Source organism: Bubalus kerabau, chromosome 7 (genome assembly GCF_029407905.1).
Source record: "Bubalus kerabau isolate K-KA32 ecotype Philippines breed swamp buffalo chromosome 7, PCC_UOA_SB_1v2, whole genome shotgun sequence".
Classification (NCBI taxonomy): domain Eukaryota; kingdom Metazoa; phylum Chordata; class Mammalia; order Artiodactyla; family Bovidae; genus Bubalus; species Bubalus kerabau.
In genome coordinates, this window is record NC_073630.1 from 107,261,876 (window position 1) to 107,403,711 (window position 141,836).

The 141,836-nt window shown below is 49.3% G+C and overlaps 1 protein-coding gene across 1 annotated transcript; it reads left to right on the forward strand.

Annotated features, from left to right (window-relative positions):
• Window positions 1–15,241: 15,241 nt before the first annotated feature.
• Window positions 15,242–119,677, forward strand: LOC129658095 (janus kinase and microtubule-interacting protein 1). The gene is made up of 14 exons (XM_055589075.1): window positions 15,242–15,289; window positions 16,082–16,156; window positions 72,511–72,775; window positions 81,126–81,620; window positions 90,096–90,305; window positions 91,151–91,270; window positions 95,329–95,475; window positions 96,386–96,526; window positions 98,218–98,277; window positions 111,337–111,465; window positions 112,599–112,727; window positions 114,131–114,214; window positions 117,155–117,217; window positions 119,150–119,677. The coding sequence occupies exons 3-14, from the start codon at window positions 72,647–72,649 to the stop codon at window positions 119,321–119,323; spliced, it is 1,881 nt and encodes a 626-aa protein (XP_055445050.1). The 5' UTR covers window positions 15,242–15,289; window positions 16,082–16,156; window positions 72,511–72,646; the 3' UTR covers window positions 119,324–119,677.
• Window positions 119,678–141,836: the final 22,159 nt, after the last annotated feature.

Here is a 141,836-nt window from a genome sequence, read left to right on the forward strand (position 1 = left end):
AAGTGTGTGGCCCTGGGTAAGTGAGTCACATTTCTTCCGTGCTTCAGTTTCCTCCTCTGTAAACAAGAAGCTCGAGCTGATGACAAACAATGACACTGCACATTTGAGGGCTTCCTGTGTGCCCCTGAAAGGAACCATAGCCCATGAACACGAGTGGCTGGGTCCCTGCCCATGGCAGCTTTCAGTCCGAGAGAGGGGAGACCCAAATAAAACACAAACCCCGCCACTAAGACGGTGATTACTCTCTGAAGGGTATAAGTAAGGATACCTGACAAATAATGATAGCATAAAGAGGGCTGCGTCTCTAGCTCGGAGAGGTCAGGGCTGAAACTTCAAAACCTTGGCCACCTGATTCGAAGAACTGACTCATTTGAAAAGACCCTGATGCTGGCAAAGATTGAAGGCGGGAGGAGAAGGGGACGACAGAGGATGAGATGGTTGGATGGCATCACCGACTCAATGGACATGAGTTTGAGTAAATTCTGGGAGTTGGTGATGGACAGGGAAGCCTGGGGTGTTGCAGTCCATGGGGTCGCAAAGAGTCGCACACGACTGAGTGGCTGAACTGAACTGAACTGTGAGGAGAGCTGGGGTGAATCCACCTACAGCCTGGGGCATGATAAGCTCTGTAACTGGCAGCCAAGATGAACACTTTGGGATGACCCGAGAGCGCTGAAACATTGGGCCACTCTACTCAGAGTCGCCTCCACTCAGCGGTTCTGGCGTTTTTCATCCCTCTGCATATAATAACTGTACCAGAATTTTTATGTTCTGTGAAGAATTTTCAGTTCATTTCTCAGAGGCCCCCCCGGGGAATGTGGGCTTCCCCTGTGGCTCTGCTGGTAAAGAATCCGCCTGCAGCGCGGGAGACCTGGGTTTGATCCCTGGGTTGGGACGATCCCCTGGAGAAGGGAAAAGCTACCCACTCCAGTACTCTGGCCTGGAGAATTCCATTGACTGTATAGTCCATGGGGTCGCAAAGAGTCCGACACGACTGAGCGACTTTCACTTGCCCGGGAATACGGAGATCTCGCTTCTGAGCATCTCGTGGGCGGGGCTGCGCCATGGTCAGCGCTGATTGGATGAGGGCCACTGATGCTCTGGTCGTGGCAAGCCTGTCTTCTGGTGTTGTGCACCTTCACTGCTGGAGACCGCATCTTCTCTGCTTTCTGCATTTGGGAGGGAGGCTGTATTGAGCTCCTCTTGATCTTGCCAGAAGCCACGAGGGAGATAAATCACTTCACCGTTGGGAGCTCTGGCGTTAGGGGTGAGGGTCACACCCGGACCCCGGCCAGGTGCGTATGCTTCACGTGGAGAAATGCCCGGGGAGGCTTTGTCCCAGTTTTTCACGGGTCAGGGGTATTCTCATCTTCCACACACACACACCTGCCAGCGGGTGCCTGACCTTGTGCGTCTGCTGCGTGGGGGCTTAGGGGTGGGCCTTGCACACGTGTAAGTGAAAATGGGTTATTGCGGGCGACAGTGAGTCTTCCTCTCCAGCCCTCATTGGGCCGCACTTATTGCTGGAGAACGAGTGATTTACCTGAGGTTGCCCACGTGGAAGTCGCAGTGGTGGGGATGGGGGGTCAGATGTCTGGCTACTCCGACAGTTGCCGATTACTTCTGAAAAGAGTGCAGCCACCTTCACCTGTGTTCAAGGCCCCCGTGGCCTGCTTCCAGCTCAATTCCTGTATCTCCCCCAGTGAATGGTACCCCTCTCCTAAGCACTGTCCCTTCTCCTAGACCCTTGCTTGCCAGCTGCCTCTGCCCACAACAGCTCCCTCACCCACCCCCGCTTGTGAAACCCTGCAGGCTCCAAAGCCCAGCTTGGATGGTGGGGCCCCAGGAGGGAACTATCAGCTTGATCTTCAAGTGAAGATACAGTGAATGAAGTCAGTGGGGCTGGATTAAGACAGGAAGAGCCTGGAGGCAGAGGAACAGACTAAAGAGGCTTCCTCCTGCTCTGCCCAGGGTGTCATAGCCTGCCCCTGCGTCTGTCCTCCCAGGCCTTCACCAGAGCATGCATCCAGCCATACTGTCTGCCTGCCGTTCCTGAGTGCCGGCCTTTGCACATGCCGGTCCCTCTGGCAGATCTGCCCATTAGTCTTCCCTACCCCATTCACGTGATGAACATCCTCCACATGTGCTGAGCGTCCATCATCAGCCTTATTTCATCCAGAAAACCTTCCTTGACAGTACTTCCACATTTGCAGGCCATGTTGCATGTGTCCCTGGGGCTCCTGCTGCCCTGGATTCTGTATTCCAGCTGCCAGTGATTTGCTGGACTTTCCTGCTAGACAGAAGGTTCCAGGAAGTAGAGATGCTGCCTGGTCCACAGGGGGCCTCCCACAGCCCAGCACAGGGTCGGGCCACCGTGGGTGGTCAATAGCTTTTGGCCTTTAGCCTCAGTGTTTGGTGTTGATAGTATGATGACTGATTTGTCTTCACGTCTGAGCCAGGAAATGAAAAATGAGTATGTTTCATCTGCCTATAATGTCAGTGTTGGGAGGGACCTTAACCAAATGCCGTTGGTTCTTCTCTCTGTTGTTTGCATTGAGTCCATTCTGCCCTTAATAAGCCCCACTCCTTCATGGCAGCGGCCACCTCTAGTGACATCTACTCTCCAAACCTTGGATGCCTCAGTACTTGCGACTGAAACATCCCTGGTTGTTCCATCAGTCCCGAGATGACAGTCGTGAAGCATCTTCTGTTGTTGTTTAGTCTGTAAGTTATGTCTGACTCATTGTGACCCCATGGACTGTAGCCTGCCGGGCTTCTCTGTCCATGGGAATTCCCAGACAGGAATACTGGAGTGGGTTGCCATTACCTTCTCGAGTGAAGCTTCTATGGAATTTAATAAAGTTTTCCTTCTGCACAGGGGGGTTTCACTGCCTTACCGTGCACCCTGCTTTTACTTTAGGGCAGAAAAAAAAATGTTGGAAAGCCGTTCTTCAGAATCCAAACCATGTTCTTGTGTTCACAGGTCATACTTCTTGTTAAAGTGGTCTGATTTTTCCATTTCTCCAAAGCTGCACCTCAGAACATGCTCTGGAAGGCACATCTCTCTTTGGAAATTGGCAGGTCTGCTTCGTGTGCCAGGGCAGCTGGGCAAGTGAGCTCATTAAGCCTGGCAGCAATTGGGTTTCTGTGGCAAGTCTTGGAGCCTTTCAGGATCAGGGCCAGAAGAGGTTCACCAGACACCTTATTTTGAACAAAGGCCCGGATGCCCCCCAGATTCTGCCTAACCTGTTTAAACTATTGGGCAAATGGGTGTTTTACTTGCATGATCTGTCTCTCCCTGGAAATTTTCCAAATACCCAGGATGAGTCCAGTTTATGAGGGCTTGGGCATTACAGATCCCCCGAGTTTTCTATAGACATGGGTAAAGGCACCTGCAAGACATTCATGCATGCATGCTAAGTCCATTCAGTTGTATCCCCACTCTTAGTGACCCTATGGACTATAGCTGTCCATGGGATTCTCCAGGCAAGAATACTAGAGTGGGTTGCCATGCCCTCCTCAAGGGGATCTTCCTGACCAGGGATGGAACCCGCATCTCATTATGTTTTCTGCATTGGCAAATGGGTTCTTTACCACTAGCAAGATGGATGCAAGACACTTCATACTGAAATATGTAAACAATCCTGTAGCTGGAGAGGATATCAGAAATTGGGAGTGCCCCAGCTAGGAAATGGGGGAGGAGTTCTGGGTGCCCCAAACCTCAGGTGTTTATAACATACATTGTAAATTTTAGCTTTCATAATTCATAAGCTCCTGGATTGTAGTTTCGCTTTCTGGAACAGAGGGCTTTGTAGGTAAACTAAGAGGTCAAGTGACAAGGAGGTTGGTGGGGAGGAGTGTTAACACTCCCAGGCAGGCATGTGCGCTGATCATTTTGTGGTGTCTTACCTGTTCATTGTCGCAGCTGTAGAAAAGTCTCTTGCTCATTAGATCTTTGTTAGCATCTGTGCCAGGTCTGTGAAAGCAATGCCATAGCTCTTGAAAATACCCGTGGAACCATCCTTTTCCACCGTGGTCTGAAGCACTGAACTGTTACAACACTTCTCATCATCACGTCATGAACATGATCCTCCAAATGTTGTGAATGGCTCTATCCCTCCTCTGTGTGGGAAGGTCAAACTGTAGCCTCAAATTCTCCATCCCAGGAAGCTGGTAATGGACATTATTGTAGTTGGTGTTCCATGACTACTGGGTGAATAATTGATTTGCTTCTGTTTACTGGAACCAGAGAGAAAAAATCAGGATGGATTAGAAAGTGAACCATTTAAGAACCTAAAAATTGTTGGAGAGGTAATTTTGTATCTGAATTAAAAAGAGTTAGCTCTTTGAAGTTCTAGCTGTGACATTGGTCTGATTCATCTAATGCAAAATAACATAGTAAAGGAGGAATAGAGGAACTAAAATGACATGGGACATATAGAAAACAAAAAGGAATGTGGAGGATGTGAACTCAACTATATCAATAATATTAATAACATTAAATGTGAATGGATTCAACAAACCAGTCAAAAGGCAGAGATTGTTAGACTGTATTAAAAATGACTTAACTTTATGCTGTCTACAGGTGTATACCTCTTTAGACTCAGATATGCAAATAGATTGGAAGTAAAATTATGGAAAAATATACACCATTCGAAGAGCAGCTATACGAAAGTGACAGTGACTATACTGATACATGCGTGTGCTTAGTCGCTCAGTCGTGTCCAACTCTGCAACCACATGGACTGCTGCCCACCAGGCTCCTCTGTTCATGGGGATTCTCCAGGCAAGAATACTGGGTTAGGTTGCCATGCCCTACTCACTGCTATCATACCAGATAGATTTAAAATAAAAAAGCAGAGATAAAGAGGGATATTTTATAATTACATTTAATTACACAACCTAGACAGCATATTAAAAAGCAGAGACATTACTTTGCCAACAAAGGTCTGTCTAGTCAAGGCTATGGTTTTCCAGTGGTCATGTATGGATGTGAGAGTTGGACTACAAAGAAAGCTGAGTGCCGAAGAACTGATGCTTTTGAACTGTGGTGTTGGAGAAGACTCTTGAGAGTCCCTTGGACTGCAAGGAGATCCAACCAGTCCATCCTAAAGGAGATCGGTCGGTGTTCATTGGAAGGACTTATGTTGAAGCTGAAACTCTAATACTTTGGCCACCTGATGCAAAGAGCTGACTCATTTGAAAAGACTCTGACACTGGGAAAGATTGAGGGCAGGAGGTGAAGGGGACAACAGAGGATGAGATGGTTGGATGGCATCGCTGACTCGATGGACATGGGTTTGGGTAGACTCCGGGAGTTGGTGATGGACAGGGGGGCCTGGCATGCTGCGGTTCATGGGGTCGCAAAGAGTTGGACATGACTGAGCGACTGAACTGATACTGATACTGAATGATAAAAGGGTAAATTCAACAAGAAGATATAACAATTATAAACACATATGCACCTAACAGCACAACACCCAAATATATGGAGCAAGCACTAATTGAAAAGAAGGGAGAAGTAGATAATTCAGCAGTAATAGTTGGATACTTCGATATCCTACTTTAAATAATGGATAGAACAACTAGACAGATCAGTAAAGAAATAGAAACTTGAACTACACTATAAACCAATCAGACTTAACAGATAGCAATAGAATACTCCACCAACAACATCAGAATATGTATGTGTATATATGTGTTGTGCTCATTCAGTCATATCCGACTGTTTGCAACCCTATGGACTGTAGCCCACCAGGCTCCTCTCTGTGGGATTTTCCCAGCAAGAATACCAGAGTGGGTTGCCATGCCCTCCTCTAGGGGATCTTCCCAACCAAGGGATCGAACTCATCAATCTCACATTGCAGGCGGATTCTTTACCATCTGAGCCACCAGGGAGATCTCCGTGTGTGTGTGTGTGTGTGTGTGTGTATAAATAACATATTTTTAATTGAGGTATAATTGAGGCATAATACATTAGTTTCAGGTGTATAACATAATGATTTGATATTTGTATACATTATGGAATGATAACTGCAATGTCTAGTGAACATCTGTCACTATATATAGTTACCAAAAATTTCTTTTCTTGTGACAAGAACTTTTAAGATATTCTCTCTTAGCAAGTTTCAAATATGCAACACAGTATTACGAACTATAGTTAGCAAGTTTCAGATATACAAAACAGTATTATTAACTATAGTCACCATGCTGTGTATTACATCCCCATGACTTTTGTAACTGGAACTTTGTGCTTGGTGACCTCCTAAGTCCATTTTGCCCCTTTCCTGCCCAACCCCCACCCCCAACCTCTGGCAACCACCAGTCTGTTCTCTGTGTCTGTGAGTTTGGTTTTGTTGTTGTTGTTTTAAGATTCCACATATAAGTGAGATGCATGTGGTATTTTTCTTTCTCTGTGTAACTCATTTCACTTAACATAATGCCCTCAAGGTCCATCCATGTCTCACAAATGGCAAGATTCCATTCTTTTCTGTGGCTGAATAATATTCCATTTTATATCTATCTATTTTACATTTTATTTATCCATTCATCCACTAATGGACACTTGAAAGTCAAAGTGTTAGTCGCTCAGTTGTGTCCAACTCTTTGCGACCACATGGACTGTAGGCTGCCAGGCTCCTCTGTCCATGAGATTCTGTAGGTAAGAACACTGGAGGAGGTAGCCTTTCCCTTTCTCCAGGGGATCTTCCTGACCCAGGGGTCAAACCCGGGTCTTCCACATTGCAGGCAGATTCTTTACCATCTGAGCCACCAGGGAACAACCAGGGAACTAGCTGCCAGTGGACAACCTAGTGGATACTTAGGATTTTTCAATCTCTTGGGCATTATAAATAATGCTTCAGTGAACATAGAGGTGCCTATATCTTTTCAAGTTAGTATTTTCATTTTCTCTGGATAAATACCCAGAAGCAGAAAATGCCAGATCATGTGATAGTTCTATCTTTAAGTTTTTGAGGAGCCTCCATACTGTTGTCCATAGTGGCTACACCAATTTACATTCCCACCAAGAGTGCACAAGGTTGCCCTTTTCTCCAGTTCTTCACCAAGAATATACTTCTCAAGTGCCCATGGATCAATCTCCAGGATAGACCATATGCTTTGCTGTCAAATAACTCAATAGACTTCAAAGGATAGGTATAATACAAAGTGTGTTCCCTGACCACACTGCAATGAAATTGGAAATCAATAGCAGCAAACACAGGGCCTGGTCCATAGCTGATGCTCAGTTTTACCCTTGTCAGGCTGTCATCTCCAGCCCCCGCTTTTTTCTCCCTCCTCATCCTCCATTGCTCCTCGTCACCCCTTGGACCGCAGTGAACTACTGACTTCCTTACCCGCCGTTTCCAGCGTGTTTGCTCACACTGCTCACTTCCTAGAATGCCTCGTCTTCTGCCTTCTCCACCCTCCCCGTCTTAGGAGGACCTACCTGTCCAGGCTTCCACGACCTGCCTTAATGAGTCACACTAAGGAGATTTTGTAATGAATAGATTACAGCAGTGATTCTTCAAGGAGGGTCCTGGACCAGCAGTAGCATCCTTGCTTGGGAACGTTTCAGAAATGCCTGTCTCAGGCCCCTGAGCTCCTGGATCAGAAACACTGGGTTAAAAGTCAGAAGTCTGGGTTTTAACTAAATCTCTCTGGGGAGTTCTGATACCCGCCCTCCCTCCAGTTTGAGAATCAGAGTAGGCAGAACTGGTCCCCCACTTCTTTTGTAGTTACACAGTCGGGTTGTTTCTAAAATAGCTGGCAACTGGTTGATTCCCTCCAATAAGGATGAATCACATTTACTATCTTGCTGGATCTGTAGGTGAGACTACGGGACCTCAATTCATAGCATGTAAAGGATAGTTCTCCACCCAAACATGTACAGATGTGAGAGTTGGACCATAAAGAAGGTTGAGTGCTGAAGAATTGATGCTTTTGAACTGTGGTGCTGGAGAACACTCTTGAGAGTCCCTTGGACTGTAAGGAGGTCAAGCCAGTCAATCCTAAAGGAAATGAAATGAAAGTCGCTCAGTTGTGTCTGTCTCTTGCGACCCCATGGACGATACAGTCCATGGAATTCTCTAGGCCAGAATACTGGAGTGGGTAGCCTTTTCCTTCTCCAGGGGATCTTCCCAACCCAGTGATCGCACCCAGGTCTCCCACACTGCAGGTGGATTCTTTACCAGCTTAGCCACAAGGGAAGCCCAAGAATACTGGAGTGGGTAGCTTATCCCTTCTCTGGGGATCTTGCCAACCCAGGAATCAAACTGAGGTCTCCTGCATTGCAGGCGAATTCTTTACTAACTGAGCTACTAGGGAAGCTGTCCTAAAGGAAATCAACCCTGAGTCCTCATTGGAAGGATTGATGCTAAAGCTAAAGTTCCAATACTTTAACTACCTGATGGGACGAGCCGACTCATTGGTAAACACCCTGATGCTGAGAAAGACTGATGGCAGGAGAAGGGGGTGACAGGATGAGATGGTTGGATAGCATCACAATCTCAGTGCACGTGAGTTTGAAAAAACTCTGAGAGATAGTGGAGGACAGGGAAGCCTGGTGTGCTGCAGTGTGTTCAGAGGAGACTTCGCGACTGAACAATAACAAACCACCTAAGCAAGCACACATTTCAAATTGGTGCTCAGAGTGATGGGTGTGTCAGCTGTCAGTGGCTTCCTGCAGAAGGAGGCCTGGCCCTGTTACTCTATACGCTGTCCCTCAGGGTGCTGGGCGTGGACTGCTTCATCATTTCTAGGAAAGGAGTGAAGGCAGAGGAGTGTGAAACCAACCCTGAGCCGGGAGTCACAGGCTTGGGTTTGAGTTCTGCCCACCCCCTGCCTGTAATGCTCTGCAGGGGTCCTTCCTCTACACAGTTGTTTGTGGAGTGCCTGCTGTGTGCTGGACACTTGCTTTCTGCTCTCCTGAAGCCCACTGAGCAAGGGTGATAATCAAATATAATAGTAGAATGACACAATACCCTTCCCTCTGTCTGGGTCTGTTTGCCCATCTGTAATAATGAAGCGGGTTGTTTTTTTTTTTTAATTGTTTTAACAGCTAATCTCCTCCCCCAATATACAAAACAGGGAGGCACTAATTTACCATCACATTTATTTTATGACTTTAAACTTACAGCGTTTCAAGTTATGAGTCAGCCCGTGAGAACGGTGAGGTTGGTCTGATGAATACAACTTTCAAAATTAAGTTTGGAGTGTTACTTGGGCTTTATTGTGGGTGTGAAACTATTCTGGTTTGAGAATCTTTTACCCACCACATTTGCAAATGGTAGCGTTTTTGTCAACAACTTGTCTTGCCTTTTGGGGATCCATTTTCCTGGACATGATAGGAAAGTCTCAACCCCAAGAAATGCACAAAGCTGAGCGTTCACCTAGTAGCCAGGTCCATGCGCAGGAGTCTTTTGGTGTGCATCTCATTTGAGTTTGTATGCTCTGTCTGTAGTTTAAAATTATTGCACCAGAAAAAAAAAAAAAGAATCAAACATTGTCGCTCCAGCACCCTGATCTTTGAGATCCCTAAGCACCTTCAGGGAGGACCAGGGCTCCGTGGAATGTGGTTTGGAACCCAGGCCTGGTCGCCCTCTCCCAGTGCCCCTCAGTCCTGATGGTCTGCTCTCTTTTAGGTGCTTATTGTTGTTGTTGTTGTTCAGTCGCTCAGTCCTGTCCAATTCTTTGTGACCCCATGGACTGCAGCACGCCAGGCCTCCCTGTCCATCACCATTTCCCAGAGTTTGCTTAAACTCATGTCCATTGAGTTGGTGATGCCATCCAACCATCTCATCCTCTGTTACCCCCTTCTCCTCTTGCCTTCACTCTTTCTCAGCATCAGGGTCTTTTCTAGTGAGTCAGCTCTTCACATCAGGTGGCCAAAGTATTGGAGCTTCAGCCTCAGCATCAGTCCTTTCCATGAATATTCAGGACCGATTTCCTTTAGGATGGGCTGGTTGGATCTCCTTGAAGTCCAAGGGACTCTCAAGAGTCTTCTTCAGCACCACAGTTCAAAAGCATCTATACTGGCTGCCATCTCTTCACAGACACCTGTGTCTCTGTGTTGCCATCTGCTCCTCAGTATATCACATTGGGTTGTTTGTTCTGTCTCAGCCTCCAAATGTCCTCACATCCCTAGGACCATGTCCTGGGAAGGAAGCACCTCTAGGACTGTCATTGATGGAGCTGAGCCAGGCTGGAGGAAGAGCCACATTAGAACCACACTCACTTACCAGGTCTCTGTGAGCAGACCTTGAGTGTCCAGTGCTCTCCAAGGATAATCTAAGGGTGCTGCCCACTCACTTCTTCCTCAAAACGGACCTTGGGTTACTGGGTTACTGGGTTACTGGGAGTGTTTGGAAGGATGATCAGTCATACCGAGAAAGGCTGATGTCTTTCAGAAACCATACACCTGGCTGTGTCACTCCTCTGTTCAGTGGGCTCCCTGTGTCCTAGGATGAAGCCCACCCCCCTGTCAATGCATCTGTGGCCTCATCTCTTGATGCTCTTGCTTTCATCCTTTATCTTCATCTGCTCTGGCTACTATAAGAAAAAATACCATTGACTGGGCAGCTTAAACAACAGAAGTTCATTTCTCACAATTCTGGGGCTGATCAAGGTGCTGGCTGATTCTGGTGAGAGTTCTCTTCTGACTTGTAGGTGGCCGCCTTCTCACTGTGCATTTGTGAAGTGGACAGAGAGAGAGGAAGTAGGCTTTCTTGTGTGTCTGCTTATTAGGACACTGATCCTGTCATGTGAGCCTAATCACTTCCCAAAGGCTTCATCTCCAAATACCATCATGTTGGGGATCAACATATGAATTTGTGGGGGACACAAACATTCAGTCCATAACACTGCCCCCTGCCTGATGGAACAATCTGTCTTCCTTGAATTGCCCTCATTCCTCCTGTCTTTGTACATCTATGTCATTGCCATAGCACACCCTTTCTGCCCCCTCTAAAGGTGGCTCAGGCTCATATCCTCGGGTACTTCCTGACTCCCTAGGCCCTGCATATCTTTCTGTCCCAAACTTGGCCAAACTGTGAGGCTACTGTCTTTCATAGTTTTTCTTCTACACTGGTGGGAGTCCAGGACCTGGGTGGGATTTGTGTCTGAGGCCTCTGTGCCCAGGACAGGGCCTGGAAACGGGCAGCCACTGGAATGTTGAGTGAATGAGTGAATAAACAAATGAATTAATGAATGAATGGAGTGCGTGCTCCTGCTCTTCCTGCCTCAATGCCATTCAACCTTCCTTAGACCCCTGCTGCCTTGTCTGCATGTCTGCATTTCACTCCTGCCAGGGTGCATGTCAGATGTCTCTTTCTTCACACTCTCCTGGGAGCCACAGCCCCGGGTCTGCAGTTATCACCTGGGCTTGCTACACTCATTTCCTCGCCTGCCTCCCTGACTCAGCTGAGCTCCTCATGCGGGTGGGGTCACCACTGGGACACACAGCTCTGAGCCATCACATTCAAGGGACTGGGCAGATGTCTGCACCAGATGACGTCATCCTTAAGCCTCTTCCTTCCCTGTGATGGTAGTAACCTGGCAGTGAGTAATCTGGCCATACGTTCTTCTTGGTCCAGGCACCCCAGCCCTGTAGCAAACCCCCGGTCTCGCCCCGCTTGTTTCAGCTCAGCCCTGTGCACCAGCTCTGGAGTCATTCTCTTGAGAGAAGCCAGGATGTAGATGAGCTCTGTGTGCCCCTCCTCCAACGGTGCACACAGCAGGTGCTCTGTAGTTGTCGGGCGAGGAGTGCCCTAAGCATATCAAGCCCCATTGAGTGGCTGGTGTACAAAGGATGTGGAAACCACAAAAGAAGTTGCTCTTAGCTTGAAAGTCACCAGTCACCCTGCTTCTTCTCAGCGGTGTGATTATGTGACTCATTTCAAGAGAGGTGAGAGAGAAATGGCCTGATGGCTGGGGCCTTTTCTGGGACTTGTTAAGGGGCCCTTGTACATTAACAAAGGGGAGATTCCAAAATGGTGCAGGGAGTTTGTGAAGAGTCAGCAAGAAATAGCAGCAGAAAGAGCAAACACTTTGTATTCAGGTGAGGATTTGAGCAAGTCCTTTACTTGCGTGCAGTTGAAATTGTGTCCCTATTAAATGAGGAAAACAACCTGTGCTTCTCCAGGACCTCGTGAGAACCAGGATTATGTATGTAAAGACCTGATGCCTTCTTGCTGCCTAAGGAGTGGCACCCATCTATCCCCAGGTATGCAGAATGGCTGTGGCTTCTTATTATAAACATAGTTTCTTTGACTTTTTGTGGATGAGGCAGTGCCTGGGCTTGCCTGTGGCTCTATCTTTACAACCTAGCACAATATCTGACACCTGGAAGCTACATAGCAGAGCCGGTAAAAATGTGGACATTGGAACCAGACCACTTGGGCACAGCCTCCCACACCTACTTGCTAGCTATGTCACCCAGTCAAAGTACTTCTGTCTTTTCTGCCTTAACACTAAATCGGGGCACTAATAATACCCATGTCATGGGGCTGTGGAATTATAGAGAATTTGGAGCATTTGGAAGAATTTCTAGTATAGACTGTTACATAATCAGCGACTGTTAGGATTAGTACTACTGGGTGCATATTTGTTGAATTGTATCAAATTCTATTTGATGGGAGAGGAGCGTTGGTGCTGCCATGATGCTTTATTTCTCTTGCAGCACAGTTATTGGTTCCCATTGCTCTTTCCCACCTCGAAGTTTCTCTCTCATTCAGGATCTGGTAAGATTTTACAGTGAAAAGCTAAAGAAAAAGGAAAACCTCACATGCACAGAATGTTCTAAAGGAAGTTTCACCATGTTCTCATCAGATCAGATCAGATCAGTCACTCAGTTGTGTCTGACTCTTTGCGACCCCATGAATCGCAGCACGCCAAGCCTCCCTGTCCCTCACCAACTCCCAGAGTTCACTCAGACTCACGTCCATCGAGTCAGTGATGCCATCCAGCCATCTCATCCTCTGTCGTCCCCTTCTCCTCCTGCCCCCAATCCCTCCCAGCATCAGAGTCTTTTCCAATGAGTCAACTCTTTGCATGAGGCCAAAGTACTGGAGTTTCAGCTTTAGCATCATTCCTTCCAAAGAACACCCAGGGCTGATCTCCTTCAGAATGGACTGGTTGGATCTCCTTGCAGTCCAAGGGACTCTCAAGAGTCTTCTCCAACACCACAGTTCAAAAGCATCAATTCTTCAGCGCTCAGCTTTCTTCACAGTCCAACTCTCACATCCATACATGACCACAGGAAAAACCATAGCCTTGACTAGACGAACTTTTGTTGGCAAAATAATGTCTCTGCTTTTGAATATGCTATCTAGGTTGGTCATAACTTTCCTTCCAAGGAGTAAGCATCTTTTAATTTCATGGCTGCAGTCACCATCTGTAGTGATTTTGGAGCCCAGAAAAATAAAGTCTGACACTGTTTCCACTGTTTCCTCATCTATTTCCCATGAAGTGGTGGGACCGGATGCCATGATCTTCATTTTCTGAATGTTGAGCTTTAAGCCAACTTTTTCACTCTCCACTTTCACTTTCATCAAGAGGCTTTTGAGTTCCTCTTCACTTTCTGCCATAAGGGTGGTGTCATCTGCATATCTGAGGTTATTGATATTTCTCCTGGCAATCTTGATTCCAGCTTGTGTTTCTTCCAGTCCAGCGTTTCTCATGATGTACTCTGCATATAAGTTAAATAAACAGGGTGACAATATACAGCCTTGACGAACTTCTTTTCCTATTTCTCATTCCTCTTGTTGATGAGAATTTTGTTACGTGGGTCCTGAATATGAGTAGCAATTTTATCAATAATTTTGTTTATGTTTAGTAGGGAACTGAAGTAGGTGGTTTTCTGATGATATTGAAAGTTTTTCATGATAGAAAAAGTTGTACTGTTTTATATAAGCGTTGCTATTAATTTGGTGATGTTTGATATATCCTGTCAGTATTCTTTGTTCTTGGAGGTGATGGCACAATTTGCAGGAAGGAGCCTTGCTCTTCCTTCCTAAAAATGTTCCTGGATGCCTTCTAAGAACATGCCTGGCATAGTGCTGGGTCCTGGGGATAGAAGACAAAACTGACAATTCTTTAGGCACCTAAAAAATGGCCTTAGAGTCAGATACACCTGGGTTCAGTCCTGGCTTTGCCACTTAAACAAGCTGTGGACCTTGGGCAGGCGACTTCACCTCTTTGAGCCTCAGTTTCCTTATATGTCAAATGGGGATAATATTGTTACTTGTTTCACAAGGAGGTTTTGAGGATGGATTGAGATGGGTATCCCCAACACATTGCCTGGCATAGAGTAGGCTCTCATATATGGCAGCTCTTGGTTTAACTGCTGCTTTTAGGGTTCAGGGAAAGGAGTCAGGCCTCAAGAGACCCATGCAGACTGACTCTGGGCCACCCTCAGCCACTTTTCTCTTGTTCTCTGGCTGGCAGGATGGGTAGGGTCACCTTTTCCAGAGGAGGTAGCTGTGTGTGGGGCAAGAGGCCTGGTTTCCTGTGGGTTTGTGGCTTTGCAGCATTGTCCTGTTGATGGCACCTGCGGGTTTCTGCAAGGTGGAGGAGGCAGGTGGTGGTAGATGGGATGAGGTCTCCAAGCCAGCCACCCCGGACTTGGTCTGGACCGTCTTGTCCCGATCCATCCAGTCTGCCTTTTCACTGTGATATTTATTGAGTAACCCCTGGATGGATGCTTTATGCTCCTCTCTGGGTCTCTGAACCACCATTCAGAGAAGGTAGGAAGAAACAGATGCTGCAGGAGGTTACATAAGTCATTAACAGTCAGAGTTAGTGAATGGTGGACCCTAAGCAGGAGAGCTTTGCCTTCTCTCCACCCATGCTGGACCTTTCTGGGTGGGCTCAGCAAGGGGATTATAACAGGCTGAGGTTTGGGAGTGGGTCCTTCCAAGAGCAGATTCATGTGGACTGCACAACAAGATTTCATTTCCTGGGGGAAAAAAAAAGAATTTGAAAAGCACCTCTAATTTTTATTTATTTATTTATATATATATATATATTTTTTTTCTTTTTTTTTTGTCCTCTCAACACATGTGCTAGCTTTATATTTTACTGGAGTCCATACTGCACCAACTTTGTAGCCTGCCCTTCTTTTTAAGTGCAGAAATTCCTGCTGAAGATTTTCCCATCATATTGTTCCTTTGGAACAGGGACAGGAAGCAGGTGGTGGGCGTGGCCAAGGAGGCGGGGTGGTGATAAAAAGCGGAAGGGGAGGAGTCAGGCTCAACTTTAAAAGTCAGTGGCAGGAAGTGATTCCGGACTGGCTGTAAGTTGGGGAGACTTGAGTCGGAGTTGAGGTGTTTGGGGTAACTTCAGCGCTTTAGTGCACATATTTGCTTTTGGAGTTGAGGAGGCTTGAAAGGGGCGGAACAGAGAAGTCTGGACAGAGGGATGACCTGCAGCATGCGAGACGCTCAGTTAGGACAGAGCCGAGTGCTTCTCAAGCCAATGAGAAAATAAGATGGTGGCTCTGATGTAGGTGGTGGCATTGGAGGAGAGCAGTGAGCTTGGCATTGACATTCAGGGAAAGGCAGCCGTTATTGTTTGACTGCTCTCTGGGTCCATCCATGGAAGGGGCTGCTTTTCTTAGCAGACCCTACAGGGGTCGCCTAAATTCTCGTAATCCATGGAGCATTCTCCGGAGACAGAATTTTCTCTGGCTCAGGTAACAGGACTTGATGTTGGTCCTACAGGCTGTAAGAAATGGAGCCAGGATTCAACCTGGGGTCTGACAGGGAAGTCCAGGGTTTTTTAGGGAGGCGCAGGTTTTCAGGGGCAGGAGCATTGGCGGTCATGGAGGACTTGCTGAAGCAGGCAGTAATGTCGCTTATACACCTTTACTTGGTTACGCATGAGGCCAGGGTAAGGAGAGCAGAGGATTGGGTTCAAATCCCGCCTCCTTGTGTACGTTTGCATTAGACACACCCTCTCTGGGCTCCATGTCCCGTCAGTACAATGGGGAAGTAGGACCAGGTGGCCTTTCTGAACATCCCGTCCGAGTGTGGGGCTCACTCCTTCTCTACATAAGTGTTTGCTAAATATTTTTCTCTTGAGGAAGACTGATGTCTGACTGCCAACACAGCCTCCCTTCCTGAACTCCCTTCCTGATTGCTGGATGACAGTGGGTGTCCAGGTAGGTGTCCCTGTTCATGACAACAAGACTGTGCCCGCAATTTTGAAAGACTCTTTAACTCTTGCTGGCCACCCAGGCTGTCAGTGATGCTAGGAGAGTCACCCACTGCGTGATATTATGGAGTAAGCCCTGGGGCCTGACAGATCTGTGTTCAGATCCCAGTCTTCCTGCATGTTCAGTGCCAGTCCTTTGACTCAGAGAACCTCCATTTCCATATTTTTTAACAGGAAAGTGTTATCTCACCTAATCCCCTAACCTCCCCACCCCCAACCCCCACCCACCACCCCCTACCCCTGCCCCAATCCTCTTGGTTTTCTTGAAACTGTGCTGCTTCCCATTTCTGTAGAAAAGTAGCCTGGGGTAGGAGTGATAAGGAGCTTGGTAAATGTTTGAAGAGATTTAAAATTAGATTAAAATGTAAAATACAGGGCTTCCTTGGTGGCTCAGATGGTAAAGAATCCGCCTGCAGTGCTGGTAACCCAGGTTTGATTCCTGGGTCAGGAAGATCCCCTGGAGAAGGGAATGGCAACGTACTCCAGGACTCTTGCCTGGAGAATCTCATGGACAGAGGAGCCTGGTGGGCTACAGTCCATGGGGTCGGTTGGTCGCAAAGAGTTAGACACAACTGAGCAACTTTCACTTTTCTTTTCACTTTTCAAAATGTGAAACACAGCTCAATTCAAGCTTTAGTAATTCTTTGTCCTCATTCACTTGGACTATACTCCTACGGTTTTGCCTCTTGAACTATTCACATCCATAATGTCACCTCAGGCTCCTTCATCCCCTATCAGGGAGAGACACACAGCCTCAGGACGCTGTCTCTGCCCCTGGGGGCCCCCTCCAGGCAGCCCTCTGTGTTGACCCTGAGCAAGCAGTCAGAAATGCATGGGTGTTTGACCTTGTCCTCCTGGCCATAAACCTCTCCAGTGGCTTCCTGCTGTGCTCAGGGTCAAGTACTAGCCCTTTAGGAATTTATTGTCCTCCCCCCGCCTCCTACCCCCCAACATTAGGCCTCTAATCACTCCAGGGTAGCACTGTGCCTTCTTCATCTATGTAGCTTTAGTACCTGGTATCTGACACTGAGTAGATTGTCAGAAAGTGGTAATGATGCTGTCTGTCACTGTATCTACTGAGCAGAACACATCCTCTGCTATTAGGAGTTTCACTTATAGCCCTTTGGATGCCAGTGTTCCTATTTCTTATACAGATGAAGAACCTGGGGTTCAGAGAGGATAATGGGTCTTGACAGAATTAAAAATAATCATTAAATAAATATTGAGTTAGTCTCTTAAGCTCTTTAAAGGGAGCCATGAGGCATCTATTGGGGCTTCCCAGGTGACACAGTGATAAAGAATCCACCTGCCAATACAGGAGACACAAGAGATGTGGGTTCGATTCCTGGGTTGGGAAGATCCCCTGGAGTAGGAAATGACAACCCACTGAAATATTCTTTCCTGGAAAATTCCATGGACACAGGAGCCTGGGGGGCTAGAGTTCACGGGGTCACAAGGAGTCAGACACAACTGAGCACACACACACACATAAGGCATCTGTTACTTCAATTGGAAGGAAAAAAATCGGAAATCTTTTCCAGGTGCAGAGAGAGTCCAGGATTGGTAGGCATGCTCCAGTTGTGGGCAGGGTCCTGGTCTAAGGCAGCATCCACCTGCCTGGGCAGAGCTGAGTGGGAAATCCTGCCGATGCCCGCCATGCTGGGATGAGCTCCCAGTTGAAATCAGGCCACCAGTTCTGTTTCCTGTGCATAGTGTATCAGTGATGTAGTGATAGTGAGATGTTTGTGGGATTCTTCATCACTTAGTGCTTGTGGAATTTTAGTTACTGTTATTGTTCCACTGTGAAATTTAAACCTATACAGGAGTAATGAAAGCATTTCATAAAGAAAAAGCCACCAGCATTCCTCTTTATTCCCAGCACCTTCTGAACCACTGTTTTAGTATCTTTTCCAGCACTGTGCAGAGGCAGCATGCAGGTCGAGACCTGTGTCAATGAAACACTTTGCTTTTCATGTGGGCTGAAGGGCTCTGGTTTGGAGCGTATTTCTTGGTGCCTCAGTTCTGTTACTCCTGAGCTGCTGGACTTGGGCCAGTTCCTCAACCTCTCTGGGCCTCCATGGCTTTAGCGATCAGTGCTCTGGAGAAAACACCGCTGCTAGTTAGGGCTGCTGCTTTCTGACATTGGTTGGGATACTGGTGAGGAGAGTCTCAGGGGATTCATGGGAAGGAGAAGGAGGGGACAAATGAGGAAGGGCTTTATCCAAGCCAAGGAGTTTGGTTTTCACCCTGAGGGCAGTGAGGCACCAGCGACAGTCTGCGAATATATTTTACTGTTTCAGATTCTCAGAAACGTAGTGGTAGACACTCGGATCAGGGACTCTGGATCAGAACTCAGCAGGGCTCAGAGTGTCCATGAATGAGGGGGCAGAGGGTGAGGAAGTGGACAGATTCCATCCCTACAGATGGGGAAACTGAGGCCCACAGTGTCTATGTGACTTCTCCAGGTAGACTCAGCAGTTGAGAGGTAGGAGCCCAGATCCCCTGCTTTTCTGCACTGTGGCCCACCTGACCCAGGCTGCCAGCTCCCAACGACAGAAGGACCCCACTGTCATGCCCGCGGGTGTGTGGTTTGTGTTTTTCTTAGACACAGAGCCGAAGACCAGGGCTGGTATCACCTGAAGGTTCATCATCCTAGATTACAGTGCCTAGAACCCTTTCCAGCTGCCCTGTCCTACTTCTTGTCAAAGATTATTCTAATGAGGCTTATTATTCTGATTGTCTTTATGTTTTACTTTTCCACTTGATTATTTGGGAAAGTTTGTTTGTGGTTTGGAGTACCTCTGACAGAGACATGACCTCACCCCGCATACAACTGCTCTTTAATTAAAGTGCTGGGTCAAGAAAAAGAATCATTTTGCTAAGTAGGACATCACTGCAACAATTGGTGACATACATTGGAGTGGGAAACGTATCAGCGATAAAATCTCCTGGTTTTGATAATTGTGTTGTGATCGCATCATGTCTTTGATGTTAAGAGATGAAAGCCACAGCACTGAGGGTGAGCTGTTGTGGTGTCTGCAATTTATTTTCAAGTGGTTCATAAAAATAGACTTTTATGTATAGAAACATCGATAAAGTAGCAGAGGGAACTATGAACTATTGGTGAGTCTAAGGAAGATGTGGAGAGTTCACTATACTATTCTTGGGACTTTTCTGCAGTTTTGAAACTTTGCAAATTGAAAAGTTTGTACTTTTCAATTTGTACTCCTAGCGGGAGAGGCTTGGTGAGGCTCGGCTCTGTTCACCATCCACCCTTGGGTCTCCGGCCTCTTCGGCATCTCCATCACCTCTAGGTGGAGAGAACTACTCACTCCACAGTTCCATTCTGATCAGCCTCCTGGGGACCAGTCTTGAATCAGAGACACAGACTTTTGACAGAATTCATTCTACCTTCTTTAGAGAAATCATTTCATTTTCAGAATCGTTCCTTTTGGGTCAACTTTCCTTAAATTTTTCATTTCTCTTCTTGCTTTACATGTTTATTGTGTTGCCTTCTAAAATTACTAAAGTCCTATTTTTATTGTAACTATTCAAACAAAGAGGAGAATAAAGAAATAAATACATTCTCTCCATCTCATGTGGGGTAACGCACGGTATGTGGAACCCCAGAACTTTCCCCCGTGCTTGTGGGAACATAGAAATTCACACACACATAGTAGGGCTTGGTGTCTTTGTTTTTTTTAACCTTTGCTAATCTGGGATCCCTACCTCTCCATGAAGACATGACTTAAGGGCTCCCTTCTCCAGGAAGCCCTCCAGGTTCTGAGCACAGACCTTATTTCATTGCAGTCATCTGATTATAAGCCACCACCCCTGCCAGATCGTGGGTAATGCAGGGGCAGCAGCTGTTCCCATTCCATCGTCTGTACTCAAGCCGGGAGCCCAGGAGAGGTACAGTCAGTGTTTGTGGAGTGAACAGATGGGCAGGGCCAACATCCTGGGCAAGGATGCTGCCTGAGCAGAACCTTGCAGGTAAGAGACGCCTCCTCCTTCAAACATTCCTTCTAGCCCTGAAGAAGAGAGTTCCAGGCCCTGGGCATCTGGGACAGAAAGTCAGTTTGGGGAACATGGCCACTGCCACCCTGAGGCTCCCATGCCCTGGCTGGCTGTCCTAACAATAATGCCCTGTGTGGGCCAAGCTGGTGCGATGGGTCATGAATGACCAAGGGTGGGGCCGGGGCTGGGTTCTCTCTTTTCCCCCAGGCCCAGTACAGGCTGGCCCGCTGGTGGTCTTGGGTGCAAGGAAGAAGCCCAGGCTAAGGCTGGAGAAGCACAGGATTTAGATGTGGGACTGGCCTGGGTCTCGTTATCTTGCCCTGTCCTGGCTCTGTCCTCATTAGAGGCACTGCTTTCTGCAGCTGGGATTTATTAATCTTGTCTGCAGATTGCTCGGTTGGTGCCAAGGGACTAGGGCATAGCCAGCTGGAGGAAGTTGAAAGATCAGCAGGATGTAAAGCTGAGGGGCTGGCATCTCAGCTAGTGTGCTGGGGAGTGTAGACAGGAGCATCACTTGCTCTGGGCAGCTGTCCTGAGCTCGCCTGCCGGTTCAGGCTGAGGGGGTCGCAGCTCGCCTGAAGGCAGGACTATAGATATTAGAACATTGGAGTGAGATTTCAGAGGATTTTCATTACTGGAAGAGAGTGGGCTGAGAATTCTCTAGTGGTGTGGTGTGTGTCCTGGGAAGAGTGGTCAGCGTCAATTGAGGAGCCTGTGGAGAAGTGAGAAGTTCAGCTTTTCTGTTAGTTTCAGTTATTAATGATGAATATCAATAATGCTTAACTATTAGATATCTTCATAGCTCTGTAAGAATATATACTTCAGCAACTTTGAAATTAGCATTTTCCCTATTTAATGGAAGCATAAACTGAGTAGGAAAGTGACTTTGAAAAGTCAAGTCTGGACTCATTCCTGATTCCATGGCCAGGCCCTGTACCGGGAGTTGATGAAATGAAATGAAGATGAATGAAGCTGAAATGAAATGAAATGAAGATGAAATGAAATGAAAGAAGCACAGCCCTAGTCTCACCTGGTCTAGGTGGTTTCTGAGATTGGACCACCAACATGCAGGACATGTAAAGATCCCTCTTCCACCTTCCCACACCCATCACTATTTTGCATTCATTTCCTTGGCATTTGTCTCTGAACAAATGCTGAACTGAGTTGGTCTAACCAAGCAGGGGTCCCCAGCCCCCGGGATCTAACACCTGATGATCTGAGGTGGAGCTGATGTAATAATGATAGAGATAGAGTGCACAGTACATGCAGTGTGCTTGGATCATCCCAAGCCATCCCCCTACAGGTCCATGGGAAAATTGTCTTCCATGAAACCACTCCCTGGTGCCAAAATGGTTGGGGGCTGCTGGTCTACATGACAGGAGGTTCTGTATTCTCTCTCTCTCCCAGTCTCTTGTCTGCCTGTCCACCTAGGCTAACAGTCTTTGATAACTGGGGCTGTATTGTGAATACCCAGTGGTGGGGGTCATGATGGTGGTGCTGGGAGGGTGGTGGGGAGGGTGGTGATGGTGATGGTGGTAATTATGGTGACGCTGATGATGGAGGTGGCGGTGAAAGTGACGTTGGTGCTGGCAGTGGTGATGGTATTGGTGGTGGTGGTATTGGTAGTGGTGGTGGTTTGAGGGTAGTTTTGGTGATGGGTGTTGGTGATCATGATAATTTGGTGGCGGTGGTGATGGTAGTGATGGTGGAAATGACGCTGATAGAGTGGTGGGGTGGTGGGGTACTGGGGAGAGTGGTGATGGTGATGATATTGGTGATGGTGCTGGTATTGGTGGTGGTGTGAGGGTGGTTGTGGTGATGGGTATTGGTTACTGATAAGGTAAGAGACGCCTCCTCCTTCACACATTCCTTCTAGCCCTGAGGAAGAGAGTCCCAGGGCCCCAGGCATCCGGGGACAGAAAGTCACTTTGGGGAACATGGCCAAGGCCACCCTGAGGCTCCCATGCGCCCTGGCTGTCCTCACATTAATGCCCTGTGTGAGACAGGCTGGTGGGATGGGTCATGAGTGACCAAGGGTGGGGCCGGGGCTGGGTGCTCTCTTTTTCCCCAGGCCCAGTACAGGCTGGCCCCCTGGGGGCCCTTGGGGTGAGGAAGAAGCCCAGGCCAGGGCTGGAGCAGCACAGGATTTACACGTGATGGTGGTGATGGTGGTGGTGAGAGAGGCGGTGGTGTTGCAGGTGATGGTAATATTGTGTTGGTGGTGGAGACGATGGTGATGGGGATGGTATTGATGATGGTTATGAGGATGGTGGTGGTGAGGGTGATGTCGTAGTAGGGCTGGTGGTGGGAGGTGCCGATGGTAGGGATTGGTGGTGGCTGCGGTTTTGGTGGTAGTGTGAAAGTGAAAGTTGCTCAGTTGTGTCCGACTCTTTGCGACCTATGGACTATATTAGATGGTCCATGAAATTCTCCTGGCCAGAATATTGAAGTGGGTAGCTGTTTCCTTCTTCCTGACCCAGGAATCGAACCCAGGTCTCCCATATTGCAGGCAGATTCTTCACCAGCTGAGCTACTAGAGAATCCCTGTGTGTGCAGTAAAACTTAAAGCTATGGGTCCACTTGTACTAGGCACTCACGTAAGCACTTTAGTTGTCAGTCTACTGCCTCTTCATAACAAGTTATGAGGTTGGAATCACCGCTAGGCTCCTTTGCCAGGTGGGACACAGGGCTGCACAGTCAGTGCATGCTAAAGTTGGATTCGAACCCTGATAGATTGGCTTCAGAAAAGAAAGAAAGAAAGTGAAGTCACTCAGTTGTGTCTGACTCTTTGTGACCCCCTGGACTGTAGCCTACCAGCCTCCTCCATCCACACTAAATCAGGGTTAGCCAAGTGTGATCCTGGGACCTCCGGCATGACATCACCTGTGGAAATGCTGACTCATGGGCCCAAGCCATTTGATCCGCATTACTGGGGATGGGCCAGCTAAGGGACATTCAAGGAGCTTGTTGTTCTCAAGCGCGTTAAAGTTTGAGAAGCACTACATTAAGCTGTCACCCGGGCCTGCTCTCAGTTGCTGAGTCAGTCAGCGTGTAACCCAGGCTCGCGTGTCTCTAGCCTTGTTCCTTCCAGTGGCCTGTGTGCACCAGACCATCAGGACCGTGGCCTCCTTCCTGGTGAGATGAGAGCTAATCCAGAGCAGAAGGGAGCAGGGAAAGGGGAAGAAGGGCAGATCCTCTCTTCACTGTGTGCTTGACTCACCTGGGCATCTAGTTAAAATGCAGATTCTGAGTCAGTGGGTCTGGGGATGGGGGGCTGAGACCCTGTATCTCACGAGATCTCAGGGATGCTGATGCTACTGGTCTGTGGACCCACTTTTGAGTTGCAAGAGATCCTCACCCTTGAACTAGCATCAGCGGCACCTGAAGGACTGGCTGAACTTCTCCCCACATTTCTGATTCAGCAGGTCTGGGTTGGGCCTGAAATCTTGCATTTCTAACAAGCTCCCTGGCTGTGCCAGTGCTCCAGACCTGGAGGCCACACCTGGAACAGGCAAGGCCCGAAACCAGCGGCTGCAGCTTTGGCTGCACGTTGGAATCACCTGAGGACCTTAAAAAACCACTGAGACCTGTACCCCACTCCAGGATACTGAGTCACTGAGATGGAGCAGGGCCTGGGCATCAGGAATTTTCAGCCAAGGTTGAGAACTCCTGCTGGAGCCAATTTTTTTTTTAACCCTAGTTGCTCGGGTAGTTGAGAATATGATACCATCTTGGCCCCTGGAGAGTTCTGATTCAATGGCCAGGTGGAGCTGGGCACGGGTATGAACAATCAATTCTCTGGGCTTTTCCAGTGGTCAGCAAGGCTAGGAACAGTTGCCCTGGACTGAGAGCTTGTGCCTGGCCCCTTGGGGCTCCTGTGCTGCTGGCCGTAGGTCCTGAGGACCGGCCTCGTGCTCCAAGCCTCTAATTCCTGCCCTTGGCGAGGTGAAGCGCCTTGTGCTCAAAGAGAGTCTGAAGAGATTCCGCTTCTGCTGCTCCCCACTGGGCTGTGTGACCTCCTGGAACTTAGTTAACCTTCCTGAGCTCTGCCTTCATCTATAATGTGAGGGAAATAAACTATTTGCTCCAAGGAGTTGCCTGAGAAATAATGTTTATAAATGGCTTGCACAGCACCCTGACACTCTGGAGTGCCCCTCAAGATCAGTAGCTGCGTTTTATTTATTTATTATTTATTTATTACTGATAAATCAAATGGAGCGGCTCTGAAACATAAGGAGCAGGAGAATCATGGGGGAACTTTAGGCTTCTGTGAGATTCATTAGGCTCCAGGGCTTCTGGTGCACAGCAGTTTGAAAATCACTGATGTTAGAATAATCTGGTGGTTGTTATTAGCTAGTAGCTTAGAAGGACTCACTCAGTGGTCTTGGACTCTGCGACCGCATGGACTGTAGCCTGCTGGTCTCCTCTGTGCATGGGATTTTTCCAGGCAAGAATACTAGAGTGGGTTGCCATGTCCTTCTCCAAGGGATCTTCTTGACCCAGGGGTCAAATCCAGGTCTCCAGCATTTCAGGCAGATTCTTTACCATCTGAGCCACCAGGGAAGCCCAAGGACACCCAGATTTCTGGCCTGGGGGGCTGATGGGGTATTTCCTGGGGTGAAGAACTTGAGAGAAGCATAGATGTAAGTATGGGAAGTGGGGAGCCCAGTTCTGGGCTGCTTATTATGAGATGTCTGTGGGTTAGCAGGAAGGTATGGATGGCACTTGGAGACATGCGTCTGAAACACTTGAGACAGTCCTGGGCTGTATTCCCTCCATCTTTGAGGAAAGGCTCTGGTTCTTCAGCACTCAGAGCTTCTTGTGTTGCGCTGTGACATTGACATCTGGTCATGTGAGTGAGATCCATTTGCAGCATCTGAAGGATGCTGTGTGCCATGAACTGGCTCTGGGTCTTGCTTATGGTCTGCTTTGGCCCTCAGGCAGCACTTTGACCATTGCTTCCCCTGTGTGTTGTCAACCCCTTGCCTCACTTTCTCTGCCCTTCCCTCTCCTGACACCTGCTCTGAGGCTGCCTCCTGGAGGCCATAGTTAATGGTTTAATGTCTTGGATCAGGCCTGGTTACAGCTGTCCTTGGTAGGCTGTGGGCATGGACATGGCTCCTCTCAGCCTTGAGGGTTTTGTTTAGTTCCCTTGCCTAATGGTTAAAAGTCAATTTAAAAATAAATCATATATATTCAACATTGATAATTATTAGAGAAGTGCAGATCAAAACTACCACAAGGTCCCATCTCACACTGGTCAGAATGGCCATTATCAAAATGTCTACAAATAAATTATGGAGAGGGTGTGGAGAAAAGAAACCCTCCTACACTGTTGATGGAAGTATAAATTGATGCTGCCACTATGAAGAACAGTATGGAGGTTCCTTAGAAAACTAAAAATAAAGTTACCATATTATCCATCAATCCCACCTTTGGGTATATATCTGGAGAAAACCAGAATCAAAAAGATACATGCACCCCAAAGTTCTTTGCAGCCCTGTTTACAATAGGCAAGACATGGAGACAACCTGTATGTCCATTTACTGAATGCATAAAGATGTGGTCCGTACGAACAATGGAATACGACTCACTCCCCCAAAAGAATGAAATGTTGCCATAAAAAAGAATGAAATATTGCCATTTGCAGAAACATGGAAGACTGTTAATCCTGAGTGAAGTTACATGAAGTGAGTGAAAGTTGCTCAGTCATGTCCGACTCCTTGCGACCCCATGGACTATATAGTCCATGGAATTCTCCAGATCAGAATACTGGAGTGGGAAGCCTTTCCCTTCTCCATGGGATCTTCCCAATCCAGGGATCGAACCCAGGTCTCTTGTATTGCAGGTGGATTCTTTACCAGGTGAGCCACACGGGAAAGGCAGATATTATATGGTATCACTTATATGTGGAATCTAAAAAATAACATTCAATACAAATGATTTATTTACAAAACAGAAATAGACTCACAAACATAGAAAAAAAAACAAACCAGTTACTAAAGGGGAAAGGGGAGAGGGATAAATTAGTAGTATGGGATTAACAGATACATACTACTATATATAAAATAAATAAACATCAAGGATTTACTATATAGCACAGAGAATTATATTCAATATGTTTTAATAACCTGTATAAGATAAGAATCTGAAATATATATATGTATGTATATGTGAATCACTTTGCTATATACCTGAAACTAACACAATATTGAAAATCAATTATACTTCAATATTAAAAAAAGAAAAAATCATGTATATGCATGTGCACACATACACAGTTTCCCAGGTCTGCTATAACAAAATACCACAAGCTGGGAGGCTTAAAACAGGTGTTTTTTTCTCTAGTGGATGTCAAGTGCTGTCTCACTGTGGTTTTGATTTTCATTAATGACTAGTGATGTTTAGCACATTTTCATCTGTCTATTGGCTGTTGGTATATATCTTCTTTGGACAAATGCCTGTTTAAATCCTTTGCCTATTTAAAAATGAAGTTGTTTGTCTCGATTGTTGAGTTGTAAGAGTTCTTTCTATATTCTGGATATAGGCCCTGTCAACTAAAAAATGATGTACAACTTGAGAATTGCGAGTTAAGTTTTATTTGGGGCAAAATGAAGACTGCAGCCCGGTAGGCAGCATCTCAGACAGCTCTGAGAGGCTGCTCCAAAGCGGCAGTGGGGGAAAGTCAATATATAAGGTTTGGGTGAAGGGGGAGTACCATGAAGCACTCACTTTACAAAAGGTTTTTTGTTAGTCATGAGGATCTGATGTCATCATGAAGGGATATAGTGCTTCTGTAGATACGAGGAGATGGCAAGGGCTGAGATCACGAAATTTGTTCCGAAAAACATCCAGTATCTAAAGACCTGTCCCACCAGGTTCCCTGGAGCACAGAGTGCCTCAGCCTACTCTGAACTCCCTTAGGGGTTGTTGAAGGTCAGCAGCATGGGGTTCAGTTTTCTTAGAGGCAGATGGCAAATGCCTTTGTTGTTCACTCATTGGCAGTGCCCTTGATAAGTGCCAGTTTGTAGTTGACAGCCTCCTATTGGATATATGGGAGGCATTGGATATATGGGAGGCTTCCCTGGTAGCTCAGATGGTAAAGTGTCTGTCTGCAATGCGGGACACCCAGGTTCGATCCCTGGGTCAGGAAGATCCCCTGGAGAAGGAAATGGCAACCCACTCCAGTACTCTTGCCTGGAAAATTCCATGGATAGAGGAGCCTTGTAAGCTACAGTCCACGGGGTCGCAAAGAGTCCGACACGACTGAGCGACTTCACTATTGGGTATATGACTTGCAAATATTTTCTCCTGTGGATTTTTTTTTTTTTTTTTTCATTTTCTTTGTGCCGTCTGGGTTAGTTTCCTGGGGCTGCTATAACAAATGGCCACAGACTGGGTGGTGTGGTCCTAAAACAACAGAAATCTATCCTTGCCCAGTGCTGGAGGCCAGAAGTCTCAAGTCAGGGTGTCAGCAGGGTCACACTCCCTGTGAGTCTCATCTGTGTCTTCCAAGTTTCTGGTGGCCCCAGGCATTCCTTGGCTTGTGGCCACATCACTCCAAACCTCACCACTGTTTTCACGTGGCCTCCTTCCCTGTGTGCCTTTTGGCTGTCTCTTACAGACTCCAGTTCCAGAATGATCTCCTCTCAAGATCCTTAACTTATATGTCTGCACATACCCCATTTCCAAATAAGGTCACATTCTGAGGTTCCCAGTGGGCATGAATTTGTGAAGGACACTATTCAAACCACTGCAGTGTCCTTCAAATTTTAAAATCCTGGTCAAGTTCAGTTTATCTTTTTTTTTTTTTTTGGCCACATGTGCTTTGCATATCTTATCTAAGAATTCATTGCCCAGTGCAAAGTCATGAAGATTTAGTCCTGTGTTTCCTTCTAAGGTTTTTTTTTTTTTTTTTTGTATATGACGTGAAGTGGATGTTCAGCTTCACTCTTTTGCTTGTGAATATCTAGTTGTCCCAGCACCATTAGTTAAAACGGCTATGATTTCTATCAATTTATCTTGATATTCTTGTCAAAAATAGAAATGACCATACATGTAAAGGTTTATATTTGAATTTTCAGTTCTGTTCCACTTATCTCTATGTCTGTCTTCATACAAGCATCACATTGTCTTGATTGCTGTGGCTTTGTGGTGAGTTTTGAAATCAAGAAATTTGTGTGCTCAATCTTTGGTTGGTTGTTTTCAAGGTTGTTGAATTTCAGGACTATCTTCTTGAAGAAGTCACTGGGATTTTGATAGGAATTGTGTAGAATAAGTAGGTAAATCTGGTCTTAACTGTATTAAGTCTTCTGATCCATAAACATAGGATGCCTCTCCATTTATTAAGGTCATCTTTAATTTCTCTCCACAGTATTTTATGTTTTTCAGTCTTTTACTAAATCCATTTTATTCTTTTTAAGTTACATTTTTAATTGGAGGATAGTTTCTTTACAATATTGTGTTGGTTTCTGCCACACATCAACGTGAATCAGCCGAAGGTATACATATGGTCCCCTCCCTCTGGATCCTCCCTCCCGCCTCCCACTGATACAACTACTATGGAGAACAGTATGGAGATTCCTTTAAAAACTAGGATTAAAACTGCCATATGATCCATTTTATTCTTTTAAATATTTATTTTTAGTAATTATTTATTTATTTTTAAAAATAAATTTTAAAAAATAAATTTTAAAAAATTATTTATTTATTTTTAATAATAAATAAATATTATTTATTTCCCCACTGGAAGAGACTCCTCCAGTTTGAGAAATGATTGTTTCCCTCCTTTGAGTGTTGTTTCTTCTGAAGATTTTCTTTCTAAGCTGAGCCTAGGAATTGAGGTCCAGACTCCAGGCATCAGGGGGACTGCGCCATAAAGTCTTAGAAACTCAGGTTAGAAGGAGTCTCAGGGACCCTGGCACCAAACTCTGCTTGGGCTATATTGAAGTTCTGAGTTGAATGGAGTCATTTTTTTCTTTATTTCTGTGTTCATCTGTCCTTCCATCCATTCACCCTCCCACCTCTTTAAACCCCATCACTAGGGTATCCCACATGGCACTCTGTGCTGAGGATAGAGACTGGGGTGACTTAGACCCAGTCCCTGCCCCCAGGAAGCTCATAGCCCACAGGAAATGAGGAGGCAGCCTAGATGCCAGCCTCAAAGATGGAGAGGCAGAGGTTAGGGGTGTTGGGGACAGAGAGAAGTCTGTTTATTTTAATGGAATTGACTGGAGTAGATAAAGTTGACGGTGAGGAGCCCTGAAGGGAGGTGATACTGCAGTAGCTGGGACAAAGGAGGGAGGTTTGAGAGAAGATGGGAATGAGAAGGGGTCCAAGGCCAGAGAAGAAGCAGGTGTTGATTTTGGGAGTGCAAGCTTGAGAGTGACTGTCTGCTTCTCAGTTCAGCTTGCTCTGTCCCTTATAGAAAAATACCATTTTCTCCTCTCTCCTGAACAGTCTGTGCTGTTCATTCCTAGCTCATTTTGATTCAGTTACAAACGGAATCATCTTCCAGTTTTATCCAGGAATTGGTTATTGCTGGTATATAGGAAAGAAAGCTATTATTTTTGTCAGTTAGACTTATTCATCTACGCTGGGAGATTCTAAAAATCCCATTAGTATATTTAGTCCCAATTGGATGTTTAGTATATTTCATCTTTTTGGTGCCATTGTCACTTCTCTGCAGCCTAATTTCTTCTGCCTCTCTTTTTCTTGGCCCAAACCTGCCTACCTACCCCCACTCCATTTCCTGGTTCTTCTCTCCCTCCCCACTGTTGACAGCAGCCTTCCACCTTTTCTTTCTAAGAATCCTCTTTGTTCACACAGCCGCCTTCCCCTGCCCCTAAATGGAAATACTTTCTTGGCTTATCCTGCTCATTAGAGCTGTGATGCCAGTGAGTGTCTCAACTTGGGGCTTTTCCCCTGAGAAAAGGGATCACTCGATTTGTGACCAGCTTTTCACACAAAGAAATCTTGCCACGGCCTCTGCTGCTTGGCTTTATTTAACGAGTGCCTTTTTATTCCCATCTTTATGGATTATCTCCCTGTCTGATTGTTCCCTTAGGAAAGATTCTAGAAGTGAAGCTACTAAGCGAAAGCAATCCGTATTTAAAATTTTTCACAGAAGTTGCCAAATAGCACTCTAGAAGAGCTGTGCCAATTTGTACCCACCAGGAGTGAGCGGGAATAGCCATGTCCCAGGACCCTGCCAACAGTGCAGACCTGTGCCAGCGTGACAAGTGAGAATTCTCATCCCTAGTCTCGTTTTTGGATTTCAGTGAGGCTGAGCATCTTGTGGCCTGTGTACTGGCCACGTGCTTTTCTTTTTGGAGAATCGCTTCTTCATTATTTATGCTTAGTTCTCTGTTGGCACGTCGCTTAAAGCAGATTTGATTTATAAAGCTTCATAACCTAAAGGGGATATTAACTCCTGGTCTTTAATATGTTGCAATAATTTTTTTCCCATCTTGGGCTCTGGTGTTTTCGCTCTGGGATGCTTTTCCCCACCAGAAGTTTAGCCTTAGTGCCCTCTGTGGACGCTTAAACTGTTGGCCTCCTCTAATACTTGTTTTTAGGAGATTTCTTTGTTCTGTGGTTTCTTTTAAAAAAAAAAAAAAAGTTGATTTACAATGTTTCCAGTGTGAAACAAAGTGATTCACACACACACACACACACACACACACACACACAGATCTATTCTTTCAGATTATTTTCCATTATAGATTGTTACAAGATAGTGAATATAGTTCCCTGTGCTATACAATAGGACCTTGCTGTTTATCTATTTTATACATAGTAGTGTAAATATCTGTTAATTCCTAATTTATCCTTCTCCCTTCCACCTTTCCCCACTGGTAACCGTAAGTTTGTTTTCTAAGTCTGTAAGTCTGTTCCTGTTTTGTAAATAAGTTCATTTGTATTAATTTTTTAGATTCCACATGTAAGTGATGTCATATGATATTTGTCTTTCTCTGTCCACCTTACTTCACTTAGTTTGATAATCTCTAGGTCCATCCATGTTGCTGTAAATGACATTACTTCATTCTTTTTTATGGCTGAGTAGTATTCCACTGTGTACATGTGTATATATGTATGTGCATGTATATATACATGTATAAGGTGTGGTATACATACATGGGTATGTGTATATACACATATGTATATGTATACATCTGTTTATACCACATCTTCTTAATCCATTCATCTGTTAGTGAAGCTTTGTTTTTATCTCAATGTGTAATCCACATGAAAGTTGTTTAAGGATCTAGATAGATATCTGGTTTTATTTGTTCCCAAATAGCTTGTCCTCTATCCCAGTCCAGTGGTAGGGCATGAGCTATTCTCTCTCTCCCCATTTATGTGGGTTAAATTCCTGTGTCTGTCCTTGGATCTGTTTTTTGAACTTTCTCTCCCATCTCACTGATCTGTCGATCAGCCCACATGGTATCCCTCAGGAAAGAGGCACCCAGCTTGAAGTTTTCAAACCAGTTTTTCTTTCCTTCAAAAAAGATAGATTTCCTGTCTGAAGATGGCAACTCTGTGGATGTGTGTGTGAAAGTCACTCAGTCATGTCCGACTCTTTGCGACCCCATGGACTATAGCCCTCCAGGCTCCTCTGTCCATGAAATGCTCCAGGCAAGATTACTGAAGTGGGTTGCCATTCCCTTCTCCAGGGGATCTTCCTGACCCGGGGATCAAACCCAGGTCTCCTGCACTGCCAGCAGATTCTTTACTGACTGAGCCAATCTGGAGGAGCACAGAAAACCCTGTGGGGTGATCACCCCTACACCTCCGACCCTCTGAAATGTTCTCATCCCTTCTCTCTGCCTAATCATATCTCAGCAGTGGCTCCAAAAGTAAATTTTTATTTAACTTACAAACACTGACTTGCCACCTCTTCCGCCAGACCCTTACTGGGTTAGCCACATGAATTAAGCAGGGGCTTCAGAAGCCATGGCCCCTGCTTGCTTTCTTCACCCAGCACAACACCTCTGTGGACCTGTGTTCATTTGCAGCACCTGTGACATTTCCTACCTGGCCGCCAGTGGGCAGGTAGACACCACTGCTCCACTGCTGTCCCCATGCTGGAAGGTTCTCGGCCTTCAAGTGCTTTGTGTTTGAGGTTGGGGGAAGCCGGATGTCTGGAGCACTCCCTCTGTGCTACCCTTGTCTGTCCACAGTCCTGACAGCATCCCTGGGAGGTGCTCCACCCTCATCATCCTCACTTTCTAGGTTGCGGGCTGGAGACCATGAGGCGAGGGCAGAGGAACCCAGCCAGGGTCCCCCACAGAGGAAGGGGTGGAGCCAGCCTCCAACTGGGGCCCTGCCTCGTAGTGCTGTTCTCTGTTGCCTTAGCCCTGGAAACGTGGCCCAAATAGCTTTCGAAGCTGTAGAAGCTTAGTTAGCTCTTGTTCTTTGGGTTGAAAGAAAGTGTTGTCGCTCAGTTGTGTTTGACTCTTTGCAACCCATGGACTGCAGCCCACCAGGCTCCTCTGTCCATGGGATTTTCCACGCAAGGATACTGCAGTGGTTTGCCATTTCCTTCTCTGGGGGATCAAACCTGGGTCTCCTGCATTGCAGGCAGATTCTTTACTGACTGAGCTTTGTTCTTTGGGGGAATAAAATGCTCCATAGAAGAAAAACTGTGCCAACCTAGTGCTGTTGCTTTAAGTGAGGACATCCCGGGAGTGGATTCCCTCATGCCGACGCACTGTGGGAGGCTCCATGCCGGGTGCTTTACAGAGAGGCAGCTCTAACTGCACAGCGAAAGGGACACCGCACACAGTGAGCCCCAGTCTATGCACGAGCAGGTGGCGCCTCAGGGAGCTTAGGTGACGTGTCCAGGGCAGCCCAGGGGGACAATGTGGCATTCTGTTTCAAGTTCCTGGCCCTTCGCTGCTCTGACAGTTTGTGCCACTGGCTCATTAAAAAGGTCTAGATAATGGTAGATTTTAGTCAAAAGAAGGCAGGTGTTACAATGGAAAGTAGGTGCTAAAGTTTCATCTCTAAGTTTGAGATGTTCTACACATTTGTGTCTTTCTAAATGTCACAAATCACCTGGTATAGAAATTGCTACTCTCCAGATAACTTTCAAATGAACCTCATTTGGTTCTCAGAATGACCCTGTGCAGTGGGCCAGATTCGCATCCCCATCCCTCTTTTTGCACATGAGGGTAACCAGCCTACGGCATCCGGCTCTCTTCTAACCGTGGGACCAGTTACAGCACGTGCAGGGCTGTAGAGCATTGGCCAAGGGGCGTCAGCCCTCTGAGTGCCGAGAAGTCACAAGAGGACCAGTAGCTGTTGCAGACAGACCATGTGCCAGGATGAACCTTTGGGGAGTGCTGGGGCTGGGATGAACACAAGTATGGGCCAGAACCATCCTCTGGCACATCCTGCGGCCTCCAGGTATGTAGAGAAGCCTTCCAAATGATGCTGTCAGAAGTTTCCCAGGTGAAGACAGGTGAGAGCCTGTCATTCACATCAGATCATGGGTTTGCACCTCAGCAGCAAAGGGTTGGATGACCAGGACTAATGGGGCCTCCTGCAGCTGAAAGCTCAGGACAGATGGCATTGGGTTGATTTTTGCAAATCATAAGAGACGGAATGCACAGCAATCTGTTAGCCGTATTGGCATATGACTTGAATTTTTTTGAAATCAGAATGATGTACTCAGTTCTTGTATTTGAATAAATCTAAGATGACACCAGTTGAGAGGTGTTTTATTGTTTTTTGTACCACTAAGGAAAGGGAAAAACAATGCTGCCAGCTAAACCGCGACAGGGCTAGGTCGTAAGACCCATTCCGTGTCTAGAGTGAGAGAGCACGCAGCTCGGAAGCAAGGCACATGGCAGTGTTCATGTGTTCACGTGCTCGTGGATCGTGTCGGAGGGCTGACTTTGTGCTGGGTACAGCAAGGTGAAATTACGTGCACAGGCCCTGCTCCTCTGAGGCACACAGACTGGTCAGATACTTAGATCTGCCAACAGCTCATGGCAGAATCGTTTATTGATTGATGGGTTCATTCAGTCACCAAAGATTTCGTGAGCATCTGCTATGTGCCAGACACTGTTCTAGCCATCAGAGACCCTGAGGTGAACAAAACTGCTCACGGAGCTGACCCTTTCCATGGCAGTGGATATTCATCTCCAGCAGTGGTTCTCAAATGTTACCAGGCAGAAAAGCCTGCACACAAAGATTCTGATTGCCAGGCCCCACTTCCAGACATGGTCTGTCATGAGGTCCAGGATGTGTGTGCACTCCGTCGTGTCTGACTCTGTGCGACCCCATGGACTGTAGCCTGCCAGGCTTCTTGTATCCAGGGGATTTTTCCAGGCAAGAATCTGCTGGAGGAGTTTGCCATTTCCTTCTCCAGGGGATCTTCCCCGACCCAGAGATCGAACTCAACATCTCTTGTGTCTCCTGAATTGGCAGGCGGGTTCTTTACCACTGAGTCACCCAGGGGGCCCTCAGGTCCAGGAGAGACCCAGGAATTGCATTTTCAGAGGCACCCTGGGACACCCAGGGACAGGAGGACTTCAAATCGAAATGTGAGAAATAGAGTTTACAGCTCTATTAGAACATTAAGGACATCATAGCAGCCCACTGCGTAAATGCTCCACAGTAGTTCAGGGTATTTGCTAGTATTTGGATGTTTGGCAGATACTTAGTTTGTTTTTGGTTTTCCTCTGGTGAACAAAACATCCGTGAATGTCCTTGCAGCTAAATCCCCCGTAGTTTCTTTCGGGTACATTGGGTACTTTGGCTGACTTTCTAAGGGTGAGGTATGGGTCCGCTGTAGTTCTCCCAGCCACCATATCTGGCTCTGGCCTGACTGTCTGGCTTCCTGTCCCACTTGTTAGCTGGACACTTCTGAGCAGCTTCCTGAATCTTCCCCTGATTTTCTCATCCCTAAAACAGGGCAATAATAGTAGCTACATTTTAGGGCTATTGTAAGGAGTCAGTGTAGGTGCTTAGAGCAGGGCTGATACGTGGAAAGGCTGTGTTATGTGCACGCGAGCTATGGTGGTGGTGGTGGTGGTGGTACCACGTTGGAGTGAGAGAGGGGTCCTGCTTTCTCTGCCCCTATCTGTGCACAGCAGTGACTCTGGAAGGAAGCTCTGGATACCAGCAGCCAAGCAGCTATGATTTGATGCTGGAGACTCACTTTGTCATCATGGATCCAACTGCATTCTGTCTCCCACATTGTCACTAGAAATTTCCTACCACTTTGGTCTGGATGTGTTTTTCTGCTCACGGCTCCTCCCTGACTTCCCACCCTGTGTGAGAATGAACTGTAAATTCCTTGCACACTGGACAAGGATGGAAGGCCCTTTAGAACCTGGCCCCAGCCCCAAAGAGCACCCCCACCCTACCCCGTCCCATATACTCTGTGCTGTTCTGTGGAGGGAGAGACTCTCTGAGGGGAGACTTCCTGTGGGAGGTGATGGTTGAACTTGGCCATTATTCCTGGGCCTTTGAGGAATGAATAGGAGTTTTCCAGGTGGAGAAAGGAAGAAGGGCTATCCTGACTGTTGAACCAGCACATGCAAAGGTGTAGCTGAATGTTTGGGGTGATGTCAGTAGATCATTGCGTCCTGGTGTGGGGTGTTGGGATGGGGCTGGGTAGTCAGTATATTGAGAAGGTTGCAGCTGTGAGCTGGACCGGAAGGCTCTCCAGTTGCTGGGTTGCAGAGTTGGGCCATGGTTCCTACACGCAGTGGACCCGCCATGCCAGGGCTCTTGAAATCATGCTGTTTCCCTGCCTACCTTTTCATTAGTGCCTTTTTCTGAGCTGCGATTCACCTCTCCATTCATCTTCTGTTTCTAGTATTTAAAGGGCTGTAAACATCTGACAAACTCCTTGCTCAGTTGCTAAGGACACAGAAGGCTTCCCTTCAATTATTTAGCTCGTCGGGAAACTGGGGCTTTGGAAGGCGACCAGTCTCTCTTTGCGCTCTTTGTGGTAAATCCCTTCTGGGAATGCAGATGCGACATCTTGGAGGGCTTTTCTAGCAAAAGGTTTTGCCGTGAAAGCGACTGAGTTATTAAAATAACTTCGTGGGCTAAAAACATGCACGCAGAGGGTGGAGACTTAGGAGCAGCTTCCCCGAATGCAGCCTCGGCGCTTTCACTGCTCTGCTTCTCTTCCTCACCCACCTGGTTTCCTGCCTGGCTCTGCATCTGCCCCGCTCTCCCTCCGGAGTGGCCATCTCTCTGAATGCAGCGTTTATCAGCTCTGAGGAATGCCAGCTGCTGCCTCCCACCGGGGGTGGTGGATGTCAGTCACGTCAGTCAGAGATGGAAAAGAGATATGCCGTGGATCGTCCCTTGTGTTGAGCAGCCAGTGTTTAGCAAGCACTTGCTGTGACTTGTCTCTCTGGTGGCTCAGAGGTTAAAGCGTCTGCCTGCAACACAGGAGACCTGGGTTCAATCCCTGGGTTGGGAAGATCCCCTGGAGAAGGAAATGGCAACCCACTCCAGTGCTCTTGCCTGGAGAATCCCATGGACGGAGGAGCCTGGTGGGCTACAGTCCATGGGGTTGCAAAGAGTTGGACACGACTGAGCGACTTCACTGTCCCTGTCCACTGTCCTGCTGTGACTTAGCATGCATGCACGCATGCTGTGGAGCTAGTGGTAAAGAATCCATCTGCCAATGCAGGAGATGCAAGAGACTCAGGTTTGATCCTGGGTTGGAAAGATCCCCCGGAGAAGGAAATGGCAACCCACTCCACTATTTTTGCCTGGGAAATTCCATGGATAGAGGAGACTGGTGGCTCCCAGTCCATGGGGTGGCAAAGAGTCGAACATGACTGAACAACTGAGCATGCATGCATTCTGTGTACAGGACACGAGGCCAGACTCGGTTACAAACGATGGGATCCAGACTTTCAGAGCTAAAGAGGCCTCGGGAGGGAGTGGTCATCTCATTGAGTATTTCTCCGTGGGGCACACATGGCTCTGTAGGTATGCGAGAAGATTTTAGGTAGCACTTAAGTAGCACTATTTTTTTTTTTTTAAGATTTTTTTTTGGCGTGGACCATTTTATAAGTCTTTATTGACTTTGTTACAGTATTGCTTCAGGGACACTATTTTTTTTTTTTTTAAGATTTTTTTTTTGGCGTGGACCATTTTATAAGTCTTTATTGACTTTGTTACAGTATTGCTTCAGGGATCGAACCTGCAGCCCCTGTATTGGAAGGTGAAGTCTTAACCACCTGGCTGCCAGGGGAGTCCTGGCATTTTATTTTAGTAGGAATTATTTTTGTGTGTATAAGAGAAAATATACCTAGCCCATCAAGCTTGTGATTTTGTGGATATTATCGCTTAGAATCAAGCTGAAGCAGTGTTATGTTTTTAAAACATCAGTCATTTTAAAGAAAAATATTAAGCAGTTAAAGGGAAGTTGCAAAGGGGCATGAGGGAATTTTGGCAGAGGTTCCCCCAAATATTCTGTATCTCAATTGCAAATGCCCTCTGAGTTATCCACTTAAAGCTGAGTTTTAAAAAGTAGTACATGTTGTATGTGTTTTATGCAAAAATTACAGCAGCTGCAACTGGATGACTTGAAACAATGTCCAGCCCAAATGTGCATTTTTCAAAGGATGAAATTGAGGCCCAGAGAGAGGTGATTCATGGCCCAAGGTCACACAGCACTTTGAAGGAAGTGTAAGTTGCTCAGTTGTGTCTGACTCTTTGTGGCCCCAGGGACTGTAGCCCACCAGGCTCCTCTGTCTGTGGAATTCTCCAGGCAAGAATACCAGACTGGGTTGCCATGCCCTTCTCCAGGGGATCTTCCCAATCTAGGGACTGAACCCAGGTCTCCCTGCATTGCAGGCAGATTCTTTACTGTCTGAGCCACCAGAGGCCTATGAGGGAAAAATGGTTATCAAAACCCAGGGCTGATGGCGGTCAGCTCAGAGGCGCCCTTTCTCACCCCAGATCCACCCTGCCTCCAAGGCCTGTGTAACAGGAAGCTGGAGTGCAGCAAGGTCTGGAGTGGAGGCTGCCCTGGTGGGGGAACCTCAGTGCTGGGGACGTGGAGCAGGTGTCTGGGCCAGGTGCACAACTTTCTGGGTGGGGCTCGTGTTTGAGACCTGGTGGCTGCATTTGCCTGCTTATTTGTCAAGGAGGGCGGGAGTGGTGGATGTGGCTGGTTACAGCAAAACAGATGGTCCTCAGATGAGCAGGTCGGTGGCGTGGGTTATTAGAGTTGCTTAGGAATAACCACTTCTTGAAGAAGATTCTGAAGACATCCCCATGGCAAGAGTGAAGGTCAAAGAACCAGAGTTTAGATTAACTTGGGAGTTAAAACGTCACGTAAACACTGCAGGTCTCAGATGTTATGACTCTCTTGTTGATCTCCTGCGTTTTGAGGTCTGACCCAGCTCCTCTGGGTCTTATCTTTTCATTCATGGCACACAGAGCAGCTGTGAGATTCCTCAGCAGGTTAGAGGGAGGATGGGTCCGGGGGAGGGGGGGCACTGAGAACAGAGGCTCCAGGCTCAGGTAATGCAGCTTTCACCAAGGAGGATGAAAGTCAGGCTTGGATAAGTTGTGTGTGTGTGCTTAGTCACTCAGTCGTGTCCGACTCTGTGCGACCCCATGGACTGTAACCCGCCAGGCTCCTCTGTCCCTGGGATTCTCCAGGCAAGAATACTGGAGTGGGTTGCCATTTCTTCCTCTAGGAGATCTTCCTGACCTAGGGATCGAACCCACGGCTCTCGTGTCTCTTGCATTCCAAGCAGATTCTTTACCCTCAGCCATCAGGCTTGGGATAGTTCATCAGAGCAGCTGTGGGGTGTCATGGCCAGAATTCGAAGAAATTTGGCTTTTTTTTTGCTGCCCTTTAGGGCACTGTCTGTTGGTTATGTGGTTCTATTCCAGGTAGAATGATTGGTCTCGTTCTTCCTTCCTCCTTCCCTCCCTTCCTCTCTAAAGTTGTTCACGGTCTATCAGCCAGAGTGTTGAGGACTATAATGGGTACCGTGTCATCACGGTAATGTCAGCTCATGTTTGTGAGGGTGTGTCAGGCGCCCAGCGCCGTGTGAAACTTTTACTTATATTATTCCATTTACTTCTCACAACAACAGTGAGAGCTGGGTATGGTTATTTAAGACCCCATCTTCCAGGTGTGCATCCCCTTGAGCTCGCCAAAGGACCGCCTGCTTGAAGTGGCTATGTGTGTCTTCTGTCTGGAGACACGACTGCCCTGCTGAAACAGAGGAACACGAGACTGGGGTGTAGACAAACAGGAACCTGTCACTGTTCCCTAACCGGTGCAGTCTAGGAAGCTGGTTTTAGAGACCGGCATTTTCAAAGGTGCTTTGCAACAATTTGCTTCTTATCAGCAGCATCAGGGCCATTTTCTGGGGCCCAGATGGAGCCTGTCGGGTTTCAGGGAGGAAGCCAGGCAGACGCTGATCCAGGCGCTGCTGGCTCCCTGGGTTATTCATCATCAGAGAGAGGCCGTTTTGGGGAACGCTGCTCAGAAGCCAGGAGTAGAAGCATGTGTCTATTCCTGGACGCGGAAACCACTCAGTTCAGCAAGCAGGGCCATGTCCCTGCTGCATCAGGCGCTTGGCAGGGCCCTAGAGACGCAGAGGTGGGTGAGCGCACACGCTGCCCTTGAGGTTCAGGGCACGACAGTCAAGGTTTAGGTGGACCGAACCCTGGTGGGTGGATGCGGCTTCCCAGCCCGTGATCTTGGGTGGGTTACTTCATTTCTCTGGGTCACAGTTTCCCCTTCTCTGAAATGGGGGGGTGGGGTGGGAAGAATGAGAGCATCTCTTTCAAAGAATTATGGTGATCACTGAGCATGTAGCAGGACCCTGCTCTTGGGAGCTGCTCCTCTCTCTTTCTCTCCAGAATGTTCTGAGCTGTAGAAGCAGGGTGGGGGACCCTCGCCATCTCACTCACCTTTTAACCTCCAGAGCTTGGCATACAGCAAACTTTGTGGTGTGTTTATTGAAAGAATGAATGTGATTATGGCCTTGGAGAGCTTGGCATTTAGGCGAGTGGAGACCTGGGAAGACAGGGTGTGTTCGGGACAAGCAGGGTTCTGAATGGAGGGGGCAGAGGTGCAGGGGTTGGGAGACCCGAGGCCTGGGCCGGGGATGAGGAGAGTGGCCTGGCTGGAGAACAGGTTTCTGTAGAGAGAGCTGGGAGTGGAGTGGGAGAGATCAGCTGGGCTGCACTGCAGCTCTTGACCACCAGCTGGATACTCTCTGAGGTTCTGAGTCGGTCTTTTGAGCCTGAGGAAGAGATGTTTGGGCTTCCCAGGTGACTCAGTGGTAAAGAATCCACCTGTCAATGTAGGAGATGCAGGTCAGAGTCTCGGGTCTGGAAGATCTCCTGGGGAAGAGACAGGCTTCCCACTCCAGTATTCTTGCCTAGAGAATTCCATGGACAGAGAAGCCTGACAGGTTACAGCTCATGGGGTCACAAAGAGTCGGACACGACTGAGCGACTAACACACACGCAGACAAGAGATGTTTGGACTCCCCAGGTGGCTCAGCGGTAAAGAATCCACCTGTCAGTGTGGGAGATGTGGGTTCCATTCCTAGGTCGGAAAGATCCCCTGGAGGAGCAAATGGCAACCCACTCCAGTATTCTTGCCTAGGAAATCCCATGGATAGAGGAGCCTGGCGGGCAACAATCCATGGGGTCAGACATGATTTAGTGACTGAACAGCAACAACAAGAGATGTGTATCGTCATCTTCTCCAGGCCTGGTGGCAAATGGAGGCCTGCTCCGTGCTGGTTGGGAGCTGAGAGGCACAGCCCCGCCCGTTCCCCGAGTTTACAGCCTGGTCAGGAGAAAAAGACCCCACAGGTGGAACGAGAACTTGATATCATTTGGACTTTGTGAGCAGATACATACATAAATATTGAATTTTAAGTTAGGTGATTTTTTTTTTTTTTTGCCATATTGTTTTAATTTGGAGGAGAGATGAAATGAACTTTCCTTCCATCCTGAGCACAAACAGTGCTTCACAGTCAATTCTGGTTTCAGATTCTGGACTCAGCGTTTCTTACCTGGGTGGCCTTGGGCCATGTCACAATTTGACGGAAACGCTTTTCTCCCGTCTGTAAATTGTGAGAGTCATTCTGTGAACAGAAGACTTGAGGGTCCAGTGGGATGGCCCCACAGAACCGGGCCTGGACGTGCCCATTCACTGCTGGCCCCTCCCTTCTGGGACGAAAAGCTGCAAATACACCATGTGTTGGGGAGAGGATGGGATTATAAATTAATTTTGTTTTCTTTTCTGAACCCTTCAAGTTTTTTTCTACGATTAGCATGATTTTGCTTTTATAATTAAGAACATGACTTACAAAGAAAAGCCCCAACAAGCAATCTGCTCAGTTGGGTCTTTGCCTCTGCAGCTTGGCCCTGCGCCCAGTGGTGGCAGGTGTGGGACTCAGGAGGCCCCGTGCCCATGGTGCCGCTCCAAAGCTTTGAAATTTCCCAGGCAGCCAGAGAAAGGAAGACACTTGGTTGGACCCTGGTACCTTTGCAAACCTTCCCTAGTGACTCACTGGTAAAGAATTTGCCTGCAGTGCAGGAGACTGGGGTTCAAACCCTGAGGAGGAAATGACAATCCATTCCAGTATTCTTGCCTGGAAAATCCCACGGATGGAGGAGCTTGGGGGCTGCAGTCCATGGGGTTGCAAAGAGTTGGGCACGACTGAGTGAATGATCATGCAGGCATCTTTGCAGAACCATGTGTTCACATGCCTTTCCTGCAGTCCAGGAGCTGAAGCTTGAAAACCCTCATTTACTTAGGAAGAAACAAATGCAAAGTGGCACCAGTCTTCTGCTCCAGAAACACCTGCTGGGCGTGAGCCAGCGCTGGGGACAGTAAGTCAGTCGGCTGCATGGAGTATCTCATCAGGAAACACACCGGCCCTGACACACCGTGGCCATCACATCATTGCACTCCACTCCAGCCTGCATTCAGCTTGGAATATGCCATAGAGTTCAGTTAGCATGTACGTGTTACCCAACCCACAGCAGTTCCAGAAAGCTGTTCTGCGATGGAAACCCTGCCTGACCTGTCTTGCTGTTCTCTGAGCTCCTCCTCTGCCCACACCCACTGTGGTCAATCCTGGAGCACAGAGCTGACCTGACTAGGTCCTAGCACCTAAGGAGTGGATGTTCAGAGGAGGTCAGCTCTGCGAGGGCAGGGATTTCTGTCTGTTTCATGGTCTCAGTGCTGAGAACCTCGTCCTTCAGAGTAGAGACTCAATAATCCTTTGTGACCAGATGAATAATTACGTGGGAACAAGCAGTAGCTGACGCCAGCCCGGCATGGCTAGAGCGGCCCTGTCAGAAGGAAGCACAGGACCTGTGGGTGCCCTGAAGCAGATTATGGAAGCTTCTAGGGGAGGAGACTTGTGAGCTCAGGAGAAGATAGTGTCCAGACTGAGACAGGACCCCTGGTCAGAGGGAGGCACGGAGGCAGAAGCCCCGCCTGATGGGACCTAGGAGCTTTGGGGTGAATTGCATGGAAAGGTGGGCATTTGGAGAGCTGACCACGTGGCATCAGAGGAAGTGGAGGCAGGGGGTAGAGTCTTGACCGTTGGGGTTAGGCTGAACCCCAAACCTGGAGGGCCCTGTGAAGCCATCTAGGCAGACGGATGACGTGATGGGAACCTGGAGGACAGTTGGGGCCCCCGGAGCCTGGGGAACAGACTGGACCCTCATCCAGAGACCAGCCTTCCACAGCTGTCAGTTCACCATGGCGTTGCCCAAACTTCCTTTCACGTTTCTGTGACCGGCTCAAATATGTTCTCTGTGGACAGCCAGTCCGTGTTTCTTTGTGACTTACTGATGTGTACTTTAACTCTAAATTAGACCCCTTCAGTGAATGAGTTTTAAGAGTTGATCCTTGCAGAACCCCTACACCATTATTTAAGTAAAGTGTCATTTTCTCACATCACTTCTAGCTTATGTTGGGAAGATCTCAGACCAGGGTTCAAATCCTGCTCCTGTGATGTGCTGGCTGTGTGACCTGGGTTGGGGGGTGGGGGGCATTGCTGATCTCTCTGCAGTTCAGTGTCCTGAGCTGTGAGATCAGGAGGTGGCAGGTGAGGTGACAGTTATAAGGGACAATGCGTGGAGCATGTCCACCGTAAGCCCCGCCCATCAGAGGTGATACATCTGATCCGATGGAGCCAGTGTTGCCTGTATTGATCAGACTTTTCTAATTAAGGTTGGCTTCAGGGAAGAGGTTACCCAGTAATTGAAGGTCATTTCCTTCACATGTACTGGACGGCCATGTGCACAGAGGGCAACGGGGTCTAGTGGGCAGGGCCAGGCTTTGGCATGAGTCAGTCCCGTGTTTGAATCCCTGTGCTGCCACGTATGAGCCGTGTGATGTCTCTGGGCCTGAGTTTCTAGTTTATTAGCCTAGGAACTGGGCATACTGATAATTTCCATTACGTGAGTGTCGGGGCAGAGATGAGAAGTCCAAAGCTGAGAACCAGATGGGAGTCTTCTGATTCCAGGTCTTGCAACCTCCACCTTATTTACCTGGACTGGGTTTTCGAGATTACAATTGTGTGTCTTTTGCTGCTGCTATTGCTGCTAAGTCGCTTCAGTCATGTCCGACTCTGTGTGACCCCAAAGACGGCAGCCCACCAGGCACCCCCGTCCCTGGGATTCTCCAGGCAAGAACACTGGAGTGGGTTGCCATTTCCTTCTCCAATGCATGAAAGTGAAAAGTGAAAGTGAAGTCGCTCAGTCGTGTCCGACTCTTAGCACCCCCATGGACTGCAGCCTACCAGGCTCCTCCACCCATGGGATTTTCCAGGCAAGAGGACTGGAGTGGGGTGCCATTGCCTTCTCCGTGTGTGTCTTTTAGATGCTCCATTTACACTAATGCTTAAAAGCCAAGAATGACTGCTTATAACAGTCAGCACACAGATTTGTTAGTTAAGTTTTTACAGGTTACAAGGTGCCAAATGTGTGCCTAAGTTGAGCTTGTCCAAGCTCCCTCCCTACATGAATTCTAGGTGTTGCATCTGGGAGGAAGCATACTTGCTGCCCCGGGGCAGCCTGTGTCTTTCAGATGGGGTCAAGTGGGGCTTCCCTTGTGGCTCAGCTGGTAAAGAATCCACCTGCAGTGTAGGAGACCTGGGTTCCATCCCTGGGTTGGGAAGATCCCCTGGAGAAGGGAAAGGCTACCCACTCCAGTATCCTGGACTGGAGAATTGCGTGGACTGTGTAGTCCATGGGGTCACAAAGAGTCGGACACGAATGAGTGACTTTCACTTTCACTTTTTCACTTTCAAGTGCGAGAAGACCCTGGAGAAGCCTCCACTTCTGTGGATGTCCAGAGCAGAGCCTCAACCCTGGCACCCAAGCTGCGTGTTGGAATCTCCTTGAAAGCTTAGAAAAATGCCCATGTCTGTGCCCTACCCAGTCAGTCAGTCAGTCAGTTCAGTCGCTCAGTTGTGTCCAACTCTTTGTGACCCCATGGACTGCAGCACGCCAGGCTTCCCTGTCCATCACCAACTCCCCGAGCTTGTTCAAACTCATGTCCATTGCGTCAGTGATGCCATCCAACCATCTCATCCTCTGATGTCCCCTTCTCCTCCTGCCTTCAGTCTTTCCCAGCATCAAGGTCTTTTCCAAGATGAGTTCAATCAGATTCTTTCCGGTGGGGCCCAGGGATGGGTATTTTTGAGTCCTGGGAGATTCTAATGTGCCAGGGGCTCTGTGTGGGAAACACTGGGGCATGAGGGCTGTGGGGGTCCAGCACAGAGACAAGCCATGAGCTTCAGAGTCCAACTGCCTGGTGCCTCCTCTCCCCAGCTATGTGACTTTGGGCAGGTCCCTTCACCTCTCTGACCCTCAAGTTCCTCATCAGTCAAATGAGGAAAACACCATTTGCAGGGGTGTGAGAGTGGAAGGAGATTCTGCATGGGAAGAGCTTGGCTTAGTGCCTGGGATGGAGCAGGCACTCGTGCTATCTTGGCTGCTTTTACGATTAATTGTTAACAATCATGCCAGTCCGGTGGGATGCACAGATACACCTGTGTCTTCTGGACAGTAACTGTTTTCTTAATTGTGTTTTCTCCTGGTTCATGGCAAATGCAATTAATTGTTGGATACTAATCCTGTATCCTGCCACCTTGCTGAGCTTGTGTGTTAGTTCTAAGAGTTTTGTGGGGAGATTTTTGTAGTTTCCTTAGGACTTTCTGTACAGAAGTTCATGTTATTTGCAAGTAGGGGTAGTTTTATTTTTTCTTTTCCAATATGGATGCCTTTTATTTCTTTCTTCTGGCCTTATTGCCCTGGATAACACTCTAGTGCAGTGTTAAATAGAAGTGATGAGAATAGACATCCTTGACTTGTCCTTGAACTTAGAAGCAAAGCTTTTAGTCTTTCACCATTGAGTGTAATTTAGAGTGTGGGTTTTGGGTATGGTGGATGCTTTTTATTTGGTTGAGAAAGTTCCCTTCTGTTCCCGGCTTGTTGAGTGTTTTAATCATGACAGGGTGATAGATTGTGCCACATGCCTTTTATGCATTGAGATGGTCATGAGGATTTTGTCCTTTATTCTATTAATATAGTTATTAAATGGATTCATTTGGATGTTACACCAACTTTGCTTTCTTGGGATTAATCTCACTTAGTCATGGTATATGGTTCTTATATGTTGCTGGGTTTATTTTTCTAATATTTTGTTTAAAAATTTTGCATCTATATTTACAAGGGATATTAGTTTGTTGTAATGTTTTCTTGTGGGGCTTCCCTGGTGGCTCAGATGGTAATTTGCTCACAATGTAAGAGACCCACGTTTGATCCCTGGGTCAGGAAGATCCCCTGGAGAAGGAAATGGCTTGTTTTCTTGTAATGTTTTTGCCTGGTTTTGGTATCAGGGTAATGCTGTCCTCATATAATGAATTGGGAACTGTTCATTCCGCTTCTACTTTTTGGAAGAGTTTAGTATTGGAGCCGGAAATGGCAACCTACTCCACTGTTCTTGCCTGGAAACTCCCATGGACAGAGGAGGCAGGCGGCTACAGTCCATCGAATCACAAAGAGTCGTGCATGACTGAGCATGCGTGCAAAGTATTGATTCTTCTTTAGTGTTGGGTAGAATTCACCCATGAAGCCATCTAGGCCTGGGCTTGCTTTGTATCTAGGTGTAAAGTATGTTTAATATATAATAGTTTTCATCTTTATCATGGCATTACGGTTTTCCCTGAATTGGGAAGGAATGGCTAACATGGCTAGGGCGTCTTTGTTGTTGTTTTTAGTCGCTCAGTCGCGTCGGCCTCTTTGCGACCCCGTGGACTGTAGCCTGCCAGACTTCTCTGTCCAGAGCTTTAAAGGATATGTTTACATCAGACTTTGACCCTTTAGCACTTTCCTGATAGCTCAGATGATAAAGAATCTGCCTGTAATGCAAGAGACCTGTGTTTGATTTTTGGGTCGGAAAGATCCCCTGCAGAAGGGAATGGCTATCCACTGCAGTATTCTTGCCTGAAGAATCTCATGGCAGGCTACAGTCCATGGGGTCACAAAGAGTTGGACACAGCTGAGTGACTGAGCATGCATGCATGCTTTATAAAAATGCATAGGCAGAAATGGTGGATTTTTTGCCCCAATCAGACCTTTGCTGGCATCATGATAAAGCTCCTCCCTCTCAAGCCTGTCTACCCACGCCAGCCTCTCAGCCTGGGTCAGCATCTCGCCTGTAATCTAATGGGTGTGTGAAGTGATGCTGTGGTCCCGTGTTCCAGATAAGGAGACTGTGTGGAAGGGAAGGTACTGGCCCAGATCCATGAGTCAGTAAGTAGCCAGGGAGCAGGCTAGCCTGGCCCCACATCCGCAGGCTTTCTGTTGTCCTCTTATAACTGTAAAGAGTCACTGTGAGAATATTCTTTTTCTTCTCCATTTTAATAAAAAATAGTAAATAATGCTTGCTGTTCCAGAGCAGCAAGCGTTAGAATATTCTGGAGGGCATGTTAAAACTCACATTGCTGGGTCCACCCCCACTTTCTGATTCGGTAGGTCTGAGTTGGGGTCGAAGGCTTTTTTTTCCTAACAAGTTTGCAATTGATACTGCTACTGGTCCAAGGACCACGCTTTGAGAACTACTTTTCTAGGGGAGGCATCCTAAGTTAATATTAAAAAAAAAAAATTATCCTTCAGCCATAGGTGAAACTGTAAGAGGCTAAGTGGGACCTGGGGTGGATACAGCAGGCCTGCCTCTTGTCTTTGCTTTAGAGTATGAGGGGGCTGGCCCCTGAGGGGCTCTGTTCACTCTGATCAGCCTGAGTTCAGAGAGGGCCCCAGAAGGAGTCTGTGGCAGTTGAGCCTCGAGCCTTGGTGATGGCAAAAGGAGGTCGCCCGCTTCCAGATCCACATTCAGACGGAAGGCCACAAAAGCCCCTAAGTCTGTTCAGAAAGCTTTCAGAACATATCCAAAGGCAAATAGAAACAGAATAATAAAGACTTAACATTGTCTGCAAACTCCACCAGGTGTCAGGGTGCTGTACAAAGCGCCTTACATGTGTTAATTCACCTAATCCTCTCAGGTGAGGGCTGTCACCATCTGTACAAATGGGCCACTAAGGCTCAGAGAGGTTAAATAATTTGCCCACAGTCACCCAGCCAGACACGGCCAGAATGTGTGCTGAACCTGAGTCTCCTAGAGCCCCTAGAAGTCATCAGGGTAGTTTTTCTCTTTATGTTGATGGTGTGGTCTCAGACAGGAGGCCATACGTGTACATGTGTGTGTGTGCGCGCACACACACACACACACACAGTGCTGGACCGAGGGAACCAGAATCCCAGGTTGACCTCTGTCACTTCCCACTGTGTCGTTTAACTTCTCCATCCTCAGTGTCCTCAGTGGACAGTGAGGTTGAGTTATTATCTCCAGGGTCACTCCCACGGTATCATTTGTCACTTCATAGAAACTTTGCACTGGGAGTATTTAGAAAAATGTGTCTTTTGGTGGTTTAGTCATAGGTTTATCTCAGCCCCTATAGATTGAATGCTGATTGTGGCCCATGCCCTGTGCTAGGAGCTTTCCATTGTCATCTCCTGGAACCCTCGTGTCAGAGTCCAGAAGCTGTGAACTTGACCTCTACTCCAGCTGCCTTCTAAGTCTGAGGGCAGTGACTCTGGATATATTTTAAGAATTTAAGATTGGAATGCAGATAGCAACATTTTGCTATGTTAGTTTAAGAAATACCAATAATATGAAATAAAATCAAAGTATACAACTTTTTAGTATCACCAAGTCTACCTGGAACTTTTATTGTGTGACAGATCAGTGCAATGCTCTGTCTGAATTTGCAAAAAAATGTCACGCTGAAAGCTCTAGACTCAGAAAAAGCAGAATCTGAGAAACCTCCTGAGAAATCTGTATGCAGGTCAAAAAGCAACAGTTAGAACTGGAAATGGAACAACATACTGGTTCCAAATCGGGAAAGGAGTACATCAAGGCTGTATATTGTCACCCTGCTTATTTAGCTTATATGCAGAGTATATCATATAAAATGCCTTGTGCTGGGTGAAGCACAAGCTGAAATCAAGATTGCCGGGAGAAATATCAATAACTTCAGATACGCAAATGACACCACCCTTATGGCGGAAAGCGAAGAGAAACTCAAAAGCCTCTTGATGAAAGTGAAAGAGGAGAGTGAAAAAGTTGGCTTAAAACTCAGTATTCAGAAAAGTAAGATCATGGCATCCGGTCCCATCACTTCATGGCAAATAGATGGGGAAACAATGGAAACAGTGAGAGCCTTTACTTAGGGAGGCTCCAAAATCACTGCACATGGTGACTGCAGCCAGAAAATTAAAAGACACTTGCTTCTGGGAAGAAAAGCTATGACCAAACTAGACAATATGTTAAAAAGTAGAGACTTGACTTAGCCAACAAAGGTCTATCTAATCAAAGCTATGATTTTTCCAGTAGTCATATATGGATGTGAGAGTTGGACTATAAAGAAACCTGAGCACTGAAGAATTAATGCTTTTGAACTGTGGTGTTGAAGAAGACTCTTGAGAGTCCCTTGGATGATAAGGAAATCCAACCAGTCCATCCTAAAGGAAATCAGTCCTGAATATTCATCGGAAGGACTGATGCTGAAGCTGAAACTCCAATACTTTGGCCACATGATGTGAAGAACTGACTCCCTGGAAAAGACCCTGATTCTGGGAATAATTGAAGGCAGGAGGAGAAGGGGACAACAGAGGATGAGGTGGTTGGATGGCATCATCTGTTCGATGGACATGAGTTTGAGCAAGCTCTGGGAGTTGGTGATGGCAGGGAAGGCTGGTGTGCTGCAGTCCATGGGGTTGCAAAGAGTCAGACACGACTGAGCGATTAAACTGAACCAATTATGAAAACATAGGACTCCCATGTTGGGCTGGCTAACGTTGCTTGTGCAGGTCTAAATGGGTTCAAGCCCCCTGGAAAGTTTGCAAGGTTTGGCCACAGAACCCACTCCTGGGATGGGAATAATTCTAAATATTCACAAAGTGCCTGCAAAGGGAGGTTCGGTGCAGTTCCTCTCAACAAAGAAGCATCAGCAATAACTCGGTGTCCAAAAATCAGAATGGATACACTCTATGGTGTTGCCACTTTTCAGAGTCTCACACAAATGCTTATTTTATGATGTGAAGTGGTGAAAACAAGATAGAAAATGATCAGAGGACACAAGTTTGAAAAATAAGTGAATAGTAAACTCTACATCTAGAAAAACAAGACAGACTGGAAGGAAGAAATCAAAATGCTACCAGTGCTCAGGGTGGATTTTGGGGATAAAGAGAAATTTCTTTTCTTCTTTCTCTGTGTTTTCCCACATCCCTTAAGTGGAGTAGTGTGCTCAGTCACTCAGTCATGTCTGACTCTTTGCGACCCCGTGGACCATAGCCTGCCAAGCTCCTCTGTCCATGGGATTTTCAAGGCAAGAATACTGGAGTGGGTTGCCCTTTCCTCCTCTAGGGAATCTTCCTGACCCAGGGATCAAACCCATGTCTCCTGTGTCTCCTGCATTAGCAGGTGAATTCTTTACCACTGCACCACCTGGGCATGCTTTTTTAAGTGAAGTAGGCAGACTTTTAAAGTGAAGGGAAAAGCTGAACAGCACTGTTTCAAAGCCTAAACTACTCTAGACACCTCTAGGGGTGGGTGTTCCCTCTCAGAGCCTGGAGCAGTTTCCGCATCAGGCAGGCCTCTCAGTGGTTGCCAAGGTCACCTAGAGCCATGATGGTCAATAGCAGTCCTCAGCATCCATGTCCTGGGGCACTTTCCATTCGGTGCACATATAGCTCCCAGCAAGTTAAGAGGAAGGAGACTCGTGAATAGCGGGTCAGGGGACTTGCAGGCCAGGCACTGACCTTGTGGAGGGGTCGTGAGGAATATGACCAGTATTTGTTCTGTATACTTTTGGGAAGGATTTAGTTTCCCACGTTTGACCTGGGAGCCGTTTCTCATTCTACGTGGTGTGATTAGGAAGGTCGAGACTGAGTCTGAGAGAGTCAATTTCTATGCAGGTTGATAAGAAGACCAGGGGTCCCCAAGGAGAAAGGGGTCTGGGGTTCTCGAGGAGGAGTTAGGGGTCCTTCTCAAGGAGGAGGAAAGGAAAACCTTTTTTTTTTTTTCTCTCAGTTCCTTAGTCTCAGTCACATAAAACTATTTTTATCTTTAAGCCTCGATGGGATGATTACACAACTCAGTTTAAACTCTGTACTAAGGATTATATAACAATAATGTATCCTGCTTGAGGGCAGTTTCTCCTTCCTGAAAACCTTCTGGCTAATCCTATTATCTTAAAAGATCTTCCCTGGTGGCTCAGAGGGTAAAGCATCTGCCTGCAATGCGGGGGACCCAGGTTCAATCCCTGAGTCAGAAGATCCCCTGGAGAAGGAAATGGTAACCCATTCCAGTATTCTTGCCTGGAAAGCCCCATGGACAGAGGAGCCTGGTAGGCTACAGTCCATGGGGTCGCAAAGAGTCGGACATGACTGAGCAACTTCACTTATTATCTTAAAATGTAAATTATGGGAGTGGGTCTAGTAAGATCTTTACAACCTCCAGACATTCTTTTGATTCATTGTAATAACTAATTAAAAAGTATATAACTCCCTTGCTAACACTAGCAAGGCAGGCGGGGCACTCTTCATGGCCCCTTCTGATGTCTATGTCAGAAGCTTTCTCTCTTTTATACTTTAATAAAACTTTATTACACAAAAGCTCTGAGCAATCAAGCCTCGTCTCTGGCCCTGGATTGAATTCTTCTCTTCCAGAGGCCAAGAATCCCACTGTCTTTCATGGCTCAGCATCACCCTTTCGAGGCGGGGAGGCACCCTCCATTCAGGAATGTTCATCTTGCTGTGAGTCCTGGGCTCCGTGCACACGCTGTGCTGGGATTATGGCTCCACACCTCCGGCTCCATCATGGCTCAGCTCTGGGCTCTTGGGAAAGCGCTTCACCCTCTCGAACCCTCAGTTTCTGATTCTGTGAAGGGTGGGGAAGAAGGACACTGTTTTGGAATGTCTGCTACAGCACAGGCGCTGAAGTGCTTCTCACTGGTGCCCCTCCTAAAGTGTTTTCAGTTGACATTAATTATCTTAATTGCAGCTCTTATTTAATTACGTCTTTCTCGGTGCCCAAAGGATACCTTCCATCAGATCTGAGAAATGCCATTCTATCAAGTTGTCTGAGCATTTTTTTTTTTTTTTTAAAGGAGGAGGTATGGCTGGTCATTGCAAACTCCTTTTAAGTTAACTACTTAATTTTATTTTTGGCTGCACCGGGTCTTCCTTGCTGTACGTGGGCTTTCTCTAGTTGGGGTGCACGAGCTTCTCATTGCAGAGCCGGGGCTCTAGGTGCAAGGGCTTCAGTAGTTGTGGCACAGAGGCTTACTTCCCCTGCCGCAAGTGGGATCTTACCAGACCAGGGGTCGAACCCATGTCCCCTACGTTGGCAGGCAGATTTCCAACCCCTGGACTACCGGGGAAGTCCACGTCTGAGCATTTTTTTTTTTTTTCTTTTAAAGAATTGTTTTATTGAAGGATAACTGCTTTACAGAATTTTGTTGTTTTCTCTCAGACCTCAACATGAATCAGCCATAGGTATACATATTTTTTAACCCCCTTTTTATATATGAGCATTGCATGTTCACGTGGAAAATTTGGAGGAGATAGACAAAGAGATTAAAAGTCACTGATTTCCCCGCAAAGTGACTGTCAAGTCCGTTCTTACTGCAGCAGGAGGGCTCGTCTCTGACCCAGGAGAGGAGTCTGAGAAAGGCCAGTCTGTACCCATGGAACATCCTTAAATTGACCTGGGGAGACTGGATGTCTGTCAGGCCCCGTGCTGATGCAGCAGGCCCTCGGTACACGCTCCAGCGACACCCCTCGGTACAGCCTTTCGGGCGGGGTGGGCGCTGCACCCCCACAGCTGAGCCGTCCATTCCGTGGGGGGAGGCGTGTGTGGATGGCTGTCTGTCTCCCAACAAGCCCCTCCCCCACAAAGAAAGGAGAGGAACAGCAGGGGACAGCCTCAAAGTCCAGCTGAAGAAGCACTGTTCACCGTTATCCTAACGCCGGTCTTTTCTCCCTGCGTGTACAAAGCGGTTCCCTTAAACACTGGGACAGTAGTTATGTGCAGATGCCATTACTTGGTAAATAGTCTGCGTTAGTTTCCTGCTGGCTGAGGGCCCGCACCCTGGGCGGCTGCGATGACACCAGCTTACTGTCTCCAGGTCTGGAGGCTGCAGTCTGCTCCCTCTGAGGCTGTGAGCAAGGATCTGTTGCAGGCCTCTCCCCAGCCCCTGGGACTTTGCTGGCCCTTCTTGGGGTCCTAGGCTTATAGCTCCACCCGCCCCGATCCCTGCCTTCATCTTCACACGGGGTCCTTCCTGCGTGCCTGTCTTTCCAAATGTCGCTTTTCTGCATGGCACCAGTCAGATTGGATTAGGGCCCACCCTGATGACATCACTTTAACCTGATTACTTTGTTAAAGACCTTTTTTCCCCAATAAGGTCACACTCTGAGATGCTGGGGGGTTAAGACTTCAACATCCAGATTTTTACAGGAGGGTGAGGAGTTTAACCTGTAACATACATCAAGAACATTTCTCAGTATCATGAAATGTTCTGACATTGTGGTTTTCAAATGTTTTTGTACTTAGAGTGGAACCCTTTTAACAATGAAATGTTGAAGTCCCTGTGACACCCTTAAACTCATGTTAAAGTTGGGGAGGGAGAGAGGTACCCAGGTTTCGGAGGAGTCCAGAGGTGAGCGGGGCTGGCCTCTACTGTAGTGTGTGTGTGTGTGTGTGTGTGTATCTGCATGTGTGTGTATGTGTGGGCATGTGTCAGAGTATTAATTGTTAATATTAACTGATGAAACGGTTAATAGTTAATAATTAATTGTCCCCACTGTTCCCAGAGGGGTGGGGAAATAAGTGATTTAAAATTTTATCTTTGTCTTCACATTTTTCACAGTGAACATGTAATACTTATTAACTATTTATACTCATTAATATTAATCACAATAAAAAATTAAATTTCGACTTAATTAACAAGTTAATGCAGCTCATGCCGTACTCACAACAACCCAGTCCCCTGAGGTGGGTGTTATTACTTTCCTCATTTTCCTGGGTGGAGAAACTGAAGCTCAGAGAGGGCAGGTAACCTGCTCAGAGACACACAGCTAATGAGGACTATACTCGCTCAGTCTGATGCCAGAGCCAGCCCTTGGGAACCCTCCACTCCACTGCCATCCTGAGGTTCTAGAAAGAGATGTTGCTTTGGTGGAGTGTAGGTGAGGTAGAGTGAGGCAGGGTCTATTTGTAGGGAGCATGAACGAAGTATTGGATTTCTACTGTGTCATTTAACACTGCCCTGTGTCTCCCTCTTTCATTTTAACTCAGCTTTCTGGGGCACCCCCATTTCCATCTGTGTTCAGTTGCAACTCTGTCGGGCTCCTCTAAATAGGGGTGTGGAACAGGGCAGCAGGTGCTGATGGCACGGTGGAAGGTGAAGGAGCTTTCTGGGTGTGATCAGGACCTGCTGCCCTGTGGGCTCCAATCAGATGACCACAGTGGAGGGGAAGCAGACCTGATTTGTTTGTTTTCCTGGGCTGGTCATTTCTTGGAGATCTAGATTATTTACCTTAGTTTGGCTATTAACTAGTTTTAAACACCATCAAAAGGAAGAAAAACAAGCAAGAAAGGGGTAAAAGGTGGAGTGGTGATGGCAGGGGCCCTTTCTGGCTGTGTGAGCATGAGCACAGGCTGAGCCCCTCTGGGCCTGAGCTGTCTTGTGTACAAAGTATTCCACACGAGCCTCCCTCTTGGGCTCGCGAGGCTTGGTGAGGTGACTCTGTGCCCACACCTAGCACATTCTCCTCGGTCCCTAATTGGCGCTTCCCTCATTCCCAGAAGAGATATTATCACTGAGGTGCTGAAATAGGATATTTCAAAAGTGCTTAAATATTCTCATGATTATTTGGGTGTCAGTCAGTCAGTTCAGTCACTCAGTCATGTCTAACTCTTTGCAACCCCATGGACTGCAGCACACCAGCCTTCCCTGTCCATCACTGACTCCTGAAGCTTACTCAAACTCATGTCCATCGAGTCAGTGATGCCATCCAACCATCTCATCCTCTGTCATCCCCTTCTCCTCCCACCTTCAGTCTTTCCCAGGATCAAGGTCTTTTCCAATGAATCAGTTCTTCACATCAGATGGCCAAAGTACTGGAGTTTCAGCTTCAGCATCAGTCCTTCCAATGAATATTCAGGACTGAGTTCCTTTAGGATGGACTGGTTGGATCTCTTTGCAGTCCAAGGGACTCTCAAGAGTCCTCTCCAACACCACAGTTCAAAGGCATCAATTCTTCAGTGCTCAGCTTTCTTTATAGTCCAACTCTCACATCCATACGTGACTACTGGAAAAACCATAGCTTTGACTAGACAGACCCTTGTTGGTAATGTCTTTGCTTTTTAATATGCTGTCTAGGTTTGTCATAGCTTTTCTTCCAAAGAGCAAGTGTCTTTTAATTTCCTGGCTGCAGTCACCATCTGTAGTGATTTTGGAGCCCCCCAAAATAAAGTCTCTTACTGTTTCCATTGTTTCCCCATCTATTTGCCATGAAGTAATGGGACTGGATGCCATGATCTTATTGTGAATGTTGTGAATTCATTTTGTGAATGTTGAGTTTTAAGCCAACTTTTTCATTCTCTTCTTTCACTTTCATCAGAGGCTTTTAAGTTCTTTTTCTCTTTCTGCCATAAGGGTGGTATCATCTGCATATCTGAGGTTATTGATATTTCTTCCAGCAATCTTGATTCCAGCTTGTGCTTCATCCAGCCTGGCATTTCATATACTCTGCATATAAGTTAAATAAGTAGGGTGACAATATACAGCCTTGATGTACTCCTGTCCTGATTTGGAACCAGTCTGTTGTTCCATGTCCAGTTCCAACTGTTACTTGACCTGCATACAGATTTCTCAGGAGGCAGGTTAGGTGGTTTGGTATTCCACTCTCTTGAAGAATTTTCCACAGTTAATTGTGTTCCACACAGTCAAAGGCTTGGTGTGGTCAATAAAGCAAAAGTAGATGTTTTTCTGGAACTCTCTAGCTTTTTCGATGATCCAGCAGATGTTGGCAGTTTGGTCTCTGGTTCCCCTGCCTTTCTAAATCCAGGTTGAACATCTAGAAGTTCATGGTTCATGTAGTCTTGAAGCCTGGGTTGGAGAATTTTGAGCATTATTTTGCTAGTGTGTGAGATGAGGGCAGTTGTGCAGTAGTTTGAACATTCTTTGGCATTGCCTTTCTTTGGGATTGAAATGAAAACTGACCTTTTCCAGTCCTGTGGCCACTGCTGAGTTTTCCAGATTTGCTGGCATATTGAATGCAGCACTTTCACAACATCATCTTTTAGGATTTGAAATAGCTCAACTGGAATTCCATCACCTCCACTAGCTTTGTTCATAGTGATGCTTCCTAAGGCCCGCTTGACTTCACATTCCAGGATGAGTGATCACACCATCATTGTTATCTGGGTCATAAAGATCTTTTTTGCATAGTTCTTCTGTATATTCTTGCCGCCTCTTCTTAATATCTTCTGCTTCTGTTAGGTCCATACCATTTCTGTCCTTTATCATGCTCATCTTTGCATGAAATGTTCCTTTGGTATCTCTAATATTGTTGAAGAGATCTCTAGTCTTTCCCATTTTATTGTTTTCCTCTATTTCTTTGCACTGATCACTAAGGATGCTTTCTTATCTCTCGTTGCTATTCTTGGGAACTCTGCATTCAAATGGGTATATCTTTCCTTTTCTTCTTTGCCTTTCACTTCTCTTCTTTTCTCAGCTATTTGTAAGGCCTCCTCAGGCAACCATTTTGCCTTTTTTCATTTCTTTTTCTTGGGGATGGTCTTGATCCCTGCCTTCTGTACAGTGTCACGAACCTCCATCCATAGTTCTTCAGGCATTCTTGTGTATCAGATCTAATCCCTTGAATCTATTTCTCACTTCCACATATAATTGTAAGGGATTTGACTTAGGTCATACCTGAATGGTCTGGTGATTTTCCCTACTTTCTTCAATTTAAGTCTGAATTTGGCAATAAGGGGTTCATGATCTGAGCCACAGTCAGCTCCTGGTCTTGTTTTTGCTGACCTCTCCATCTTTGGGTGCAAAGAATATAATCAGTCTCATTTCGGTAGTGACAATCTGGTGATGTCCATGTGTAGAGTCTTCTCTTGTGTTGTTGGAAGGGGGTGTTTGCTGTGACCAGTGCGTTCTCTTGGCAAAACTCTGTTAGCCTTAGACCTGCTTTGTTTTGTACACAAAGGCCAAATTTGCCTGCTACTCCAGATAGTTCTTGACTTCCTACTTTTGCATTCCAGTCCCCTATAATGAAGAGGACATGTTTTTTGGTTGTAGGTTCTAGAAGGACTTGTAGGTCTTCATCGAACCATTCAACTTCAGCTTCTTCAGCATTACTGGTCGGGGCATAGACTTGGATTACTGTGATACTGAATGGTTTTCCTTAGAAACAAACAGATCATTCTATCGTTTTTGAGACTGCACCCAAGTACTGCATTTTGAACTCTTTTGTTGACTATGATGGCTACTCCATTTCTTCTAAGGGATTCTTGCCCACAGTAGTAGATATAATGGTCATCTGAGTTAAATTCACCCATTCTGTTTATTTGGGTGTAAACAGACTTAACTATGGATTCACAGGTGCCTGCTGGAAGCCAGAACACTTCCATAAGTGCTGAAGGAGTGGTCCATTCACTATGCGATTCTCCCCCTCCCATTATTTCTTGATCCTCAAGACACCAGTCTCTATCAAGGTGTTAGGTGATGATTTGAAAACATTTGTCAGCATTTTTCTGGGAGCCAGAAGTTCTACTGGGTAGTGCTTTGGGGAGAACTTGGCTGTCAAATGTTTGGATTTAAATCCAGGCAGGCTCTGGGTCTCAGATCTCTCCTTCCGTGTAAAATGGGGCCATAAATGACTTCCCAGAGGGTTTGTGAAGGTTTTAATGCAATGAATATTAGGGGCACTAGAGTGTTTCACTCTGCATAGTGCTTTGTTCATGATGGCATTTTTATTAAGGATGGGCCAGGCTGCGTCTGGGAAGTGCCCATCCCTGGAGCGGGGTAGGTCAGCTCTGGCGACCTCCCACAGCTGGGGGATGGGGAGGAGTGGTTTCCGAGGAGGCTGAGCCACCCTGCCCGAGCCCCCAGACTCCAAACAGGTGGACCTGCATCTTTCATCTCCCTCTGCCTAGGTCCTGCTGTCCGGCCAGGGCCAGCTCAAGACGTTGTCTCCATCAACCAGCCCCCAGCTGGAAGCCACGTCTCTTGCCCCTGGGTCTCCCCAGAGGGTTATCCCTCATTATCATTTTCTGTTTGGGGCTGCGATCATTTATGGACACATCACCCCTTCCCTGCAGGACTTGAAGTTCTGGTAGGAGGGGGGATGAGATTTATCTTTCTACCCCTGGGCCATATTTCGGTGTGCCTGAAGGAGGGCCCTGCAGTGTCGCCTGTGTGTGCGTGCAAGCTCCTCTTTCACAGGCACTCGCCAGCTGCTCCAAGGCAAACACCAAGGTCTCACTGCCGCAGAGTGTCTAGTCTGATGGCGAAGACGGTGCCAACTCAGTGCAGTCAGGGCTGTGAGGAAGAGAAGCACAGGGGACTGTGGATGTGAAGAGGAAGCCCCCTACCCTTTGTGGGGCGGGTAGGAAGTGGCATCCATGGAAGGTCCCTGGGGGAGTTGATGCTCCCGCTGAATTTTGAAGATGGACAGGTGGGAAGGGGGGGTTGGGCATTTCAGGAGAAGAGTATCAGCGAGGTTTATGAGGCTGTGCTGCAGTAACAAAAGAACCCTGAAAGGTCAGTTCTAGGTCACCCGTGTGCTGGGGCAGGTCCACTGGAGATCTCCTCCAACAGTGATTCAGGGATCCAGCCCTCCCCATCTGGTCAGGCCACAATCTCTACACGTGACTTCTGAGGTCTGTGCAGCAGGAAGAGAGAGAAGAGGAAACACATGGGCTCTTATGTGCCTTCGCACAGAAGGGAGAGAGGTCATTGCTGCTCACACATCATTGACTAGGCAGTCACGTGACCCTCACATGTAGGGGAATCTGTGAAATGGAGGGAAGTGAATGGGGATTTGCTGAGCATGCAGGGATCCCACTTCCAGAGGTGCTGCAGCCTCAGAGAATGTGGTTCCAGCCCCAGAGCTTTAAGCTCTGCAAGAAACTCGATAAAACTAACCCCCTCCGCCACCCATATTGAGTATTTATATCATGGTTGCAAAAGAGATTCATGGACAGAACAAGAGTTCAGAAGGTAAAGGGAATCTGATTACAAAATACAAGGATTAATTTGTTGGTAGACTTTCAATACATTTTTTAAGAAGTTGGGTGTAACATTGGCCCCGGGCTTTCTCTTGCTCTCCCTCTGTCCCTCTCAAAACATAAATAAGCTTTTTCATATGGAAACAAAATCTTTGTATTTATGAGTCTCCTAAGCCTTACATAAGACGACAGATGGTTGCATGGCATTACCGACTCAATGGACATGAGTTTGAGGAAGCTCGGGGAGTTGGTGATGGACAGGGAAGCCTGGTGTGTTGCAGTCCATGGGGTCATAAAGAGTCAGACATGACTGAGCAACTGAACTGAACTGAAGCCTTACAAAGAAACTGTGAGCAGGGTTACAATCCCATTTATGGTGGAAGATGCTGGGGGTGAGATTTTCTCATAAAATATTCAGGAGCACACGCTGAGATCCCTAAATAGGTAACTTCACGATTCTAATTGGCATGGGCCTTGTCTTTGTGATTTAATTTAGACCATCATTATGATTGCTGGTATTCTTTTGGGTCACGTTATTTTATAATGTGCTTCTTGAGTATCATTTTTATAATACGATTTTAATCCTATTGAATGCATTACAGAGATCTTTCTTTAATTCAAAAGGGGTGAGTTGTACCTTTTTGGTTGTAGCTTGGAGATTGTGGCAACATTGAGAGATTAACACTGGGTGTTGATTTGAGCTTTCATTTCCTTTTGTTGACACAGAAGTTGACTGGCTTTTTGCGTGCGAGCCCTACAAGGTCAGTGTTTCCTTGTAGATAGCCCATAGTTGGGTCTTGTATTTTGAGCCCTTCTAACAGTTTCTGTCTTTTAATTGATGTACTTAGACCATTGATTATTTTTTATTGAGGTATAATTGGCATGTAACATTATAATAGCTTTAGATGGGCAACAAATGATACAATATTTATATATATTGTAAATTGATCACCACAGTAAATCTAGTCTTCATCTGTCATCAGGCAGATTTACAAAAATTACTGTTTTTGTGATGAGAACTTTAAGATCCATTCTATTAGCAACTTTAAAGTATGCAACGCAATATTATTAACTATGCTAGCCATGGTCACTTTGCTGTATGTTATGCCCCTTAGACCGCTGATGTTTGGAGTGATTATTGATATGGTTGGATTAATGTCTATCATATTTGTTATTGTTTTCTATTTTTGTCCCTGTTTTTTTCTGTTTTTGTCTTCCTCTCTCTGCTTTCTGTGGTTTTAATTGAGCATTGTATATGTTTCCATTTTTTTCCCTTTCCTTTGTTAGTATGTCAATTGTACCTCTTAAAAAAAAATTATTTTTTAGTGGTCACACTTGAGTTTGCAGTACACATATATAACCAACCCAAGTCTACTTTCAAATGGCACCATATTGCTTCATGTGTAGTATGAGTACCTTATAATTAAGTATTCCTATTTAGTTCCTATCCTTGCTCTGCTATATATATGTTATTTTTTTCCCTCTGTATTCTTTCAAGGTTTTTCTTTATCTTTGATTTTCTACAGCTTCACTATGATATACCTAGGTGTAGGTTTGGGGTCATTTATTCTGTTTGGTGTTCTCTGAACTTCCTACATTTGTGATTGAAATCAGTAATTTTCAGAAATTCTGACATGATTGCTTCAAATATTTCTTCTGCTCCTTCTTCTCTCTTCCCCCATTATACATATGCTATACCTTTTGCAATTATACCACAGTTACAGGGTATTCTATTCTGTTTATTTCAGTGTTTTTAAAAATTTGCATTCAGTTTGGAAAGTTTGTATTGATGTACCTTAAACTCACTGATTGCTGAGCCATGACCTGTCTACTAAGGAGCCCATCACAGGCATTCTTCGTCTGTGTTACAGCATTTTTGATCTCCAGCATTTTGCGTGCTTCTTTAGAATTTCCATCTCTGCTGACATTAGCCATCTAGTCTTGCATGTTGTCTACTTTTTCCATTAGTGCCCTTAGCATATTGATCAGAATCATTTTAAAGCCTCAGTCTGACAATTCTAACATCACTGCCATATATTAGTCTGGTTCTGATGCTCGTTTTGTCTTTTCAAACTGTTTTAGTATGCCTTGTCGTTTTGTTGTTGTTGTTGTTGTTGAAAGCTGGACAGGAAGTATTTGGTAAAAGGAACCTGAACTGGTTCCCACAAAGTTCTCTGTTCCTGGGTTACAGTTTTGGTAAGTTGTTTTGCTTTGTGTTTATCTATTGACAGCCATTTGCCCTATGATCTCAGTTCTCTGATGGATACAAGAAAAGTGACTAATTTTCCATTTGTTCAGCTTTTTTTATTATATGAATGAGAATGATGACTCCCAAGTTTCTTACACACCAGACCAGAAACTGGAAGTTTGATTCCATTGTTTCTGTGTTCTTCCTTCCCTCCTTCCTTCCCTTCCCTCCTCATACTTTTTTTCCCATCTTTCCTCCCTTCTTTCCTCCTACGGAGGGCCCCCTCTACCCTTTTCCTTCAGAAGACTTTGCCAAAGTGGCCACAGGGCAAATAACTGCAGAGTAACCTTACTATTCAGTTACTCTGGTATTTTGGGGAGGTGGCACCCACGAGTTTAGATGTGCCCTCTGTGGGTCCCTGAGCATGAGTCTTGCTGTTCCAGAGTTTCCCAAATTCAGAAAGGCCTCCCTTCCCTGAACTTGGCTGCACTTTACTTCTTTGGGACATATTAAGATGGACATGTTAGAACCAGGTGACGGAGGCTGTCCGAAGATTCCCAGGCCCTCCTATCCTTGTCGAAGCTGGTGTCCTTTGCTGTGAAGGCTGCAACCATTCCCATGACCCTGACTGCTAAGGTGGTCATGCTGATTCTGTGACCGGGGTGACAGCGACAAGTGACAGTGGCAGGGGATGCTGCCATCAAAAGGGAGGGGCATTCCGACCTCCTGTTGCTTTTCTAGGGATTGAAAAGTGGTGGTCCTTGCAGAAGTTTCCCTCTAGCTGTTTTAAGGTACAAAGGACAGGTCTCCTCCTATTCTGCATATGGAGATATGGAAAGTGTCAAGGGGTCTGAGAGGAGGGAGCTTTGGGCTGGAGAGGCCGTCAGCATCCCAAGGACAGGGAGGGGAGGGCAGATACTCAGTATCGTGGTCCCATGCCCAGCACAGCGCCTGAATGTAGGAGGCAAGCCAAGAGCTTGTGCTGAGCAAATGAGGGCGTGACATGTTCAACCTGCCAAGCCACCCTCAGCACCCAACATGGTTACCCAAGGGCAAGACCAAGGTCCTTGATGCTGTGAGCTTGTGATTTTGCTGGGAACCATATCTGAGTATGGGAGGTGGGGTGTGGATTCAGCTGGCAAGTGAACCAAACCCACTATCCTGGGCACTCGCATCTCTGTCCACACAGAAGTCAATTCTTACATAGTGATGCTTGGCTTCATGGTTGGGGGATTAATTTTACCAAGGACTCAGGAATCCTGCATCCCTTGAAGGGTATGTCCTGCCTTAACTTTGTAGCTGTGAAGCCACACCTGGGCTGGATGTGAAAGGAATGTATGTAATGCTTTCACAGTTCAGCAGACGTCCAGAAGGGGTCCTGATGTCACCAAACACCTCTCTGGGCAGGCACGTTGCTTGGTACTGGAGAGTCACGCAAATAAGATGGTTTCACAGGAGTTGAGAATCCAGCTGGGCAAGCAGCTGGAGACATAAGGCGATGCAGCTGTTGGGCCGGATGGCAGGAACCTCGCAAGGCATTCTCACTATATGCAGACTTTCCTCTGAGGCAGTGGGACCACAGCAGGTTGACATGGTGTTGTTATAATTAATGTTGTTGTTTTGATTATTTTCTGGGTAGAGGGGCAAAGTTCTGTTCAGTTCAGTCACTCAGTCATGTCCGACTCTTTGCAACCCCATGGACTGCAGCACGCTAGAGTTCCCTGTCCATCACCAACTCCCAGAGCCTGCTCAAACTCATGTCCATCAAGTCAGTGATGCCATCCAACCATCTCACCCTCTGTCATTCCCTTCTCCTCCTGCCTTCAATCTTTCCCAACATCAGAATCTTTTCCAAGGATTCAGTTCTTTGGCATCAGGTGGCCAAAGTATTGGAAAGAGGTGTAAAGTAGGCTGATTTTGTTTCGGGAGGCTTCCTCTTGTGGCCCTGGGTGGGTGACTGGAGTAGGGGGACTGGAGAGGCTGTTTTGAAGTCCACCAGGTTCCAGGTGGCACAATGGTAAAGAATCTGCTTGCCAATGCCAGGAGATCATAAGAGACCCAGGTTCGATCCCTGGGTCGGGAAGATCCCCTGCAGAAGGAAATGACAACCCTCTCCAGGATTCTTGTCTGGAAAATTCCATGGACTGAGGAGCCTGGTGAGCTACAATCCATGGGGTCACAAAGAATCGGACACGACCGGGCAACTGAACACACAGGCTGCAGGTGGCCAGTGCAGGGAACAGCAAGAATACTAGAAGGAATCTGGAAGATGGCACCACAGGTCTGGGTGCTGCCCGTGAAGGGTGGGCAGCAAAGTCAGTGGTGGGAGGAGGGGCCCGTGTGTGTCTCCCTGAGCTGGGCTTTGTCCATAGGGAACACCCATTCTTTTCTCTCCACTTGAAGAAGCCCATTTGCCAGCTAGGTGCCCTGCCATGGGGACAGACTCCAGGCCCCAGGCTTCCCTTCACCCCTCCTCCACCCTCATTCCTCTGAGCTCTATCCACCCCACCGACCGTGGTGCCCAGCTCGGGGACACAGAGCGCTATGTCCACATGTTTGGAAAAACACACCCACAGGAAACTGGCATTGGCTGGCCCCAGACCCGCAGAGAGATGCCACTCACTGAGCACCTACTGTCTAGGACCTTCTCAACAGTGGGAAGAATGGCTCCGCTTCACAGATGGGGGAGCTGGGGCCAGAAGAACCCAGGTCAGGGACTGCAGACCAGAGGGACTGACCTGGGACTGGCGTCCACATCTGCCTGCCTCTGTTCTAACTGTGACGACTGCTGGCAACTTACTTAATTGTCTTTGGGTCTTTGGGCCTCAGTTTTTCCATCCACAAGTTCAGTTCAGTTCAGTTGCTCAGTCGTGTCCAACTGTTTGCGACCCCATGGACTGCAGCATGCCAGGCCTCCCTGTCCATCACCAACTCCTGGAGCCTACCCAAACTCATGTCCATTGAGTCAGTGATGCCATCCAACCATCTCATTGTCTGTCATCCCCTTCTCGTCCTGCCTTCAATCTTTCCCAGCATCAGGGTCTTTTCCAATGAGTCAGCTCTTCGCATCAGGTGGCCAAAGTATTGGAGTTTCAGCTTCAACATCAGTCCTTCCGATGAACACCCAGGACTGATTTCCTTTAAGATGGATTGGTTGGATCTCCTTGCAGTCCATGGGCCTCTCAAGAGAGATCCACAAGATGGGGTAATAATAGCACCTGCAGGATAATCATTGGGAGACTTCGATGGGTTTGTCCTGTGAAAGGCTAACCATAGTGCTTGATGAGGGGTGCGGGTGGGCAGGATCGCCTTTCCCATCAGTAAGCACTTGCTCTTCTTATGCCTTATCACCTGGAGGAGAGGACGATGCGGGATGTGTGATGGGCATCTTCAGTCTCTAAAGAGCCTTCTATGTGTCCGGGGGAGTGGGCTCTATTGGGGCGGCTTGCGGGTGCTGGAGGAACTCACAGCAAAAGGTGGCCCTTTTGATTTGTGTGTTTGTGGCTTGAAAAATTAAGTGATTTCTAAAGTAAGGTTGTCCTGGGGAGCAGATGACCCCATGGGGGCCTTCCTGTCCCTGGAAGGACTTTGGAGAGGAGCTGGAAGGCCATGTGTGGGGGCTCCTACAGAGGAATGACAGGCCCCAGGTTCCCCGCCCACGGGCCTGGTCTTTGTTTACCTTACTTGTTCATAGAGATGCTAATCCTCTTCGTGAGGGCTCCACTCTCCTGACCTAATTATTTCCCAAAGGTCCCCTTCCTAATATACCATCACATCAGACATGAGGATTTCGACCTATGAACACTGGAGACGCACAAGCATTCAGTCATTAACCTGTGTGTGTGTACTCACTTCTCTGTGGTGTACGTGTGTGATGTGTACATTGCACGTGTGTTTCAGGCAATGTGTGCATTGTGGTGTATATGTGGTATGTGTGTGTGTATATGCAGTGTGCGTGTTTCTTTGCATGAATGTGTGGCTTGTGTGTTGGGTGTGTGTTTCAGGACAATGTGTGCATTGTGAGCTGTATGTGTGTGTGTGTGTGATGTATGTAGAACATCAACAGAATCCACCCCTGCCTGTCGTTAGAGGGATCCTCAGAGGTTCCTTGGATGCAAAAGGTATAACCTGGACTAGCAAAGGAGGTCAGCCTGATGCAGGCCCTGTGGTGGGAGGGTTCACAGCTGGGAGACTTGGTAGCAAGGGCCGAGAGTCCCAGCTCGGGGGGAGTGGGTGGCCCTGGGTGTAGGGAGAGTCTTGGTGGGGTGGAATCTTGGCTCTGGTGGTGGCCCCTGGAATGAGGGGGTCCTAGGTGAAGGGTGAGCCAGCCCGGGAGTGGGGCGCCCAGCTGCTGTGATGAATGACATCACTGGTGCCCCCAGCCGTGGGGGCCGTGGAAGCTGAGGGCACCTCAGTGCGCCCATGTTGACCACGTGGGTGGTACCCACCCCACAACCTCTGAAGCACCTGGCAAGCTCTGCTGACCTCCTGGTGGGGTCGGAGGAGTGATGAGTTCTCCTCTCCCTGCTGGGCCCCCACTCCCAGTGACTCTGACCTGTCTGGGCCTCAGCTGCCTCATCTGTAAAATGGGATTGTTCTCCTGTGGTGACCCCCAACCCCGCTGGCCTCCTAGTCCAGGTGGTGACTGAGAGTCATCCTGATGAGGCTTGGGCTGCAAGGACACTCTGACCTTCCCTGCGGGGCCAAAGAGGGAGTAGGCCTGGCCCGGGTCGAGTCCTGGGGACAATTAGGAGGTGGCCAGGGGTGGCTCTGCCAGACAGGGAGAGACGTGTGCTGAGGACTGGAGGGGACGGCAGGCGTGGCCCATGGTGGCTTCCGCTGGCTCAGGCTGCATGGAGGGCTGCCCTCTGTGCCCGTGGCCCTGTCCCCTGCACGTGGTCAGAAGGGAGTGGCGGGGGAGGGTCACCCCACTGCCCCTGGGTGAGGGGGGCCGCATGCAGGCCAGGAGACAGGGGAAGCCATGGTCAGGCAGGAAGGGGTGAGGGCTGGCCAGAGCCATCGCAAGAGGGGACACCTCTGAGAACGGGGGAGAACAAGGCTTGGTGGTCAGACACTTGAAGGTCAGGAGCCCTGGGGGCCAAGGTGAAGGCTGAGCACCACCCAGAGGGTGTAGAACAGGCCCAGGCGGCCAGGAGCTCCCGGATTGCTGGCGCTGATGGCTGTTCTGCCATTACTTCTGAGCCCCGCCAGCTCCGGGGTCCTGGGGTGTGTGATGGGACGCAGAGGCCCTGGAATCCTGGCTGCAGGCGGTCTGCTCTGGAGGGAGCGGTGATGCCAGTCCCCACACACTGGATGCATGGCCCGCTCCACTGTGTGGCTGGAAAGTCCTAGGAAATGACAGAGGTTGGTGGCAGGGCTGGGCTGAGTGACTGAGCCCTGCTTCTCGTTCTGGGTGCCCCTTCCAGCCCTCCACACCTGAGCCCCGAAAATGTGTCAGGACAGCCCTGACTCGGTTGACTTTACTTATCACTTCTTATAATTTTTTGAAACTTCCACTGACTATTTCACACCCGTGTTGAATAAGAAAAGAGTGTGGACAGTGCACATGAGCACCTTATTAATTTGCTATAACTGGAGAACGAGATGTGCTCAGAGTGTTAATATTTTAGACCTTGCAGGCTTTTTAAGTGTTAAAGGAATTATTATTTACTCTATTTTTTGCGGGGGGGAGGGTATGGCCAAAAAATTTTGCTCTTTAGAAAAATCTTTGCTCTCTTTTCATTTTCCTATCTGTTTGCCTCTTGCAGAATACCATCTGCAAGTTGTGTGGTGTGTTCTGCTGTTGTTTTGCCCTTCTAATGTCCTTGCTCTTTAATTTTTTTTTTATTGGAATGTAATTGCTTTACAATGTTGTATTAGTTTCTGCTGCACAGTGAAGCGAATTTGTTTCCCTTCTGCTCTGGGCTGGGCGGACGGACCCCTGAGCTTGCTAGCCTTGTGTGTAAATCATGAGATGGTAGGCTATGAGGGAGGGAAGGACAGGGGAGTTGCCTGCGGGGTGGTGTGTGCTGGCTTATGACTGATGTGAAAGGCAGCCAGGAAAGTGGCAGGGCTCAGCGCTAAGAAGCTAAGTTATCTTAAGTCATTAAACAAAGTGCTGGATGTGTGCCCTGAGCTTTTTTCCCCCTCCTTCCCAATGTATTGCTTTCCAGTGGCTGCCAGAAAGAATTCCCACAAATGGAGTGGCTTAAAACAACAGAAGTTTACTTTCTTACACGTTTGGGAGGTCAGAAGTCCGAGGTCAAGGTCAACCTAATCTTGGATGCTCTCATCTTGGGATCTTCAACTTGATTACATCTGCAGAGACCCTTTTTCTAAACCAGGGCGTGTTCCCGGCTGCCAGGAATAGGATGTGAACATATCTTTTGGGGGCCACCGTTCAGCCCACTCTAGTCCTCATCAGCCAAAAGCTGACCCACGTTGCTTGGGACCTGCTGCCCAACCAAGCACCCTCAGAGTCATGCTTAAACTCCTTCCAGGGCCAGCGTCACCGGCGCACAGCGAGGTCGTAGAGGCTGTCAGGGGGCCCACCTCTTGGTTTAATGCTCTGTGTCATGGTCATGAAAGTCTGAATAGCTTTTTAACCCAGACCCTTGCATTTCCATTTCGCACTCGGCTGCACATTCTAAAGCTGGTCTTGGCCCGGTATGTGATCTGCAGGTCCCAGGAGGTCTGACACATTTGCACCCCTTGTCTCCTCCACTGATGACTTGAGTGATATTTGTTATAGGTTCCAATACCCTGTTTCCTCTTTCTTTTTAGCACCAGTCACAATCCAGGGTTATTTATGTGTTCATTCCCTGGTTGTCTCCCTGGCTAGAAACTTGTGTGATGGCTGGGACCCTGTCTGGTCCTCCTTTGCCCCCCATGACTAGCGTGATTTCTGGAATGTACGTTCTCAGGTCCGCTCTCCTTCCCAGCATGGCGCCGAGGAATCACATCTCCTGGCTGAGACTCTTGGGCTCCTCTGTGAGGACTGGGCTGTGCCAGGCTCTGCGGGCCACCGTGAGCTCTAAATGAAAAGCCGTGGCACAGAGTGGGCACCAGGCTCATCTCAGGTGGAAGCATGACCCAAAGTTGCTCCTGGAGGTGGGGGGTGGCAAGGCCTTTGCAGAAGTCATTGGCTGTGGGCTGATCATTGTGACACTGTGTGGCACTCTAAGCCTTGGGCCAGACTGGCCTTGGGTGTGTTCTTGACACAAGGCCAAGTTTGACTGGGCCCAGAACCCTGGGTACCTTCCCCTCTTTTGTCCCATTCATCTCAACATTTATTGAGGCTCCGGCCTGGCAGATGTTGAAGGTGGCTGTCGAGAGCAGTAGGCTTGGCCTTAGCTTATTGGAGTCTATTTGTCCTGGAAATACTGAGCTCAGGCTTTGGGCTGAGCACAGGGTGAAGCAGACAAAGCTGGAAGTCAAGTCCTGTCCTTGAGCGGTTGATTGTCACTGGGGGCTGACAAATGAGCAAACACACAGAGCAGCCCTCAGCCTGTAGTTGGGGGCTCAGAGGAGGCACCTGACCAACGTGGAGGGCATGGGGGAGGCTTCTTGGAGGAGGCATAATGGGAGCTGGCCGTGGAAAGTGGTGGGGGATTGGCTTTCTCTGTCAGAGAACTGCATCACCACGGCCTGCTGGGGAGTGTATCGGGCCTGGAGTGTGAGGTGGCTACGGGAGAGGTGGTGGGGTGGGGCTGTGGCGTGACTCAGACCCTGAAAGGCTTGCGCCCCTTCAGGGGTCAGGGTTCTCTTCAGAGGCGGCCTGAACCTTAGATGGCTTCTAAGCAGGAGAGTCTCTGTGACTTTCCCTTTTGAGGCCTCAGTTTTCTCATCTGTAAAGTGGGGGATGTGTGCTGAGCTTCTAATGAGATGATGCGCTTTTCCAAGGGGTGCTATGGTTGGGGTAAGAAACTGGGTCATCCCCAGGCATGGCCTCCTGTCTCTGCCCTTTGGCTCTTCTGCTCTTGGGGTCATGAGAGCCTGACCAAGGGGGCCTTGGGTCCAGCCAGTCCAGGGTCTGATAAAAAGGTGGTGTCTGGGACTGGCCCGGAGACTTAATGGCCACTGTTCTCATGACCCCCAGACACTCTTGGGTTTCCATTCCCATTCCCACTGCTGTCCATGGCTGGGTTGCTGTCCCAGGGTCTCACAGAGTGGTGGTCCAGTCTGGCTGCCTGTGTCCAGCCTGCTGCGCTGCCTCGGGCATGTGCTTTGCTTCCCTGGGCTCAGAGCCTCATCTGAAACCTCCTTTTTCCCAAGCATCTTCAGTGATCATGGGAGGGGCTACTGGGAGGGAAAGGGGCCTTCCCATTTGTCAGGCCACTGGCAAGCTGTGACAGTGTGGTACCAGGTGGGCTATGCCTTGATACCATGGCATCTAGCAGTGCCCAGATCCAGCACAGATCACCTTGGCCTTCATGGAGACAACTGGAGGCTGGCATTGCTCCTCCTAATAGATTTAGCTTTGTTTTGTTTAGTGAGTATCTTCATTGGGCCAGGCACCTTGCCAACACTTCAAATTCTGGTCCCTATGAAGTGACTGCTGTGGATCCCATTAAACAGATGTGAAAACTGAGCTACTTTCACTTCACTTCACCTTCCTTTAAGAAAAATGACATCATTTTTTCTGTAAAACAGTAATAGAAAATTCAATCTACTCGGAAGAGTATTAAAGAGAAAAAGTAGCTGCTGGCATATCGTCATTAGGCTGTCCCAGCCGACACCTGGGAGGTGAGCCTACCTCCTCCTCACCCCTGTGTCCCCACAACGCAGGGCCTGGCGCCGAGCAGCTGCTCAACACACAGTTGTGATCAAATGCAAAAGATGAACAAATACAGTTCAGAAAACTGCAATCACAAATCATATTTGTCCTTTGACGCTGCCTTTTCCACTCTTTACAACGCTGGCCTTTCTCCCTGTGGGGTTTGCTCTCACCGCCTGGATGTAATTTACCTGACCCGCCTGTTGTGGCTGAGCGTTTCGTCGCTGGGAAGAACATCCGAGTGTTCGTCCAGAGACTGAGTCTTTGCTTAGCTAAAGTGCATTCCTAGAAGGGGCGTTGTGGGGCCACAGGATGGAACAGAGGGAGCAACCTCCCCTTTCCCAGGCATCTGGAAGATGCTTCCTGCTCCTCGGGCTGTAGGGGAGACACACGGCAGAGGCCCAGGCCGATTTCTGAGAAGCGCTGCGGTTGCAGAAGCAGGCAGGTCAGAGGAGAGAGGAATGAATTATGGTTTGTGCTCTGATAAGTCCAGTTGGAGCAAATGGAGTTCATCCTTCTCTGAAGACAGAATGTACCTTTCTGGAATCGATCTGGGGTGGGGGGGGTGGTGGAGGTTGATTACCCCAAATAAACCTCCATGGCACGCTGAGAGACAGCTCTGTCTCCTGTTCAAGAGAGTGTAACTGGCCTCCATTACTGCCTTCCCAGATTCCTAGTTGGATGGACATCCCGGGCTCCCAGGGCTAACAGGTCATGCTGGACTGGAGTTCATGGCCCTTGCACGTCCCTAGCCCACCAGACCCACTGGCATTGACAAGAGCCCCCCACAACTCCCCATCCCACACTTCCCCTGGCCCCCTCCCAACTCCCACCCCACCAAGCAGCCCCTGCCCAGGCCACAGACCCCATGTTACTGAATCCGATGGCCACTTTCCAGTCTTCCTCTTCACCTCTCAGGAGCTGCCCCTGTCGGGTCCTTCCTTCTAGAAACTCTTTCTTCCCTTAGCTTTCCTGGTTTTCCATTTTTCTCCTTCAATCTGCAGACTTCTCGTTTACTGTTCTCCTTGCTGATTTCATGTCTCCTCCCTGACCTCCCAAGGTTGGTCTTCCACCACTCTGGAATGCTCTCTTGTTTTCCTCTCTCCATTTTCTCCCAAGACTTCCCTGGTGGCTCAGACAATAAAGCGTCTGCCTACAATGTGGGAGACCCGGGTTTGATCCCTGGATCAGGAAGATCCCCTGGAGAAGGAAATGGCAACCCACTCCAGTACTCTTGCCTGGAAAATCCCATGGACAGAGGGGCCTGGTAGGCTATAGTCCATGGCGTTGCAAAGAGTCAGACATGACTGAGTGACTAAACTTTCTTTTCCACTTACTAGCTGTGTGGCCTTAGGTAGCTTACTTAGCTTCTCTGCAACTCACTTGTCTCATCTCTATCATGGCTCTGATAACTACCTACCTCTCCAGGTCCTGCAAGGATGATATGCTTCCCTTCTCTCATCACAGGATTCGGCACATAATAGGTGCCTTGTAACTGTCTTCTGTGGTCACTCATTCATTCTCTCATTCACTCAGGAAGTGTAGATGGGGTGCCTCCTGCATGCTGGGCTCTGTACTAAGCGCGGAGAACACCGAGAGAACTAAACAGATGTAGGCCCTGCTTACTTGAAACTCATATCCTGGTGTAGGGGAAATAGACAGGAAGTAAGTGAATGTTTGTCACACGGAAAGCAATAACAAGGCAGAGCGAGGGGCAGGGGGCCCAGAGTCAGGCTCACAGCGCGGAGCAGCCTGGGGTTGGCTGAGCACAGCACTGGGAGCTGGGAGCCTGTACTGTCTTGCCCCCAGGCTGGCTTGGGCACCGCCGCTGGGCCCAGAGCTGGCTGTTCTAGGCAACCAGTGCTGGGCTAGTCCTGGGAGTGTGGAGGGAACTGCTAACCATAAAGGTTAGACTCCATAAAGGAGTCTGAAAGCCCAGTTTTCAGAGTGTGGTCCTTATCCCTGCTCCGGCTTTGTACTCGGAGCACAGTGTGGTACCAGGTGGGCTGTACCTTGAAACCACGGGACCCCCTAGGGTCCTGCCTTAGGAACCGGCATCCGGTGACTGAGGCTCAGTGACATTTGCAGACCAAGGCTTACAGTCACTTAGGTGGCGTAGTCTCATCTTGACGAGGCCAGGACTGGACCAGACAGAGTTACTCAGTGAGGAGTGGTCACAGGGAACCTCAGCTGGGAGCATGGGAGACATGCAAATCGGCTTTCTGGGGGGTGATCCCAGGACCATAATAAGCTTCCAGGTGATTCTGATGCAGCCCTAGCTGGAGAAGTGCTCGGTCAGTTTTGAATGGCAAGGCATCCTTGGGTTAGCAGTGTAAGCTCTGGGAGGGAGGCCTCGGTGAATGCTGGCTGCACTCCTATTAGAGTGCCCCAGGCAAGAGGCACACTACCCACCCCCCCACCCCCACTGCCTCTGCTGACCTGGCCTCCTTCTCCTAGGATCCCAAGTGATGGTGGTTTACACGGAGGAGGAGCTGAGCCCTGCGAGACTGGTTAGCACGGCGGAGCTGGGAGCGGTGCCTGCTGGCTGGTGGGAGTGAACGCAAGATCTCAGCGTCTCAACTTGAGAGGAAGCATGTCTAAGAAAGGCCGGAGCAAGGGCGAGAAGCCCGAGATGGAGATGGACCCGGTGCAGATGGCCAACGAGGAGCTGCGGGCCAAGCTGACCAGCATTCAGATCGAGTTCCAGCAGGAAAAGAGCAAGGTGGGAGGGGCGCGGGTCTCCCGGCTCAGGTGAGGGGTGGGCTGTGAATTCCTGGTGGACACACTGCCCCGGGAGGGTGTGTCCCAGGGCTGGGGTGAGAGTGGGCACTTCCACTCTCCAAACCTCAACTTGCCCCTCAATAAAATGGGTATAACATGGGTACAGAGGCCACGTGGGTGCAAATCCTGTCCCATCCCCCACCTTTGGCTCTGATCTCAGGCCAGTCACTTTACTCTCCATACCATAACCCCCCTCACCTGCAGTATGGGATCATAATAAGGCCACCTGATGGGCCAACGGTCAGGAGTAAGGGTGTAAATACAGATACATGAAGGTGCTCGGTATGGAGCCTGGCTCTGTGATGGGAGCCTTTGCTCTGGTAAGGCAGGTATGAGCTTTGGAGCCAGTCAGTACAATACCCAGTTGGGTGCCAGTCAAAGGGCAGGCATGATGGGAAGCCAATGACAGTGGAAGGAGCCCAGGCTTTCTAATCTTGCAGACCTGGCTTTAGACCTCACCTAGGCTCCTGACTGACTTCACAATCTTAGACAAGTGACCTGAAGTCTCTGAACCTCCATTTTCTCATCTGTAACATGGTATCATAATGACCGCCCGGCTTAAGGTTATCATGGACTTTCATGGTAGCTGTCAGTAAAGAATTTACCTGCAGTGCAAGAGACCCAGGTTCGATTCCTGGGTTGGGAAGATCCCCTGGAGGAGGGCATGGCAATCTACTCCAGTATTCTTTCCTGGAGAATCCCATGAACAGAAGAGCTTGGAGGACTACAGTCCATGGGGTTGCAGGAGTCAGACACAACTTAGTGATTAAACCACTACCAAAGATCTATAAAGAAAGCTTGAGTCCCAAAGAATTGATGCTTTTGAACTGTGGTGTTGGAGAAGACTCTTGAGAGTCCCTTGGACTGCAAGGAGATCCAACCAGTCCATCCTAAAGGAAATCAGTCCTGACTATTCATTGGAAGGACTGATGCTGAAGCTGAAACGCCAATACTTTGGCCACCTGATGGGAAGAACTGACTCATTGAAAAAGACCCTGATGCTGGGAAAGATTGAAGGCGGGAGGAAAAGGGGACGCCAGAAGATGAGATGGTTTGATGGCATCACCGACTCGATGGACATGAGTTTGAGTAAGCTCATGGACATGAGTTGGTGATGGACAGGGAAGCCTGGCATTCTGCAGTCCATGATGTCGCAGAGAGTCAGACACAACTGAGAGAATGAACTGACCTGAACTGAAAGATCTCAGGTGATGGAAACAAAGAAAGCCCACCTTGCACAGCCATGGTCCTTTATGCTGGTGTGGTTCTGACCCGGGTGGTTTGAGGGCAAAAGCAGGCAAGGTGGGAGGTGCTCTGCCAGCCCAGAGAGGAGCCGCCAGTTGTGTGAGAAGAGAAAGAGGATGGGATTTGGGCTTGTTCCTGGGGGACCCATCTGAGGACCTTGTCTGGCTGGGGACACGGAGGTTGTACCCTCAGCCCCGCAGGTCCCCTCCCGCCCTGCCCATAGACCTGAGGGCGGGGAGGGCCTGCCCCGGGAATAGCTGCAGGTGTCTGGTTGCGAGCTGGGACTCTGACAGTAGCTGCAGTGCTGAGCAGGGTCCAGCTTCCGGGCGGGGAGGGGGCTGAGGCTTGGTCCTTGGCTCTGAGCCCAGCTCAAGACGGCTGCGTGCAGAACACAGGCAGAGTCCCTGAGCTGGGGCGATGAAGACTGGGCTTCTGGAGCTTGGGGACACATATGCCCCTTCCCGTGCCCAGACTCGCATGATTCCCAGTGGCAGCCACAGTCTTTCAGCACAGCTGCTGGCGGTGCAGCCTGTCCACACCCTGCCCAGCCCGGGAAGGACTCGCCTGCCAGGATCCCCCGGGGTTATCCGCTGCCCAGCTGGGCCTGAGCAGCTGACTAGGAAGGAGCAACAGCAGCTGTGTCTGTGGGACCAGTGTCCTTTGACCAGGTCTCCATTGCACCTCCACCACCTAACCCGCCTTGAGGTCTTGGGGCAAGCCGGGTAGCTGCCTTATGCCTCAGTTTCCCCATCTGTTAAATGGGGACATCTGATGTGTCTGCCTCTCTGGGTTGTTTAAGGAATGAATAAGAGTCACATCCAGGGCCCTGGGCACTGCCTGTCACGTTGTAGTTACTCAGGGGTTGGCAGACATTTCTTATGTGTCTGGTATGCAGGCCACACCAGGTACCGTGGAGAGCCTCCTGACCCTCGCAGTGACCTGTGAGGTTAGATGAGGCTCTCCCCACTTTGTTGTCCTTTAGTTGCTAAGTCGTGTCTAATTTTTTGCGACTCATGGACCGTAGACTGTCAGGCTTCTCTGGCCACGGGATTTCCCAGGCAAGTATACTGGAGTGGGTTGCCATTCCCTTCTCCAGGGGATCTTTCTGATTCAGGGATCAAACCCACACCTCCTGAATTGGCAGGCAAGTTCTTTACTGCTGAGCCACGTGGGAAGCCCCCTTCTCCCCACTTTAAAGGTGAGCAGACTGAGCATTGGGGAGAAGAAGTGGCTGGGTTTCTGTAAATAAAATACCACAGACTCAGAGACTTCGACCACAGAGATTTATTTCCTCATAGTCTTGGAGGTTGGGAATCTGAGATCAGGGTTCAGGCAGAGTTGGTTTCTTCCTGGGGCCTCTCTCCTTGGCTTGTAGACGGCCGTCTTCTTCCTGCGTCCTCAGATGGTCTTCTCTGTGTGGGTCTGTGTTCTAATCTGTTCTTATAAGGGCACCAGTTATATCGGATCAGGACCCCGCCCTCATGACCTCATTTAACTTGGTGACTTCTTTTAAAACTGTCTTCAAATACAGTCACATTCTGAGGTTCTGGTCGGGGGCGGGGTGGGGGTTGGTTAGAACAACCACACAGGAATTTGGTGGACACGATTCAGCCCATCACAGCAGGACAGTCCAGTCGTAGGTGTTGGCAGGGGGTTGGAAGCCTGGCCCACGAGAACCCCAGCCTGGGCCTCCCTGTCCCCCAGCACCTCCTGCCACCACATGCCCTGGCTGCCGTGTGCTCAATCCAGCCACCTCGTGGCCCTTCCAAGGTGTGCGGAGAGGGTTTCTGTTCTTGGAGAATTCAGCAATGTGTTTACTGGCTGGTACGACACCTGTGAAAGTCATTCAGTTGTGTCCAACTCTTTGTGACCACATGGATTATACAGTCCATGGAATTCTCCAGGCCAGAATACTGGAGTGGGTAGCCTTTCCCTTCTCCAGGGGATCTTCCGGACCCAGGAATCGAACCGGGGTCTCCTGCATTGCAGGTGGATTCTTTACCAACTGAGCTCTCATGACAAACATACATATAAACCTTACAATTGCATGTAACTGTTACTTCTATATGATCTTGTGATATCCAGTTTTGATGTTACATTTACAGTGTTGTTACTTCAGCAGAGGAGCCCATAGAATCAAGGGTTGTTGGGAACACACCTGTTGGTTCTTCAAGCCCCCCTGGGCCTGTGCCCCAGGCCTGGGCTGGGCATTTGGAGGTGACTCAGAAATGACCCCATTCACAGACAGGCTGTGTGCTCAGATGCTCAGGGAGCTAGGCGGATGACAGTACTTGGCTTGTGGCACTAGGGATTTTAGGAAACCATGCAGTGGTCATAGGGGCCTGAGAAAGCTTTGCTTTCTCTCTGCAGAGGTGTTCTGGAGCCAGCTCTGAAGGATTTTGCTAGCTGGTGAGAAAGGGAGCAGGATTCACACTATCCCAAGTATCCAGCATCAACTGGGGGCTTCCTCAGTGTCACCTGGGGTGCCAGGCCACTAGGGGCAGAGTCCCTGACTTGTTGAAGCCCACAGTCTGGGGTGGGTAGGGGCAGAGAGGGCAATGGTCAGCACATGGGCTCAAGACAGGTGCTGCCCACCACTCAACAGCTGGTGATTCTTGCAGTGAGCAGCCCATTGTGGTCTTGATCTACCCCAGGTCAGGACTAATCCAGCTACAGAAGCGAGTCAGGCCCCGTCCTGCCCTTCAGGGGCTGGCTCGGTGGGTATGCTGAGAGGGTTGGAACTGGGGTGTGGTCTGTGTGGTGATGGAGGGAATCACATTCTAGGGACCCAGAGGAGGCCCTGACCCAGTCGAGGAAGGCTTCCAGACCCTCCTGGAGAATGGAGGGAAGGCACCGGGCAGAGGGACCAGCGAGCCTAGGAGCCGGGACCCCCAGGGGAGTGGATGCTGTCATTGATTATTTACAAACTGCCAGACCCACCATCCTTTCATTCTTTCTTTCGCTTAGTCCATGGCTGGTTATTGAGCATCTACTGCGTGCCTTGCTCTGTCCCAGAAACTGCACTGCCCTGGAGACCCTCTCCCTGAGCTGGTGTCTAGTGGGGGAGGTGGGGAGCAAAGGCCAGGAGGTGAACATGTGATATTTGTTCCATAGTGAAAAGTGCCAAGAAAGTAAGGCTGGAGAAGCAGGTGGAGTGGGATTGGAGTAGGGGTGGCTCTTCTGGGAGGTGGTCAGCAAAACAGGGGCGCTGCAGGTGGGGGAGGGCAGGCTCTGCAGAGACCTGGCCAGGAGCCCTCCAGGCAGAGGGAACAGCTCAGGAAAAGGCCCGCAGGTGGGAAGGTGCCTGCGTGTTCAAGGTGCAGCGGGCAGGGAGGTGACCTGAGCTGGGCGGTCAGGGAGGAGGACCAGAGAGCCATAAGCCAGGGTCAGTCCTGCAGGCCGGGGAGGACTCAGGCTTGTGTGTTGCATGCTACAGAGCTCTCAAGGGTTTCTGTTTGTGTACTTTTGTATTTTTTGTATGTATCTATTCAATCCTTTATATCACTACAAACTCTCATTTTATACTTTGGATTGTCATCCAATACTATTAGGTTGACAAAAATATTCATTTGGTTAATGAATACATTGTTCAATGAAGTTCTTGGTGAAAATGAAAAATGTCTTTTATTTTCACTTAAAACCAAGTGGACTTTTTAGCCAACCCGATACCTTATTTTGCTCAAACCGTTCCAGCTTTGGCCACTGGATCTCTTCCAGCCGGTTCCTGTGTCCCTTTGACACCCCCGCCACTGTGGCCTTTCTTTGTTAATTTCTTCTCAGCACACTCCTACTTTCTGGTCCTGTAAGGTGCTCCTGGTTCATCTTGGATGTTCCCTGCCCCATTCCTAGAGCCACTCACCAAGGCCCTTTGGTCACTTTTATTGGAAAATGGTGTGAGAAACCAAGATCTGGGCACTGGGGGTGCTCACCACTGCTGGCACGCCATTACTTCTGGGCTTAGCTAGAAGAGCAGGGAAGTGTATGCATATATATTAACTGTGTATGTATACATATATAAGCTAGTTCTTAATGTAACCTCTAAATGTATATTACGTTAAAGGTGAGTTCTTACTGACATCCCCAGCCTAATCCACTACCACTTGGATCCTCTGGCCTCCTCCCCTTGCTTATGGTGTCCTCTCTCCAGCAGAGAGAGCCTGACCCCACCACCCACTTAGTTACTCAACACTCTGCACACACAGCGGTTTCAGAACAGTTAACCTGCACCCCAAGAATTCAGAGGGCAGTGGAGGGAAATCATCTAACATGAGTGCTGAGGCCTTGCTGGCCACCAGGGGGCGACTTAGGGGCGCGTGCACAGGGGCAGAGGCAGGGCGATTGGTGAGTTGACTGCCCTGGTCTCTTAGAGGGCTGCAGCTGCCAGCTTGAGCCAGGGTGGTCGCAGGGATGGGTTGAGGAGCGGGGGGAGACAGCCAAGCAGAGGCAGACTTCACTGTGCCCACTGAGGGGTGGGGTGGCAGCGTTCTTCCCGCCAGCCCCTCCCCCCTCGATGCGTGGTGCCCTTTCTCGGTCACTTTGCTCTTGTTGCATTTAGAGCCCAGGTGCTGAGACAAGGCTGGTAAGGTCCCCTCTCTCCTGCTGCCCCTCTGGACTTGGTGGGGCGGCTTAGAGGCGTCTGGCGAGTGAGATGACACGTGACTTCTGTCAACCTGCTCAGCGGGATGGAGTAAGGAGGGGGTGCTCTGTGCACACGGGGGGCAGCCCCCGCCTCACTGTGCTACACCTGGGTCCTTGCCTGGGCTCGACCCTGGGCTTTTCTAGGTAGAGCTGGTAGGACCAGCAGGGTCTTCTCCCCCGGCCCATCCACTGTGAGCATCCCTGGCGCCTCTGTTACTGTTAGCGTCAGCTGGCCCCCTCTGCCCTTCCCAGGGACAGGCCCGGCCTCCCCAACCTTCAGACTGCCCTGCACACACCTCTGTTCACACTGTCCACATCCCTCCTTCCTTCACTTATGGGGGACCAAACTTCCCTTCATCCGCTCATTCACTTTCAGCTTTCCTCTTCCCAAGAGTCTTCAAGGGGCAGCTGTTGATGGACTTGTTTCATAGGGAAGGATCTGGGAGGTTTTATAGTCAGGGTTCTTCAGACAGAAAAAGAACCAATAGGAGAGAGAGATGGAGGGGGATTTTTTGTTTTCAAGATGACTCACCTGGTCATGGAGGCTGACAAATGTGAAATCTGCAGAGTAGGCAGGCTGGAAATCTCAGGGAGCGTGGATCTCATAGTAATGAGGCAGAATTCCTTTCTCATCAGGGCATTTCAGTCTTTTCTGTTAAGGCCATCAGCTGATTTAAGGCCTTAAGTGAGGTCCACTCACATTATAGAGGCTCATCTGCTTTACTCTGGGGCTGCTGATTTAAATATTAATCATTAAAAATACCTTCACAGCTGCATCTAGACTCGTGTTTGGCTGAATGACCTGGTACCACAGCCCTGCCCAGTGGACACGTAACCATTAACCATCTCGAGGTTAGGTAATTTGCCAAGGGAAATGCATTCATCGGCACAGATTCAGAATCCGACAAGATCCCATCCTTTTGACTTCAGATCACTGTCAGTGTTAACCCAGGAAGTCAGGACAGAGTTGCTCCCTGGGAAGGAGCATGCTGGGAGCACTTAGTCCCTCCCTGGGAAATCATGTTCAGTATTTAAAGTTCTGGCATCCTGGCCCTTAGTCCCTTAGGAAGAGGCCCATTCTAACTCTCAGGCAAGATGGGCCTTCTGACTGGGTCCATGTTTTATTTCCATGATTGTGTTTGATGTAAGGAGACTTGTGTCTTTGCCTGGTGGGTTTGATTTGCCTTTTCCCTGCTGTTTTAAGTAAAAATTTGTCCACCCTAAGTAACATTGTAAAACTCCTCACCTAAAATTAACTTCAGCATGTTGGTGTGCTATAAACAGTGTGGTCCGGGGGAAATGATGCCACTTTCCATGGAAACAGCCTGTCCATGAGAGACACATTTGTTTCGGTTCTTTGGAGATGGATGTCATTTAGAAAACAAATGGATTCTTGTGTAATGTATGTAATTGTGTGATATTTGAAATGGAAAGATCGAATAAAGCCTTTTGGAGTATTTGAAGAAAACACTCCCTTGGCACATTTTACAAATAACGTTTTGTTTGCTGAACAGATGAATACATTCTGGTGGGGCTGGCAGCCTGGCATCTGCAGAACACTTTCTCTGGGGCCAGGGACCTGGGAGTAAAGCCTGGCTCTGCCCCTTGGCAGCCCCTCACCCCAGGCAGGTCACTGGGACATCTCTGAGCCTTGGTTGCATACATACTCAGTCATATCCAACTCTTTGTCACCCTATGGACTATAGCCCACCTGGCTCCTCTGTCCATGGGATTTCCCCCGGTAAGAATACTGGAGTGGGTTGCCATTTCCTCCTGCAGGGGATTTTCTCATCCAGGGATCAAACCCACGTCTCCCACATCTCCTGGATTGGCAGGCAGATTCTTTACCACTGAGCCACCTGGGAAGTCCGAACCTTGGCTGCCTCGTGGCAAAACAGTTGCCCCCTTCCTGGGGTGGTGAGGGAGTCATGCTGCTGTGGCGCTGGAGCCCCCCAGTCCTGGCAGGGGAGTGAGGGCACCTCCGTTTCCCCTACCCCTTTCTACCTTCACCTGCTCTGTCTGCTCTAACTCCAGAGCTCAGGGCACGAGCACTGGAAATGTATTTCTGGTCTACACTTCAATGAGACAGATGATTACTGCAGGGCATATTTTGTGACTGATAAATTGTCCTTCTTTGGAAAAACTCCAAATCGGAGGGGATGTCAGAGCCTGACCCTCCTCCAACACCTTCAGATGGTTTTCCACGGCTGGGGAAATCTCAGTAAAACAGTAAGAAGAGTCTGGGTGGGGCTGATGAAGGTGGCGGCAGGGGGAACTGGAGGGTGGGGGCCCAAGAGGGTCTCAGGGGCCTGTCATACAAAAAGGGACTTGGGAAGGTGGCAGTGAGCCTGGCCGGCGCCCCCCGTCCTGGCCCTGACCCTGACCGAGTCTCCCCACTCTGGCCGCAGGTGGGTAAGCTGCGTGAGCGGCTGCAGGAGGCCAAGCTGGAGCGTGAGCAGGAGCAGCGACGGCACACGGCCTACATCTCGGAGCTCAGGGCCAAGCTGCACGAGGAGAAGACCAAGGAGCTGCAGGCACTGCGCGAGGTGCTCATCCGCCAGCATGAGCAGGAGTCGGCGCGCACGGCCAAGATCAAGGAGGGCGAGCTGCAGCGGCTGCAAGCCACGCTGAACGTGCTGCGCGACGGCGCGGCTGACAAGGTCAAGACGGCGCTGCTGGCCGACGCGCGCGACGAGGCACGCAGGGCCTTTGACGGCGAGCGCCTGCGGCTGCAGCAGGAGATCCTGGAGCTCAAGGCGGCGCGCAAGCAGGCGGAGGAGGCGCTCAGCAACTGCATGCAGGCCGACAAGACCAAGGCGGCCGACCTGCGGGCCGCCTACCAGGCGCACCAGGACGAGGTGCACCGCATCAAGCGGGAGTGCGAGCGCGACATCCGCCGGCTGGTACGTGTGCCACCCCGCCCCGCCTTGCGTGAGCGCCAGTCCTGCAGTACACGCACCCCCCCCCCCCCCACCCGCACTCCCCACGCATGCGCACCCTGTCTCTCTTGTACACAGGCACCTTTTCTGTTTTATACACGGGCACCCTGTCCTCCCTGCCCACAGACAAACTGTCCTGCGCACACGCGCCTCATCCTTCCCTGACTCATGCGTGTGGCCTCTCTGCAAGCACGTGCCCCATCCTCCTTTCTTGGGGCAGTAAATGGGGACTACTGTGCTCCCGGTCTGGCTCTAGGCCCTAGGGTTCCAGCAAAGCCCCTCCCATCCTGGGTGCGGAATGGAGGCTTCCGGCAGGGCTCTCCTGTCGGTGGGAGACACCGTAAGAAATTGAAGGACTGGAGGTGGAAGGACCATCTCTAGACTGGCCACCAGCCAATGACAGAGCATCAGTTCACATCTTAACAACCCAGTACCTGGAATGGCAGAAGAGTCGCACTGATTTTAAATTTCTAATGTATAGAAAATCTAAGCACATACCAGGACTGAGGTTTTAGAGGTGTTCCGCAGCCCCTTTCCCCTCCGTGTATGGAGGCGGTGTTGTCACCTAATAGGAAGAGAAGGCTTTGGAGAAGGTCTCTTCTGCGTGTGAATCCAGACTCCTTCACTTGTCAGCTGTGACCCCAATCAGGTTGCATACGGTCACTAAATCTCTGGTGCCTCATCTACAGAAGGAGGAATGATCACATATCTGTTCCAGCGTGCAGCGTGCTGAGAATTAAGTTAACTGTCTTTATCAACAGCCTATAGTTTCTGTAATAGGAGACATATAAAATATGTTCCTCTGCCATAGGAAATGTATTAAAAAAAGTGAGTGTTAGTCGCTCAGTTCAGTTCAGTTGCTCAGTCGTGTCTGACTCTTTGCGACCCCATGAATCACAGCACGCCAGGCCTCCCTGTCCATCACCAACTCCCAGAGTTCACTCAGACTCACGTCCATCGAGTCAGTGATGCCATCCAGCCATCTCATCCTCTGACGTCCCCTTCTCCCTCCTGCCCCCAATCCCTCCCAGCATCAGAGTCTTTTCCAATGAGTCAACTCTTCCCATGAGGTGGCCAAAGTACTGGAGTTTCAGCTTTTGCATCATTCCTTCCAAAGAACACCCAGGACTGATCTCCTTTAGAATGGACTGGTTGGATCTCCTTGCAGTCCAAGGGACTCTCAAGAGTCTTCTCCAACACCACAGTTCAAAAGCATCAATTCTTCGGCGCTCAGCCTTCTTCACAGTCCAACTCTCACATCCATACATGACCACAGGAAAAACCATAGCCTTGACTAGACGAACCTTTGTTGGCAAAGTAATGTCTCTGCTTTTGAATATGCTATCTAGGTTGGTCATAACTTTCCTTCCAAGGAGTAAGCGTCTTTTAATTTCATGGCTGCAGTCACCATCTGCAGTGATTTTGGAGCCCAAAAAATAAAGTCTGACACTGTTTCCCCATCTAATGCCATGGACTACAGCCCGCCAGGCTCCCCCCCAGGCAAGAATACTGGAGTAGATTGCCATACCCTTTTCCAGGGGATCTTCCCAACCCAGGGATCAAACCCAGGTCTCCCACATTGCAGGCAGATTCTTTACTGGCTGAGTCTCCAGAGAAGCCCCAGGAAATGTATATTTAAGGGAAATAGAATGGGGAGAAAACAAGTATTTGCCCAAGAGATGGATTGAGCTTAATTTAAAACGTACCAAGGACTTGGTGTCTGTGTGTGTGTGTATATTAGTCACTCAGTTGTGTCCAATACTTTGCGACTCCACAGACCATAGTCTTCCAGGCTCCTCTGCCCATGGGATTCTCTAGACAAGACTACTGGAGTGGGTTGCCATTCCCTTCTCCAGGGGATCTTCCCAACCCAGGGATTGAACCTGAGTCTCCCACATTGCAGGCAAATTCTTTACCATCTGAGCCATCAGGGAAGCCCCAGGACTTGGTATCTGTTTCCATTCCAGTGCCAAGTAGAAATATCCCCAGTTCAGGTTGTCTCCGTGTGTGGGGGCCACTTAGGAGAATAGAGTGAAAGGAATTAATGTCCATTTCTCCCGCTATTCCCCCACTTGATAAATGTCCCTCCTCAGACAGGCCTCTTGGCAAACTGTTCAGAAGGTGGCCTGCATTTTGTTTCTTTGTCAGCTGAATTGGATTAGAAATGCAGGAAGGCTTCCAGGCTTCCGCTTACACATTTAACATGCCTCTTAAGAAACAATTGAGGAGAAAAAGGCAGTTGTGGTCAGTGTGGGGCCATTGGACTCATTCCTTAGATCAGTTAGGATTAGGTCTGAGAACCCTGTTACACGGGGGCTTAAAATCTGGAATTTATTTCTCTGTTAATGTGCAAAGTCTGGAAAGGGCTTCACAGAGTAGTGCAGGCCACAGGGGCTCTCAGATCTCCCCTCAGAAGGGGCTCTGCAAGGTGGCCCTGTTCCTCACGGCCCCTCCTGCCATGGAGTGCCAGCCATCACATCTTTATCCCGGGTTGGCAATAAGAGGACAGATGAAGGAGGGTGTGGTCGTCTTCCACCCTCAGGTGGTTGCTTGGAATCCTTGGCCTTCCCCCGCTCACGCTGTATCACTCCAGCCTCGGCCACCACGTGGCCTTTCCCTTCCCACATGGCTGTGTCTTGTCCTCTTTCTATAAGGACACCAGTTAGTGGGTCTAGTTGTGTTGTGTTAGTTGCTCAGTCATGTCTGACCCTTTGCGACCCCCAAGAACTGTAGCTTGCTAGGCTCCCCTGTCCATGGGATTTCCCAGGCAAGAATACTGGAGTGGGCTGTCATTCCCTTCTCCAGGGGATCGTCCCAAACCCAGGTCTACCCGCATTGCAGGCAGATTCTTTACCTTCTGAGCCACCAGGGAAGGCCTGCCCCAATCTGTTATGACTTCATCTCAGCTTAACATCTTAGTTACATCTGTAAAGATCCTATTTCTAACAGGTTCATATTCTGATTTTCCAGGTAGACGTGAAATTAGATGGGGACACCATTCATCCACAGGTACCAAGGAGGAGAAGAGAATGGGTCTGGGGGTAGCAGCTTGATTCCTCAGACTTTGCAATGAAGAAGCGCTAACGAAATTATCCCCAAATCGATGGATTTGTTGGGAGCTGGCTAAACTGGGGTGTTTACTGAGACATGTGTGCTGTTGGATGTGCTTGCTGAGAAGTGGCTAGATTCTGTGCCTCTGGGGCAGAGACACAGCATAGGGAGGACTCTAGAGAGGCTGGCTTGAGTCTGATTCATGGGTCTGCTGCTGCCTAGAGTGTGGGCACATTCACTGTTCTGGGCCTCAAGCTTATCTGTAAAGTGGGATAATGTCTACATTGAGGGTCTTTTAAAGACTGAGAAAGAGCATGTCTCTTAAGTACAAATGTCGTCCTGAGCTCACAGTAGCATGTAGGTAAGATAGCCATCATCCAGAACTGTTGTTTTTTTCCCATCAGTTAGAATCTTATGGTTGCAAATGACAGAAACTACCTCAAACCAGTTTTCTTGACTAAAGTAGCTGGACTAGCCTCTGGCACAGCCCCAGTGGGACTAATGATGTCACCTGGATTTCTTAGGCCCTGCCCCGTCTTTTATCATTCTCAAACTTTAGACTCTCACTGTGCTGGTGAGATGCCTTCATTGTGTCAGACTCTACGTCCTCAGAAGAAACAGCCCAGAGAAAGTGAGAGAAGCTCTTTCTTAACTCCTACGAAGAAATAGGAGGGTCTTAGCAACACCCTCTTCAGGCTATTGGCTCTGAGTGGGTCATGTATCCATCCCTGAACCAATTACTATTAAGGGGCGGGGCCATGCACGTGGTGTGAGCCAATCAGGGCCTGCCCTGGGAATTTGGAGTGGTGCCGCCCCACCCCCTCTCATGGTGATAGTGAGAATGTCGGAGAAGGGGAAATGGATGCAGGAACCAATCCAGGAATGTCCCTCACACTCAGGTGATGGGGTTCAGGGAAGCTCAAGAAGGTCACTGTCAGAAGCTCACACTTCATCACCGTCCTCAGGGCAAGGGGAAGGATCACTAAGATCAGGTTGGGAGCCAGACCAGAGTCAACAAATAAGAGTGACTTCACAGCCGTGTGAGCTGGCAGGTCTCCTAACCTCTGGAACCCCGGGACTCTGTCTGGGGAAATGTGACAACCTAGAAAATATTGGCTCCAGAATCTATTTCACATTGTCCATCCATTCCTGGATGCCTTCTCCACCAGTGGAGGCTGTTTTCTAGGAACCTGTTCCTTGTGATTGGTTTTAAGCCCTTTTCTCACTTACTGGAATCAAGTAGGAAACTGATGCTCTTCTAAGCTGAGAATTTCCAGAGACATCTTGCTTGTGATGCTGTGCCCTCTTGTGGAATGTGGTGGTGGAAGAGAGTGCTTCCTGGCCCCAGAGCAAAGCCAGAAGTGTGCAGCCAGGATGATGAGGGGAACAGACTGGAACCCCACCTGTTAACTTTTAACAGCTCGCACCACTAATTCCCCTGGCTTTATTTTTCCTCCTAGCACTAAGCATGCTCTAGTCTACTCCAGTATTCTGCTTTCAGCTACCCCTCCCCTCTGGAATGAAAGCTCTGAGGGCAGGAACTCTGATCTGTTTTGCTCATCAGTGTTTCCAGCATCTGTTGATGGCACTCAATTAGGTATTTGGAATTCAGGAAAACAAGTCTAAGTGGTTTAAATTAATGAACTCCTTTCATATTGTTCTTAGGGTTTCTGGGTTGAAATCAGCAGTGGCAATAATGTTTCCCGCATCACTAAGAGTTCTTCCCTACAGTGGGGAGCTGCTCCCCACACCTTCAGATCAGGTTTAGTCAAAGTGGGGAGCTGCAGGAGATTATCTTGGGGGACAGGGAGAGATGCAGAGGGAAGGGGGAAAGCCTTTTTTTTTTTTTTTTTCCAAAGAAAGGCCACTCAAAGAACTCTGGGACTTTGCTTGGAAACCTCAGTCTGGAGCTTTAGGGGTACTATTTTCCTCCTTTGTAAATCTCAGTTATATTTTATCAGTTTTTCATGGTCTGCTGTTTAAATAAGATAGCCAGGAGCTAAAGTAGATTAATGATGGCCGCCAACGTTGATTGTGTGCTTATAAGATGCCAGGTTCTGTGATAAATTCTTCCTGTAGTTGATCTGAATCTCCCCCTAGTTAAACAGGGTTTTATCATTGTCCCCACCTCACAGAGGCTGAGCCTAAGAGAGGTGACCCAGCCTGCCCAGAGTCACACAGCTGGTGGGGGGCGGGGATTTGAACTTACTTCTGTCTGCCCTCAGGACAGGGCTCTTAATCAGTATTCTCTGCTTGAGCGATCTGTGTCTCGATTCAAGGTGTCTGATTCAGAGGTAGGAGTTTCAACTTCTGATTCGGGTTACAATAAACTTGAGTGTGTACCCTCTGCTAACTGCTAAGTCGCTTCAGTCGTGTTGGACTCTGTGTGACCCCATAGACGGCAGCCCACCAGGCTCCCCCGTCCCTGGGATTCTCCAGGCAAGAACACTGGAGTGGGTTGCCATTTTCTTCTCCAATGCATGGAAGTGAAAAGTGACAGTGAAGTCGCTCAGTTGTGTCCGACTCTTGGCAACCCCATGGACTGCAGCCCATCAGGCTCCTCCATCCATGGGATTTTCCAGGCAAGAGTACTGGAGTGGGGTGCCATTGAGTGTGCTTAATGAGAAGGGCATTTGTATTTGTTTTCTGGGGCTGCCTTAACAAATGGCCACAGACAGACTGAAGTTTATTCCTTTGCTGCTCTGGACGCCAGAAGTCCAAAATCAAAGTGTCAGTAGGGCCATGCCCCACTGAAGGCTCTCAGGGAGGGCCCTTCCTTGCTCTTCCAGCTTCTGGGGCCTCCAAGCGTTCCTGGGTTTGTGCCTGCATCACTCCAGTCTCTGCCTCCCTCTTACAGGGCTCCCCTCTCTGTTTTTCCTCTTCCTATGCATCTTCTCTTTGTCCTGTGGGGATGGTTGTCATTGGATTTAGGATCCACCCAGTTCATCCAGGATGATCTCCTCATCTTAAGGTCCTTAATTACACCTGTAAAGACCCTTTTCTCAAACAAGTTTCTATTCACAGGTATCTGAATTCAGGATGTGAACATACCTTTTTAGGAACCACAATTCAAACCACTGCAGTGTTCTTCATATTTGCACACCAAAGGAGATAAAAGTCTAGGAAGGACAGGAGCTCCTACTTATTGAGACCTACTATGTGCCTGCAACAGTTATAATTAGAGTTGTTTATTTTATGCCTACCGTGTGTTAGGCACTTTCCATGTATTCATTTCACCCTCACAACATCCCCATGATTATCCCCATTTCACAGATGAGAAAACTGAGGCATAGGAAGAAATCAGGTAACCAAACCAAGGTAATGGAGCCAGTGAGTGGTGGCCTTAGGGCCAGGACCCAGCAATCCAGTGGCCTTGCTCCTAAGCCTGCCTGTCTGCTGTCCCCTTCTGTCCTCACAGTTCCCCTTCTAAGTGGAGCTGCCTACATCCCATTTTACAAGTGAGCCTGAAGCCTGGAGAGGTCAAATGCCTTGCCAGAGGTCACACAGTTCACCAGTGGGGGCTTAGTCTCCAGTTCATACCTTCTTACTCCATGCCTAGTACTTTTCCCTCTGTGGCAAGCTGTTTTATAGCACATGGCTTTAACCTTTGTGTTGGGTAATCAAGACAATATCCACGTTATGTCACCTTACATACGGGCTTGCTCATGGCGGGCATGCACAGGTATGTGTTAAATAATACCATGTCATAAAGACTCTATCCAGAGTTAGTTGAAACCATTCTTACTAAAGCATGAGTATTCTTTTCAGAAGTTTTTTGTGTGCCTTATCTCAGAATTTATTCCTAAATTCCATGATGATAATCACTGTAGTTGAAACTATTATGACTTTTGTCAATTAATGAAACTCTAGTACTGGGAAATTTTCTCTTTTAACACCTGTATTAGTTTCCTAGGACTGCTGTTACAAAATACCACGAACTGGGTGGCTTAAGCAACAGAAATGTATTCACTCACAGTTTTGGAGGCTAGAAGTCTGAAGTCAAGGTGTTGCAGGACTTCATTCTCTGAAGGCTCTAGGGGAGGGTGCTTCCTGCTTCTTCCCGCTTCTGGTGGCTCCAGGTGTTCCTTGGCTTGTGGCTGCATCACCCCAGTCTCTGCGGTCATCTCCTCCCTGTGTTTGTGTCTCTTTCCTCTTATAAGGACACCAGTCATTAGAGCCGCCCGACTCCACTGTGACCTCACCTTAACTAATTGTATCTGCAAAGACTCTATTTCCAAATGAAGTCACATTCCCAGGTAGTAAGAAGGGCATGGATTTGGGGAGGGAGCACGCCAGCATAATGCCCTTCCTGGGGCAGTTTCCCAGCTGTTGGCTTTTGTGACCAGAAACAACTGAAGTGTATGGTATATGGCAGAAGCTTCCTCCTATGAGCTTTGTTCTGCTTGGTTTCCTGTAGGGAATGAGGGACGAGGCTGAGTGAGCTGGGGCTCACGCCGAGGCGCGCACATGGGGAGACCGAGGCACTCTGGGGCCCTCAGAAGCAGCCAGTCGGTTCTCTGACTGTGGGACTCCTAGAGATGTCAGAGCAGGGGGAGGAGGATGGAACGCCAGCCGCATACAGGGAGTTAGTGTCGTGCGTGAGGACTTGGCTGGTCGGGAAGAGGCTACAGATAGGAAGAGGAAACTACATGGAAACTACAGACTTCCATGGTGACCAGGAGTCTGTAAAGTAGATGGAGACAGTCCCATGGAGGGCAGGAAGGCAGGGGGAGTTGATGAAGCAGGGGGTGGGTGAGAGTGTCAGATGGGGTGAGGAGAGAGGACAGAAAATTGTCCGGTGAGTTTGGGGGCCAGGAAAGGGTTGGAGACCTTAGCGAGAGCTGTTTGCTGGAGGGCTGCAGCCCACTCCAGGATTCTTGCCTCGAGAATCCCGTGGACAGAGGAGCCTGGTGGTCTGCTGTCCATAGGGTCGCACAGAGTCAGACACGACTGCAGCGACTTAGCAGCAGCAGCAGCAGCAGGAGACACAGCCAGACGGGAGTGGGAGGCAGGAGGACAACCACCTCCAACCAAGCTGAGCTGCAGGGGGCAGGGTGGGGAGTGGCTGGGTGACCCTGGAAGGTCAGGATTTGACTTTATGTCATGAAGGTAAGAGAGAAAGAAACATAGGTCAGTTTCGGGGTAAGTGTCTGGTTGATGATATAGGTTGAACCCTCAGCTCTGTGCTTCTCTGTGCTGGGGCCGTTGATTGACAGGGGAGCAGGGCCTGGGCTGTGCCCCACGGTGTCTCTCTGCCCCGTGTTGCTGAGTCCAGCCACCCTGGATCCATGGAGCTGCTGAACCTTCCCCTGGGCCCGAGGCCAGCAAGGGAGAGCACTCCTTGGTCACAAGCCCCTACAGTCAGCTGCTTGTTCTTTTTCTTTTCAGATGGATGAGATCAAGGGGAAAGATCGTGTGATTCTGGCCTTGGAGAAGGAGCTCGGCGTGCAGACTGGGCAGACCCAGAAGCTGCTGCTTCAGAAAGAGGCTTTGGATGAGCAGCTGGTTCAGGTCAGAGAGGCTGAGCGGTACCACGGTAGTCCAAAGAGAGAGCTCCCGCCCGGCATAGGGGACATGGCCGAGCTCATGGGCGTCCAGGTGAGGGGCTCATGAAGCACTGGGGCCATTGAGCCGACCGCCTACCCATCACTCCTCCACTGGTCATTCTTCTGGCGAACTTGCCTGCCTGCCTTCCCCCATCTCTCCTTCCCATCCATCTGTATACCCTTCCTTCTCTCCCTTACCCATCCCGCTACACGTGTAGACATTCACTGCGGCCAGGCCCAGTGCTCGGCACAGGGAGTGCAGGCTGCTCTTGCCTCTCGTGGTCTTAGAGTTCAACTGAAAAGAAAGAAATGAAAGCTTGAATGCCGAGTATCCAGTAAGAGCTCAGAAAGGGACCCAGTGAGGACAATACATGATTTAAAGGCAGAGCCCCCTGCCCAGGAGAGGGAGCTCAGCCAACAGACAGGGCACCTGGGGCCACAGCTGGTAGTTAAGAGGCACAGAGGAGGCCGAAGCTGCAGGCATTCATTCATTCACTCATTCATTCATTCACTAAATACTGAAGTGTCTGTCAGGCAGGCTGTGTGCAGACACCACGTGAGGTCCCTGCATCTCAGTGGTGAGCGAGGTGGGCACAGTGCCTGCCCTTGAGGAGCGTCCTGGCACGTCAGTGACATGCCTTCATCAGAGATGCTCGGAGAGCAGGGGCTGGGATGGAAGGTCCCCACATCTTACGGAGCTGCTGGAGGGTTTGCCGTCTCATCGCCTTGGAGCTGGTCTTTCCACATGTTGCTTGACTTGGGGGAGCCCCAGCATGGCTGACAGTCCCCCTAATGAGGAGCTCACCTTTGTCCTGAGAGTTTTCCAAGAGGGTCCATAAAGCACTCTGACTCAGTTAAGCTTTTTCAAAGTACATTCGTGTCTTGATTCTATTTTAGGATCAACATATGGATGAGCGAGACGTGAGGCGATTTCAGCTAAAAATTGCTGAACTGAATTCGGTGATACGGAAGCTGGAAGACAGAAATACCCTCTTGGCAGACGAGAGGAATGAACTGGTAATCAGCCCCCCACCCCCTCAGAGGCAGATGGAGCCTGCGGGGTTTGGGAAAGCAGTCCTGGGGCCGCAAACCAGGTTCTAAACAAGAAGTTAATACCCAGGCTGTCTGGTTTTCTCTACTTTCCCCTGATTTCTTCCTGATTAAAAATCAAAAACACACTTGTTGAAGAGACCTGTTAGTACCCTTAGTTTCTGCAGGAATTTATCCTGAGCTGACAATCAGAGAAGTTCAGTGAGGGGTCCGTGGAGAGGGTGTTCATTGCAGTGATGTCTCTATATAGTAGCAACCAAAACTGAACCCAAATGAAACCAAACCCCACTTGTTCGATCCTCAAGTACTGATCAAAATAATTATGGAACATTTATGCAGTGAATTGTATGCAGTCATTAAGAATGGTGTTTTAGATCATATTTAACTGCCATGGAAATTTGTCCACAACAAATTAAATGATAAAAGCGGTTTACAGAACAGAAACACATTATCATCATCCTGGATATTGGAAGTTGTTTTAGGTGGTGTGATGATGGACAGTTTTTATTTTTTGCTTATCTGTTTACTTTCTTTTGCATAAAAGTTCACATAGTTCTATTTTTAAAGGTAGTGAATGTGAACTTCTGGTTAAAAAAAAATCTCAAGTAAAAATACTAACTTCTTGAAAATGCAGGATTAAACAGTTAAACTAATTTTCATGGAGTGGTAGTCAATATATAAACTTCTTGACAATGCCTCATAGTATTTCTCTTTATTTGAAATTTTGTTATAAAAGTAAGTGTATCTGTATTTTTGAAACACATGGAGATAAAAAGTGTTATTAAGTGTTACTTCTTCATGGTTTTAACAGGATCAGAATAATTTCATTTCCTTCCAGTATTTTTAAAGGCATATTTTTATATAGCTTTCATCAGACGCTCCACCTCATATTATGTCTCCACTTATTGGGTAAATATTCATGAGCTTAAAAAAAATCCCTCATGAGAGGCAAAATAGTTTACTAAATGGATTAGAAAAAATATATTGCTTGAAACAATTCAGACCTTCTGAAGCTTTTCAAGAAAGAATTGATAAGCTTGCCAGAACTGGGATCTTTTTTTTAATTTATTTTTAATTGCTTTTCAGTGTTGTGCTGGTTTCTGCCGTACAACAGCGTGAATCAGCCATAAGTATACGTATGTCCCCTCCTTCTTTAACCTCCTTCCCACTCTCAGCATTCAACCCTTCTAGGTTGTCACAAAGTACCAGGTTGAGCTCCCTGTTACATAGCAACTTCCTGCTAGCTATCTTTTTAATCTTTTTTAATCTATTTACACGTAGTAGTGTATATGTGCCAGTGCCACCTTCTCGGCTCGTCCCGCCCTCTCTTTCTCCCGCTATTTCCACCAGTCTGTTCTCTATGCGAGCATCTCTATTTTTGCACTACAAATGGGTTCCTCAGTACCATCTTTCTAGAGTCAACATATATTCATTAATATGCAATATTTATTTTTCTCTTTCTGACTTAACTTCACTCTGTATAACAAGCTCTAGGTTCAGCCACCTCACTAGAACTGACTCAAACTCGTTCCTTTTTATGACTGAGTAATATTCCATTTTACATACGTGTACTAACAGCTTCTTTATTCATTCATCTGTCAGAGGACATCTAGGTGGCTTCCATACTGTAAATAACAGTGCTGGGATCTTAAAATCATGAGATAACTACTGTTAACAGTTTGAAGTGGTTCTGACATGCTTTTCGTGTTTATGTGAATGTCTTTACACTCAGGAAGAGCCTTTTTTGTTATTTTATGGTTACACACAGGATAGTTTCCCTGTGTATTGTTTTGCAACTTGCTCTTTTCCTTTGATGTATCAGTTACCCCATTTCCCACCGATGCCTGAAGATCTCCCTTTGTCTTTGTAACAACTATGTCGAACACTGTCTGTGTGGCCAGACCATGGTTTACTCAACCACTCCTCTACTGGTAAAGATTTAGGCTATTTCAGGTTTCTCTGCTATTGTACACAAAGCCACACAGCAGATACATTTTTGTTTTTACTCCCTGGAACCTTTATCTCTGCAGGATAGATTTCTAGCGGTACAATGTATGAGTCAAGGTACATTTTACATCTCATGACTACCATTAGTGTTTCATCTTAACTCTCACATCCTGGTGACCCAAGGCAGAGGTCTGCAGTCAGTCCCTTGTGTTTGGTTCTTGGTTCTGGCACTTTCTGTGTGACCTTGAGCACATCGCCCCACCTCTCTGTGGCCAGGTTCTTTGTGAAATGGGGATGGGAAGGAGCCCCTCCTGGGATCGAGGTGAGGGTTAAAGGAGAGGGGATGCCTGGACACATGGTGAGTACCTGATGGATGCAGTGGGTCTTGCAGCTGGCATCATATGGATGAATATTTGAGTTGTTTCTAATTTTCATCCATTAAAATAACCCTTAAGAAGCTATACCCATGCACATTCTCGCAACAAGTGTCTGAGGCAGATACTACCATTGTTGTTCAGTCACTTAGCTGTGCTGGGCTCTTTGCAACCCCATGGACTGCAGCACACCAGGCTTCCCTGTCCTTCACTGTCTCCCAGAGTTTGCTACTGTTATTCCCATCTTATAGATGAGAAAACTGAGGCTGAAAGTTTGGCTGTGGTCTTGCAGCTAGTGTGTCGCTGAGGACACTGTATGCAGAAGGAGGAAGACAGGATGCTTCCAGTTGTGCAGTCTCCCAGTCCCTGCTCCGTATCCCCCTCCAGCATCATTTCTCGTGTCTCTGTCTCTCTGGACTGGCCTGCACACAGCAGTCAGAGTGATGGATTGTTCTAGAAGGCAGACCCGACCACAGAATGCTTGTGCCTCAAAGCCTTTGGCCAGAGGAGGGTGGGCGGGGAGGGCTGGCGAGCTGGGGGTGGAAACCGATGATAGAATTCTCAGCTCCCTAAATCAGGCCTCACCAGGCCCAGACCTTCCCATCCCCCACATTGCGTGTTCCCACTGCCGTCTATGAAGCTCCTTGGATGCGCCGTGTTCTTGCCCCTTCTGACCCCTGACAGTGTGCCTGCCCTGTCTGGAACATCCATGAGGACCTGTCTCACTGTGTTCCTACCTCTGCTACCATCTTTGCTCTCTTCCCCCATCTCTTGGACGGTCACCCCCAGGTGACTGTGTCTTCCCTTTGACACAGCTCCCAGGACAGGACCCGGGCCCAAGAGGGGCCCTCCAGATGCTGACCAGATGAGAGGTTGGAGGGACACCCCACCAGTCACAGGGACCATGTTCAGAGGACTCAGGGAGCAGCTCAGGGCCGGGTGCTACCCCATCTTTCTCATACCCGCAGCACTGAGCCGGGCCCAGGTATCCTCTGTTGTCTGAAGAGTGCTGAGCTTTCACAAGTCTGAGCAGGCACAAGTCTGTGCCTGGGGAGAAATGGTGGCCAGGAGGAGCTAGATGGCTGGACTGACTTTTATGCATGTGAACCTTGACCTCTGAGGGTTTTGCCTGGAGGTAAGGGAAGTGTCGGAGAAGGCAATGGCACCCCACTCCAGTACTCTTGCCTGGAAAATCCCATGGATGGAGGAGCCTGGTAGGCTACAGTCCATGGGGTCGCTAAGAGTCGGACACAACTGAGCGAATTCACTTTCAATTTTTACTTTCATGCACTGGAGAAGGAAATGGCAACCCACTCCAGTATTCTTGCCTGGAGAATCCCAGGGACGGGGGAGCCTGGTGGACTGCCGTCTATGGGGTCACACAGTCGGACACGACTGAAGTGACTTAGTAGTATAGTATAAGGGAAGTGTGGATGCAGCTCAGGCCACTTGCCAGCAGGGTGACCTGAGGCAGATCTCTGAGTCTCCATGTTAGGCTGTACCCCTTCCTCTTGCCTTGCCCGAGGCCTTCTGAGGTTCAGGTGGGAGCCTGTGTCTGGAAGCCAGGTATCTGGGGCTCTTCCTGGTGTTTGCATCACGCAGGCGATGTGGTCCCCGCAGGGGCGGCTTCAGCCAGGTGGCATCTCCGCTGGCCTCCACAGCTGGGTCTTATAGCTGCTGCCCTCTGTGTCTGTCTGATTGCAGCTGAAACGCTCCCGCGAGACGGAGGTCCAGCTGAAGCCCCTGGTGGAGAAGAACAAGCGGATGAACAAGAAGAATGAGGACTTGCTACAGAGCATCCAGAGGATGGAAGAGAAGATTAAGAACCTCACACGGGAAAACGTGGAGATGGTGAGTCATGGACCCGGAGCCCTTGTCTCCACCTGGGCTCCTCCAGCCCCTGACCCGAGCAGTCCAAGTTCTCCTAGGCCATCTCCCACCCGCCCCCCACCCCACCCCATCCCTCCAGCCTCTGTTCCCCAGAATTCACAGCGCTGTGGGCATCTGTGCCCGAAGGAGCGTGTACCAGGCGGCCTGACAGCGGGTTTGCACCTCCGCTCTGCCATCTCCACCTGGGGTCCTTGGGCCCAGCCCTCTTCCTCATCCATGAAATGGGATTGAAAACATCGGTGCTATAGGGCCAGGGACAGGATGGAGTGATGACACAGAAGGTTCTCACAGAAGACCTGGCACATTGGGGCAGCTCAGTAGGCCGACAGTTACAGTTTTGCTCCAAGTGCTTTGAATCAGGGCCTTTCATTTGCTCCAGCAAGAATGACTGGTCTTTGTGGTCAGAGTGGTGTCTTGCAGCTGATGGTTTAAGGAATACTCTGAGTTTCATTGTCCAAAGTAGCCTCAAGCATGCCTATCGTACAGCTGAGAAGACTGAGGCTCCAGGAGATGGAACACCCTTCTCCCTGTTCCCTGGAAAGTCCAGGTGTGAGTGTGCATTGTTACCATGTGGCGTGCTGTCTTCCCCCAGCACCCAAGCTTTCTAGGCTCAGGGCAGACATCCACCTCTCCCACTCCGTGCCTGCTAGTCCTTCCTGTTAGCAGTGGGCACAGTCAGCCCCGCCTCGAGCCTGGCCCTGGTCTGCAGCTGTCTGCTCCTCCAGCGTGGGGACCAGGGAACAGTCATCCCTCCCTCCATCTTTCTATTCTGTATCCCCAAGCCCACACTCCATGCCCTGACGTATGGTGGGTCCCTGACAAGGGTTGTGGATGAGCGGCCCTGTAGTGTCCTCTCTTTCCTTGGCTGCAGAAAGAGAAACTGTCGGCCCAGGCGTCCCTGAAGAGGCACACTTCCTTGAACGACCTTAGTCTGACACGGGACGAGCAGGAGATCGAGTTCCTGAGGCTGCAGGTGCTGGAGCAGCAGCACGTCATTGACGATCTCTCACTGGTATGTCTGCGCCTGCACCAGTGCCAAGCCCTCTGTGGGGTGCCAGGAGACGTGGGCCTCCAGAATAGCATCAGGGGTGCAGGCAATGTGGGGGTGCAGGGGCGCGGGGGAGCATCTCACGGAGCTCCTCCTGGTGATGGGGCCTTCCTGCTCCATTCTTCCAGAAAGCAGCCTCCACTTGCTTTACACGACATCACCCGGTATCTGGGAGCGGTTTCCATGGTTACTCTTTTTGCTCAGCTCTTATCCCGAGTTTGCTGCCATTAAGAAGCAGCAACAGCCTCTGTTGAAAAGAGTCTCTGGCCTTTACAGAGTGGGTGTGATCGATCTGTCCTGGAGAAGTCTGATTTTTTTTTTTTAGCCTATTATTGCAGACTGTGAACTTGAAAACTGGAACTGTATAATCAGACCGGAATTTGAAGGACTTGCTAAGACGTGTGTGTGTGTTTGTAAGATCAAGGAGTGGGGAGTGTGAGTATATCTTAAGGAGGCTGAGTGTGACATCCAGAGAGTTCTACTGTTCTCTGTGGAAGGAGCTTAGGGACCATGAAGGGAGCATCTATAGTGAGCTTTAGTTGCATCTTAGAAGCAAAGAGTACTTCAGAAAATAGAAAAGCCAGTGACCAAAGCTCTAGAAAAGGCTTTGATTGTAAGTTGTCCAATTCACTTTGCTTGCCTATCTCTCCATCTCTGCTTCCTCCTTCCACTCAGCCATCTATACTCCCTCCCCTCCTTCCATCTGCCTTCCCATCCTCCCCCTCTCCCATCCATTCCTTCCTCTATCTATCCTGCCTTTATTCCACCCCCCTCCATTTATTCTTTCAAGCTTCTTTGCTTCATTACACATAAAAGTCTTTATGCCACATAAGGTGAAAAAAACACACCCAACAAAATGATGACAGGGTTGAAAGAGGAATAATAAACAGATAAGACGAGAGAAAATGAAGATGGCAACGTCAGTCAAGATCAGGAGGGACACATGGGTGGACCATAAGGTTGTTGCCAGGCACCGTATTTGTCTCTGGGTTTCCTGACAGCCAAAGGGAATAGGAACATCCTATCAGAAAGGAGGTGATCAGGAAGGAGAGAATTTGCTGGTTTCCTCTGGGGCAGAATGCTGCGACTCCTGCTACTACCCCTGTAGGTGCCATTTCTACTGACAGAAGCCACAGGTAATCACAGTCTCTTGCAGGGCAGGTTCTAGCACTTATAGCAAAGGAAGAAGCTGAGAATCAGAGAAACAAGGTGTGTGTCATCTGGCCAGGAGGAGGCCCCATGGGGCTTTGGCCGCAGCTCTGTGTGAGATTGAAGCCACAAGATTTTTTATTTTCTGTTGGGGTCACTGACAGTAGGTAACTAGTCAACACTGCTTGACTAGTTTTCACTTTCACCACTTACAAGTTTTATAGCTTCCAGTCTCAAAGGCAGCCAGGGTGGAGTTTTACAGTACTGGCCAAACTTGGCATTTTTTTTTTTTCTGGGAGGGTCCAAGTCCAGTTCACGGTGTGGCTCTGTAGCTGTCAGTTCTGAGAAGCAGCCGTGCCTTGGGTGCTCAGAACCTGGGCCGACCCAGGCCCAGTGCAGACAGGTAGGCGCAGCAACTTTGTGAGTTACACCCTCTTGGAGCCAGTGGGTCGCTGGGCGTGATGTGAAGACTGGCTGAAGATGCAAACGGTTGTGTTTCCTTCTAGGAGAGAGAACGGCTCTTGCGGTCCAGAAGGCATCGCGGGAAGGGCCTGAAGCCACCCAAGGTGAGCCAGCGGTGGCACAGCTGCCCTGCTCTGGCTCCATGCCAGGATCTGCAGGGCAGTGGTCCAGGGATGGGGGAGGGGAGCAAGCAACCCATAGAGGGGCCCTGAAGGCAGGCACCCTCATATCTCTGCATATTTGATGCGGAAAAACCTGTTATAACTACTTCTCAAAGCAACATAAATAACTAGGCCATGGACCTGGTTACTGTCATTTATTCATGGAAAATTTACAGACGTATCGGGTATTTAGGCCTCTGGGGATGTGCACCCAAAATTAAAAACATAAATACTTAGACCTTTTGAAGGATTTAAAGGATACCTGGTCTTGGTTTATAACATCTATATATCCTGTTTTGAAGAATCAGGGGCTTCAGGCTTTTTTGGAATGAGGCAGAATGCATTCTTCCTGGAAAATGTGGTTTTGCCCTTTTTATAGAGACGTTGTCCAGATGTCCAGTGAGGTGAACAGAGGCAGTCTTGGAAAACTCAGATGCCCACAGGATCAAGCTGGAAAGTAAAAGAACAAATTGGTTTTTTTTTTTAAGATTTTTTTGATGTGGACCATTTCTTAAGTCTTTATTGAATTTGTTACACTATTGCTTCTGTTGTATGTTTTGGTTTTTTGACAAGGGGGCATGTGGTATCTTAGTTCCCAGACCAGGTATAGAACCCACATTCCTGCATTGGAAGGTGAAGTCTTAACCTTTGAACTGCTACGGAAGTCCTGCAAATTGCTATTTTTTAAAAGACCTTAGTTTGCATTAACACCTGGAAACATTTTTCACTTCCATGAAGATGTGGGCCTGGTCACCTTGTTAAACCAGATGCCCCTCCTGGTTTATCTTTTGGTAGGGATATGGCTATATAGAAATATTTCTCATCTATAAAGAAAACAGCCATGCAGATGTCTTACTGAATGACCACGGATATATGGCTTTGGTGTCAGTGGGACAATAGGGAGTGGTAGGGACTGTGAAAAACTGGGTCCAGAATATCAGCTGCTGTAAGAAAGTGAGCCAGGTGGTGTCAGATAATTCAGTCATTCAAGAGACGTAGAAATCTCTGCATTAGTGTCCTAGCACTTCTGTAACAAGGTACCACAAACTGGGTGTCTTAGAACAGAAATGTATTAGCTCAAGGTTTTGGAGTCTAGATCTAAAATCAAGGTGTTGGCAGCACAATCCCAGCCTTTAGGGAGATCCTTCTTTGCTTCTGGTGATTTACTGGAAAATTGGTATTATTTGACAAGACTTTCCTTGTCTTCAGTTCAGTTCGGTCACTCAGTTGTGTCTGACTCTTTGTGACCCCATGGACTGCAGCACGCCAGGCCTCCCTGTCCACCCCTCTCTGTTCCTTGTCTTAAAGCTGCACAGCTGCAGTCTCTACTTTTGTTGTCATGTGCTGTTTTCCCTGTGTGTCTCTGTCTTTGCATAGCCATCTTCTCATAAGGACATTAATCACATTGGATTAGGGGTCCACCCCAATCCAGTGTGCCCTCCTTTTAACTGATTATTGCAATGATTCTATTTCCAAGTGAGGTCACACTCTGAAGTACTGGGGGGTTAGGGCCTTAATATAACCTTTTTGGGTTGGGGGGCTCATTTCAACCCATAACACTTCTATGGAAAATCTCAGAATTGTGAATGTTGGTGCAAATTGTTTATAGTACACTCTGGGCACATAAAATATATCTTGAACCAAATTTGTACATTTGGATAAAGGTTTATTTATAGCATCTCATTTAATCGTCATAGCAACCCTGTGAGGTTGGTGTTATTTTTTCTATTTTAAAATTACAGGAAGTATATAGGTATAAAATATATAAATGAGTCAAAGAGGAAAAGTAACAGACCAACATTTAAACTCAAGTCTGGGGCTCCAAGGCCCAAGCTTATGCCACCAAGTCAAGTTGAATGAGGTACGAGTCTCTATGCATTGACATTAGAATCTCAGAAACGGGAAGTGGTTCAGCAGAACTTGGTTATATTTAAATATGTATTTTTATTATGGAAGTAGTATAGCCACATTATAGACTATCTGGAACATACTGGTCCATCATGGCAGTGCCTCCCCGGTGCAATCAATGTCGGCATTTTAATGCAATCCCCTTCCCCCATCCTTGTTCCGCTTCAAATTTTTTAGATACTGCAGCTGTAATTGTAGAATACAATTTTGCACCCTGGGTTTTTACTTACCATTATACTATAAAGCATTTTTCCATGTTATGATGCTGTCATCATAAATACGAATTTTCAAGACTACATAATCTGTTGAGTGGATGGGCCATAAATTTGTTTAACGTTCTGTGTCCACCAGGCGTGTCTGCTTCCAGCTCCTCACGGTTGGGAATAATGCTGCAGTAATGTGTCTGTGCTTAGCAGACAGCTCTTCACCAGCCCATTCTGCCAGATTCCCTGAGCGTTGAACGTTTCATTGAGTGACCACCCTTTCTGTCTTCTTGGACTCCCTGCTTCTGCAAATGTAACCACAGTGAACTCCTTTTGTCCAGAAAACTGTGTCCATAGTCTGGATAGTTCACATGGATAGATTCCCGGAAGTCTACATGTGGGTCAGAGGGTGTGAAGGCTTCAATCAAGAACATTCGCCCTTCTGCCTGCTGTATAGAAGGGTTGTGTCGTTTTGCCCAGCTGTCAGTAATGTACATGATGGCCATTTTCACCACAAGACATGTTTAAAAAGTAACCATCTAAAGGAATTCAGTTTGTTGCATGAACTGGCTGTGTTGTGGCCTCGTACACCCCAGAAAGGGTTTCAGGAAACCCAGTTTTGTGCCATGACTATATTTTTCAAACGTCAGAATATCCAGAATAAGAGATTGTTTCCCTTTTCCTGTTTCTGAATGTGTCTATGGGAAGAGAACTTTACAAAGGCCTAGACTGGACTTAGGATTGGCTAGGCTTGCATGTACTGCAGGCAAGGTGGGCAGGAGCTGTGTCCTGCTCACTATGTCCTGGTCATTGCCTGGCACAGAGTGGGTGTCCCTAAATAGTTGTTGACTGAATAAACAAATTGCTCTTACTGGAACAAACGCACTTACCTAACACTGGATCATGCCAGGATGCGGAAGTTTGGTCCCTGTAATTACAAGAGTTTGACGCTACTGGAAGGCAGAGTCTGGGAACCTTTAGGGAAATTTCCTGACCCGGCTCGGGGTCTTTCCCACTTACTGTGACCCACCAGTATTTTCCTTTTTCTCAGGATTCAATGTACAGCTATTTCCCTTATGCTCCTGCTTAATCCTAGCTAGTCCAGGGCTGGATGGATGTGTGGATTTATCGGGGACCTGGGCAGGTTTTTAGTCCCCAGGGCTTGCCCCTCAGGGCTGGGTGGCTTCCCTTCCTTCTTTCCCACATCGCAGGGATCAGTACTTTCTTTTCTCTCCTTAAATAATCTTCATTGCCGTCTGTCCCTCATGCATCCATGCACTTTATCACTTTGTCCGGGTCTTTAACGTGACAGAGTGTCTCAGTGAATGCATCGAAGGTTCCAGAACTTTCTGTCCCTGCTCTGCAGCTGTTGCAAGCCTCCTTAGACTCTGTAGTTCCCTGCAAAGGGGCTCCTCCATTTCCACACCACAGCCCAGCTGCTGCAGATGCTCTGAGGGCGCAGCAGTCATCTTCCAGGGGGGCCAGCATGTCCCCAACAGCTCCCGGCCTGTCTCACTGGACTCCTAGGGACAAGACTGGGGTTGGCTGTCCCTCCCTGGGGATCCTGCCGTTGATTTTTCAGCCCTGGGTGGGGGTTGTAGGAGAAGGACCCTACGTGGTTCCTTGGGCTCTGTCCAGGGTTCAAGGCTTGCTCTGCGGAAGGTGTGATCAGGACCTAACTGGAAACAGAGCCCCTGCCCTGAAGTGGCAGGAGGTAGTGGGTCAGCCATTGGGACGTGCAGCCTAGCAAGGGAGAGATGTGTCTTAGGAGAGAGCTGGGCCCATAAAGAATGGCTAAAATGAGTACAGTTTGCTCACTTGCCTTGAAAGTAGAGCTGAGATCTTGGATGAGGCTCAGGAACCATGGCCTGGAGCAGCAGGGAGTCAGGCCAGCTCCTACCTGTGTAGCCTTGAACTCTGAGAACCTCAGTTTCCTGCTTTTTACAACACGTATCATATCTATGGGATCAAATGAAGCATCTGGCTCCAGGCCTGAAGAGTAGACAGGAATCAGTAAATTATATTATCCTTTTTCTTTCTCCCTTCATCTTAAATGAATAGATTTCCTTTGGAGGGCCTGTTATATGCAGGCCCTGCATGGGGGGGTTAGATGTGAGGCCCTGCCTCACCCCGCCCCCCATCCCCCTCTAACTCATGGCCCCCATTTTTAAAAGAGGGGGCTTCCCTATAGCTTAGACAGTAAAGAATTTGCCTGCAATGTAGGAGACCTGGGTTCAGTCCCTGGGTCAGGAAGATCCCCTGGAGAAGGAAATGGCAACCCACTCCAGCACCCTTGCCTGGAGAATCCCATGGACAGAGGAGCTTGGCGGGCTACAGTCCTCGGGATAACAAAGAGTCGGACATGACTGAGTGACTAACACTGCTACTACTGCATTTTTAAAAAGAGAGAGAGAGTCTCAGGCAGCAGTGAGGTGACATCCCCACCCTTTGAGGGAGGCTGGGAAACATCAAAGCACCACTGGAGAGTAGGCCCTTCCTGGGATCCAAGCGTCAGCTCTGTGGTCCCCTCTCCCGAATGGACCAGGCCTCTGCTGTCACCAGGACCCTGGGGATTCACTCCTGGTCTGCAGCCCCTGCATACACTCTGACAGTACACCTGAAACCTATCCAAACTTGACCTTGTGCCCCGAGGCCAAGCCCACAGCCTTGTGGGAGGAAGAACTTGGGCATCCAAAGCTGCCCTGGGACAGAAGCCGGGGTGCCATGCCTTAGCCTGGCCACACGCCTGAGTGCTTTCCATCATGTGCATGCTTTCTCCATTTTTAAGTAGCCAAAGAAACCCTTTTTCCCCTCTCTTGTCATTTCCACTTGACTTTGTTCCACTTGATTTTCCCCCACGGCTCCGTCATCAGCCTTTCAGCATGGGGAGGGCTGGCTCCTGCCTCGTTTGCCGGGTTATGAGCTGCCCTTAGCACAGCGCCTGGCCCGCACCGTGGGGCTCAATCGCATGGACTAAGGGGGCTGTTCATCCTTGCAGTCTTGCCGGGATTCCCCTCCGAGCAGCAGGCAGCCAAGGGCTTTCACTCCGTGTTTCAGTCCCTGATGAGGGCTTGGCCCTTCCAGCCTGGGCAGCAGCCCATCATCTTGTTCCCTCCTCAACGGCCAGGCAAGTGGCTAAGCTTCACATCAGAAGCACGTGAAGCCCCACCGGGAGCTGCTCCAAGGGCCGCCTGCTGGGTTTGTGGGCCCTTCGGTAAAGGACTCTGGAAACAATTGGGGCACTGGAGATGGAACACGGGCGCGGTTTTGAAAGTGCAGGGCCACACTCAGGCAGCTGAGTGGCTCAGCCGCACATGCAGTCTGTACTGTCCTACCTGGGGCAACATCGCAGGTTGCTGGGCAATGGAGAGAGGGAGAGCAGAGCCAGGAGCCTGACTTGGCCATTTCACCTGCCCAGGGCACCTCATCTAACACAGCAATGCCCATGGGGACATCCAGATCACTTCCAAAGACTTTGGGATAGACAGGAAGTAATGGTGGTCGTAAGCAACATATTCTAGCAGGATAGGACACCCCAACACCAGGAGTGAGCCTGGGGGTGAGACTCAGTCTTCAGAGAGGACTGGGCTAGAAGCAGGTCTGCAGCTCCTGGCCCCCTGCCTAGAGTCAGGAGGGGACCCTAGATCCATTGTGGAGGGGCTTGAGGCAGAGGCTCCCTGATTCCAGACCCTCCCCTCCAGGCCCTTGCTTCTTCATCGGTCTCCACCTCCTTCCTTTAGGTCCTCATCTGCTATTCTGGGACCATTGCCACAGCTCTCTGGCTGCTCCCCTGCTTCCAGCATCTTCCTCCCACCAAAACTGTCTTTTTAAGGCACAGGTCTTACCCTGCACCTTCTTTCCTAAAAAAACCCTCCACTGGTTCTCCGTTTCTTAGGAGATGAAACTGGGGCTCTTTGGCTGGGCCCTCATGGCCTTCCAGGACCTGGTCCTGCTCACCTCCTGCCCCGACCCTGTGGCAGCTCGTGTCCAGCCAAGGCAGAACAGCTCTCAGCCCCTCCCATCCCCCTATCCCTCTCACCATTGTCTTGGTGCATCTTGTTGCCTTGGGCATAACAGAGTGTCAGGTGATGGGTACAGAGGAATTTTCACTCTTGAGGAATTTCTGGCAAAGTGGATCTAAGTAGATTGAGGAAGCAGCCTACTGTACACGTGTCACGGTTTCCACAAAGCCAGGAATCCTTCTGCCAGGCAGAGGCTGTCTTTGGTTTTTCTTGAGGGTCCAAGTGCAGAGCAGCTTAGAGAGAAATCAAGTCTTTAGGCTTGTTGCAGAACTCAACAGTTTGTAGATGGCTTGACTTCTAGGATTATCTCCCTCCTCCCCATTAGCTGAGATTTTTTTTCTATTGCTAGTGCCAAAAATTCAAAGTCGTTTAAGCAAATAAATGAATTTATATAACTGAGAAGTCTAGAGGTCCGGTTTCAGGTACGGCTGGATCCAGATGCTCACGTGCAATTATCAGGGACTTGTCCATCTTCATCTTTCGAGTGTGCTTTCCTCTGGACTGGCCTCTTTCTCAAGCAGACTCTCCCATGTGGTGGCCCAAACAGCTTTAGCAGCTTCTGGCTGGCATTATACCTGACAACCAACCTTTGTGGTCAGAGGATATCTCTCCTCAGTGATTCCAGCAAAAGTCCCGGGACTGGTGCTCCTTGGTTCAGCCTGGTCACAAGTCCATTCCTGACCCAGTCCCAACTCGGGAGGCACCTCATTTGGAAAGACAACTTAAAGACTTAGCACTAAACTGCATAGTGTGACCTGGTTACATAGCTCATATCATGGCTACTTTGAGAGGATCAAACATTATTGAAGTTGAAATAGATATGAACTTGGCTATGCGTATTTTTTTCTCTTGTGAATTGGGGCTTCCAAAGTGGTGCTAGTGGTAAACAACCTGCCTATCAGTGCAGGAAACTAAGAGACTTGGGTTCGATCAGTCCCTGGGTTGGGAATATCCCCTGGAGAAGAGCATGGCAGCCCACTCCAGTATACTTGCCTGGAGAACCCCATGGACAGAGGAACCTGGCAGGCTGTAGTCCATGGGGTTGCAAAGAGTCAGACATAACTGAAGCATCTTAGCACACACTTTTGTGAATTATTCTTTGCCTCTTAATGTTGCTTTGTGCTTAGTTGCTCAGTCGTGTCTGACTCTTTGCGACTCTGTGGACTGTAGCCCGCCAGGCTCTTCTGTCCATGGGGATTCTCCAGGCAAGAATACTGGAGTGGGTTGCCATGCCCTCCTCCAGGGTTGCTTTAATACCTTTCAAATAAAAAGGTTTACTTTTTAATGGTGAAATCTACCCTTTCTTCCTGCTAGGAGAGTTTTTACATTTGATCTTGTGGCTAGAGAAGCTTCTGCAAGAAGGTGCCCTCATAGGTGCTACATAGGTGTGGGAACTGAGGGCCACTCTAGCTGCCATTTTTCTATCGGATGGTGGTTTGCTTCGGCTTGTATAAATGGTAAAACAAATGCTTATGGAAGAATTGCTAAGAACCCAAGAGTTCAGCTAGTCTGGGGCATGCTCAGGGTGAGGGGATAAACCGAGAAATTTCCTAAGCGCACGAGGCAGGAGGCACCTCCCCGTTTTGTGCTCTGGTCCTGAAGAAGGCTCTCTCAGCATCACGGTTGCTAGGGCTGTTCCCAGGGGCCCTGACAATAGAGCGACTCGGGGAGCTTGGGGCTGGGAGGAAAGCCCCCAGTCCCCAGCTGGGAGACAAGCCTGAAGGCTGTCTGCTGTGATTGATTCACCCAGGCCCGGCCCCTGGAAACTGGCTCCTCTCAGCCCGATCTGCCCCAGAGCCGGCATCCCTTTTAACAGAGGCACACCTTCTGGAGCATTCCGGTTGTTCTCAGAACGGTGCAGAGGAGAAGGAAGGCAGTGGACCTAGTGTGGTCGAGGAAACGAGAGTGCTCTGCAGAAGAATTGATGCTTCCTCCCAGGACTCGAGAGAGGCCTGGAATCTGGTGGCAGTGATGTGGCTTCCAGCTCCCCTGACATACACAGGCTAGCGGGTCCCAGACTGCCTCGCCCCCTCCCTGTCCCCGCATCCCCACCATGGAGTACGTCCTCTTCGTGCTGTATTTCTCCTTTTTCCTCTGTCTCTGCACCCTGGTGTGTCTGTACTTTTCTGGCTGCCAGGAGATGACCTACAAGCATGAAGGTAAGTGGCCAGCTTTGGGGGTCAGTTGCAGTCGTGTGAATATCAGTGGCTGTGATTGGAAAGCTCCTTCCTGTGCCCGGGATTATTGGGAATGACATGGAGGAAGAGAGAGGAGGCTGTGAGAAGCTGGGCTCAGCCAAGAGGTTGTTTATTTGGCAGCAGTGGGGGGGGGGGTGCCTCCCTTTTTCCCCCTCTGTTCACGTGATCTGCTAAGAATGAGCACCTCTGTATATGCAGCATGTCAGTGGAGAAGAAATGTTTATTTTCCAGTCATTGTTGCCCAAACTGCATTTCAAGCGTTTGGGTTGGTTTATAGAAAGATGTCAGCAAGACAGGGCTTTGGTGGCAAAGAAAATAGAAGTCCGGAGAGGTGGGCCCTTTTCCATAGAAGATGCATTTGGAGTGAGCAAAGATGCTACTGAAGTTATTTTTTCCTTAGGAATTTCCCAGGGAATTTTTGAATGATGGAGGCTCCAAAAAATCGATAGTTTCTATTGTGCTTGACTTTCTTTAAAAACCCCATTATGAGCCGAGCGTTTGAGAAACAGTATTTCCAGGTGATTTTCCTTTCATTCCTTGGAGGCTTGTATGTAATTTCGTGTATATGAACATGCAGTGGAAGGCAGGGTTGCTTGGTCTCCAGAGAAGACAACCACCAGATTTTCACTTGAAATGTTGTCTTTTTTTTTTTAAAGCTTGTTTTTTTATTAATAAAGGCATAAATTTATCTGGTGCATTTTGGCTTCCCATGTAATACAGTCAGTTTAAAAAAACTCTCAGGAAACAAACCAACCCAACCCATATGTCACACAAGGTGGGGGTGACTCGTGGTGGCCTCCCTACTGCCTTGGAATTTGTGTGCTGTGGATTTATGGACCGTCTCCTTTGTGGTTATAGAATTATATTTTTTTAATTTTTTAATTAGAGGAAAGTTGCTTTACCGTGTTATGTTGGTTTCTGCCATACAACAACGTGAATTAGTCCTAATTGTATATGTATATCCCCTCCCTCCTGAGCCTCCCTCCCCGTCCCAGCCCTCCCCTCTAGGTCATCACAGAGTGTCAGGCTGGTCTCCCTGTCTTGTACAGCAACTTCCCACTAAACATCTACTTTACACAGGACAGTGCATGTTGGTCAGTGCTACTTTCTCAATTTGTGCCACCCTCTCCTTCCCCTCCTGTGTCCATAAGTCAGTTCTCTATATTATACTTTGCATGTCCTTGTGTGTTTGATCCCGCCTTCGGAGCTGTTTCTTCCTTCCCTCCCTGCAGCGTGCTTCCTCGGGTTCTGTCTCTGGAGCCACGTGATACTTCAAGGCGCTCCACTGGGGTCCGGGCAGGTCAATTTTAAATGCACAGCTGCAGCGTCTGTAGTTAATACCCTGGTTGTTATTTGTCATTGTTTAGTCACTAAATCATATCCGACTCCACGGACTGTAGCCTGCTAGGCTCCTCTGTCCATGGAATTTTCCAGACAAGAACACTGGGGTGGATTGCCATTTTCTTCTCCAGAGGAATCTTCCTGGCCCAGTGATCAAACTCACATCTCCTGCTTCTCTTGCACTGCAGGCGGATTCTTGACCATTGAGCCACCTGGGAAGCCCAGTACTCTGTTTTAGGGCTCAGTAATTCCCAGGTGGCACCAGTGGTAAAGAACCCGCCTGCCAATGCACAAGACATAAGAGACGTAGGTTTGATCACTGGGTCAGGAAGATCCCCTGGAGGAGGGCATGGCAACCAGTATTCTTGCCTGGAGAATCCGCATGGACAAGGGAATCTGGTGGGCTTCTGTCCCTAGGCTCGCAAAGAATCGAACACAGCTGAAGTGACTTAGCACGCATGCAATTATTTAATTCTCAGTCCCACAAAGTTTCAAAAAGCAGGTCACCCTAGGTAATGGAGCACTGAGTCATCACCCCCTAGAATAACCCACAATGCCTGCAGTAGGTGACCACTGCCTGGCTTCGTGTCTTGGCCGTGTGGAGACCGTGAGGCTTGATGTTTCTGGGGCTGCATCCATGTGCCGGGCAGGGCCCTCGCTGCATCACTGCTCACTGCTGATCAGCACAACGGGCCTGTCCCTGGAGGCCTTGCAATTAGCAGTGTTTACAAGAAATAAGGTCAGCTGAGTGGCTGCCCAGAAAAACAAGGAGCCTGGGGCTCAGGTGAACCGTGCGTGTGCAGAGGAACTGAGTGCTATGAATGTGTCCGCCGTCGAAGGTCATGGCCACAGCTCCCTGGAGGTGTGGCGTCTGGAGCATCATTGACACAAACTCAGGGGGGATTTCTCAACCTGGGGGGCTGGGAGTGTGCCTTTGAGCATAGAAATGTCTCCTCCAACCTCCACTCAGGATTGCATTTGACGTTGACAGTGTCTAGTAGCCAGGTGTTTGCCCACTGATGCCGGCTGCAGGAGTGAAGGAAGGGACACCGCATGCAAATCCAAAACTACTCATGGGTGAGCGTTTGTTTACCGTTGAGTTCTTTGCAAATACTTATTGAGCAACCAGTATTTCTTGAGCGTGTCAGGCCTTGACATCAGCACAGTGTATCTTATGTTAGGCGGTGATGAGCATTACGGAGAAAAATAAAGGAAGAAGAACAGAGACATGGGGGTGGGGATAGGCTAGTTAAGACTTTGATGTGGGGTCAGGGATGTCTTTTGATAAGTTACGTTTGTACAAAAACTGGAGGGAAGGGAAGGAGAGAGTCACGTGGGTTCTGGGGGACAGCATCTCGGAAGTGCAAAGGCCCTGCGGCAGGCACGTGAAAGGGGCGGAGGTGTGCTCAGCAGTGTGGCTGGAGCACAGTGGTGAGGAGGGGGTGAGGCCGGAGCAGAGTGGGGGCAGGCGCAGGGCCTGTGGACCGCACTGTTGATGTCGGCTTCCACTTAGGTATAGTGCAGGGCCAGTGGGCTTTGAACAAAGGACCAACACAACAGAATTCTTGTTACAAAATAGTTACTCTGGTCACCAGGTTATGGGACAAAGGCAGAAGCCGGAAGACCAATAGTGAGAGGTGATGGTGGCTTGGACCAGGAGGTAGGTGCTGGTTCGTGGAGGGTTGGATCATGGGTTGAAGATCGAGCCAGCAGGGTTTCTCTCAGAGGCGTGGAGCATGGAGTGGAGAAAGGGGTTGGTTTTTGGCCTGAGGAACTGTAGAGGTGGAGTTGCCAGTGGTGAACACAGGTTAGCCTGAACATGGAAACAGCAGATTTGGGAGTGTTAGGTCAGTGTTCTCCAGCCTCCCTGGAACTGTCGAGGAGGTGGCTGACGTGTGACCCGGGAGTTCAGGGGGCAGTACATGTCCCACCTGTGTTAAATAAACAAAAAGCATAAGGCGAAAGCAGTTTGCAGAAACACAAATGTCAATGCAAGGCCATCGTGGGCGACAGCCATGGCCGGGGGCCTCCCTCAAAGCCCCATGAGAGATGCTAAACTGTGCAGGGTGACAAAGGAGCTCCCTTTGCCTCACTTCCTGGTTCTGAATTGGTTCCTAATCCTGTTAGTGGCACCAGCCACATTTTTCTGACATCTGGACCCAAGAGCTTGTACACAAGCATTGGGTCTGACAGCGGGAGGTGCCTGAGCATGCGGGGAGCGCCTCTGTGTGTTGACAGGTGGGGAGGGACCCCTGGGAGAACGGGGTTCAGATTAACGAGTGGGAGCCTGGAGCTTGGCTCCGGATTTAGGTATGGTTCTTTATTCACGGTCAAGAGCATCTCCTGATTTGTAAAATCAAAAACCTTCTCACGGGCTGTTTGAGGCGTGGGGTGAGGGGGGGAAACCAGTGTTTCTTGGACAAGGGATGTTGATCTGGTGATTGTGGGCTGGCGTCTGTGGCCCCAAGGGACCGAAGCTCTTTGGGGCAGGGACTACACCTGGTTTTGATTGGTTGTGGCCCCCCAGGCCCCACCCAGGGTCTGACCCATAGAAGGTGCTCAGTCAAGTGTTCACTTAAGGAATGAATGAATAAGTGAGTGAATGAAGCCCCATCTCTTGTGATATTTGGGGTGAGAGAAGTGCTGGATAGGGTAGCTGGAAGCCCAGCACACAGAGCCTCAAAACTGCCTCTGAATCTGAGTACTGGGTGTATATGGGTCCATTACACCAGTCCTTCTAATTTTATAAGTGTGCTTGTTAAACTAAACTAAAATTGCCTCTTGGGGCACATCTGGTGAGGACCTGGGCCCCCCACCCCCCAACTTGCCCAGCCAGTCAGAACCCCAGGTCCACCCGTGGACACTCTGCCCTCTCACCATTCCGTGTCTGACCTACAGCCCGACATCTCACGTGGCCTGCCCCTGCCCTCCCCTCCCCCACTCGGTATAGCAAGGATGCTACTCACCGTGCGTTACCACGCTGGGCACGTTGCTTGGTGACCTCACTTTGTGCTCGGGGTGAGGTGGGGGTCCTGTGTCCCTCTGATGGAGAAGGGAGCTGGCTCTCAGACAGGCTATGTGGCTCCCTTGCAAAAGGTCATCAGCTCGTGAGCCTGGAGCCAGGGTCGGGCCAGCACCCTCTGTGGTCACCCTCCACCCTCTGACCACCTCTGGCCGCCTCTTTCCCCCTCAGCAGTCACGCCTCCCCCATCCACCTCCTGGGATGCCCCAGTGGCCCTGATGCACAGTGTCTCCCCGCGGACGACGGGGTCGGGGTATCCAGGCGACTCTTGAGTCCCTCTCTCATGCTTTGCAAATTGCCTTTCACAGAAGCATGTTGTGGAGACATTTTTTGGATTTGACGAGGAGTCTGTGGACTCGGAAACACTGTCGGAGACGTCCTGCAACACGGACAGGACGGACAGGGCTCCGGCCACACCCGAGGAGGACTTGGACGACGTAAGTGGGCCTCACCCCCGGGTACTTGTAAGGGGGTGCCTCCCGCCTCACCTGGCCTCTGTAGCCGCACTCCCTCCCTGTGAGACGAACCTCGCAGTACCCGTGTGGTCACAGCTTGTGGCCAGGGAGGGTGGTCCCCACTTTGATGGGTTCTGAGAATAGCGATGGCAGGGTGCCTGCAGTCTAGGGGGGCCCTTTCCCTTCCCAGCACAGATTTCACACTGGAGACCTGTAGCCACGGCGGTGCTGCTCGCCCGTTGTCATTAAAACTGCTGTGTGGTGGTCTGCCCCTCGCCCCCCCCAGGCTTGTACACACACACACACACACACACACACACACACACACCTGTGTATATAAAGATGGTGTGTCACTGTAGGAGAGGATGCGAGCAGCACAGAAAAGAGCAGAGGGAAGCCGACTCCTCTCTCTCACGCTTTCCTGACCCTCCGTCTCCGCACATCCACCTTCCTGTCCTCTGCTCCAGAGAGCCTGAGTCACTCAGGAGCAAAGAGCAGCCCCTTCTCCCCACCCTGCCCCACCTGCTGGGATTCATTCTGGAAACCCCAGTCAAACACAATCTTGTCGGACACACACTTTTTGATTTGCCATTTTCACCAAGAATGTGTAACAGGCATCTTTCAGCACCAGATGCTGTGTTAGTCATCATCATCCGTCCTGAGCAGCCCCTCACGGATCCGCACGTGCGTCCAGCCTAACAGGCTCCTGATGAGAGGCGTACGGGGATTCCAGTTTTTCACAACTGCAGCGATGCTCTTTGGGTGGTTGTTTCCTTAGGAGAAATCCCCATAATGAGACCTGCGGGGTGGGAGGGGCGCCTTTAACCACATAGACGCACACTGTGCAGTCGGGACTGGCTCACCCTTGTTCCCCTGCACATGATTCAGTGATTCCCGGGGTTCAGGGAGCTCCAGGGAGGATGGCAGAGAAGGCATCTTCTCCCCAGCGTTCTCTCCAGAGCCCTCCAGTTAGGTCCTGGCCACGGCCGGTCTGTTAAGTAACAGCAGGCAGCGGTCGTAACATCTGCACATTGTCTTTGGCTGACTTGACCCTGGCACTGCCGTTCACATCAAGTCACGGGCTTCCTCACGCTTTTCTCTTCCATGACATGAAGACGACAACCCGAGAAGAGGCTGACCTGAGGTTCTGCCAGCTGACCAGGGAATACCAGGCCCTGCAGCGAGCCTACGCCCTGCTTCAGGAGCAAGTGGGCGGGACACTGGACGCCGAGCGAGAGGCCCGGGTAGGTGCCGGGGGGAGGCCTTGAGGGGTTGGACAGAGGCTGGGTGTCCCGTGCGTGCCCTTCCCAGCAGCCGGATTCTGTTGAGAGGGCATGGGGGTTGCCTGGCAGCCTCCGCAGTGGTGACGTTCCAGCATTTGGCAAATCCAACAGGAGCTACCTGCCCATCCTCAGTGCAGGAGCAACATTTGCAGAAGAAATGCTGCTGTCTCAGTGTCCTGTGCCCCTTCCATTGGCAAGAAGGGTTTCAGAAGTTTGACTCGGTGATGAAATCAGACTCACTGTGAAACAGACATCTCTCTTTCCTGGCTGAGAAACCCCCAAGAATGTTCCTAAGGCATGCAGGCAGGGCTGCCTGGTTGCTCAAAGCCCACCCAGTGCTCGCTCTGGTCCCTGCTGGCCACCCAGGTCTGGACCATACCAGCCCTTGTGGCTGGGCTGACCTCCACCATCTAGTAACGTCCACTCACTGGCCATTAGCCCATCTTCAGGAGTTGCACAGACCAGTCTCAGCCAGCCCTTCTTTCTGAAGGCAAGAGGGACCTCTGGGAGTGCTCCTGCTGGGGTGAAAAGTCACACCCCCGTTTCATTCCCACAACAGCCCCATGAGGTAAGGGGTGGCAAATGAGGCTGTGGAGAGAAGCTCCTCGGCTACAATAGTGTCAGCCTGTAACCTGTAGGTCAGAGGAAGTACACTGGAGGTGTACGCTGGAGGTGGTTTGGACTGAAGCATGGGTTTCTCATTAAAAAAACTTCAGCTCCTTGCACCATTCAAAAGTTGAGAGATTTCATGTAGAAATCCGGGTTCCTGGCTTCTCTTGAGAACTCAGAGCATCTGGCAGCGCCAGTCTTCCCATTCCGGGTAGTCACCTTTGCTGCAGCTGCTGAGTGGCAGCGCCCCCCCCAGTTGAGACATGTGCCCCTGGTTTGCCACAGTCCCCACCACTTCCTAGTACCCCTCAGCCAGTCGGTCTCTCTTATTTATACTACCCGCCTGGTCCTCGGGGTATCTGGTTTTCAGCCCTCACTGTCGGTGACACCTTTGTCAGGAGATGGGCTGAGCAAGGGTGAAAGTGTGGCTGGCGTTGGTGGTACAGCCCCGGCACGGGATCAGGAAGCTGGGCTGGGAGCTGACGTGCTGGCCCCTCACTTGCCCTCGTGAAGAAGCTGGCCGCTTCTCCAGGCTGCAGGCTCGTCTCAACAGGGGTAGCGCTGACAGCCTGTCAAGGCCTTGCGGTTCTTCCAGGTGTCACACCTGTGGGTGACAGAGGAACCAGGCAGGCCAGTCGGCACGTGTGCTCCTAAAAAAAGGACCCGTTTCTCAGGACCGAATGCCACCTTGTCCTTTCCCCTTCTCTGTCATCATCCGGGGGGACCTGCTCACTTCCTGGTCTTTTGCATTTCAGACTCGGGAACAGCTCCAAGCTGATCTGCTGAGGTGTCAGGCCAAAATCGAGGATCTGGAGAAGTTACTGGTTGAGAAGGGCCAGGTGAGCAGAAATACTCACGTGACCTGTAGCTCTTTGCATTTCTATCCCCTTGGTGGTGTTGCTGGGATCTTTGGTGCCCAGGGGGATGGTCTGTCAATCTGTATCATTTGCTCTGGAGATGTGAGAGAAAAAAAAAATGCTAGCAGAATTCAGGCGGGACTATCCCAGCTCATTTGCCTCTTTACCAAGTTTTTAAAAATCCAACATGTTCCGAGAGTCTAACTTGGCTTTTTCTTTGTTTGTTTGCCAAGTGTACAAGAATAGGAGACAACTCCAAACATAAAGTGATCAGCAGAATCTTTTCTGACTTGAATCTGGAAGAAAAGCTGACACTGCCTATGAGGATTCAGTTGTGCAAATGAACTTGCAGCTAGCTCTGAGTGATGGCAGAGGTGGCCTTGGGAGCCAGTCCAAAGCTCTCCATGAGGCAGGGGAGCAGTGCAGAACATACACCACAGCCAACAAGCCACAGGCCAGCCCTGCCCCTGACCTCTTGCACAGCCCTGGGAAAATTACGTGATTTCTTATGCCTCAGTTTCCTCATCTTTAAAATGGGGCTAATAATAGTACTTAACACATGGGAATGGGGGAGGAGGGAGACTCAACAGCAGGCTGGGTGGAGTCCAGGGGAAAGATGAGGCTGTTTTCACACTTCTGTCCTCACCTGCCATTGACCTCAGCTTCCCTCTTTCAGGCTGAGCTCACAGGTTGCAACTCGCCCAACCACAGCTTATGATTAAGTTAACCTCCCACCTGAGGTGCTAGGCCCTGTTTTGGGGTGTGCTGTGCCCTCAGTTCCTGCTAAATAAAGGGGCCAGTCTGGAACAAAACACATGGCCATTCATTCAGCGAGCACTTTACCAGAGCCCTTGCCCTGTGCTAGGCTCTGTGCTCAGCGTGTGGGATCGTGTATCAGTTGGCTATTGCCGCCTAACAAATCACCCCAAAACTGAGTTGTTTACAAATAACAGAAATTTTGTGTGCTTACAGTTCTACGGGTCAGCAGTTTGGGTGGTTCTTCTGCTGGTCTCCCCTGGGGTCACTCTAGAGGCTTCATTTTGCAGCTGATTGCGGCTAGATGGCCCCAAATCACCTCAGTGTCCTGTCTGCACATTAGTGCCAGCTATTGGCCAGGCTATCCTGGTCTCTTGTCCTCAAGGAAGCTGGCTCCTTTAAGTAAAGGTCTTGGAGCAGGAAGAAAGGGCAGCCCCCAAAGCGCAAGTATAGGCCATGCCTCTGCCTGCATCACATTGGTTAATATCCCATTCACCAAAGAATGCTGCAGCCACACCCAGCGGTGAGTTTGCTCCTTGGGAGAAGCTGCAGAGTCACCTTGCAAAGGGGCAGAGCCATGGGAGGGCCATTGCCAACAACCTCCCACAGGAAAAAAGATGAATGCACCCAGCTCTGGACTCAGCCTCGTGGGCGTACACGTGTGTCAATCCTGGGAAGACACAGGGTGATACGCGCTGGGTAGAAGGAAGGGAGGGAGGAAGTTCCCTTGTTTATACCTTCATCCATCCCCTGGCATTTACTAAGCATCAGCTGCATGCTGAGCACTGTGTTAGGTGCTAGAGATGCTGGTATAAAGACAGACTTAGCCCCGCGGCTCATGGAACGTTCCTGGACAGAACTTGTCCAGACAAAGATGTGGTTAGGCAGAGGGTCTCGGATGAGCAGAAGCGTGTTACTGTGATGACACCAGGTCCACGGGCACATCCGTGGGGGCGTGGCCTGGACACTCGCCCTCCAGCCTAAGAGAGCAAGCCCTGGAAGGGCTGCCAGGACCAGCTCGGGTGTGCTCCAGGTGCTTTTCTGTCGGTGATGACAGATGTTCAGTTAAGTCACTCAGTTGTGTCCAGCTTTTTGCAACCCTATGGACTGCAGCACGCCAGGCCTCCCTGTCCATCACCAACTCCCAGAGCTTGCTCAAACTCATGTCCATTGAGTCAGTGATGCCATCCAACCATCTCACCCTCTGTCTTCCACTTCTCCTCCTGCCTTCAGTCTTTCACAGCATCAGGGTCTTTCCTAAGGAGTCGGTTCTTCCCATCAGGTGGCCAAAGTATTATAGCTTCAGCTTCAGCATCAGTCCTTCCAATGAATATTCAGGACTGATCTCCTTTAGGATGGACTGGTTGGATCTCCTTGCTGTCCAAGGGACTCTCAAGAGTCTTCTCCAACATCAGAGTTCAAAAGCATCCGTTCTTTGGTGCTCAACTTTCTTTATGGCCCGACTCTCACATCCATACATGACTACTGGAAAAACCAGTAGCTTTGATACAGATGAGCTCCCTGAAATTTAGGGAACATGAGTGGAGGAGGAATGCACAGCAGACCTGCCAATTCTCTTTTTCAGGATTAAACGTTTAGAGCAGTGGTCCCCAGTCTTTTTGGCACCAGGGACCAATTTTATGGAAGACAATTTTTACCCTGACCGGGGTGAGGGGGGGGGGCGGTTGGTTTCAGGATGATTCAGCACCTTACATTTATTGTGCTCTCTATTTCTAGTCTGACTCACTAGAAAAGACCCTGATGCTGGGAAAGGTTAAAGGTGGGAGGAGAAGGGGATGACAGAGAACGAGATGGTTGGATGGCATCACTGACTCGACGGACATAAGTTTGAGTAAGCTCTGGGAGTTGGTGATGGACAGGGAAGCCTGGAGTGCTTCCATGGGGTTGCAAAGAGTCAGACACGACTGAGCGACTGGACTGACTGATTTCTAATTTAATGCCTCCACTGATCTGACAAGAGGTCTGGTTCCCTGGCCCAGAGGTTGGGGACCCCTGGTTTAGAGGGACAATGAGATCATTCTAACTGCTCTCCTTCTCTCTGGCCTTTTCATAGAAAGGTTCGTATGAAGTCACCTTTCCCACTGATGCTTTGTTACTTAGCTGTCTGCTTCAATGAGTATGAACATATTTAGTACTTTTCCTTAGGATTCCAAATGGGTTGAAGAGAAGCAGCTACTCATCAGAACAAACCAAGACTTGCTGGAAAAGGTACGTGGCATCAACACCCTGAGCCCTGCCCCAGCCGATCATGGAGCCCGAGGCCTGCTCCGACTGCCGGAGTCTCACCCACACCCATCCTGAGGGCTCCTACCCACTGGTCCTGTCTCTGTCCTCTGGGTCGGGGCCCGCAGAGCTGGTTTGCAGACGTGGTGAGGCCTGCCAGTCCTCCTTATGCTGGACTTCCAGGCTGCCTCTACTGTTGCCTTGGATTCCAGACCACTCCCCAACCCCCCCACCCCCACCACCTGCTCCCCAGGCAGGGTTGGTGGGCAGATCCTCGGGCAGTCATGGTCCAGTTCATCGACTGGAGCCCGTGGTGCTGGCAAAGCCAAATTTGTCCTTCCCTTTGTGGTCATGGAACTTGTGGAGAGTCGGCTTGAGTGGTAAATCTAATGCTTTGGGACGAGACCTCAGCTTTATGTTTTTCTTATTTGTGAACAATTCAGTGATTTTTTTTTTTTTTTCAGTAAATTTACTGAGTTGTGCACCCAGCCCCACCATGCAATTTTTAGAACATTTTCAGCCTCCCTTAAGGATCCCTCTTGCCCCTTTCTAGTCACCCCTGTCTCTCACCCCTCAGCCCCTGGAAACCTGCTTTCTGTCCCAGCAGATTTGCTTGCTCTGCACCTTCTGTCCTGGTGGAAGTGGACCGTGTTAGGCCTTAGCTTCTAAACATCCTCAAATGTCCCAACCGGACAAGCCCAGCCTTGCCCCCTTGGGGGGCGGCGGGGTCCTGTCCCAGCTTTGTGCTGACCTGTCGTGTGGCCGTTCATTGTCCCATGTCCTTCCACAGCATCTGGGGCATTGGGACAGAGCCAGTCACTTCCTGTGGGGCGGTTCCAGGCTTTGGAAGAGATTTCGGATCCCTGGTCCTTCTGGCTAAATTCTGAGAGGCCCAGAAAACTCTTATGCTGTTTCCAGATGTCCCCCTGGGGGCAGTACCACCCCATTAGAGGTGGGGAGGCGGGAGTAAAGGTGACCATGACCCACCAGTGAAAGTGAAAGTCGCTCAGTCGTGTCCAACTCTTTGCGACCCCATGACCATACAGCCCATGGAATTCTCCAGGCCAGAATATTGGAGTGGGTAGCCTTTCCCATCTCCAGGGGATCGTCCCAACCCAGGGATCAAACCCAGGTCTCCCGCATTGTGGGCGGATTGTTCACCATCTGAGCCATCCGGGTAGCCCAAGAATACTGGAGTGGGTAGCCTATCCCTTCTCCAGCAGATCTTCCCAACCTAGGAATCAAACTGGGGTCTCCTGCTTTGCAGGCAGATTCTTTACCAACTGAGCCATCAGGACCTTCATTTCCATGTATTGTCTTGGTCCTCACTGCAGGCTTCCAAGTGGGGGCTGCTGTGTGCCTCTGTGTCATCCAAGGAGCTACATAGCTGGCCCAGAGTCTCCCAGTGGGTTTGGGACCCAGGCAGCCCGACTTCCCAGACTTTCAGATCTCCTACTCATAGGATCCCTCTGGGGAGTCCAGGGCACCTTCCTATTGCAACTAGCCAGGCCCTGGGTGGGCTGACTCTGGGAGATCGGGATAGAAGGAATTCAGACAGGCTTGGGGATCATTGTTGCTTCCCCAGGACTGACCTTTGGGAAGGGACTCAACTGCTCTGTGCCTTAGTTTCTCCACCATTCGTGTATTCAGCAAATACCTGGCCCCCATGCAGGGCCAAGCTTGGGCTGCAGGGACGAAGCAGGCACAGCCTCTGATCTGGGCCATCCCAGCCCCTGGAGCAGAAAGGGCCCACCTTGCACACCCACTGAGACCCTCCCCTTCCCACCCTACCCCTGGTAATGGCCCCTGTGTCCCCAGGCCAACACCCCGGGGGCCTGTGATACGGACACGTTCTCACGGCCCCCGATGAGAAACAGTGCTTCTCCTGCCATTAACCCGCAGGTGTCTCTGGTCTAGATTTACAGGCTGGAAATGGAAGAGAACCAGCTGAAGAATGAAATGCAAGACGCAAAGGATCAGAACGAGCTGTTAGAATTCAGAGTGCTAGAACTCGAAGTAAGAGACTCTATCTGTTGTAAACTCTCAAACGGAGCAGACATTCTCTTTGAGCCCAAACTGAAATTCATGTAAAGTCCCAGATGTTTTTCAAGCATGTGTAAGGGGACCTGTGACACTTGTTTTCTTTTCTTTCTTTCTTTTTCTTTTCTTTTTTTTTTTTTTTAAATCTGTACATTGAGAATAATTTCACTGCCTTAATATGTTCTGAAGAGAATGCTCACCGAAGTCCTTGGACATGTACCAGAGCTAATCTATTTATTGCCTACGGCTTGTTTTTGCACTTAATAAAATAATTTGTTTTTGCAATATTTTGCCTTTTTTATTTGTGTTTCATTTCCATAACTACTTCTTTCCTGCATGCATAGTCACCTGGTATGCCTTCTGCAAACGCGGACAGAAGCACTGTTGCAATTGATAACACACCTTTTTAAAGTGACCTTGCATGCATGAATCTCACCTTTTGAAAGAGCGGGGTCTGACCTGGCCTGCGGCTGACTCCATAATGTGTTTACTGCTAGTTTGGCCTGTTTTCTCTTTGCCAAGGTAAACACAAGGTAAGTAAACAGGGTAAGAGGAGGTATTTGCAATAGGTAGTTGAGAAAGCTTGTAACGTTACTCCAACTCCTTGACGCAGTGAATGCAAACCTGGGCATCGCGAGCAGTACTGGACTAAATATGTCTGTAACTCAAACTGCAACTCAGAATGATTCCCTTAGCGTGAAGGGAGATTGACTGTCGTCCACAGGTAGAAATCCTGTTGCAAACCTTCAGTGACGTCCCAGATACACAGAGCTGGATCCAGGCTGAGGACATGGATGGTTTTATTGCTTCCAACTGGAGCCCTGCCTCGGATATGTTACTGTATTGCCTTGCTACCACCTGACTTCATAATCCTTTTTTGTTTGTTCGTTTCCATTTCAAACGCATCTCCATGTGACACACTGCCTGAGTTTGTGACTGGTTTTCTCTAAGCATCTGTGCTGACACGGCTGTCCTTTCCCTCGGCTGAAGCCTTTGCATGTCCTGAATCCTCGGTAAAAGTGAGCTCCTTGGCGATGTTGGTGTCTCTCAGATTTCGTTTTCTCCTCTCAGCTTCAGTTAAAATTCTGCTTTCTCTAGCACAGGGCTTCCCTATGGCTCAGCTGGTAAAGAATCCGCCTGCAATGCGGGAGACCTGGGTTCAATCCCTGGGTTGGGAAGATCCCCTGGAGAAGGGAAAGGCTACCCACTCCAGTATTCTGGCCTGGAGAATTCCATGGGATAGTCCATGGAATAGTCCATGGAGTCACAAAGAGTCGGACCCGACTGAGCCACTTTCACTTCACTTCACTTCCCCAGGGCATCTCATCCTATACTTTGTTGTGCTAGCATGGACTGTGGCCTGACTATCTCAGAGCCAGATGTGGCCGTGTGATTCAGCTCTTGTCTAAACATAAACTGAGTCCTTCGTACAGGCAGTAGAAGTAGAAGTTAAGAAAGATTATGGTGACTACTTCTACCCCTGTCAGAAAATCTTTCACGGCTCTTTGCTACCCGCCATTTCTCATGAGAATTCCATAAGCATTGATCACTTTACTAGAACTTTCAAGTGTTTCCACCATCCTTTGGAGGAGCCATTAGAAATCAGTTTTCTGACTTTCATTCATATAAAACATGAGCTTTCTTGTGTCAGCTTTTCTATGGAGACCCCCTGTAAGTAAGTATTACAGGTAGAAGGGACATCTATAGCACGGAACCATTGTGAATGTGGTTGTTCGAGTCTAATGAGGGAAATAAGGATTTCTATCTAAACTGTTTCAAACCAGGTTAGCCAGATTGGGGCTTCATGGAAATTAATTGAATTAATGGCCCTGCCCTTCCCTTCTCCTTTAGAGGATCTGCTTAGGGACCTGCCATCTAGTGCTGCCTTGGCTACATTCCTTAGTTAACGGCTAAAAAGTAACTCTTTGGTTCTGTGGCTCGATTCTGCAGCCATGGTCCAAAGCAGGCTTACTGACTGTAATTTTGAGGAAATAAAAGCAGTTTGATTTCAAGGTATCATTTGGTGAGGCCTTGGCTGCTGGCTGACCTGTCCATTGCTCGGGGTTTAAAGGCAGCTCTGTGTAGGAAACGCAATTGAGACCAGAGTACTGTTTTGCTGCTGTCCTTTATTTCTGTAAGTAATTGGGCAACTCAGTTCCTTTTAAAAAATCTGTCACTTTACCTATGTTTAATGTACTACTTCTGGGAAAATGCTTGCTCTCCTTTTTTAGTAGTTGAGATTTGACTTATCAATCCAAGGCAAGGGTAGAATGATCATTGAAAGGTTAGTGCAGATCAGAAAAAAAATTTGTGAACAAAGTCAGAAGATCGTATTGAAAAAGATATGAAGCCAGGGTCTGGGGTCTGGCCTTGTCACTCAATTGCATGGGACCTCGGAGGGGTCCTGTCTCACAGCCTCCTTCTCTCTGTCCACAAAACGGAAGCATTCACGGCTGCCTCCTGGGGTTATGTGAGGATGAAGTGAGCTAACAATGACTTCTATTGAAATTTCCCGCGATTCTTCTTCATCGAGTATTTAATGATGATTGTGTGACTTCTTGGGCTTTGATCAACAGGTCCACTCAGGACACTCTGCTAACCATTTCTTCCCAGCTGACTAGGTTAAGAAGTAACCCAGTGTCCACAGGGGATCCACTGCGGGGCAGACAGGACAGCGTCTCTACCACCGACCAGACCGTAGCCTGAGTGCACGATTACTAGGAACACCTTTGCCAACTGGAATTCCTTGGTTTTTTGCTGAATAACGTGGGAAAATGACAAGTGGTGAAATAATACAATAAAGTTCTGTTTTTAAACCAAATCTTTTCCCCAGGAGAGAGAGCGGAGGTCGCCAGCATTTAACCTCCAAATCACCACCTTTCCCGAGAACAACAGCAGCGCCCTCCAGCTGTTCTGTCGCCAGGAAGGAGTTAAGGTAGCGTGCCCGGGGGGGGGGGGTGCCCCCACTCTATTATGGCCATGGCCCACTCGCCCGAATGCCAGGCTCAGCTGGAAAGGGGATTGTGTGCCTGTGCCAGGGCTAGAATTGATTTTAATAAGATACCCCCTGTCGCTCCACTCTGTTTTGAAAGTCAGAGTTTATTACTCCAGCTGGGTCACAAAATTTGTATTCACGTTAAAAAGAGCAGAGGCATGGGATACAGCCTTGAAAGCAAACCCCACCTTGGCCACTTCCTGGCTCTGGCCCAGAGCCTGTCTGACTGTCAGTCTCTTTATCTAGGAGATCTGAGTGGCAACACCCACACCGTGAAAGGGGTGTGACAGTTTTTAAACTAGATAATGAACCTGAAGACTCAGTGAAGTGCTCAGAGCACGCTGAGTGTTCTCGAGACGGGAGCTGGTGGTGGTTCTCACAACCGTTGCCCGTGACCCTGGAATCCTGCTAGGCCCGCGGGCACAGAGAGGTCCTTTCGACCTACAGGATCCCATGAGAATTTCTAGAAAGTAGTGTTTGTGCTGGTGTAAAACTCAGCCAATACACGGCAGTTAGCAGCCCTCTCTGCTTGAAGGGACCACCAAGAATAACTCTCCGCCCGGCCTTATGTACTAAGAGACAAGGAAGGGAATGGTGTCTTACAAGGAGTGAGGGCTGTGGCCCCAGAGATTGGTGTGGATGGCCTTTGTAGCTCACACAAAATGAACGTTGGACATCTTTTCCAGGATGTGAATATTTCTGACCTTATGAAGAAATTAGATATCCTTGGCGATAACGGGGTAACTATGAGCGATCGGTTTCCGGTTTCGTGTCCTTGTTTTGATTCGGGTGTACTCTGTTGTGGCTTTTGTTTCCGTTTTTGTTTTAATTTCTTCCTGATTTAAGAGGTCGACTAAGTACAATGTAAGGCTTTTGTATGGCCATGTTCCTGCGTGGGTGGCTGGGTCCGCATCCGTCAGAAGTGGGGTTCTGAAGTTAGGTCATCCTGACAGCGTGTGAGTAATGAGGGTTAAAAAGGCCTAAAAATAAATGCCCGGAAAGAAAGTGGAAGCACTCAAGATCTCTGAAATCCCAAAGTGAGACTTTTGCCTTCTTAAAAGACTGGGCTTGAGCGAGGCCCTGTTTCTAAAAGGCTTGGGGACGCTGTGTGGGGTGTCCCCACCCCCAAAGGGCCGGTCCTCAGACCTTGCACTTCTGTGAGTTGGGGCTGACCCTGGGGAGGCCGCTTTCAGAGTCGCGTAGGGCTGACTGTCTGCACGGGATGTGGGAGCAGTGTAAAACGCCCTTGCCCATTTTTGTGTTTTAGAATTTGAGAAATGAAGAACAGGTTGCAATAATCCAGGCTGGAACTGTGCTTGCCCTGTGTGAAAAGGTAGAGCCCAGCGGCATTTCTGTCCATACACCTTGTCCGAGCTTCCTGGCACCATACAAGAAACTGTACATTGGCGTCTCGCTTTGTTCTGGAAGCATGGTTCTGGTTTCCTGTCTGCGTTTGCATGCGCACGTGCACGCCTGTTCGTTTTCCAGGGGAAAGTCACTCATGCTTATGGTAGAAAGCTTAGAGACTGAGAAAGAAAATCAAAACTCCCCTCGAGGAAACCCGTCTGCGACAGTTGGTTTTATTTCCTTTCAGTTCCCCCCCGCTCCTTTTTTTTTAAACAAACAAACAAACAAACTTTGGGATCATACTTGACTTTAGCTTTTAATCCTGCTTCATAAGCTTTCCCCCATGAGATCGAACGGCCCTGCATCATTCTACCTACAGCCACGCCCTCAGTTAAATATTCTTCCGCTGTTAACATATTGGAGTATTTCTGCTCTTTTTTTCTGTTTATCATCATGCAGCGATGAGCAAGCATCTTTAATCATAAGTTTCTATCTATGTTTTAAAACACTTCCACAGGATAGATTCTAGAAGTGCGATCACTGGGCCGATGGGTAAGAGGGTTTTTAAAAGCTTTGACACTGTTCAGTCGTTTCCAGAAAAATGGTACCAAGTCGCCTTCTACATAAACGCTACCACTGCCGGTTTCTTGTTCGGCAAGGCGTATGTGGCCACTAAGAAGTCTGCTGATAGGATAGGCAAAAATCATATGACATCATTATTTTAATTTTCATTTGTTCAAGTGCTAGTGATAATGAATTTTTTGTGTATTATCCATTTTCTTGTTCCTTGACAATTGTAATTACATTCCATTCCATTTGTCATTCATTCATAGCTTCGTTCAATCATGCCTTCATCTATTCACTTATTTAATATGAATTTGGTGGTAATAATGGTTTTTCTTACTGACTTCTCTGTGAGGTTTACATGCTAAAGATAATAACTTTTGCCATATTTATTAAAAAAATACATTCCTGATTTGCCTTTTACATTAATTTAGGGTGTTTTAAGACATACCCAACTTTTCAATGTGGTCTTGTCTGTGGATCCTTTTCTTGTAAACGTGAGTTAAATTTTAAAATGCTATTTTTATAATGATGAAGTCTTAATGATTTTAATCAGGATTCCTTCCAGAATCTTTGGGAGGACATTTAAAATGTAAATAGGTTTTTTTTTTTTTTTTTTTTTGCCCCTGAGAACCTGTCCAGCCTTCCCTGTGCACAGGGCCCTAAATGTTGGCAACAGACTTATGGCAAAGCCTTGCTGAGGTCACACAGCTGGTAAGTGGCGATGCCCACTTCACCGTCACAGTCACCTGGCTGAGTCTGCATTCTCAGGTGAGCGGGAGTGAGGAGGACTCACACCTGGCTGGCAGGCTGTTGGCCCCTCAGATACAGGTGATGATAGGTGACAGGGACATGGAGTGCATTCCGAAAATATCCTTTCAGCAGGAGAGCCAAATGTGACAGTGTAGCCTCCTGGGGGTCATGGAGAGAAGCCAGCAAGCGCTTTCAGTTTATTCCATGTTCATTCCAACATGCACTACCCAGCACGCCTGGAGGATGTGCCCAGGGCTCCCTTCTGGTTCCCCAGGGGCCCCTCCCAGGCTGGCTCTCAGCTCCACACCCGCTAACTGCAGGGGCTGCTGCAGGCCGGCCCCTCCATCTCCCTGAGCCCTGAGCCTTGCTGGTGAACATCAGGACTCCAGGACACGGCACTTTTAACCGGGACCAGGCACCGCTGCCAAGCACCCGGGACCAGGCTGGGTACTGAGAGGTGACTGATCCATATATAAGGATGGTGAGCAAAGAGCAGGCAATGCCAGGGACCAGGGTGGGGCTGGAGCAGTGGGCCTGGGGAGGGAGTCTCCCTCTCTTCTACCCCCTCGAGCCTCTTGGAGGGTGACAGGCTGTCTGGAGTCTCCAGCCCTGCCGAGAACAGCCTCTGCCAGGTACCAAATTCTCCCACCCGGACCCTTCCCAATAAGCTCCTCCCCACATGCAGCAAACAGAGGTCTTTATAGACTCACAGCCTTGGCCCTGCCTCAGACCCTCGGGGCTCCTCGACAGTTGTGCAAGGTGAGCGGCATAGATCCCTTGTACACCGAGAACACGGGGCCTGCCTGGCATGCGGCTGCTATCTACTTTGACCCTGTCGCCCACTCCTTGCCCACCTATAGCAGCCCCTGCTGGTCGCTGATCATAGAATCCCAAGTTGGATGGCCAGCGCCATGCTCTGCTTCCTAAATGCAGAGACCTGTGCCAGCCGCCCTCGCCTACCAGCTCCCTCTGAAATCCCATAAGGGTGGCGGCAGGAGTGATGGCGCCCAGGGTTGGCACAATACTCAGGATTGGTGCTTAGAAGCTGGACTCTGTGCCAGTGAGAGGGGCCCAGCTCCCCATTTGGGACAGTCCGTGGAGACTGGACTTAGAGACAGATGTCCTCTCATTTTCTCAGGGACATTTCTCATTTCCTCTGCCACGTGTCTGTGATTGAAGACCCAGTGATTGGGAGGTGCTGTGTCTCCCTCTCAGAGATAAATGGCTCTGAGAGCGCACAGCCAGAGGAAAAGTGGGTCATTGGGACCCCTGGAAGCACCTACAGGTCAGCCAGGGTGCCCAAGTGTCCTGTTTGCCCAGGATTTGGGATTTCAGTGCTGAAACGGGGACAGTCCCAGGCAAACAGGGACAAGCTGGACACACTGGAGCTGACAGGTGCTGTAGGAAAGCTGGCAGTGAGACCCAGAGCCTCAGTGACATCCTCAGCCAGCCCTCCCTCAACCAAGTCATACATCATTTTGAAAATTGCCATTCAATTCTGGTATCTGACCAAACTGAGGTTCATTTCAGTTTTCTCTCTAACAGTATGAAACCCCTTTCATAGCCTGTGAGCGATGTGCCACTCAAACTAGTTTGCACGGCCCCGGGCATTCCTAGGGGTGCTGGTGCTAGGTGCTAAGTCACTTCAGTCGTGTCCGACTCTTTGTGACCCCATGGACTGTAGCCCACCAGGCTCTTCTGTCCATGGGATTCTCCAGGCAACAATACTGGAGTAGGGTGCCATTCCTCCTCCAGGGGATCTTCCCAACCCAGGGATCAAACCCATATCACTTATGTCCCCTGCCTTGCCAGATGGATACTAGAGCCACCTGGGTGTGCAAATGGGGTCCTGCCCAGGCAGCTTGCCCTTCTCCCGTCACCACCTGGGGAAGCCCTGCTCCTGCTGGAAGGTCTGGCCAACTCAGCACCCACCAGATCCGCCTCTGATCAGCGGAGTCCAAGATCAGGGGTGTTGCCTTGCTGCCCGCCGCCCACCACCACACAGAGGCTGAACAGAGAACACGGGATGTCCAGGGGCATACAAGCAATCACAAGTCACTCCTCTTCTCCCACAGGTCAAAATCAGTCAGAAAGATGGACGCTTTTAAAAATCCAGGCTCTCACTGGTAACAACAGACTGGAGAAGGTGGCTTAGGCCATGGGAAAGTTTTCTAGTAGTTGGCCCAGAGTCAAGGCCTTGGGACCCTTCTCTGAAAGGAGGGTTGGGTCCTAGAGGAGGAAGTTCCCCACCCCTGGGCTCTGGGACCAGAGTCCTGCACTGGTGGGCAAAGTACCCACTGGGTGGGGGGTGCACTGGCCATGCCTCCCATGAGAGGCCCTCTCCCCATGCCCTGTTCACTTCTCCTTCAGGGTTTTGGGGGCAGCAGGTGCCCTGTCCCCATGCCTCTTCCTCCTGGAGGGTGGCACAACCCTGAACATTCAAGTTCCCTCCCAGAGCGAGGCCCCACAGACATCTGGTGGGATTCTGATATGAAGTCTGTGCCCTCACATGCCCAGGTGCCCAGGGCCAGAACTTTCTGTCCTCACTTTACTCCTCCAGTGGCCGGAAAGGACCTGTCAAGTTTTTCTGTGTGTGTGCCTGTTGTAAGTGGGCTTCCCTGGTGGCTCAGCTGATAAAGAATCTGCCTGCAATGCAGGAGACCCTGGTTTGATTCCTGGGTCAGGGAGATCCCCTGCAGAAGAGATAGGCTACCCACTCCAGTATTCTTGGGCTTCCCTGTTGGCTCAGACCGTAAAGAATCTCCCTACAATGTGGGAGATCTGGGTTCCATCCCTGGGTCAGGAAGATCCCCTGGAGGAGAGCATGGCAACTCACTCCGATATTCTTGCCTGGAAAATCCCCATGGACAGAGGAACCTGGCAGGCTACAGTCCATGGGGTCAGAAAGAGTTGGACATGACTAAGCGACCTAAGTACAGCACAGCTAATATACAAAGCAAAATTTTTTAGTTTTTTTTTAATGCATAATGTGCATAGCAAATCTTTTTTCTTAGCAATAAGAAAAAAACTAGACATCATGTTCTATAAAAGCAAAGAGCAGCTTGTTGTAAGGATTCTAAACTGGACTCTTTTTCCATTTTAGTTTATTCATTTTATGACTGCTTGCCTTAGGATAGTACAAAGAAAGTCTTTTTCATTCCTTGTAAAAAATACGTTTCCCAGTTTCTAAGACACTGCACACCCGCTCAGCCTAGTCTAAGGAAATGCTGCGTTGGGTAGCTGCTCCCAAGGCTGCCTCTGTAGCCACCCTTGGGGGCCCAGCAAACGTGAACTCTAGGGGGAGGCTCTGTGGGTGCAGCTTTATCTAGGCTTGTTCCTGCTATGGAGCCAGCATGCGCGCTACACACCTCCTCAGCCCCGTACCCCCCTTCCTTCAGGAAGTGACTGTCAGGTGCTTGCTTCAGGCCAGGCCCCGGGCTGGGTGAGGAAACTTAACAGAGCACACCCCATGTGGTGGGACAAGGGAAGCAGCAATCTGTCAGCTGAGTGCTGTGCCGGGATCCGTGGAAGGCCTCGGACCCCACAAACTCAGGAAGCAGGGCAGGCTTCCTGGAGGAAAGAAAGAAAGTGAAGTTGCTCAGTCGTGTCTGGCTCTTTGCGTCCCCATGGACCGTAGCCCACCAGGCTCCTCCGTCCATGATATTTTCCAGGCAAGAACACTGGAGTGGGTTGCTATTTCCTTCTCCAGGGGATTTTCCTGACCCAGGGAATTGAACCCGGGTCTCCCGCATTGTGGGCAAATTACCGTCTGAGCCACCAGGGAAGCCTTCCTGGAGGAAGCGACACCTAACACAGGTCCACAGGCTGAGTAGGTGTTAACCTCTATAAAGACCCGGGTGGAGGCTGGGGATGGGAGAAGTGGTGACGTTCAGGGCAGAGAGAGGAGGTGGGCAGAGGCCCTGAGGTGAGGGAAGGCGGGGCTGTTCCCCCAGCGTTGTCAGGAGCTTGGGGGGCTTTAAGTGGGAGCAGGGAAGGTCCACAAGTTGATGCTAAGTGTTTCTGAGGGAAGACAATGGCCGAAGGGGATTTGGGGTTAGACACGAGTTTAGGGGCTGAGAGGGGGCCTGCCTTGGGCGGTGGCAATGGAGAGTGGTGGGCGGGGTTTTGAATCAAGAGGAGGTAGCACCAACAACGGGAAGTGAAGGGGGAGGAGCTATGGTTGCTCTCAGCTTTCCCTTCCAGGGTCAAGGTGAGATGGGGCTTTTCCCTATATAGGGGGGCCAGTGAGCCCTTTCTCAGGGGCTTGACACATCGGGCTGTGGGAGACATGTCTGGCCTAAAGGGGGCATTTCAGAGACATTTCAAAGAGGGAGAACCCATAAGGGAGGTGAGAACCCCTGAAGGAGGACCCCTTGAGGAGAGAGGATGACCAAGGACAGGTCCTGAGGGCCCCGAGAGTCCAGGAGGGGTAGCCATGTCCAGAGGAGGAGGAGGACAAGGGGTCTGGGGTGTCAGGATGGGCCCGTCCCTAGGTGCTTGGCCAGCGGGCCCCACGGCAGGGAGGTCGTCTGTTGGCTTTAGCAACGAGGAGGTGAATATTCATACATGATGTCAAACCCGACCCTCCTGGACACCCTAAAACATACTCTACAGAGTGTTACCCAGTTACCTGGACCTCCCCCCTGGCTCTCAGGTGGGCTCCTCGTAAAGAGACACCTGCATGCCCACACTTAAGGGGCAGCTGCCTGTGCCCGCTCACCCCCAGCCCAGACCTGAGAAGGGGCAGACACACCCCCATCACCAGCCCATGCAGGTGCCCCCACGGGTTCTCTCAGGCCATCACAGCCTGCCTTGTCAGAACCCCCTTCATTCCTGTACCCCACGGTGCCCCTGGCTGTTCAGACATGCCCCAGGTGGCTGCAGGGAGCAGCTGTGGGGGTGCAGACCTGCGGGCAGGGTACAAAATCCCCGCTTCTCACCTGTGTGACCTTAAACAAGTGACTTAGTTCAGCTGCTGTGTCCTCGCCTGCAACGTGGAGTGACGCTGCCTTCTCCACAGGGTGGTCGTGAGGGGGCTGGGTGAGGTCCCAGGCGGGAAGCCGCCAGTACATGGCAAGGAAGTACCCAGGGAGGCTCACCCGCCCACCTGGGGGGCTCTCAGGGCAAACACTTGCAGCCTTCCACACGGATCCATCGTGCATACCCAACACCTCCTCTACATACAGGCTCACCTGGACACACGCCTCACACCCACCTTCACGTACATATGCACACGTGTGTACCCATGATTCCTGAGCATACATCTGTTGAAGCTGAAACATCTGTGCAGACTATGAAATTCCATTTCAAGGACCACCATGGGACATGTGGGGGGACCCCTCTGGGCCAGGAGCCTCCTCGAGGAGGGCGGCCCGACGATGGGCACTGGTTCTCACTAGCTGTGCCCTCTGTCCCTGCTGTTTTCCAGTGGCTGAAGCAAATAGAGGGAACGGAGGCGGCCCTGACCCAGAAGATGCTAGACTTGGAGAAGGAGAAGGTAAAGGACATGCCCCGACCCTGGGAGGGAGGGGTTGACAGAGTGCAGATAACTCACTTCCTGGGAAGGAGTTATGTGTGTTTTGTATTGATTTGCATGCATTTCTAAATTTTGCTTTTGCTCTCATCCCTATCCTGTGTGGTCATCATCCATTCACTCAGTTATTCACTTGATACATATTTTTGGAGCCTCTGTGATCCTGGAAACTATGACAGTTTTAGGGGTTCAGTAATGAATAGCAGCATCCCTGCCTTGAGGGTCTAGCCCGAAAGCCCATGGGGACATGTGCATGGGAGCAGACAGCCACAGTGCAGCATGAGAAACTTAGGAGAGGCAGGTCAGTGGTATGGAAGCAAATGGACCAGGGGCTCCGGAGACACAAAGAAGGGGCTCCAGTCTTTGCTTGCCCCTTCCTGGACATGAGTTTGGGAGAGAAACACTGGACCTCCTTTTTCTTATGGCTAATGGGGTTTTCTATCTCCATCTCGATGAGCTGGAGGGATGAGCGATGCTGGACACATAGCCCATTATCACACGGTGCTTGGCACCTGTGGGCACCTGATTAACAGTGATGGTGGCTATTCACCAGGGCCCCTGGGCATAGAGCAGGATCTCTCATACCCAGTCTGGGGATGTTGGAGAAGGCTGCCCAGAAGAGAGATCTCTTGAGCTTTCAAAGACCAATTTCCCCAAGTAGAAGTGAGGGGAATAAGGAAGAGCCTGAGGTCTGGAAGCTGCGTGTGGCATGGGAAGAGCCCTGGGCTGAATCCCCAGGCTTGGGTGTCTAGTCCACCTCCATCACCAGTGAATCGTGGCATCTAGAACAAGGCACTGGTCCTCTCTGGCCCTCTGTTTCCTCCTCTACAAAACCAAGTGGCTGCAACAGCTGAGCTCTAACCCTGAAACCCTCCAGTCAGTAACAGGAAGATATTGGGGTTCTGGAGAACTCATGCTTGGGGGGACTGAGTGATGGAGGGTGGGGAGGACATATCCAGCAGGGAGAGTACCCAGGAGGTGGGTGATGCTGCTGGTTGGGGGAGAAAGAGCCACATCAGAGAACTATTGAGATGGTCTTCAGAGGGATTCCTACAACCTGGGCTTGGGAACCAGGCCAGGCACCCAAGAGGAAGGAAGCTGGGGGTGTGGGGAGAGGCTTGATGGAGGTTCCTGGGCCTGGGAGGCTCCTGCTGGGGGTTCACACAGGAGCAACCAGGGCAGACCTGACACCCCTTCTCACCTGAGCACCTGATGGGTCCCCACCTCAGTGGAACTGACTCACTCTCCAGCAAGTGTGAGTAGGCTGGCTCTGAAGAGCTGCCTGGTGATGGGTCCTTGTGCTGATCTTGACCTTGGGCACCTTGTCTTTTTCAGGATCTGTTCAGCAGGCAGAAGGGCTACCTGGAGGAGGAGCTGGACTACAGGAAGCAGGCCCTCGACCAGGCTTACCTGGTAGGACCGGAAGTGGGTTGGATGTTCTGGTTCTTTAGACTCAGCACTACAGGCTGCTCTCCCTTGGGGGCTGATGGCTAAATGTGGGGTCCGTGCGGTGCTGAGTGGGCAAGATCCCAATGCCACCTCCGCGTTTTGGTTTCAACCTAAACAACTGTACAGATAAATGGTCACTTTTTCCAAGTCAGTCATGATTTTTCCAAAATATTTACTTAACTTGATCATTTTCTCTGGGCATACTTATTCATACTTATTCAGTTCTGGGCTTCCCTGGTGGCTCAGACAGTAAAGAATCTGCCTGCAATGTGGGAGACCTGGGTTCGATCCCTGGGTTGGGAAGATCCCCTGGAGGAGGGCATGGCAACCCACTCCAGTATTCTTGCCTGGAGAATCCCCATGGCCAGAGAAGTCTGGCAGGCTACAGTCCACTGGGTCGCAAAGAGTTGGACACCACTGAACGACTCAGCACACACACTCAGTTCTAGTAACCATTTGAAATGAAGGAAAAGAAACTTTCTGCTTATTAATATTTTTATTAATATTTATTTACATGCTTAAAGCCCAGAGCAAGTTTTCCATAAGTAGGAAAAAGAGACGGTCACAAAAGAACACAGAAGTGGGACTTGCCAGGCAGTTCAGTGGTTAAGACTCACGCTTGCACTGCAGGGGCATGGGTTTCGATCCCTGATTGGGGAACTAATCCCACATGCTGCATGGCGTGGCAAAACTATCTTTTTAAAAAAAGAACACAGAGGTAAAGCAGTGAGTGGAGGGCAGGTGATCATCAGAACAAGAATTATTTGTCGTGAGGTTCTGTGCAACATCAAGCCTGGGTCACAGAACCAGTTGTGGCTTCCAGGTGATGAGTGTAAGGAGGGACCACGCTCAGGTTCATAGGTCATATGGCTTTGAGGGGGCGTTTCCTGGATGTTCCCCACATCAGAGAGAACTCTGAGCTCAAGGGTGCTTTTTCAGGAAGAAGCAGTGAATAGCAACATCTGGAGCAAAACTTTGCCTAGATCATTTGTAGCTAAATCTTTTGACAAAGAGGGTTTCCACCTAACAAATGCAGAATCAATAACTAAACATTAACTTGCAATCCCCACTTCCATAAAGACAGAGAGCAGGAGGCTGGGCTTAGCACAGGCAGGACATTCTGGACGTGAAGGCTGGTCAGCCTCCCCTTGACCCTTGACCCTTCATGTCCAGTCTCCGGAGGCTTGAACCCCCAGGGCAGGGAGCCGCAGATGGTGAAGGTCGGGAAGGTTTCAGCCTCATCAAAACAAGGTGTTTTCCTCTCGATTGTCATTTCTGGGCATACAATGTTGTAATGGTGGTCAGAGCAACTGAAAAATGAGACCATGTTCATTCTTTTCTCCCTCTCTTTCGCTTTTTTGGGTTTTCCTTGATTCTATCTATCTATTCTATCTTGATTCTATCCTTTTGCAAATACCCTTTCTTGCTGCATTGTACACCATCTCTGTGCTCCCCTGGGCTTCCCCAGTAAGTTCCGAGGAATACTATTTGAGGGGATAACATGGAAACCTGTGGCCAAAAAAAAAGAGGGAGAGTAATTTTGTTGACCTCTGGCTCCTTAATATGCTTAAGGATGGGCTGAGACTCCAAGAGGAACAGAGGAAGTCATATGTCAAGTTCACAGGTTCTTGGGCCCTCTTCTCAAGGGACATCTTGCAAGGCTGGTGTTCCCCAGCACACTCTGGGAAACTCGGTGTCCACCCTTGGCTGTCAAAGTGCTGTGTGCAGAAAGGCCCTGGGGGACCCTGAGAACCCGAGTCCTGGTTCTGTAGAGGAGACCCCTGGGCAGGCTGATCCTGTTGCTGGGTAGAAGCAACATTCTTACCTGAAGAACATTCCAGGAGCTTCTCTGGTGGTCCAGTGGTTAAGACTTCGCCTTTTAATGGAGGGGGTGTGGGTTCTATAGGGGGTGTGGGTTCTATCCCTGGTCAGGGGGCTAAGATCCCATATGCCTCAAGGCCAGAAAACCAGAAAAACCACGGGGGCAAAATTATGACAAATTTAATAAAGACTTTAAAAATGATCCACATGTAAAAAAAAAAGGAAAAAGACTATTCCAAAGCCTCGAGTGGGATTTCAGGCACATGTGGAGGTTGGAGCCGTAATCAGTGTGAGGCTGACCTCAAGAGTCAGGGAAGTAAAATGCTCCTGAGGGTGGCAGTGCCATGTGCCCAGGCAGAAGCGAGGAGAGCAGGTGCCAGACGCACACCTGTGTTCCTTTGTCATCGTGCAGAATGAGATGGCACAGGGCCACAGTGGAGCTTCTGGAATTGGATGGTGAGATCCTGGCTGGAAACTGGCCACTTGGGGGTCTCCTAGGAGTTCGGCTGCTGAAGGGGGGCAGTCAGCAGGCACAGGCAAGCTCCCACTCCATGGGGACCCCTTGGCCGTGTCAGTGGACACATTCCCACCTTCTAGTTTCCTGGGGTGATCGCTGGAATTGGGAGAGAGGAAGCCAATGCCTATTGGCTAAAATTGGTCTGGTGGGCCTGGAATTCCCTTGCAGAGTTAGCACAGTTGTGCTGAAACGGGGGAGACTACAGGAGTAGATGGCCACAGGCACAGAGGGCTACCTGTGTTGACCCCCTGCTTCATACCACTTCCTGCCTCTTCCTGGCAGTTTCCATTAAAACTGGTTGTTGGCCAGTAGCATCTTGGGAAAAGAAGGAGCTGCTCCTAGCAAGAGATTCAGGTGGGGATTTAGGGGAAAAGAGAAGGAAATACTTCTTTCTCTCTTTCATCCCTAGATATTCCTATAAGGTAACTGTTTTTAAGTGTCTCACCATGAAGTTGAAAAGAAATAACTTCCTCTCAGGATGAAAACTCCGAGCTTTCACAAAGATCCCCTCCATTGGCTACTAATCTCTCATGTGCTTCGCTAACCAAGGGAGTCTTGCTTTTTGTGGGGATTAGGGAGCAATGAGGACATTGCCCCCAGTTGCTTGGGGTTGAAATCGCTTTTCTAATGAGCCAGCTGAACGCCAAGTGCCTGCAATTTGGAACACATTTTCCCACGCTACTCCAGATAAAAGAGATTTGTTTCCCAAGCTGGAGACAGTAAATTGGAAGCCAAGGATAAAAATAAAGACGAGTCCAAACCTCTCTTTGAATCAGATATTTTAAGGAGAGATTATGACTATTTTTTCTTTATCTGTAGAGAGCAGAGCATCTTGATTGAATAGAGTAAGACATGTTCTCAAAACTGTGTGCAGGGAACTGGAAGGGGCTCCCTCACCCCACCCCGCTCTGCTCTGCCCGCTGCATGCCTCCCCACCCCGCCCAAGAACCCCCCGCTCAGCCTCGCTCAGCTGCAGTGTCCTGGGGTTTCCTGTCCCCCCCACCTTGTGACCTCCCACTGTCTGTGTCATGTGGGTCGCTCAGAAAATCCAGGAGCTGGAGGCCACGCTGTACGATGCGCTGCAGCAGGAGCCGGGGCGGAGGGCCAGCGAGGCGCTGAGCGAGGGCCAGCGGGAGGACCTGCAGGCCGCCGTGGAGAAGCTGCGCCGGCAGATCCTGCGGCAGAGCCGGGAGTTCGACAGTCAGATCTTGCGGGAGCGCATGGAGCTGCTGCAGCAGGCCCAGCAGGTAGGGGAGGGGCCGGCAGGGGGAGGGGCCTAGCTGGTAGGGGTGGGGCAGGCAAGTGGGGGAGGGACTGGTAGGGGGAGGGGCCCAGCAGATAGGGGAGGGGCCGACAGGTAAGGCAAAAGGCAGGCAGGGAGGGGAAGGGGCGGGCAAGGAGGGGAAGGCCCAGTTGGTAGGGAGACGGGCCAACAGGTAGGGGAAAGGACAGGCAGGTAGGGGGAGGGGTCAGTAGGTAGGGGTGGGGATGGGCATGTAAGGGGAGGGACCGAGCAGGGAGGGGGAGGGGCAGGCAGGTAGGGGGAGGGGCCAGCAGGTAGTGACAAGGACCTGGCAGGTAGGAGCAGGCGCCCCGCTGGGCACCACTGTCCATCGTCTCCACTTCTCCACCCTTCCTTTCCCCTGTCGGCACACTGTCACCTCTGAGGGCCCATTCGCTGGAGAGCTGGCCGTAAAGCAGGTTTCCGTGAAGTGGGGGTGTCTTCCCGTGGACGCCCTCATAGCCCAGCGAACCCTCAGTGATGGACGGGGGGTTGCTCACGGGCACACTATACCGCCCACTGTTTCTAATCATACATTTGAACAAGGTCCCCACCCTGCCAAATGATAACACAAACCAAAGCAAGGCGTCCCCGCTTCCTCCAGCATCCGTCTTCTGTTTAAACTCAGGTTCTTGTAACCAGGGTCGCCGGCTGGCCGGTTTACTTTGATATTCCTAAGTGTGTGCGGCGTCCTGTGTGAGCCTCTTGTGCTGCTGAGCACACGGGGGCCTGGTTCCCAGGACCCGTCGTGCTGCTGGAGCTGAGGCAGCCCCAGGGTCTGGCAGACCTTGGAGGCTCACTGCTTTAGATCTCTTACCCCATGGCACTCCTGCGGGTGGGACGATTACGTCCGTTTCCCTGATGCGAAAGCTGAGACTCAGGAAGGTTAACTCACGTGCCTGAAGGCTCTATAGCTCATAAGGAATCCTGCCAGTGAGGAAGGATCTAGATAATCAGTGGGAGTCGATGGCACCGAAGGAGAGGGAGACAGAGAATTGGAAGAAGGAGCAGGTGGAGAAGTGCCTTCTGTCCGAGGCAGCAGAGGACCCGGTTAGGACTAAGAAGCGAGGATTCCCATTGAGTGCAGAAAAAGGGATGCGGGGGCGGGGCAGGCGCAGCTGACTGCATTTGGTTGACGAGTGAAAGGGTCGTGACCAAAGGGGAAAGGGGAACTGGAGGTATGAACGCGAGCTCTTCATTCCATTCTTGATTTGGGCGAAGGGACTCCGGGCAGCCCCTGCAGGAGCCCCTGGGCTCCTGTGCTGCTGTGATCTGCTCGCCAGCTACTGAGCTAGCCGGCTCTGATGGGCGTGGCTCCTGAGCGACCCGCCTCTGATGGGCGTGGCCCCTGAGCCAGTCTGATGTCTGGCACCTGCTAGGTGTTGGCTGAGCACCTGGAGCTGCAGCACATACAACACACAACTTTCAGAGCACGACACAAGATAGCACATATAACACACGACACAACACAGCACAGCACCGTCAGGGGCTCTGGCAGCACTCGGCCGTATCTGACCCAGCCTGGGGCACCAGATGCCTGATTTGACCAGGACACATCCGAGTTTGCCGTGGGCTGCAGAGGTCTGTCTTGCCTGCATCTAGCCCATGGGATGCAGTGACGTCACCAGTGTGACTCCAATGGACGTTTTATTTTTCAAGCGCTGTTAACTAAGGGGAAAAGTGTATGCAGAGGGCAAAAAATTAATCAGCACATGGCCCCTTTCCCAACAGACTCATTCGGCACATTTACTCCATGTTCTGCTGTAGTGAAGATTGGAGTTAATCCACTCATGCCAGCTTGCTTTATCCTATCCCTCCCCAACCGCACAACCTCTGTCCCAGCCAATCCATCCACTGCACCCCAGAAGGCTTCCTAACACAGAGTAGCACCACCCTTCCCCAAAGACCCACCCTGGCTCCACAGTTCCCAGAGGATGAAGCCTAGGTTGCATAACCTGACATCCTGACACCCCTGGGCCCCGTGCTCACCTCTACAAATGCGTCGGCTGCCTCTCTCACCAGCTTTTCCTGCTCCATGTCACACTTTCCATTTGTAACTTTTCTGACATCTGCATGCCAGGCACTGTTCTCTGGGCTGGGGACACAGCGCTTGCCCTCTTGAGGCTTATATTCCAGAGCAGGGAGACAGACCAGTGCTGGCACTTAGAGGAGGCTCCATAAATGTTGGTTCATTGAGGGTCACACCAACCTTCTGAGTGGGGGCCATTGATGCAGTTTCACAGGTGAAGTGAGTGAGGCTCAGAGAGGGTAAGCAACTTGCCCAAAGACATAGCCAGGAAGTGGCAGAGCTGGGATGTGATGGCAAAACTCTTTTGAACACTGCCCCTTCCAGCCTCCCATAACCAGGTGAGAGGCTGACCCTGGTTATTTTTTTTAAAAGTCATGAAAGACTAGAATGAGAGTCAGCTTCTCAGGCTGATTTCTTTTTAGATAAAGATAATTTTTTCACTTAATCTCTTTTTTTTCTTTTACTTTATATTGGGGGTATAGTTGGTTTACACTGTTGTATTAGTTTCAGGAGTACAGCAAAGTGATTCAGTTTTACATATACATATTTCCACTTTTTTCAGATTCTTTTCTTATATAATTTATTACATAATACTGAGTTCCCTGTGCTATACAGTAGGTCTTTGTTGATAATATATTTCATATGCATATGTTAATCTCAAACTCCTCATTTATCCCTCCCACCCCAACTTTTCCCTTTGGTAACCATAAGTTTGTTTTCAAAGTCTGTGAGTCTGTCTCTGTTTTGTAAGTAAGTTCAAAAAATGGACAAATGATCTAAATAGACATTTCTCCAAAGAAGACATACAGATGGCCAAAGAGCACATGAAAAGATGCTCAACATCACTAATTATTCAGTTCAGTTCAGTTCAGTCGCTCAGTCATGTCCGACTCTTTGCGGACACATGAATCGCAGCACGCCAGGCCTCCCTGTCCATCACCAACTCCCGGAGTTCACCCAGACTCACATGCAAATCAGAATTACAATAAGATATCACCTCACACTTGTCAAAATGGCCATTGTCAAAAAATCTATAAACAATAAATCTGGGGAGGAGATGGAGAAAAGGGAACCCTCCTACATTGTTGGTGGGAATGTAAATTGTACATCCACTATGGACAACAGTATGGAAGTTCCTTCAGAAACTATACATAGAATTACCATATGACCCAGAAATTCCGATTCTGGACATGTATCCATAGAAAACCATACTTTGAAAAGATACATGCACCCCAATGTTCATGGCAGCACTATTTACAATAGCCAGGACATGGGAGCAACCTAAGTGTCCATCTACAGAGGAATGGATAAAGAAGATGTGGTATATACATATAATGGAATATTCAGTTCAGCTCAGTCGCTCAGTCGTGTCCGACTCTTTGCGACCCCATGAATCCCAGCATGCCAGGCCTCCCTGTCCATCACCAATTCCCGGAGTTCACTCATACTCACGTCCATCGAGTCCATGATGCCATCCAGCCATCTCATCCTCTGTCGTCCCCTTCTCCTCCTGCCTCCAATCCCTCCCAGCATCAGAGTCTTTTCCAATGAGTCAACTCTTCGCATGAGGTGGCCAAAGTACTGGAGTTTCATACTCAGCCATTAAAAAGAATGAAATAATGCCATTTGCAGCAGCATGAATGGACCTAGAGATTATTATACAGAGGTAATATCTCTCTGTCTGAAATAATCTCTGTCTGAAGTAACTCAGACAGAGAAAGACAAATGCCACATGACATCACTTATATTTGGGATCTAAAAAAATGATACAAAGGAACTCAGACTGATTTTCAAAGCTCAGAAGTTGTTCCTGGGAGATTTTTGCAAATCCTTCGAAAACTGTAAGAGGTTGTCCCCCCTCCATGTGGCACGGTGATTTCTAAGGCACTGTTCCCTGGGTGCCCATTTCATCCCCAGAGTCACAGGGTCACAGTGCAGTTATTACAGAAGAGGAATTCCACAGAGAGATTAATTGATTACATGACACCCCAAAGTCCACCAGCTGGTAAATTTGGGGCCCGGGATCCAAACCGGAGTCTAGCTGAGTTTGTGCTCATTCTTAGACGATCCCCGCCTTGCAAGGGGATCTCTGAGGAGCGGTCACTGTCTCCCTCAGGCGGAAGAGGGTTAGAAACATATCCGGTCTCCTTTATAGAGCACATACTCTTCCAGCTTTAAGCATTTTGAACGGGCCTCCCTTGTGGCTCAGCTGGTAAAGAATCCACCTGCAATGCAGGACACCTGGGTTTGATCCCTGGGTTGGGAAGATCCCCTGGAGAAGGGAAAGACTACCCACTCCAGTATTCTGGCCTGGAGAATTCCATGGACTGTACAGTCCATGGGGTCACAAAGAGTCGGAGACGACTGAGTGACTTTCACTTCCTTTTTCTTTCAATTCACTCTATTTTGCTGCCAGTGTGATCTTTCCAAAATCGAAATCTCATCATTTCCCTACTTAAAACCCTTCACAAACTCCCCATGACACCCCTAAATCTTCAAGCTCCTCACCGGAAAGCTTCTCACTGGAACATTCAGACCCTCTGCCCCCTGGCACCCCCAGCTCCCTGCACACACATCTCATTTCTTCTGCCTGGATTCCTTCTTTTCTGCATCTGGAAAACCACCATGGGCTAGATTCTATGCCTCCTCCAGGCCCCCCAGCCCACACCTCAATTCTTTACCCTCCTCACCTCTCTGCTCAAGCTTGACCTTCCCTGAGCCCCCATATAAAGTAACACCCCTTCCCTTTCCCTACCCCACTTGACTTTCTCTGTGATATCTGTATTTATCCAGGGCATCATCCATGTATTTGCATAGTTCCATTGTCTGAACTTGATGGACCATAAACCCCTTGAGGCCCTAGGCCTATTGCGCCATACCTGCTGAGTGGGCACATGTGCCCACAGTGGTGATTCTCAGAGTAGGATCTCCAGACCAGCAGCATCCCCATCACCTGGGAATCTGTGGGGAACACAGCTTCTCAGGCCCCACCCTGGAACTGATGAGTCAGCAACTCTGGGGCAGGGCCTCTGGGATCCACAGGGCCTCCAGGTGATGCTGATCTGAATTTAGGAATCTGGACAGACGGTTTCTCCAGGCCTGAGGATGGGTCTACAAGCTTAATTCGGGCTGATGCAAATTGCCTGGCCATCAGTCCGACAGCCTTTTCCCAAGGAATGAGGTGTCCGTCTGCATTCAGGACTGGTAAGGCTAGTAGCTGTCCCGGCGTATCAACCCTGTCGGGTGATGAAGTGCTATTGGACACATGACAAACTGGAAAAGGTCATACCTGCCAGACCTCCTGGTGAAATGCTGCTTGGAACTGGAAGGAACAGATTGATAAAGCACTGGTGGGTGTGCACCCCAGGGAGCATTCGGTGAGTGCAGAGCCAGGCAGGCGGCCATCTCTCCCTGTTGGCCCAGGACTGATGAGTTTCTCAAGACTCTGGATGTTCAGTGCTAAAACCAGGAATGGCCCAGGCTCACGGGGACAGTTTGTCATCCTTAAACCTTCTAAGAACCTGGGTGGATGCTGCAGCCATGCCCCCCATCAACACTCATCTCCTCTGCCCCTGCTCCTAGGCTCCAGCTAAATAAATCTTAGACATGTCATTTGGTGCTGCTTCAAATCCTTGAGCTTTATTGACCTGCCCAAAAGGCACCTTCATGTCTTGGTCTGATCTTGATGTTTATGTTTTCAAAAGATCCTGCCTTAAGAGTACAATCTGTTTCCATGCATTTCAAGAACAGGCAAAAATCTACTTTTAGTGAGAGGTCAGAATAGAGTCACGTTGGGGCCTGAGGGAGCCTCCTGAGTGCTGAAGAGGCCCTCAGTCTTGATTCAGGGGGCAGAGAGACAAGGCTGTTCAACATATAAAAGTGAGTCGAGTTGCCCACTTACTGTTTGTGTGTTAAGCAGCTTATTGTTGTTCAGTTGCTAAGTTGTGTCCGACTCTCTTTGACCTCATGGACTGCAGCATGCCTGGCTTTCCTGTCCTCCACTATCTCCCAGAGTTTGCTCAAACTCGTGTCCATGGAGTCCGTGATACTATCTAACCATCTCATCCTCTGCCGCCCTCTTCTCCTTTTGCCTTCAGTCATTCCTGACTCATTTCCAATGAGTCGCTGTTTACACACTACATTAGACAAACAATGAAGAGTGAGATTTGAACCTGGAAAATTTACTTTTTCTGATACAGAACTTAATGTGTTGCAGAGAGTGCGAGAACTGGAGGATAAGCTGGAAATCCAGAAGCGACACCTGAAAGAACTGG

Excerpts from the sequence above, each read along its gene's own strand:
- LOC129658095 (XM_055589075.1), top strand. The coding sequence starts at position 72,647 with ATGTCTAAGAAAGGCCGGAGCAAGGGCGAGAAGCCCGAGATGGAGATG. Across the intron at positions 114,215-117,154 it reads TACTGGTTGAGAAGGGCCAG|GATTCCAAATGGGTTGAAGA; the intron begins GTGAGCAGAAAT and ends ACTTTTCCTTAG. Across the intron at positions 117,218-119,149 it reads ACCAAGACTTGCTGGAAAAG|ATTTACAGGCTGGAAATGGA; the intron begins GTACGTGGCATC and ends TCTCTGGTCTAG.